Below are 144,179 nucleotides of genomic sequence, written 5' to 3'. Positions count from 1 at the left end.
AGAATCTGACAGTGAGAAACCATAGCACAACACACACATTTAGCAGGCACATCGAATGCACTTTTCCTGTCACCAGTGCATCCTTGGTTCTCCAACTGTGCATCAGCATTGCTTCTTGATGCAGTCTCCTGTGCTTACAAACTACTTAGTTCTTGAACCAATTGGAACGACCCTAATCACCGCAGGTTAGCAACGCTATAACAACCTTGAAGTAAAATGGACTTCTATTCTTTTTCCACTAATTGTGTCCTTTCTTGCCAGGCTAATGTATAATCTATGTTTCTTTCATACTTTTCTTATGAATATGTAGCTTTTCTGAAGCTACAGGCCTACAGGCAAATTTTTTCATTGCCTCTCTACATGCATGTACGTGCATATTTATTATTGTGCATTCACTCCAAGTGAGGTAAGGCCAGGTAAGCTCCTTTAATTACCTTAGGAGTAGGTATTGGAGGCAGCAGTTAGGGCAGTTGAGTGCTCTGTTTGCAGTACGTGGGAAGTCAGGGTGAGCACAGCTGTCCCTGATGACTACACCTGCAAAAGGTGCATCCAGCTGCAGCTCCTGACAAATCGTGTTAGGGAACTGGAACTGGAGCTGGATGAACTTCAGATCATTCGGGAGGCAGAGGGAAAAATAAACAGGAGTTACAGCGAGATAGTCATCCCTGAGAGACAGGAGACAGATAGCTAGGTGACTGTCAGACAGACAGACATACTTTATTGATCCCAAGGGAAATTGGGTTTTGTTACAGTTGCACCAACCAAGAATAGTGTAGAAATATAGCAAAATAAACCAGAAATAATTAAATAATAATAAGTAAATTATGCCAAGTGGAAATAAGTCCAGGACCAGCCTATTGGCTCAGAGTGTCTGACACTCTGAGGGAGGAGTTGTAAAGTTTGTTGGCCACAGACAGGAATGACTTCCTATGATGCTCAGTGTTACATCTCGGTGGAATGAGTCTCTGGCTGAATGTACTCCTGTGCCTAACCAGTACATTATGGAGTGGATGGGAGTCATTGTCCAAGATGGCATGCAACTTGGACAGCATCCTCTTTTCAGACACCATCGTCAGAGAATCCATTTCCACCCCCACAACATCACTGGCCTTATGAATGAGTTTGTTGATTCTGTTGGTGTCTGCTACCCTCAGCCTGCTGCCCCAGAACACAACAGCAAACATGATAGCACTGGCCACCACAGACTCGTAGAACATCCTCAGCATCGTCCGGCAGATGTTAAAGGACCTCAGTCTCCTCAGGAGATAGAGACAGCTCTGACCCTTCTTGTAGACAGCCTCAGTGTTCTTTGACCAGTCCAGTTTATTGACAATTCGTATCCCCAGGTATTTGTAATCCCCCACCATGTCCACACTGAACCCTCGGATGGAAACAGGGGTCACCAGTGCCTTAGCCCTCCTTAGGTCCACCACCAGTTCCTTAGTCTTTTTCACATTAAACTGCAGATGATTCTGCTCACACTATGTAACAAAGTTTTCCATCGTAGCCTTGTATTCAGCCTCATCTCCCTTGCTGATACATTCAATTATGTCAGAGTCATCAGAAAACTTCTGAAGATGGCAAGACTCTGTGCAGTAGTTGAAGTCTGAGGTGTAGATGGTGAAGAGAAATGGAGACAGGACAGTCCCCTGTGGAGCCCCAGAGCTGCTGACCACTCTGCCTGACACACAGTGTTGCAAGCGCATGTACTGTGGTCTGCCAGTCAGGTAATCAATAATCCATGACACCGGTGGAAGCATCCACCTGCATCACTGTCAGCTTCTCACCCAGCAGAGGGAAAGCGATTAGACAGAATGAGCAGAGCACCCCTGTGGCCATTCCCATCAATAATAAGTATATCATTTTGGATACTGTTGGTGGGGAAAACCTACCAGGGACAAGATGCAGTGGTTGTGTCTCTGGCATCGAGACTGGACCCTCAGCTCAGAAGGGAAGGAGGGAAAAGAGAGGAGCAGTAGTGATAGGGGATGTGATAGTTAGACAGATAGGAGGTTTTCTGGAAGAGATTGAGAATCCCGGATGGTCTGTTGCCTCCCAGGTGCCAGGGTCTGCAATATCTCGGATCGAGTACTCAGTATTCTCAAGAGGGAGGGTGAGCAGCCGGATGTCGTGATCCATGTAAGGGACCAATCACATGGGTAGGAAGAGCGAGAAGGTCCTGAAAGGTGAGTTTAGGGAGTTAGGTGCCAAGTTAAAGGACAGGCCCTCCAGGATAGTAATCTCAGGATTGCTACCAATGCCACATGCAGGCGGGTTTAGAAATAGTAAGGTAGCGCAGATCAACATGTGGCTGAAGACATGGTGCAGGAGGGAGGGCTTCAGATTTATAGATAATTGGGCAGTTTTTCAGGGAAGGTGGAACCTGTTCCGGCGGGACCGTTTACATCTGAACTGGAGGAGGACAAATATTCTTGCAGGTAGGTGTGCTAGAGAGGCTCCAGTGGATTTAAACTAGATACAAGGGGGGAGGGGACCAGAGTGTAAGAACAGATGTATGGGAGAAGGAAGAATGCATTTATTTTAATGCTAGGAGCATTGTAGGAAAGGTGGATGAGAGAGTATGGATTGATGGAAATATGATGTTATAGCTATTAGTGAAACATGGTTGCAGGAGGGGTGTGATTGGCAACTAAATATTCCTGGATTTCATTGCTTCAGGTGTGATAGAAGCGGAGGGACAAGAGGGGGAGGTGCTGCATTGCTTGTCAGAGTAAATATTACAGCGGAGCTCTGGCAGGATAGATTAGAGGGCTCATCTAGGGAAGCTGTTTGGGTAGAATTGAGGAATGAGAAAGGTGTAATAACACTTTAGGGATGTATTATAGACCACCTAATGGGGAGCGAGAATTGGAGGAGCAAATTTGTAAGGAGATAGCAGATATTTGTAGTAAGCACAGGGTTGTGATTGTGGAAGATTTTAATTTTCCACACATAGACTGGGAAGCCCATACTGTAAAAGGGCTGGATGATTTGGAGATTGTAAAATGCGAGCAGGATAGTTTTTTGCAGCAATACATAGAGGTACCAACTAGAGAAGGGGCAATGTTGGATCTCCTGTTAGGGAATGAGATAGGTCAGGTAACGGAGGTATGTGTTGGGAAGCACTTCAGGTCCAGTGATCACAATGCCATTAGTTTCAATATAATTATGGAGAAGGATAGGACTGGACCCAGGGTTGAGATTTTTGATTGGCGAAAGGCTAACTTTGAGGAGATACGAAAGGACTTAGAAGGAGTGGATTGGGACAATTTGATTTATGGGAAGGATGTAATAGAGAAACGGAGGTCATTTAGAAGTGAAATTCTGAGGGTACAGAATCTTTATGTTCCTGTTAGGTTGAAAGGAAAGGTTAAAAGTTTGAGACAGCCATGGTTTTCAAGGAATATTGGAAAATTGGTTTGGAAAAAGAGAGCGATCTGCAATAACTAGAGGCAGCATGGAGTAAATGAGGTGCTCAAGAAATATAAAGAATGTAAAAAGAATCTTAAGGAAGAAATTAGAAAAGCTAAAAGAAGATACGAGGTTGCTTTGGCAAGTAAGGTGAAAATAAATCCAAAGGGTTTCTACAGTTATATTAATAGCAAAAGGATAGTGAGGGATAAAATTGGTCCCTTAGAGAATCAGAGTGGACAGCTATGTGTGGGGCCGAAAGAGATGGGGGAGATTTTGAACTATTTCTTTTCTTCGGTATTCACTAAGGAGAAGGATATTGAATTGTGTAAGGTAAGGGAAACAAGTAGGGAAGTTATGGAAACTATGACAATTAAAGAGTAGGAAGTACTGGCGCTTTTAAGGAGTATAAAAGTTGATAAATCTCCAGATCCTGACAGGATGTTCTCTAGGACCTTAAGGGAAGTTAGCGTAGAAATAGCAGGGGCTCTGACAGAAATATTTCAAATGTCATTAGAAACGGGGATGGTGCTGGAAGATTGGTGTATTACTCATGTTGTTCCATTGTTTAAAAAGGGTTCTAAGAGTAAACCTAGCAATCATAGGCTTGTAAGTTTGACGTCAGAGGTGGGTAAATTAATGGAAAGTATTCTTAGAGATGGTATATATAATTATCTGGATAGACAGGGTCTGATTAGGAACAGTCAACATGGATTTGTGCATGGAAGGTCATGTTTGACAAATCTTATTGAATTTTTTGAAGAGGTTACGAGGAAAGTTGACGAGGGTAAAGCAGTGGATGTTGTCTATATGGACTTCAGTAAGGCCTTTGACAAGGTTCCGCATGGAAGGTTAGTTAGGAAGGTTCAATCTTTAGGTATTAATATTAAAGTAGTAAAATAGATTCAACAGTGGCTGGATGGGAGATGCCAGAGAGTAGTGGTGGATAACTGTTTGTCAGGTTGGAGGCTGGTGGCTAATGGTGTGCCTCGGGGATCTGTACTGGGTCCAATGTTGTTTGTCATATACATTATGATCTGGATGATGGGGTGGTAAATTGGATTAGTAGGTATGCAGATGATACTAAGGTGGGTGGCTTTGTGGATAATGAAGTAGGTTTTCAAAGCTTGCAGAGAATTTTAAGCCAGTTAGAAAAGTGAGCTGAACGATGGCAGATGAAGTTTAATTCTGATAAGTTTGAGGTGCTACATTTTGGTAGGAATAATCAAAATAGGACATACATGGTAAATGGTAGGGCATTGAAGAATGCAGTTGAACAGAGTGATCTAGTAATAATGGTGCATAGTTCCCTGAAGGTGGAATCTCATGTGGATAGGGTGTTGAAGAAAGCTTTTGGTATGCTGGCCTTTATAAATCAGAGCATTGAGTATAGGAGTTGGGATGTTGTATTAAAATTGTACAAGGCATTGGTAAGGACAAATTTGGAGTACTGTGTACAGTTCTGGTCACCGAATTATAGGAAAGATGTCAACAAAATAGAGAGAGTACAGAGAAGATTTACTAGAATGTTACCTGGGTTTCAGCACCTTAGTTATAGAGAAAGGTTGAACAAGTTAGGTCTTTATTCTTTGGAGCGTAAAAGGTTGAGGGGGGGGGGACTTGATAAAGGTATTTAAATTTATGAGGGGGATAGATCGAGTTGACGTGGATAGGCTTTTTCCATTTAGAGTAGGGGAGATTCAAACAAGAGGACATGAGTTGAGAGTTAGGGGGCAAAAGTTTAGGGGTAACACGAGGGGGAATTTCTTTAATCAGAGAGTGGTAGCTGTGTGGAACGAGCTTCCAGTAGAAGTGGTAGAGGCAGGTTCGATATTGTCATTTAAAGTAAAATTGGATAGGTATATGGACAGGAAAGGAATGGAGGGTTCTGGGCTGAGTGCAGGTCAGCGGGACTAGGTGAGAGTAAGCATTCGGCACGGACTATAAGGGCCGAGATGGTCTGGTTCCGTGCTGTAATTGTTATATGGTTATATGACAATAAGCTTGACCCTAAATTTGGCTTTGCTGTTGGTCGACTGATAAACTCGCCACAAACCACAATAAGAACAGAGTCCGATATTATTCTGACATTGGCTTCACAGGTACTCAGCCAGCTCCTCGTCTGCTGTTACACCCCAGGCTGACATTTAGAGCCATGAGCACACTACTTGGGATGTGACTGTTTTGGGAATTGTTTCAATGCGTTAAACTGTAAATGACTTGTTGCATTTTCTCAGAATTAATCTTGTTAAATGAATGAGGATGAACCATATCAACTCCTGCATGAGAAGCAACTTGGATCTGCTCCAATTTGCCTACCAGAGCAACAGGAAATGAGCAAATTCCATCTCATTGGCTCTTCATGCAACCTTACAGCTCCGCATTCACTACCATCATCCCCTCAAAACTAATCAACAAGCTTCAAAACCTTGGCCTCAGTACCTCCTACTGCAATTGAATCCTCAATTGCAGACCCCAGTCAGATTGGATTGTCAATAACACTTCCTCCACAATCTCCATCAACACAGGTGCACTACAAGGCTGTGTGCACTACTCTCATTACACTTATGACTGTGTGGCTAATTACAGCTCCAATGCCGGATCTAAGTTTGCCGATGACACCACTGTTGTTGGCTGAATCAAAGGTGGTGATGAATTAGCCTAAAGGAGGGAGATTGAAAATCTGGCTGAGTGTTCCTGCAACAATAACCTCTCACTCAGTGTCAGCAAGACCAAGGAGCTGATTATTGACTTCGGGAGGAGGAAACCAGAGGCTCATGAGCCGGTCCTCATTGGAGGATCAGAGGTAGAAAAGGGAATCAACTTTAAATTCCTCGGTGTTATCATTTCCAATGACCTGTCCTGAGCCCAGCACGTAAGGGCAACTATAAAGAAAGCACGGAAGCACCTCTTCTCCCTTAGGAATTTGTGAAGATTTGTTATTATCTAAAAATTTGAAAAAACTTCTATAGATGCGTAGTGGAGAGAATATTAAGTGGCTGCACCATGGCCTGGTATGGGACCACCAATGCCATTGAATGAAAAATCCTACAAAAAGGAGTGAATGCGACTCAGGTCATCATGGCTAAAGCCCCACTATTGAGCACATCGGCATGAAGTGTCACAGGAGAGCAGCATCCATCATCAGAGAGGCTCACCACTTAGGTCATGCTCCCATCTCGCTGCTGGCATTGGTAAGAAGGTACAAGAGCTTTCAGACCCACAGCACCAGGATCAGTGACAGTGATTACCCTTCAACCACCAGGCTCCTGAACCAAAGTCAACTCCATTTGCCCCATCATTGGAATGTTTCCACAACCTTCGGACTCACTTTCAAGGACTCTCTATCTCATGTTCTTGATACTTATTATTAGATCTTTCTTTTATTTATGTTATTATATCTTTCTTTTTGTATTTGCACAGTTTCTTGTCTTGCATAGTGGTTGAATGCCTGAGTTGGTGTGGTCTTTCACTGATTCTATTATGGATTTATTGAGTATGCAGGCAAAAAAAATGAATCCCAGGTTGTATGTGGTGACATAATGTACTTTGATAATAAATTTACTTTGAATGATGCAAAATGACTGTTTAAAGAATTATTTCTGTTGTATTACCCAACAAAGTCACTCAGTGCACTGCCCTATTGAGATGGCCATTAGGGTTTGTTCCTCTCTCTTTTCCTGAGCCCTAAAATTGCTGTTTCATTTACACAGCAAGAATTGGTTTAAGTATCTGAAAACTGTATAATTAGTAATAGTAGTGCTCTCACCCAAGTCGAGTATGACATTCTCCTAAGGAATTGTCTCTTGTTGGGATTTCAAGTGCCTGTGGAGGCCAATTTGGGATCCACATATTCCGGTGCAGTGTGGGATTCCAAATTGAATTGAATTGACTTCATTTCTTACATCCTTCACATACAAAAGGAGTAAAAATCTTTATGTTACGTTTCCGTCTAAATGTGCAATTTGTAGTCATTGGTAATAAATAGTATGTACAACAGGACAGTCAATATAACAGAAATACAACTGTGTCACTATGAATTAATCAGTCTGAAGGCCTGGACTGATTATTGGTCACGTAGGGAGCAATCCCTGTTGAAAGCAGAAAGTGCGGGGAGAGGGAAAGATGTGCTTGGTGGTGGGACCCTGCTGGAGATACGGAGAATTATGTGCTGGTCACAGAGGCTGGTGGGGTTACAGGTGAGGACAAGAGGAACCCTATCCCTGGTGGGGTGGCAGGAGGATGGGGTGAGGGCAGACGTGCACAAAAAGGAGGAGATGTGGTTGAGGGCAGCGTTGATGTTGGAGGAAGGGAAGCTCCTTTCTCTGAAGAAGCAGGGCATCTCCTTAGTTCTGGATATATCTTGCTTGCCACTGACATAAGACTCATTGGTCTATAATTACTAGAGTTATTCCTATTACCTTTCTTGGACAAAGGAATAGCATTTGTCATCTTCCATTCAGCTAGTGCCACTCCTAAGGCCATTAAGGATGCAAAGATCATCTCTAAGCATGTAGTAATCTCTTCCCTTGCTTCTACTGGGGTATATCCCTCCTGGCCCTTGGCATTTATTAGACCCATAGAAAAGTATTGCACAGAAACAGGCCCTTTGGTCCATCAAGTCCGTGCCAAGACATTTAAGCTGCCTACTCTCATTGACCTGCACCGGGACCTTAGCCCCCTTACCCCTACCATTCGTGTACCTGTCCAAACTTTTTTAAATGTTGAAGTCAAACTCACATGCACGACATGTGCTGGCAGCTCATTCCACCCTCTCACGATCCTCTGAGTGAAGAATTTTTTTTTAATGATTTTTGTTTTTTCTTAATCTTAATGCTTAATCTTAATGATTAATCTTAATCTTTAGAAGTTCTTAATGCCGAAAAGTTCCGACATATCAGTCTTTTCTACGGTGACCTCACTATTGGCAAGGTCCCCCTCACTGCTGAATACCGAAGCAAAGTACACATTAAGGATCTCCACTAGCTCCTCTGACTCCAGGCATGCTTTCTCTTCTATACCTGAGCAGTCCTACCCTCACTTTAGTCATCCTCCTGTTCTTCACGTATGTGTTTGAAAGGTTGTCCCATAGGACACAGTCCTTCAGTGCCCAGTGATGTTAGCACCTTGTGGTACTTCCTTACAGAGCACTCCTATTGACTGCACCAAGCTTCAGAGCATCCTTTAGCTTGTTCTCCCACATCCTGAGATCTGCCAGTCACTGGATACTTAAAAACATCTCCTGTGACCAACAATCTCCACTGATGTCACAGACAGATATCAAGTTCCTCCGAAAAGTTTATGCAAGCCGTTCATCAGAAAATCAGAGTCACCTTTGTGTGGGAAGTAAACCATCTATACTTTTCCTCTCTCCTACTTTCTTTATGCTTATGCAAGAAATTAAATATAAAGAATGTTGTGGGCTTGTTTACACTCCGCAATTTTCCTTGGAAAGCCAGCATGCCCTGATTTGTCTGGTTGTGTTGACAATGGGCCATGTGCTGAATAATGAGCCACTAGCCTTCAGCATTCAGTGAAGGCAGATGGATTTCAGCTTGTGCAATCATCCTGTTTCTGTCATTATTTACAAAGAGTTCACTCAATGCCTCTTTATCCTTCTCTGACTACCTAAAAGCCCTGGAGCAATATCTCTAAAGATCCATATGAAAGATTTTGAGGATCAGATGGAAGGCCACCAGCATACAAGAGAAGGTCAACATGAACAACATTTCCACCATGATGAAGTATCACCAACTCTGACAGATAGGTCATGTCACCTGGACGCCTGACTCTTGTTGCCCCAAACAGATCCTTTACTCCCAGTTGAAGAAAGCTCAGAGCCTCTGATGCACAAAGAAAACACTCCAAGGATAACATCAAAATCAGTCTGAAGAAATTCAACATTCCATTTAAAAACTGGAAAGTTTGCACTCAGTGTCAGGATACATCTGGAGGAAATCTGTTTAAGATGTTGCTGTGCTGCAGGGAACAAGCGGCAGTTGCGAAAACCACTATCCACAACCCAGAATATGTGGATCCTGGACTGGCCTTGGGGACCCTTCAATAGGCAACCACTGTGAGCATCATACTCGACTCGAGGGATCTCCCTTTCACTATCTCTTCTATAGCATGGAATAATGCGTGTAGAAATTTCTTCCAAATTACTGCTGCACTGAAAAGAGAGGTATAGCTGGAGTAGAATATTTGGCCCATTTCCATTATTAGTGTCCAGTGAGAAACTTGTACCTTGATGCCCTGGTGGGATTTCCAATGGTGCTGGAAAACTTTTCCAGACATGAAACTGTCCCCGAGAGACTCCAGAGCCCAGAGGCTGTTCACAGCAAGATGTGCAGTAGTCTGAAGCACAGCTGGAGTCACAGAGTTGTAGAATCATGCAGCAAGAAACAGGTCCTTTGTCCCAACTGTCCCATGTCAGGTGAAATTCTTTGAAGAAGTAACAAGCAGGGTAGACAAAGGAAAATCAGTTGATATTGTGTTCTTGAAACTTCAGAAGGCTTCTGACAAGGTGTCAAACATAAGGTTGCTTAACAAGCTACAAGCCCATGTTAGTACAGGAAAGATTCTAGCAGAGATAAAGCAGTGTAGCAAGGAGAGGGGTATCTTCTCTGCTTCCTCTCCAGTCTGGCAGCAGCGGCCAGGGTGGGAATATATCTCTGCCGGCTGGTCAGGCTTCCCTAAAGCACAGGCAGCCAAAGGGCGGAGACTCGTTGTAGCAGAGAACACTGCGACAACCTCCTGCCGGGCTGATGGTCTTGGGGGCAGGCAGCCTTTGCACAAACAACTGTTGAACCCCACACACCCAACACTTCAGCCAAGATCCTTGCAGAGTCAACACTACCCTCAATGTCTCCATAAATGTTTCAATCTCTTTCCTCTTGGATAAAAAGTCCCAAAGATGCACCATTCCTCTGGGTGAAGAAATGACTGCATGGGAGACGCCATATTCTGAGCTGGTGACTTGTAGTTCTAGACATCCCAGACAGCAGATTTCTTCACCTCACGTCCATCCTGGGTGAATGTTGCATGTTTCAGAAAGAATGTGGAGCATATCAGAATCAGAAACAGGTTTAATATCACCCCATACGTCATGAGGAGAAACTGTTTTTCCCAGAGAGTGATGAATCTGTGGGATTCTCTGCCCAGGGAAGCAGTTCAGGCTTCTTCACTAAATATATTTAAGATACAGTTAGACAGCTTTTTACATGGTAAGGGAATTAAGGGTTATGGGGAAAAGGCAGGTCGATGGAGCTGACTTTACAGACAGATCAGCCATGATCTTATTGAATGGCGGGCCAGGCTCGATGGGCCGGGTGGCCTACTCCTGCTCCTATTTCTAATGTTCGTATGTATGAAACTTGTCAACTTAATGGCAGCATTACAATGCAATACATGATAATATAGAACAAAAAAAATAAGTAAAACAATGACAGATAGTTTATACGTGTATGTATGTTAAATAGTTAAATTAGTGCAAAAACAGAAATAATATTAAAAGGTGAGTTAGTGTTCATGGGTTCAATGGCCATTGAAAAATTGGATGGACGAGGGGAAGAAGCTGTTCCTGAATCGCTGAGTGTGTGTACCTTCAGGCTTCTGTGCCTCCTTTCTGATGGTAACAAGGAGAAAAGGGCACGTCTTAGATGATGGGGGTTCTTAATAATGGATGCCACCTTACTGAGACATCCTTGAAGATGTTTAGGTACTATGGAGGCTAGTACCCAGGATGGAGCAGACTAGTTTTACTTCTTACAATCCTTTGCAGTAGTCCCCCCATAACAGACAGTGATGCAGAATGTTCCCCATGGTACATCTGTACAAGTTTCCTAGGTGACAAACCAAATTTCAAATTCCTAATATGCCAGTCCACTTAAGTACCCTGGTAGAATGGATCCCACCAGCATACCACTGCAAGAATCAGTTGGTGAAACTTCATTATACTCCCCTTAGGACGGTTATATAACATGTGTTAGGGAAGCCAGGCCTGTACATAATGATGCAGGAATGATCTCATCAGAACCATGTATAATTGTAACAGAGCATCTTACAGGGTTGATTGCACTCTGGAAGTTGCAGAAACGTGGGTCTGCAGGTCTCTGCAAGTCCACTGGGGCAGTCGAAGTCCAATGCCTGTGAATCTCTAAGTCTGTTGCAGGCTGATGTTGGCCTACTCTGGCGTTGGAGGACTGTGTATCATAGGTGAATGGAAGAGAGGAACAAGGCTAGTTGTGCTGCTGTTTTAGTCTTTCATGTTCGGTGCTGTTCCACCAAGCATTGTGGGCATGTTATACTGGTGCTGGAATGTGTGGCTGCATCCCATCACATCATTAGGTTGTGTGGCATGTTAATGTGAATGATGCATTTCACCATGTTTCAATACACATGTGATAAATAAATGAATCCGAACCTGATTTTTTGCTACACTCAAATCCCCTTGCAACAGAGATCATACTGCTTGTCTTCCTAATTGCGGAACATTAACCTTGTATGATCTATGTACAAAGGCACCCACATCCCGCTGAATGGCAACATCTCATTATCTAAATAATACTCTGCATGCCAGTGTAGCCCACCAGTGTGAATGACCTCACATTCCTCCATGTGAAACTGATCTCTACCTTTCATGTAGTCTGTCCACGTGTCCATTGCCACCTCTCCATCTTCTCCTCAAACACTGTCACCTAACTGGATCTCGTTAGCAAACTTGGATATACTATACTTGATCTCCTCATTCTGAGTCACGGATTCAACATCACCAGCACTGACCCTCAGAACAGGCCGCTGGTCACCTCCTGTCAACTTGAGAATGGCCCACTTATGTTAGTAGTCTCTTTTCTGTCTGTTAACTAATGTCAATCCACACTTTCTATTCCAGAGCTCATTCGTGTCAACCTCCTTTGGACTCTATCCAGTTACAGCGCGTCCTTCCTCAGTTATGGAGCCCAAAATTGTTCACAATTACAACTTCTCCATCAATCCCCCCCCCCCCCCGGGGGAAACTGCCCTCCACTCTTTCACACGAGAGGCAGAAATACTATGGGGAAAGTCATTCAGGTTGCCCCCATTGTGTAGGCTGCCAGGAGGTCTCAGTGGCAATGTAGGGGATCTGTTCTTCTGTGGCCTAAGGGCAGGTTCATTTGATGAATGAAGGAGGAATTGCCTCTGTGTCACAAGAGAAAGATTAAAGGCCAAATTAAGAAGCTGAGACATTTTTTTCTGAATTGAAGCAACAAGCTGAGGCTGGTGAGCATGCTCCGTAAACATTCCCCAGAGATATGAAAATTCCATTAACACTTCGGAAAATGAACCATGTTATTCAGTGGAACTGGAGGAGATCCAAACCAACTGTTTACCACTAAAGTGTGGGAGATCCGCCAGAACCAAAACATCAGAACATGGGAGAGGATCTCAATGAAGGATGTGACTGTTCAGTGCCACTTATCAGGGCCTGGCTGAAGATTTTGTAAACAGAGCTCTATTGTACTGAGGTCCTGGGAACAAAATCAGATCCTAGCGAAGGTAAAAGGCAAAACTATATTTTCAACACTAAAGGATTAAGGAGGACAAGAGACCTACAGAGTAGACTATATGGCTGTGTTCCCTCAAAGGGAGGGTCATTGGAGGGATCTTGGCCCAAAAATGTCAACAGTTTATTCCCCTCTATAGATACTGCTTCAGCTGCTGTGTGTCATTTCAAGTACACAAGAGTAAAGAAAAATTAAATAATTGTTACTCCGAATTTGATGCAGCACAAATAGAACACAATAAATTAAGAAGCACAATAAACATAAATACATAAGATAGCTTATAAACATCGATTGACTATTTGTCCATAAAGTGACACTAGGCACAGGAGTGTCTGTATAAAAGGAGACCCTGACAGGAAATGATAGAGTAATAGTGGGGTGGGTTAGTAGGTAGAGGTCATTCAACCATGTATACACGTACTGCCAACGAAACAACATTCCTCCAGACCAAGGTGTACAACACAGTACACATACATACACAATACATAAAGTAATATCACTGCAAATAAATTAACAAATAATGAAAAATATTCCCGAAGATTGAGCTTTATCGTAAGGAGTATTTTTGACACGTTAAGATGTGAATAGCATAATGCTACTGGTGATTTCTGCGTGCTGAGACCTGGGTGGTGGTAAGGAGTGCATTAGTTCCATGGCCTAGGGAAAGAAACTGTTTTCTATCAGAAACTTTCTTGTCCTAATGGTATAACCTGATGCTAGGGGGTCAAAGAGATTGTTGGACAGATAAGAGGGGTCCTTGACAATGCTAAAGGCACCGTGTATGCAGTGCTCCTGATATAGCAGACCAGGGAAGATTATCTCAGTGATGGATCGAAAGTTCAGCACTACGTATCAGGGTCTGACTGGAGACTTCAAAAACCTGGGTTCCGCAGAGCTCCCCTGTCCAGAGGTCCTGCAAACAAGATCAAATCCTTGCCCATGAGGGGTAAGTCCATACTTTTAATATTAGAGGGTTAAGGAGGACAGAAGTCACACAGAATAAATCACACAGCTGAGTTCCCTCAGAGGGAGGGTCTTGGCTCAAAACTTTGACTGTTTATTACCCTCCATGGATGCTGTCTGACCTTCTGATTTCCTCCAGCATTTTGAGTGTTGCTCTGGGTTTCCAGCATCTCCAGAATCTCCTGTATTTATGATCTTCTCACAAAGTCCTGACGTGTTTATTGGATGACTAATTGAATCCCGACAATACTCAGTGAGGTGCATGAGTATACAAACCAAGAGCAGTAGAGCACAGGATCACAATCTTGTGCTGAACTAACTTTGCAATGGATTGCCCAACTAAACTAATCCCTTCTGACAATTAGATATCCCCATCATTCCATTTCCAGCACAGCTGTGTGCCGATCTAAGAGTCTCTCGTACCGCACTATAGTATTTGCCTCCAGCACCATCCCTGTCAGTGGATTCCTGGCACGCATCGCTTGGCATGTAAAACACTTGTCCCCACATCTCCTTTGAACTTACCCCCTCTCACCTTAAGTGCATGCCCTCATTTCAGCCCTGAGAAAAAAAGATAATGTCTGTCTACTCTATCTGTGCCTCTCATAATTTTATGAAACTCTTTCAAATCTCCCCTCAGCCTTCGCCACTTCAGAGAAAACGACCCAGTTGTCACCTTCCCTTTATAGCAGGCATTCTGGTATTAAGTTTTCTGTACCCTCTCCAAACGCCTCACATCCTTCAACCAGAAATGAATGCAGTAATCTAGATGTGGCCAAACTGATGAAAGGTGTCAGCTTGAAATGTTGACTGTTCATTTCCCTCCATAAATGCTGCCTGACCTGCTGAGTTTCTTCAGCATTTTGTGTTTGTTGCTGCTTAATTGACGTTGGTTTTGAACAGCCACGGTCAGAAAGAAACTCCAGCAAAGCAATCAGTTTCAGTGACACAGGTCTGGATTCAATTGTAATCAGTCTGAATGTCAAGAAGACAGTATTGGACAGCTTCAAGATAGACAAAAACACACCTCACACTGTCCTGTCATGTACTCCCAGACCAGGCAGCACAGGTTAAGAATAACATTGATGTTCAAATGAATTCAAGACTACCCTGTCAACTTTTCTTCACAAGATAACCAGCACATCCATTCCAGGTACCAGTCCAAATAAACCTTCTCTCAGTTGCCTCCACATAGAATAAAGAACCCCACATGCTGTTAGATTAGGGTCTAAATAGCTATTTAAATTGTTATTGATTGAACTTTCCGTATGCTTGCCTATACTGTATGTTTGAATAAATGAGCTGGGTAGTCAATGCCCCAACTGTGCACTCGATAAGGGGATTGTTGTTTCCAATGAGGAGAAACTTCTCACTTGGTCCATGTGAGATGCACCAAGTCAATTTAAGGGCAGGGTGGAAGTTAGAGGCAAAGTTGATGAAACTGATGAAACCTCCTTTCATTGGGAGGGTGTTGGGTTTGTACCCTCTTTCTCAAAGGGCCATTGCATATCTTAAAACAAGGATAGATCAAACCTTGATAAGTGGGGGGAAGCAGGATGACTGCTGTTATCCTGAGGGTCTCAAATGGGAACATCATCTGTTTATTCCCCTCCACAGATGCTGTATGGCATGCTCAGTTCCTCCAGAGTAATACAAGAGAAACTCAGCGTCGGGCTGGATAAGAATATTGGGGGGAGGGGGGAGGTGATGGGTGAAGCTGGGTGCCGGGTAAGTACAGTAGTTGGATGGAGGGGGATGAAATGAGAAGCTGGGAGGGAGAAGGAAGAATCTGATAGGAGAGTGGACTATTGGAGAAAGGAATGGAGGAGGGGCACCAGGGTGAGGTGAAGGGCAAGTGAGGAGAACAGAAGGGTTAAGAGGGCAGCTGGAATGGGTAATGGAAAAAGAGAGAAGGCGTTTTCTCCAGCATTGTGTGTGTGTGTTGCTCTGGATTTTCAGCATCTGCAGAATCTATTGTGTTTGTGACTGCTGTAATGAGAGGGCAGATGGGACGGAGGCCGAGGGTCCTCTTACTCCCTCCCCCCCCCCCCCCGTACTATGTCGGTTCATGTTCTTTCTAAGCAATGGGACATATCTTTAAAAATTGAAGAACGCAGCTGCGGACTTCGTGTTGGGGCGAAGTTTTGGGACTGATGAGTGCGAGCTGGAAGCGATTCACGCTCGTTTTTTTTCGGTAAGACTGTATCAAAAGTAAGCTGCTTATTGTTAAAACAGTCAGGCTGTAGCTTGCACTGGTTTGCTCTAGGCTCTCCAGAGCTTATTTTACGAAATAAGAAGGGGAAATAAAGTGGTGTGTCAAAGCTGGTGTGACAGGAGGCGGGATCAAGGGCATCCAATCGGTCAGTAGGAGCTGAGAAAGGGGGCGGGGGGGGGACCGGCCGCGCAATTAAATTGCTCCCGCGTCGCTGGAGAACCTCAGAACATAGATGGTTTTAAACCTTTTCATGTTGATATCCAGTTACGCCCTCCTCAGATCCAAGAAGCAATGTGCAAGGGCTGCCACCACCCCCAGCGAGCCTCCATGGTCCCCGGGCTCTCGCTGGAGTACAGGGGCGGCCCATTCCTGAAGAAGCAGAGTGTCGAGCCGGAGATCTTCACCTTCGAGCCATTCACACCGGTCAAGAGCTGTGCGTCGGTCAGTGGCCGGAGCCCGGGAAGGCGCCGAGCTGTTAAAGTCCTCTATCCAGCCCAGGTAAGTGCCCCCATCTCCCCTTTCGCAAGAGGCCATTCAGCCTCATCGTATGAGCTGTTAATTCCACGTTGCAGATAATGAAAGTGAATGGGCAATTTCTTCAGCCGGAGGGTGGTACAGCTGTAGATTTCACTGCCACAGACAAGTCTTTGAGTATACTTAAAGCGTGGATTAATAGACTCTTGATTAGTAAGGGCACCGATTTTAAAAATCAGCCATGATAAAGTGGCGAAGCAGACCTGGGAAAAATGGCCTAATTATGCACCTATGTCTTATGGACCCAATGAAGGCAGATTGGTTTATTATAGCCAGGTACTGGATGCAGTGAACAGCTTTTTGTCTGCTCGCCATCCAAGCAGGTCATACCTAAATGCATCCACGCACTTGGGAATGGCACAATCTGTCTGGATGGTATGCAAAAGAAGAAAAGCGGAGTGTGGAAGACATTAAATAATCTTAAACCCATCTCCGTCGATGACCAATGTGCGCTGCCCTTTTAAATCGGAGCCAGCCGCTAAGTACTTCAAGCATCCTGGCGAGCTCCCAAGCAGATTGTAAGAGCTGCACAGGCGCGCATCTGCATGCCAGGATCAAAACTAAAAGGGGAGCCACTTGCAAGTCAACGTAGATTGATTTGGGCCATTTGTATTGGCTGGGAGTAAGGGGGAGTCTGCAGGAGGGGACTGTCAGCGCCTCTTGTTTCTGTTTGGTCACTTCGCTCCAAAACTCGAGCATATGTGAACGGGAAAGGTTCTTCCGAGTGTCAGTCTCTGGTATTGGACGGGGCAGAGTAGCCTACTTTTGCAGACTTTCCTCAAACACGTTGCTCGAGCGAATGGGGAGAGGGTGGCAGTTTGCAGCTTGGGCCAATTCTCCATGCTACCGCCCCACCTCCCCACCGCAGTTTGGGCCACACTGAATCTGGTTACTTATCCCTGAACCAATGTCCCATTGGGGCGTGGGGATCTGATGATTGCTGTTTGTGAAAATTTTCCGTGCGCAAACTTTGCCAGGTGCAAACGCGATTATGAGCAGAAGTCAGAGCATCCCCCGTTGATTGTAAAGAGTTTTGAATGATTGCTATTGCATTTATCATGGCTCAATGTTGATGGTTTCTGTTGTTCATCTGCAGGTCAGAAAGTATCTCCCGCCGGAAAAGAAGGACTGGGTGAAGAGGATGTTCTTCCTGTTCCTGGCCATTGTCCTGCTCCAGGTGTACGAAGCCACAGAGGGCAACGAGGAGCTCGCTGCTCCGGCGGCACCAGGCGACGTGACTCCGTTGTTGCCCACTAACAGATCCGCCCTGGTACTGCCAAACCTGCCCATATCGGGGGCTGGAGCCAGCCCAGCCGTGGGGATCCCACGGGTCAGAATCGCTGGATCAATCGTCCATGTGTGCAGACGGAACGGGTCGTCGCTCCACCAGGGAATTGCCAGAGATCTTCCCGATCGGCGGTGCGTCGTCTTGGGCCTCCGTGTGGTCAAGAGCGGGGACGGCTTGAAATCCGGTTCCCTTGCACGGTGAAGAGATGCCGCCGCACTCTGGCGCTGGGAAGTTTGACTCGGGCTCTTCTCGCCTAATAAGATGATGCACGGTGTCAGCTCGATCGCTTGCAACTTAGAGGGGATGTGGAGGGGATCTTTTCAGGTCTTGTCAGGACTCGGGGCTTGAATGTGGCGGTCACTCTCTGCAGGAATTTGCAGACAGAGAGAGTAACTGTTAAACTTCGCCACGTTGGCTTCGTCAGCTATTAGGCTACCCCCACAGCATATGCCAACAATCCTCGGACAGTGAATCCCACCTGACCAGTACATTAAATATTATCTATTTATCTAATATTTCCTATTTTTCTAATAATCCTCCCTGCAGGACTTTGCAGGCGGAGGAGGTAACTGTTAAACGTCGACCACGTTTAATTATTCGTCATTTATTAGGCTACCCCATAGCAAAGCTGGGGCAGTAAATGCCACCTAACTGTATATTAAACATTATCTATTTATCTAATATTTTATTTGTGTGCTTGCTGTGCGAGCGACTTTTGTTTGATTGATGGAAATATAATGTATCTTGGAACACAAACTGTTCAGGTCTCGCTCTGAGTACCTGTTTGTAACTTCATTCACAAAAGTTTAAACCATATGAATTGTATGTTCTGAGAACACATGTCAATAAACTATTTTTGGGGAATATCTTAGCTTATGGTTTTACTAATAGGCAATAAGGAACTTTTTTACATAAGCACAATGGTAATTGCAACACAGACAAAATGCTGGGGGAATGCAGTAGGTCAGGTACCATCTATAGGAAGAAGTACAGTCCTGACGAAAGGTCTTGGCTCGAAACGTCGACTCTAGTTCTTCCTATAGATGCTGTGTTTCCCCTAGCATTTTGCGTGTGTTGCTTGGATTTCCAGCATCTGCAGATTTCTTCATATTTACGTTCAATGGTTATTGCAATGTTCTGAAGCCTAATTCTGGACAGACCACCGGCATTTTAATATTCTATCTTTGTGTTCCAATACTACATCAAGCAAGAGCAAGTTCATCATTTCCCACCTTAATTCAACTGTAAATGACCTATAAGCACTGAAAAATGCCCATGTCACTGCTGTGGTTTAGCTGTGAGTTAATGAATAAACATTAGTGAGTTACAATTAGGTAAGCAAGTCTTGTGGTCAGAGTGCATTTTTCCTGTGAGTGTATTTCCTCTGGGTGCTCCAGTTTCTTCCCACAGTACAAAGACCTACCAGTTAGTAGGTTACATCGTTGTAAATTGTCCTGTAAATAGACCAAGGTTAAATTGGTGGGCTGCTGGGCAGCGCGGCTCAGCAGGCTAGAAAGGCCTGTTCTATGTTGTATCGACTAAATGTGTCAGAGAGACACACTGACAGCCTTTCTAAAGCTTCCATGTCATTCCTGTAAATGAGGCAACCAAAAGCGAATACAATACTCCCTGTGTGGTTGTATCCAGAGATACCGGCCATGTGACAGATGCACTGCCACCTGGCTGGTCGGAGGACACACCATATGCCAATCAACATTTGGTCCCTCCCAACTAATCAGTGCACACCTAAATTACTGGTCACTTTAATTTAATTATCTCGCCCAGCCCCATGCTATAAAAGGTGAGACTTGTCCCTGAATCAACCTCTCTTACAGACCACCACATTGGAGGTAAGTGCATTGATTTATGCTTGGGAAGGTCTATCGTTTGTCCTGGTAAGGGAGCCGCAGCTATCCAAGGTCAAGGGGGATAGCTGTCGTAGTGCTTTTCCCTTGTTCTTTGTTTGTGTAACTGTACCCTGTCCCCACACCGCTTCTTGTGTATTGTAGTTGCTTGTGTTGACCTGACTTCCCCTTGTAAATAAATTCCTTATTATTAAAACTGTGTGTGTCCAGGCCTCTACTGTTGAGACTCAAAGAACCAGTTATTTCCATCACAACATTTGGCGCTGCGGAGCAGGGTCTTGTAGGTTTTGGCTGGACACAAGCACAGGGGATAATGTTCTGGAATAAGGGGAAGAAAGCCAATGCAGGCTCCCAGGATATCCCCGGGTGGGCTGATGAAAGGGAGGGATTTGAGAGTCTGGCCAGCATGCCGGCAGACCACGGAAAACCAGTGGACTGGTCTGAGCAGTTAGAGCCCTGTGGAGAGAAGCTGGGCCATCATGTGGTCTCCGTCCTGAAGGAATCAGAGTTCCCCAAAGCCAAGGGGAGTCCAAGGGGTGCCTTCTGGTTGTTTGCGTCCCTGCTGAGACGCCAGGTTAGAATTACTGATCACCTGCAGCACTTGTGTGGTCAGAAGGACAGGGAAATTGAAGACCTCAGTCAGCGTTGTTGCACGCTGAAGAAAGCAGCACAGGCTGCCCAGGCCCGAGCCAATGACCTTGAAGTTAGGGGAACTGAACTTGCCTGTCGCCTCATAAAACTTCAGCCGGCCAGGGCAGCCCGTCAGTCTGGCTGGCAGCCGGACCCATTAAAGATTCGAGCCTTAGTCCAGTGTGGTGACAAGCTGGACGCATGGCTGGGGAATGGGGACATCTGGCTGGATAGTGACGACGAGGGGGTGCCCAAGGAACCAAGGTCCCACAACCACCCTTCCCCCTTCTCACCCGACCTCCAACATGAGCGACCCGTCACCACGCGGTCTCAGGTTCACCGCAGGGAGGAAGGGAACGAGGGGGAGACGGCCAGACCTTCCCCAGTCACTCCGAGACCACGGAGACCCGGGACTTCTCCCCCAAGGAACTGACCCAACTGGCGGATCGCTACCGCCAACGACCAGGCGAGCACCTCACGGCCTGGCTGCTCCGGCTGTGGGACGAGGGGGGGCCCAACCTCAGCCTCTCCCATCAGGAGGCAAGCGCCCTGGGAAGCCTCTCCGACCAGCAGAGCATAAACAATGCGCTGCGGGCGCCACAAGTAGAAATCCGCGACGGCACAACCCTGTGGGATCGGGTAGTGACCGCGGTACGAGCTCACTATCCCACACATCTGGAGCGGGATCTGCACGGGCGCCTGCAATGGGGTACGGTCAGTGAGGGCACCCGGGTTATCAGGGAATGGGCACTGGTCAACGGCATCTATCAAGGTGCCTGTGACCGTAACTTCCTTGAAAACACACGAGAGACCGGTGCCCTAGCGGGATACTTGGTCACTACCGCACGCCCCGATCTGAAGTCGGTAATCCTGCCCCTCATGGCACCAGCCAGCGGTAGGACTGTACGGGACGCCATCACCCTCCTGGAGGGACTAGAATATATGCAGAGGGGGGCACCTGCGCAGGTCCGGAATACCGAGACAAGGGCCCGAGACACTATCCCTCAAGATATACACGCAGGCAGCTGTACACGGACCTGCTGCGTGCAGGGGTGGATCGTAACCAGATAGATGGCATCCCCACCCCCAACCTATATGCCCTGTGGAAGGAGCATTGTAGGGGGAAGACTACTTACAAAAAGACCACCCACACCGAGCCACCCTCCGCGCCTCTCCTGCCCGAAACCGTCTCGAAGCAGAACTCAGACAGCTCGTCAGGCAGGAAATGTCCCACCTCCACCAGCAAAGTGCCTCACCCCCGGCGTGGCAGCCCTCTTCCCCCCTCCCTTAGGATGAAGGCCAGGGCCCCCGGCGCATTTGCTCTCTCGCCCTTTCCCGCCCGGGGGACCTGAGGCCACATGTACCCGTTACAGTACATCGGGGAAAAGGAAACACACAGAGGTGGATGGCGCTTGTCGACACAGGCGCCCAGCACACGATTATCCCAGGCAATCCTGCCTTATGGAGGGGTACGGACATGCAGATAGAGGGATTGGGGGGCTCCCTGTTACCAGCTAGGAAGGTCACCCTTCGCCTAGCCATAGGCAACCATTCCCCCAGACGTGTACAAGTCCTTATTGCCTCCTCCCCAGAATGTATCCTCGGGATCAATGTTTTAAAGGGACAATCACTTGAAACAAACAGGGGCAAGTTCACCTTCGGCATCGCGTGAGCCACTATTGTCGTCGGGGTGGCCAAGTGGGAGTCAATTGTTATTTCCCCCTCCCTCCAAGATCATCTGTAACAGTCAGTACAGAGTGCCGGGGGGGGGGGGCACAAAGAAATCGCAGACTCCATTCAAGCCCTGTTACGGGAGGGAATTATTAGAACCGCTGCCTCGCCTTTCAATAGCCTCATTTTGCCCGTCCATAAGAGGAGCGGCTCCTGGCGGATGACCGTTGATTATAGGCAACTGAACAAGGCTGGCCTGACATTGTCACCCTTATTGAAGACATCGCAGGCCGTCCCCATAAACCCTGGTACGCTGTTGTCGATTAAGCGAATGCATTTTTCTCGATTCCCCTGCACTCAGATAGCCGAGACCAGTTTGCCTTTACTTGGGATAGCAGACAAAACACATTTAATCGCCTGCCCCAAGGCTACATTCACAGCCCCACAATTTGCCATGGGCTTGTCTCCCGCGATTTACACTACATCCAATTCCCACTGGAGATTTCGATTGCACATTATATAGATGATATTCTTCTCCAAGGTCCTTCTGAGACCATTGTGTCAAAGGCCCTTCACATGCTGATTGAATCCCTCAGGGGACGGGGCTGGGCCATTAATATGGAAAAAATACAGGGCCCCAGCCAGGGTGTCATTTTCCTTGGAGTACAATGGAACTCCGGGCATAGAAGCATACCCGATGCCGCCAAAAATAAAATTTAATTTTTGCCGTCCCCTCGAATAAAACTGACACACAGAGATTCGTGGGGCTCCTGGGCTATTGGCGGCAGCATATTCCCCACTTTCCCATGCTTCTCCGGCCGCGCTATAGGATCTCCAGGAAAAAATCCACATTTCTGTGGGGGCCAGCGGAACAGGCTGCCTTTGATACGGCAAAACTAGCGGTGGAACAAGCCATGGCACTGCCACGCGGGTCTGCCTTTTGAGTTACAGGTCTCAGCGAGCGAGACGGTCGCCGAGTGGAGCCTCTGGCAGAAGACCCCAGGGCGCAGAGTCCCCCTCGGCTTCTGGACTATGTCCCTACCTGAAGCGGCAGTGCGCTACAGCCCCTTTGTGCGCCAGCTACTAGCCTGCTACCTGCCGCTCCTCGCCACAGAACACCAAACAGGCACCGACCCTGTCGTCCTTCGCCCCCATCTGCCCATAATGCGATGGGTCAAGTCCCCCGATTCTACCCACAAGGAGGGCCGTGCTCAGAGGTCCTCCATTTGTCAAGTGGAAGTGGTACATTGCAGACCGGGCTGAGCCCGGTCCTGAAGGGGTCAGCCGCCTCCATGAACAAGTCATGGCTTTCCCCCAGTCCCAGGACCCTGCCCCGGACATCCCCGAGGTACAACCCTCTCCAGCATGTTGGGGTCAACCCTTCGATTCCCTCGACCCCGACAGCAAACTGCGCGCCTGGTTCACAGACAGCTCCAGCCGCTGGAAAGAGGGTAAACAATTTTGGAAAGCGGCAGCACTTCATCCCGCCACGGGAAGAATTTTAACCACCGAGGGGGAGGGGGGTTCCAGTCAACTTTCCGAGCTGGCGGCAGTAGCCCTCATCCCTCAAAACACTACCGGACCAGTCCACATCTACACTGACTCCTGGGCAGTAGCTAACGGCATTGCGCTGTGGATGGCCCGGTGGCAAGACATGGGGTGGGAAATACACGGACGTTCCCTCTGGGGACAGCACCACTGGCATTTCATTTGGGACCAGGCTACCCACAGGAAAATTTCTGTCCACCATGTGGATGCCCATACCCGGAAAGATAATGAAGAGGCAACGTTTAACGCTGCTGTGGACCAGGCTGCCCAATTATCATCTGCCACCACTTCCACCCCTGACACAGACCCCAGTGCAATAGCCGCGTGGGCACACCGTAAAGGTGGCCACTTAGGGGCCGATGGCACGCGGCGCTGGGCTGAACGATTCGGAGTCGCCTTGACACTCGATCAATGTAAAACCTCTGCAGGTAACCGCCCCATCTGCCAGCAAGTCCGGCCACGGGACTGGCCGATAGGGCCACCGGGCCACATTCGTCGCGGCACGGGAGCGGGTCAGGTATGGCAAATCGACTGTATCGGACCGCTACGGTGACAGAATAAGAAGCAGTACGTCCTCACGATGGTGGACACATACCCAGGTGTCCTGGTGGTGGTGCCCTGTGACAGGGCCGACTAGAACGGCACCATCAGAGGATTACAACACCTCTCCTCTCTCTATGGGGTCCCATGGGAGGTACAATCCGATCAGGGCTCACACTTTGCTGGGACCAAAGCCCAGACATGGGCGGCTGAGGCGGGGATCTCGTGGCTGTTCCATATACCCCACCACCCCCAGGCATCGGGCTTAATTGAAAGAATGAACGGCCTGCTCAAGGAAAGAATCCGCACTCTGACACCCTCTCGCACGCTGCAGGGGTGGCTAAATGTCCTTCAGCAGGCCGTCGACCAGTTAAACACACGGCCTACTAGCGAAGGGGGATCCCCACTGGCCCGCCACCCGGCTCAGTCCCCATCTCCCGACTGGGAAACCACCGAAGCCCCCCGAGCCGAGGAATCGGGCAGAGTATGGATCCGACAGCCGCAGAGCCTCCCCAGAAAGGGAGAAATTGTCGCGCGCGGTCCAGGGGACACCCGCTGGGTTGCCATTCCGGGCAAATCTGATTTGTCCTGTTTACGTACCCGGCATTTAACCAGACGGGAATGAGTTTCCTCCTGCACCTACCCCCACCCCCGTCTCCCTCTACAGGACAATGGTGCGACTCCAGTCATCCCTCCTGGTCGCTGCGATGCTCGGCTCCGTGACAGTTGCCAACACCTTCCTCAGGGTCGCTTACGAGTTTGCCAGCAACACCAACAGATCGGACTGCTGGATCTGCTTGCGGGCCCCAGCACACGCTGATGATGCGCTGCCACTCACGCCGATCCCGCTGGATGACATTGAGATGAACTGTTTACACAGACTGTTTGCTCCTGCTGGTTTTGGCATATCTGTTTGGGGGGGGCCCTGCTGGCGGTCCCCCATCACTCTCCTCCCCACTCCACAACATCTCTTCCCTTGACCCCCGATGGGGTGGGTGCTTCAGGAACTGGTATTTCGCTGCCTACAATTTGACCTCCACCCGAGTCCCCACCCTCTATTCCATAACTCTATTCCACAGCCACTGAGTATACCTAACAAATGCTGGTGCAGACTCCGCAATGCGCACACTTCTGACTTTTCCGTTGGTCACAGCAACTGTCAGCAAAACTGGTACCCGGGTGCCCCAGTGACCACTGCCGACGATGCCGCTAAACTGGGAGCTCCCTGGACTCTAAACGGGACCCACTGGATCTGCGGCCACCGCGCCAACCTGTGGCTCCCCACGAGCTGGTACGGCTGCTGCTTTCCAGCACATGTAGTGCCCTTCATCCACCCCCTGAATGACCTTGGGGAGCATCCGGCGTACAGCGGCCACCGGGACAAGAGGGCCATTACAGAGGCAGAGAGGTTCTGGATGATGGCCTTTCCCAGTTATGGTACGGCCCGGCTGTCCCGGGAGGTGATCCAGATGACCAGTGTGCTCGAGACTCTGGCCAACGAGACGGCAGTGGCCCTGCAACACACGGAGGATGCCCTCACCCGAACGGCGGCAGAACTAACAGCTGTCAGGATGGTCGCCCTGCAGAACCGAATGGCACTGGATTACCTACTCGCTGCTGATGGTGGAACGCTGTACCTTTATCCCTGATGAGTCCAGCAACATCGCTCACATTCGGGACTCGGTGGCTAAAACTCAAAAATCAAGGGACCAGCTCCTCCAGCACAACACCTCATGGGGCAATTGGTGGCCGTTTGGGTCCCTAGGGGGTGGTAGGCAATTGTCATTCACTGGTCCATCGCACTCATTCTTGTAATCATAGCCATTTCTATACTATGTTGCTCATACCAGCTGATTAAGAGTGTCTCTGCATTTACTTAGCTGCTCAAAATTGGTTATTTCTGGTATATGCGATTTTGTTTCACCCTCTTATGTATGTTGGCTATCTGGTGCGTCTTCCGAGGGGTGGAGTGTATCCAGAGATACCGGCCATGTGACAGATGCACTGCCACCTGGCTGGTCGGAGGACACACCACATGCCAATCAACTTTTGGTCCCTCCCAACTAATCAATGCACACCTAAATTATTGGTCACCTTAATTGGATTATCTCGCCCAGCCCCATGCTATAAAAGGTGAGACTTGTCCCTGAATCGACCTCTCTTACAGACCACCTCATTGGAGGTAAGTGCATTGATTTATGTTTGGGAAGGTCTATCGTTTGTCCTGGTAAGGGAGCTGCAGCTATCCAAGGTCAAAGGGGATAGCTGTCGTAGTGCTTTTCCCTTGTTCTTTGTTTGTGTAACCAAACCCTGTCCCCTACACCACTTCCTGTGTATTGTAGTTGCTTGTGTTGACCTGACTTCCTCTTGTAAATAAATTCCTTATTATTAAAACTGTGTGTGTCCAGGCCTCTACTGTTGAGACTCAAAGAACCAGTTATTTTCCATCACAACAGTGGTCTAACTAGATTTTTTTTAGAGCTGCAATATTACCTTCACCTCTTGAAATCAAACCCTTGACTATTGAAGGCCAATTACCATATCTCTTTTTAACCACTCTGACAACTTTGAGGTGGATGTAGAAACTTTTTCATAGAAACACTAATTCACTATTCCCATTTTCTACTATTCTATTTAGAAACATAGAAAACCTACAGCACAATACAGGCCCTTTGGCCCACAATGCTATGCTGAACATGTACTTTAGAAATTACTGAAGGTTACCCATAGCCCTCTAATATTCTAAGCTCCATGTACCATTTATTGTAACTTACTCATTTTTGTGCTTTGCTCAGCACTTCTGCTGCACAACAACAAAAGTTATGACTTTTTCTCAGTATAATAAACTGATTCTGATTCCTGTGGAAGAATCCAGATGTGCTATGTTTGCAAATAGGGAAAGAGTCACCCATCCTGTTCAGATGTGAAGGGAAATTCATAAATGTGAGAGGCTGCAGATGTTGGAAATCCAAGAACCGCACACGCACATGCATGCATGCACACACGCACAGAGGAATCTAGAATTAATTGCCACAGGCAGCTGTGGAGGCCAATTCATTGGAAGTATTTAAGGCAGAGGTTGCTAGATTCTTGATTAGTCAGGGTGTGAAGTAAAACTGGGAGTAGGCAGGAGAGTGGAGCTGAGAGGGGGAAATGGATCAGCTATGATGAATTGACAGACCAGACTCAATGAGCCAAATGGCCTAATTCTGCTCCAATGTCCTATGGTTTAAAATGCTGGAGGAACACAGCAGGCCAGGCAGTATCTATGAAAATACATAAGTAGTCAACATTTTGGGTTGAGACTATTCGTCAGGATTGAGAAGGAACAGGGAAGCTACCAAAATAGAAAGGCGGGTGGAGCGAAAGGAGGTTAGCTGAAAGGTGATAGGTGTAGCCAGGTGGGTGGGAAAGATCAAGGATTGGAGAAGGGAGAATCTAATATGAGAGGAGATTGGACTACAGAAGAAAGGGAAGGAGGAGAGGACCCAAAGGGAAGTGATAGACAGATGAGAAGAGGTAGTGAGTCAGAGTGCTGAATAGACAAGGGGGGGGGGATTTTTTTTACTGGAAAGAGAAATCAATATTTATACCATCAGGTTGGAGGCTACACACAGAGTATAAGGTGTTGCTCCTTATGGCTTCATCCAGCGGAAGAGGAAGCCATGGACTGACATGTTGGAATGGGAATGTGAATGTGATTTAAAATGTCTGGCCTCTGAGAAATTCCACTTGTGGCAGACAGGGCAGACGTGCTTGATAAACTGGTTCTCCAATTTACGACTGCCCTCACTAATATAGAGGAGGCCACTTTGTGAGCAACAGATACAATAGCTAACCCCAGAACATTTGCAGGTGAAGCACTGCATCACCTGGAAAGACTGCTTGGAACCCTGAATGGAGGTGCGGGAGGAGGTATATGGGCAGGTGTAGAACTTAGTCCACTTGCAGGGATAGGTGCCAGGAGGGCAATTAGTTGGGAGGGACAAATGGACAAGAGAATTGCAGAGGGAGCAATCTCTACAGAAAGCAGAGTTGGGAGGAGGTTACGATGTGTTTAGTGGAGGAATCCCTTTGGAGATGGCAGAAGTTGCAGAGGATGATGTGTTGGATGTGAATGCTGATGGGGTGGTAGGTAAGGACAAAAGGAACTCATTGTTAAGGTGGCAAGAAGATGGAGGTGAGCGTGGATGTTTGGGAAATGCAGGAGATGCAGGTGAGAGCAGCATCAGTAATGGAGGGAGGGAAATACATTAGGGTTCTGTGAAGAGGGAGGTCCTGGAATGGAAAGCCATATCCTGGGAACAGAAACGGCAGAGGTGAAGGAACTGAGAAAAGGGAATAGTATTTTTACAGGAGATAGGATGGGAAGAGATATAGTCAAGATAACCAAATCAGTAGGCTTATAGAAGATGCCTGTTGACAGTTCCTCCCCAGAGCTCGAAACAGAGATTGAGAAAGGGGAGCGAGATGACAGAGATGGACCAAGTGAATTTAAGGGCAGGGTGGAAATTGGAGGCAAAGTTGATGAAACTGAGGCACTTTTCATTGGGAGGATGTTGCGTTTGTACAATAATATTTGTCAAAGGGTTAATGTATATCTTAAGGAGATTCGCTAAAGCTTTGATAAACAGGGGGTGGAAGTTAGATCAGGCGTTTTCTCGGGCATTTTGTGTGTGTTGCTCAGGATTTTCAGCATCTGCAGAATCTATTGTGTTTATGACTGCTGTAATGAGAGGGCAGATGGGGCTGAGGCCGAGTGTCCTGTTACTGCTGTCCCCCCAAAAATGGTTTATGGCCTTTTTAAGCAATGAGCTTCCTCAGGAGAAATACTTGAGAAATGCAGCTGCAGACTTTGCGTTGAGGCTTGTGTTATAATCTGGTCACGGCTTGAGTGCTATCTACAACGACAACCTAAGTAAGCTGCTTATTGCTAAAACCGTCAGGCTGTAACTTGCTCTGACATTTTCGAGGCTTATTTCCAGAGCTTATTCCCCGAAATGAAATAAAAGAAATATGCGGTCTCAAAGCTGGTGTAACAGGAGGCGGGGCAGCGATGGCTCCATCAAAGGCACCCAATCGGACAGCGAGAGCTGGGGAAAGCAGGAAGTGATTGGGCTTTAAATTGCCCCGCGTCCACTGGAAACCTCAGAGCACAGATTTTTCTCCTCCCGTTGTTGTCTAGTTACACCCTCCTCAGATCCACGAAGCAATGTGTAGGGGCTGCCACCACCCCCAGCGAGCCTCCATGGTCCCCGGGCTCTCGCTGGAGTACAGGGACGACCCATTCCTGAAAAAGCAGAGGGGCATCGAGCCGGAGATCTTCTCCTTCCAGCCAGTCGCAGTGGTCAAGCGCCGTGGGTCGATCGGTGGCCGGTCCCCGGGAAGGCGCCGAGCTGTTAAAGTCCTCTATCCGGCGCAGGTAAGTGTCCAATTCCCCAGAATATATTAAATTGATCTTAACCCCATCTCAATCAATGCCCAATGTGCACTGTCCTTTAAAACTGCGCCAATCTCTTAGTACTTCAAGCAACCGGTCATTTAATGTGGAGAGCTCCCAAACCGATTGCAGGTGTTAAACTGGCGCGCATCTGCAGGTCATGATCAAAACTAAAAGAGGACTCACTTGTAAAGTCAGGTTGATTTTGTTATGGATGGATTTGGGCTGTTTGTATTGGCTGGGCGTGAGGGAGAGTGTAGATAAGGGGAATGTCAGCACCCCCTGTTCATGTTTGGATTCCCTGCTTCAATACTCTCAGAAAATACCGAAGTGGGAGGGGGCGGGTGTAGAGCAAAATAAACGGTAAATGTTCTCCCAAGTGTCCGCATCTGGTGCTGAGGGGGACAGTCTTTGTTGCAGACTTTCCTGGTCACTTTACTCAGGCGATAGGAGTTCAGGGGAATAGCAGATTGCAACTTGGAGTTTGGATCAGTTCTCCCTGGCGTTCCACCCCCTTCCACATCGGTTCAGGTTATTTATCCCTGAAACAATGCTCCATGCGGGAGTTGTTTGTGGGAACGGAAACGAGAGATCTGACGGTTGCTGATCGTGTAAATCTTTCTGCGCGCAAATTTTGCCTGGAGCGATCGCGATTATAAGCACAAGACGGAACATACGCGGTAGACTGTAAAGAGCTTTGAGTTGTTAAGCCATGATAAGTGCAATAGCAATGTTGATGGTTTCTGTTGTTCATCTGCAGGTCAGAAAGTATCTCCCGCCGGAAAAGAAGGACTGGGTGAAGAGGATGTTCTTCCTGTTCCTGGCCATTGTCCTGCTCCAGGTGTACGAAGCCACAGAGGGCAACGAGGAGCTCGCTGCTCCGGCGGCACCAGGCGACGTGACTCCGTTGTTGCCCACTAACAGATCCGCCCTGGTACTGCCAAACCTGCCCATATCGGGGGCTGGAGCCAGCTCAGCCGTGGGGATCCCACGGGTCAGAATCGCTGGATCAATCGTCCATGTGTGCAGACGGAACGGGTCGTCGCTCCACCAGGGAATTGCCAGAGATCTTCCCGATCGGCGGTGCGTCGTCTTGGGCCTCCGTGAGGTCAAGAGCGGGGACGGCCTGAAATCCAGTTCCCTTGCACGGTGAAGAGATGCCGCCGGCCTCAGTCGCTTGGTAAATTTGACTCGGGCTTTCCTCGGCTAATAAAATGAGTGTCAGCTCGGTCGCCAGGATGCACCGCTTGCAATTTAGAGGGGAGGTGGAGGTGTCTTTCCAGGTCTTGTCAGGACTCGGGGCTTGCATGTCGGGGGCCCTCCCTGCAGGACTTTGCAGGCGGAAGAGGTAACTGTTGTTAAACGTCGACCACGTTTAATTATTCGTCATTTATTAGGCTACCCCGTAGCAAACCTGGGGCAGTAAATGCCACCTAACTATATTAAACATTATCTATTTATCTAATATTTTATTTGTGTGCTTGCTGTGCGAGCGACTTTGATTGATGAAACTATAATGTATCTTGGAACACAAACTGTTCAGGTCTCGCTCTGAGTACCTGTTTGTAACTTCATTCACAAATGTTGAAACGATATTAACTGTATGTTCTATGAACAAATGGCAATAAACTATTATTGGGGAATATCTTGTCTTGTGGTTTTACTGATGGGCAATGAGCAACTTTTTAAGTAAGTTCAATAGTAATTACAATGTTTGAAACCGTTGGACAGAACTGCAACATTTTAATATTCTGTCTTTGCGTTCCAATACTGTACAAAAGCAGCAGTAAGCTCATTATTTCTCACCTTAATTCTCCTGTAGATGTCCCATAATCACCGGAAACTGCCCGTGTCTCTGCTATGCTTTAGTTGTGATCTAAAAATTACCCATTTGCGAGTTACAAGCTGGAATCCATTCGAGGGATTTGAATAGTTTTATATAGAAGAATGGGTTAGATTTCTTGAGTTGTAGAAGAGTACAGAACAGGCCCTTCAATTCAATGGTCAAAGGTTCCATTTAATATCAGAATGTATACAATAGACAACCTGAACTTCTTACTCTCCACAGACATCCTCAGAACAAATAAAACTAACGTTTTCTCTGTCATTTTCTCTTTTTAAGAACCCCACAGCCCCCTGCCAGCCTCTCAGCCATACCCCTTTCCACCCTTATTCCAAAATAAAGCATCAGCATTCCCACCAATCACTAAGCAACAGCAAAGGTCTACAGTGCAACAAAAACTAACTGCTCACCCCAATGTGTTCAAAATCCCACAGCACTCTCCCTCACTAAACAAAGGACCAACAGATGTCACCTCTTCCACAGTGAGAGTGGAGACATACAGGCATGGTTTCGATGTTAGTCACAGTTAAAAGCATTGCTTTTTATTTTGAGTTCCCTGACCTGAGAATCAGCAGCAAACTCTCCATCACCGCTGAGAGAGAGTGATCACCGAGTGCAGAGTTCTCCAACAGACACTCACACCGTCTTTGATGTTCTACTCCCACTACACTTCAGTTCACGACACTGGCAAGAATTTGCATCCACAGGGCTGCGCAAAGCTGTGAATGTGCCAGACTTCAGGCCAAACCTGGCCATATCAAAACGTGGCCAATCTGCAGGTACTAAGAGTGGCCATGCAGAACTGCTGTTTAAGTACGCTGTAGAGCAAAGATCCCAACAGAATGCCGGAGAGCAAGAGAAAGAAAAATAGTGACATTAGAATATGAAGAATTTAACCACATTGTTGGGCTGTCCAATATAAACAACTTGACATTCAATTTAACCCTTCCCTCTTACACAGCCCACAACTGTTTTTCTTCCATCCCTGTGCCTATTTAAGAGTCTCCTAAATGTCCCTTTTGTACCAATCTCAACCGTTATCTTCAGCAGTGCCTTCTAGTCACTGACCACCCACAACGTAAAAAACTACTGCAGGCATCAAATACCATCAAGGGACGAGTTAAATGTTGTTACTGATCTTGTCACCATCAGGTCCAGCTCATTCCAGGAATGCTCTTTGTGTGAAAGAATTAGACTCTCTTTAACCCTGCACTCTCTCTTAAACATATACCATCTAGTTTTAGTCATCCCCATCATCCAGTTGTAGGCATTCCCATTATCATGGAAAATAGACACCGGCTGTCTACCCTAAAATGTGTTTAAGTCTATCCTGTCATCTTTCAGTCTCCTACAGCCCAGGCCAAACAGACCCCCATCCCATCCAATCTCTCCTCATAACTCAAGCCCTCCAAACTAACATACAGGTGTCTCTGTTCTACACTCTCTCCGTTGTAATTCCACCTCTTCCTGCTGTGCAGTGACAGAACTGCACACAAGGCTCCAAGTGCTGCTTTGTACAACTATTATAAGCAATGCTTCATCTGATGAAGGTCCTCAGTTTAAGAACTGCAGGCTGGTGTCTGGTGGAATAACAGATACATGGAGTGAGCTACAGGCTGGTATATAATTCAGGGGTTTGGGGGTTTATATATGATCTAATTAGTCCCTGGGAATGAGTACAGGCTGGAATACAATCCAAGGATTTATGGCTTTGATATATAGATCAATGAGTATATTTTATATATAGTATAATGCACCTGGTGTTTTTCTCATAAATAGAATAAGAATTTATAGGCATCTGTTAGTCTCATGAGACCATAGATTTGCACCTTGGAAGGTTTCCAGGGCACAGGCCTGGGCAGGGTTGTATGGGAGACCGGCAGTTGCCCAAGCTGAAAGCCTTCCCCTCTCCATGCCACCGATGTTGTCCAAGGGAAGGGCACTAGGACCCAAGCAACTTGGCACTGGTGTCGTCACAGAGTAATGTGTTGTTAAGTGCCTTGCTCAAGGACACAACATGCTGCCTCAGCTGAGGCTCGAACCAGCGACTTTCAGATCACTAGACCAACACCTTATCCACTAGGCCACGAGCCAACATTAGAATAAGAACTACAAGCTGAAATCTAATCCAAGGGTTCAGAGAAAGCAATGCCGTCTGGAGATTAGCCATCTGGTGCTTAGCTCCTGGTAGGATCACCCGTGGCAGTAAGCTCAAAGGGGAGGTTCAGACAGGGAGCGATTCATCAGCGTCACTGATGGAGCTGCCAGAAGATGATGACACATCATAGCAGCAGTGAAGGATTCACAGCTATCTTGCATTCCATGTCACAGGTCCTGACTCCAATCTGTCAAAGACCATAAGGTGGCTGGCCGAGCTCATCCTCTCCATGTTAAGCAAAGTCATGCATGGGTTTTCTTCTTTAATGGAATCCGTCCTAACTGCTGGAACCCCTTAGGAGACCACCATACACAACTCAAGTAATCACATTAGTAATATATGTACAGAATCATGGATCCCCAGGAGTGAATTACAGGCTGGAGTGTAATCCAGGGGTTTGGATCTTTTATATAAAGATATTGGATCCCTCAAGGTGAGATACAGGCTTGAATCTAATTTAAGGTTTTGTGAAGATTAATGAGTAGCTTGGAGTGAGTAACAAGCTGAAACCTTACTGAAAGGTTGGGATGTTTTATAGATGTATTAATGTCAGAGGGCATTGAGAATGGCATGACTGTCAGCGGCCAGCCTGCAATGGAGAAGTGAGTGCCAGGATTTAAAGACAACACCGACATAATTTGCTGTGAGTAGCGAGTGAAATTCAGCCACCGTCAACATGAACAGATGGGATAACATGGGAGAGTCCCATCCCGTCACAGAGTAGTTACAGCACTGATGTCAATGGAGGGAGCTCGTCATCACTGCAAGACAGCGGCATGGGCATAAACCTACTCGGTCCCAGGGAGAGCATGCAAACTCCACACGGGCAGCACTGGATGTTAGGATAGAATCTGGTCCCAGGAGCCATGAAGCAGCGGTCCTACCTGCTATGTGCATGGTGGAGGCCACTGGCCTCAGTACCCCTTGTTGTAACAAACTCTGTATTACCTTACCGACATCTTCCTCTGCTTTTTTGGGAAACCCATATTGCTTCTGTGGTTTGGGGTCTGGACCTTATATGCATTCTCTGCCAGCCATCTTTCCGCAGTCATGCTTATGCCTTGTAAATGCCCATGAGTTCTGTGCAATAATTTGCTGCACCTTCTGATCATTGCTCATCTCTTCTTGTTTTAACCACATTTCACCCATTGTGCATATTCTATTCTGATGTTCTCCAGCTGGGATCTACACATAGTATATGTTATTCATGCCAGTTGGCATCTGCCAAATCATACAATTAACTGGGTCAAAACAAAGCCCCACTTTGGCCATGTAATCACTCCCCAGAATATGTTCCTGCTCCCTGGGTAATTCCCCCAACAGTATTGCTATGTTTCAATGCTATGTTTCCTATTCTAACATCCAATGGTACACTCACTTGTGAATGTCCTGTGAATCCATTTAATTTTACCTTGTGCCTCCAATTCACGTTATTTATATTAATGGGTTGACGGTGGTTCAGGATCCTCCAGTGTCCCATAAAAAGATAACAGGGCAGCCTCCGACCCTCCCACTCACTAGAGGTCTTCCGGTTTCATCCCACCGTGTGTCACACACCCACGTTGGTGAGGCCTGACACTCTCACTGAAGCTCAGGGTACAATTCCCTGGATGGTGGCATCGCCACCATTTTGTGGGCTCCATCTTTCTGGCCCCTCTGAGGGCAAACCACATTGCTCTGCCCTTTCTCGTCTCAGGTTTGGACATTCTCTCTTAATGTGCCTCTCTTGACCACAGTGATAGCATTTGATTACTGCACCTTCAGTCCTCCCTGTTCCTGGCCCTGGTCCATTTCCTCTGCCCTTCCTTGCCCCTTGGTGGTGTGGCAAGGAGGTCCTCAGGGTGCGTCTCCTATCCTCATTTCTCCGGGCAGGTGCCTGACTTTTAACAGGAATCACTTTCCCATTAGACAGTTTAGACGGTCTTTGTATCTCCTTTTTCTGCACTCAACTCATTTTCCTCAGCACCCAGGCCTCAGTGTGTGTGGGTTCAGAATGATCAAAGATTTCCAGTGCCTTTGTAGATTCATCAGTACAGTGAGACACCAGTGTCCTCGACTGTCTATTTGATGCCTCTGGTCCTAAATGGTCCACTCTAATGCTGTCCTGTGAACCCCTTGGAACATAGTCCATAAACGGGATGCAAATACAGTGGGATGTTCTCCTCTCCTCTGGTAACATTTGGCTAGCGCATCTACCGGCTCCCCTCCGTTAACTCCCACAACAGTCATTATTGCGTTTTTCATTTCCTCACTTGTTCCCCCACCGTGTCATTGTATATCAGGCAAAGCTTAGTGCATAGTTTGGTGCAAAAACATTATAATCAGTTTCCTTTCCTCAGAGTCGTCTAGGCTATGTCTCATTCTCTGATGACTAGTTGCTTGGAAAAGCCCTCGAGGATGGTCTCCACGCACACATGTCCCGATACCTTTAGCAATATCTCTAAGCTGCTGTACCCCGAACAATGCGGTGTATGTTATATTCTGACTTTGATTTGCTCCCCTTGCTCCCCCCCTCTGATAGTAACTAAGGGTGCCATTCATGCAGATGGTAGCACCGGATGTCGTTGGTAGGGTGTCAGTGGGAGTTCCTCGGGAAATGGTGCTTCATAATTATCGTAACCGCATCTATTAGCTTCATCTGCTAAATCACGCCAATCAATATCTTCATATTCACTTTCCTCCCCTTTTTCCAATCCAAAAGCACATATCATTCCTAGCTCTGCTGCAAGTTTGGTCCTGCAGCTTTTGAATATGCTTTCAACACATTGCATGATCTCCGATGTTACTCATTCTTTCCTGTGCTGAATTCTAAATCACATTCATAGCTGTCTTTAAATCACTGCACTGTTTCCTTAATCCTTCCACTTCATCCTTTGCTAGTGTGGCTGCTTCCTCCAGTTTACTTTTCTCTTTATGTAATTTCTCACACTTCAACTGAAACTGGTTCATATGTATCAAGTCCGTACCCCTCGACCCTGTAAATCAGTAGCCCTTTCTCTAAAGGTTTCTACCTCCTTTTGGAGCTTTTTGTGTTCTCCTTCAAACTATCTCACTCGGTTTCAGCTTTATGCCGACCTTCATTTTCCTATTCTAATCTGTGCCGTTCTGCTAGAGCATTTTGTCGTAATTCTACCAAATCCTCAATTAAGCAACCAACTGCGAATGGTTTTTGTGAACACAAAGTACACTGCAGGTGCTGTGGTCAAATCAAGATGTACAAAAAGGCTGGATGAACTCAGCAGGTCGGGCAGCATCCGTTGCAAGGAGCAGTCAACGTGAGTGGTTTTTGTAATTGTTTAAACTTCCGGCTCAACAGCTTCCCCTTGGGCTATTTTCCAAAGATCATCACCAGCAGTTTCCCCTTCACAGCCAGAGACCGACAAACTCCTCATATTGTGGCCACTTCCCCAGCACGTATTTCTGGAGGTGTCCCCTCCAGTCAAATCAATCCATGCCCTGTGGATTTGCAGAATTTCCTGAATTCTTCATCCTGGGTCAGTAACTGCTAACTACCCAGTCCCAGATCTCCACATGTCCCTGGGGTCCTCCTTATCCGCGATGGTTGATCTCTGGCTGTGAGAGAGTTATTGCCCCTGTGTGTTTGAGCTCCTGAGTCTCATTCTGTTCCTCATCAATTGAACCATTGGATCTCCAACCCATGGCCTTCATGGGTCACCTTCATACTGGTCATCGTACAGGGCTACAGCCAACATTGCTTCATGGCACTGCCCACCCTAGCCTTCTGTATTTGTGTCTACACTCTGACTGGTGCAAACCATTAAATGAGGCAACCCAGACAGAGTCCAAGGAGATTACCGATTGCAGGTCTGATGTAATTAGCAAGATTGCAAGTAGCTACTCCTCTGTGAATGGTCTCAGGTTTTTTGCTCTGATTGGATTATCCCAGAGCAAGGATCAGTTCTGAGTCCATTCCCTTTACATAACTAACGGCTATTTGTCTGAGAATGGTCTCAGGTTTATTGCTCTGATTAGATTGTCCCAGAGCAAGGATCAGTTCTGAGTCCATTCCCTTTACATAACTAACGGCTATTTGTCTGAGAATGGTCTCAGGTTTTTTTGCTCTGATTGGATTGTCCCAGAGCAAGGATCAGTTCTGAGTCCGTGCCCTTTACATTACAAGTTGCTATTTGTCTGAGAATGGTCTCAGGTTTATTGCTTTGTTGAGATTGACCCAGAGCAAGGAACAGTTCAGAGTCCATTCCCTTTACATAACTAACGGCTACTTGTTTGAGAATGGTCTCAGGTTTAGCAGATCACTACCTGAAGCTTCCCGTGTCCACGTTCAGTTGCTCTGATTAGATGATCCAAGAGCAAGAGTCTGCAAAATGGGGGAAACAACGACAACTGGCTCGTCTGCTTCCCCTGTTTTTGATCAGACTGCAGTTTCTTCTGGTCAACAGGAGGTTAATATGTTAGAGAAATCCGTGTTGATGCTGTCAGGCTGGAGAAAGCCAAGGCAGAATGACCTTCTGTTCCTCTAATCGCTCAACCTGGGAGTGGAGGGGGATGTGGGCAAACATGTCGGTGTGTGAATGGGAAGTGGAATTGAAATGGCTAGCCACTGGGAGATCCTGGGTGATAGGGCGGATGGACCAAAGGTGCCCAACAAGGTGGCCGTCCACCCTGCATTTGATTATTCTGATGTAGAAAGAACATGCCAGGAGCACCATCAGCAATAACTACAAAGTGTTCACATGTGAAGGACTCCCCCACCTGGAGAGACTGCTTAGGGCCCTGAACCTAAAGAATGCTGGGATGTGTACTTGAGTAGTGTCCTCTAAAGTTACAGAACATGTAATCTGTTCAGCCTTCCTAAACCATGATGGTTCCATGGAAACAACTAACATAACTTTTTAAAAACTACAATTAGGTACACTTGATTCTCAGCCCAGTGGATGACACAGGAAACTCCTCCAGTGAGGTTGACTTTCTTGCAATTTTTAACTAAACTATGTTCATCGGGCATTCATGTTGACCTTACAGAGGACACTTACCCAGTACTCCATGAGCCCCAGTACTGTATGTTCCAATGGCCAACCACTTCATCCTTCAGACAGACGGGGACCAATGGTCATGTTTCAGAAAACCTGGAAGGCGTACAGAAGCAGACTTTTCAGCACACCAACCAAAAGAGTGAGGCTTATGACTGGTTAGAAATGCACCATGGGATGGAGAATATGGCAGAAATAGACGTCTGATTACTGTTGAAAACATCCTGACTTGTTGCATCACCATCTGGTATGGCAACTCGAATGTGCAGGAATTTAAGAAGCTGCCGAGAGTAGTGCATTTTGCCCAGTATATCCTACTCCTCCCCACCATCAGTGGAATCTGCATGAGCTGCTCACTCAAGAGAAGGCAACATCCATCATCAAAGATCCCCACCATCCAGGCCATAATACCTGCTCGTACCTACTGTCAGGCAGGGGGTACAGAAGCCTGTAGTCGCACACAACCAGGTTCAAGAACCACAGCCTCGCTTCAACCATTCAGTTCTTGCAGGTTGAAGGACCACGTTCTACCTCTCCATCATCAGATTTCTGAATGGACCTGTAATCAGTACCTCATGTTTTGCTCTCTATTTTTGCATGACTTATTTCTATTTTTCATATTTCTTATTGTAACTTATAGTGATTTTTAAGGTATTGCCTTATACTGCTGCTGTAACGCAACAGATTTCATGACATATATCAGTTGAAATAAATCTCATTCTAATTCTGATTCTTGAACTAATCGCTATCTCAGCATAACAATACTCTCTATAACCGTTCTACACTACAGTGGACCTATATATTGTTTAAATTGAGTCCTTTCTTGCATAAATCAGTTTTGCTTAGGTTTTTATCGTGGTTGTTTTGTCTCCGATACTATGTGCCTGTGGTGCTGCCACAGATAAGCTTTCCATTGCATTTATATGTATGTACTTGTGCAGAGGGCAATGAACAAAACTTTGACCTTGACCAGGGACAGAAGATCAGCTGACAATGAATTCCGGTTGCAAAAATGATGAACTAACTTCCTTTGGATTGCAACAGTACAGTCAGGGTTTGTAAGTTGTATGGATGCATTGATGTCGTTGGCATCGCAGCGACACTTACGGGCTGCCCCCAGCACATCCTTGGACTGTGCTGGTCATTGGGGTGAATGATGTGATTCACTGGGTATTTTGATGTTTGGAGGTACACGAGATAAATGATCTACATCCTTGCATGAAGAAAAAAGAGAAGCAGAGAATGTAGAACACAACAACAGATGCTGGAATTCTGAAAGAAAATGGCTGGAAACATTCAGCAAGTAAGACAGCATCTGCAGAGGGAGAAGCTGGGGTTAGCGATGCAGCTCTGACAGTGGATCTCAGGTGGGGAATATTGGCTCAGTTTCTCTACCCGCCGTGGATTGTGATCAACTGTTTCCATTCTCCTGCCTTCTCCCTGCAACCTTTGTTGCACATATAAATCAAGAATTTAGTACCCTCTGTGAGCTGGAAGGGGGTGGGGTCATTGATGATATTGTGGTGAGGTCCTGTCACGGGGATGATAGGACTGGACGGGTGATGGGAATGATTGGGGTGGGGGGCATGGGAAAATGCAGGATTTCCAAAACCAGCTGTAATCATCAGGACAACTTTACTCTTTTTATGTTTAGGATGCGGACTGGAAGGAGAAAGATAGTGGATCTCAAAACAACAGTTCGGAGTAAATATCTCACTGATCACAGGTATTTTGCATCAATTATGCTACTCGGGCAACACTCCAGCATCAAATACATAAAATAATTTCTAATACCATCAGTCTTGATCCCCTTAAGACAAGGCAGTGGATTGTTACTGAAAGATAAACAAGAACTGAAATAGAACAGAAGAATGTGGTATGTCAGGAAATCAGTGTAGGTACAGATTTCAAGATGTTTGGTGATTTTTCCAAGCAGTAACAGGAATGTAGATGCTCAATTGGCTGTGGGCTATTTACCAAGAATCACAAACATTTCAAAAACACATTTTATTGCGTTAACTCTTTCAGTCAAGGAGTCGAAGAGCAAAACTGCACAGAAATAGATCCTTCCATCCATCTCACCCATGCACCATGCTTTCTGTCTAAACTAGATTGATTTGCTTACAACACACACAAAATGCTGGTGGAATGCAGCAGGGCAGGCAGCATCTATAGGGAGAAGCGCTGTCGACGTCTCGGTACTTCTCCCTGTAGACGCTGCCTGGCCGGCTGCCTTCCACCAGCATTTTGTGAGTGTTGTTTGAATTTCCAGTGTCCGCAGGTTTCCTCGTGTTTGATTTGCTTGTGTTTGATATTGGAATTGTCACATTTATTATTGTCACATGTACTGGGGTACAGTAAAAGCTTGTCTTGTTTCCTGTTGATACAGATCACATGGATTAAGATTAAGCCCCTGGCTAGATTGAAAGGTCAGTGTGTCAGAGCTAGAGGGGAGGGATGGGCTGGTTCAGCTCACAGCTCTGTGAGGTTCACTCATCTCTGTATTGAACTGAGGCTGTGACCTGCAACCAACAGGCTGGACTCACTTTCATGAACACTTCTGAATGCTATTTGCTTACTTCCATTGTTTGCAAGATTTGTTTTTTTTTAAATCTCTGCACAATGGACTTTCAAAGGTCTTTGAATATATTCTATTGGGTTTCCTTGTTTTGTGGCTGCCATTAAGGACACAAATCTCAAGGTTGAATACAGAATACATTCTTCGAATATATATCTACATATATATTGAACTTTGAGGTAGAACAAGGAAAAACAATAACTGAGAGTGTGGCAGCTACAGATAAAGTGCAGTGCAGGTAGACAATAAGGTGCAAAGTCATTATGAGGTTAATTGTGATGCCAAGAGTCCATCTCCTCTTACTGAGGGGCCCTTTAATAGACCCACAGCAACAGACTGTCCTGGAGCCTACTGGAATGCATACTGAGGCTTTTGTAAACTCTGCCCAATGCAAGAGGAGAGAAGGCAGAGTTTCCAGCCTGGGTGGGCTTTCTTATTATGCTGGCTGCTTTACTGGGGCAATGAGTAGTCCATGGAGGGAGGCTGGCTTCCAGGGATGCTTCAAGCTGTGTCTCCAACTGTCCGCAGTTTCTTGCGGTCATGTGCAGTGCATTTATCACATCAAGCTGTCATACAGCCTGACAGGATGCTTCCTGATTCGATCAACCAGATATGTATTAGGAATTTGTCGGCATGAAATGCAATAGGGAAAAACAACAGCATTCAAAATCTCTGAAGTATAAACTATGATATAATAATAAGTTAGATGTTGATGTAATGATATGGAATGAAATGTGGATAAATACATAAATAACTTCCTGTAGAGTATTTGCAATGTAAACAGCATTATCAAAAGTAGTTTAGAACATAGAACACAGAAGAGTACAGCACAGGAACAGGCCCTTCAGCCCAAAATGATGTGCTAGAAAAAATAAATTAGCAATCATATGGCCAACTAAACTAATCCCCTCTGTTTACATCCTTTCCTTTTCCTCACATTTATGTGCCTTTCTGAAGGTCTCTGAAAAGTTTGTGCCTCTGTGTAGTGCCTCGAGTACAGTGCAGTGACTGAGGTAATAGTTGGACGAGGGTGGGGTGGGGAGGGCAGATAACTAGAATGATGCATCTATGGTGCATCGATAATAATTTGTAAGGATTGATGGGGACATGCCAAATTTCTACAGCCTCCTGAGGAAGCAGAGGCATTGATGGGCTTTCTTGACCAAGCGATTGGACCAGGGCAAGCTATTGGAGATATCCGATCCTTGGAACTTGAAGCTCTCAACCTCAACTTCATTGATGTAGCCAGGAATGCGTAGGGCTTCTTTGTGGTAAACCTTCCCTGTGCAGGTACCTGTGAAAATGTCTTTCAAATGCTGTTATTCTACCTATTTTAACCACTTTCTCTGGCACCCATTCCACACCTCACCACCGCCTGTGTCAAAGGTTGCCCCATAGGTCCCTTTTAAATCTTATCCCCCGCCATAAATCTATGCCCTCTGGTTTTATTTTCCCTCCCTGAGAAAAAGATTGTATGCATCGTCCACCTCAGACCCCCCCACCCCATGATCTTACATACCTCTGTACAGTCACTCCTCAGAGTCTACACTCAAACTTCCATCATGTTGTATGTAACTCAGGATCTTGAGCCTTGACAACATCCTTCCTTTGCGCTTTCTCTGGCTTAACCGTGTCTTGCACCGGGTTTACTGTTTTTGCGGGAAATGTGTGATCCATTTTGCCTAGAGGAAGGAATGAGAAGTAAGATGTGCATCTGCCATTTGGGAGAGGGTACAGGAGCCTGAAGACCCACACTTAGTGCTTTAGGAACAATTCTTTGCCTTTACCAACAGATTTCTGGACCCACTAACAAAACCTCATTTTGCATTATTTACTTATTTATTTGAAACATAGAAACATAGAAAACCTGCGGCATAATACAGGCCCTTCAGGCCCCAAAGCTATACCGAACATGTCCTTACTATAGAAATTACCTAGGGTTACCCGTAGCCCTCTATTTTTCTAAGCTCCATGTATCTATCCAGGAGTCTCTTTAAAGACCCCACCGTATCCACCTACACCACCATCGCCAGCAGTCCATTCCACACAGTCACCACTCTCTGCCTAAAGCAACTTTCCCCTGACATCTCCTCTGTACATACATCCAAGCACCTCAAATCTGTGCCTTCTTGTGCTAGCCATCTCAGCCCTGGGAAGAAACTTCTGACTATCCACACGATCAATGCCTCTCATTGTCTTGTACACCTCTATCAGGTCATCTCTCATCCTCTGTCTCACCAAGGAGAAAAGACCGAGGTCACTCAACCTGTTCTCATAAGTCATGCTCCCGAATCCAGGCAACATCCTATACCCCGCACCCTTTCTATAGTTTCCACATCCTTCCTGTAGTGAGATGACCAGAACTGAGCACAGTATTCTAAGTGGGGTGTAGCCAGGGTCCTATATAGCTGCGACATTACCTGTCATCTCTTAAACTCAATCACACGATTAATGAAGGTCAATACACTGTATACCTACTTAACCGCAGAGACAACCTGCGCAGCAGCTATGAGTGTCCTATGGCCTCTGACTCCAAGATTCCTCTGATCCTCCACACTGTCAAGAGTCTTACCATTAATACTGTACTCTGCCATCATATTTGACCTACCAAAATGAATCACCTCACACTCATCTGGGTTGAACTCCATCTGCCACTTCTCAGCCCAGTTTTGCATCCTATCAATGTCCTGCTGTAACCTCTGACAGCCCTCCACACTCTCCACAACACCCCCAACCTTTGTGTCATCAACAGATTTACTAACCCATCCCTCCACTTCCTCATCCAGATCATTTATAAAAATCACTAAGAGTAGGGTCCCAGAACAGATCCCTGAGGCAAACCACTGGTCACCGACCTCCATGCAGAATATGACCCATCTACAACCACTCTTTGCCTTCTGTGGGCAAGCTAGTTCTGGATCCACAAAGCAATGCCCCCTTGGATCACATGCCTCCTTATTTTCTCATGGGGTACCTTGTCAAATGCTTTGCTGAAATCCAAAAAAAACTACATCTATTGTTCAACCTTCATCAATGTGCTTAGTCACATCCTCAAAAAATTCAATCAGGCTTGTAAGGCATGACCTGCCCTTGACAAAGCCATACTGACTATTCCTAATCATATTATACCTCTCTAAATGTTCATAAGTTCTGCCTCTCAGGATCTTCTCCATCAACTTTTTAAGATTCAATGGCCTATAATTCAAAGGGCTATCTCTACTCCCCTTCTTGAATGAAGGAACATCATCCGCAACCCTCCAACCCTCCAGAACTTCTCCCGTCCCCATTGGTGATTCAAAGATCATTGCAATAGGCCCAGCAATCTCCTCCATAGACTCCCACAGTAGCCTGGGATACATTTCATCCAGTCCTGATGATTTGTCCAACTTAATGATTTCCAAAAGCTCTAGCACATCCTCCTCCTTAATATCTACATGCTCAAACTTTTCAGTCCAATGTAAGTCATCCCTACAATCGCCAAGATCCTTTTCAGTAGTGAATACTGAAGCAAAGTATTTATTAAGTAGAATGCCTTGGGATTTTCTTAATCCTGTCCATCAAGGTCTTCTCATGGCTACTTCTGGCTTTCCTAATTTTATTCTTAAGCTCCTTCCTGCGAGCTTGATAATCTTCTAGATATCTACCATTACCTAGTTTTTTTGAAACTTTCGTAAGCTCTTTTTTTCTTCTTGACTAGATTTACAACAGTCTTAGTAAACTACGATTCTTGTACCTTACTGTCTTTTTTCTGTCTCATTGGAACGTACCTATGCAAAACTCCATGCAAATATCTCTTGTACGTTTCCCTGAGAACATCTGTTTCCAATTTATGCTTCCAAGTTCCTACCTGGTAGTTTCATATTTTCCCTTATTCCAGTTAAACGCTTTCCTAACTTGTCTGTTCCTATCCCTTTCCAATGTTATGTTAAAAGAGATAGAATCTTGATCATTATCTCCAAAATGCTCTCCCACTGACAGATCTGACACCTGACCAGGTTCATTTCCAATACCAGATGAAGTACAGCCTCTCCTCTTGTAGGCTTATCCACAAACTGAGTCAAGAGACCTGACTGAACACACCTAACATACTCCACCCCATCTAAACCCCTCGCTCTAGGGAGATGCCAATCAATATTTGGGAAATTAAAATCTCCCACCACAACAACCCTTTTATTATTACACCTTTCCAGAATCTGCCTGCCTATCTGCTCCTTGATGTCCCTGTTACTATTGGGTGGTCTATCAAAAAAAACCCAGTAGAGTTATTCACCCCTTCCTGTTTCTAACTTCCACCCACAGAGACTCCGTAGACAATCCCTCCACGACTTACTCCCTTTTCTGCAGCTGTGATACTATCTCTGATCAACAGTGCCATACTCCCAACTCTTTTGTCTCCCTCCCTGTCCTTTCTGAAACATCTAAAGCCTGACACTCAAAGTAACCATTCCTAAACCAGTCCATTAATTGAAATTTAGAGAAATTCTCATGTTTTATGAAACAGCCAATTACACAACATACAGTATATCACAGCTAATAAATCTGATTCACATTCTGTTCTCTATTCAAAAGAAGCCACATGAAATTTAGTGACATACAAACAGTCGGTTTACAGGGTATTATTGAAAGCACAGATGACTCTTGTGGACCTTTGATTTACTGCTTTCTGCTATCACAAGGAGTGCAGGAACACAGTACGCCAAACTACCTGCAATCCATTCTGCTCAGCCTTTTCGATGCGCCTGCGTTTGCTCGCTAAACACTTTGCAGGAATTCCACACTTCCTCAAATCAAGGGACTACTGCGGTCTGCTCCTTGTGCACCCTCTAGCTACCTACCTCGGGAGGACATGCGAGCACTGCACAGAGAGCGCTGGAGGTTGGGATGGGATCAAGCCCGGTCGCTGGAGAGGAGGGGTAGTGGCTTTACCAAGTATGCCACTGTGGGTAAGTTTGGAGAATATCGGAGTTCAAAGGGCAAATGTTTTTACAAAGTGATGGTTGGCGCCTGGAATGCCCTGCCTGGCTGGTGATGGAGGCTGTTACGTACTGGTTAAAAAGAACCAGCAGAAATGGACACACCTGGAGCCTGAGTCTTCCATTATAAACTCTATTTTATTAGTAACTACGTGAATAAAGTAATATAAAACAAGATAAGGTAAACAGGTTAGCAAAGTATATGCATATATATATAGGTGAGTGAATAAGGTTCCAAGCTTCCCCAGCTCAGGTGATACAGTCTTATGGTGGTATGGTAAGTAATCAGTTCAGTTCTGGAATGAGAGGGGGGGAGGGAGGGAGGGAGGGAGGGAGGGGGAGGGAGGGAGGGAGGGAGGGAGGGAGGGAGGGAGGGAGGGAGGGAGAGAGAGAGAGAGAGAGAGAGAGAGAGAGAGAGAGAGAGAGAGAGAGAGAGAGAGAGAGAGAGAGAGAGAGAGAGAGAGAGAGAGAGAGAGAGAGAGAGAGAGAGAGAGAGAGAGAGAGAGAGAGAGAGAGAGAGAGAGAGAGAGAGAGAGAGAGAGAGAGAGAGAGAGAGAGAGAGAGAGAGAGAGAGAGAGAGAGAGAGAATGAGAATGAGAATGAATGTTGGTTTATCTTCCAGTGCCAATGTTGATGCCGATCCTCCATGTCGTTGTCCTATTCCCAAAACTTACAGTCGCTCACTTGTGACCAGAACAAAGGTTCTTCCATGATGGAATTATCAACCCAGGTGAGGGTTGGACACATGAATAACTCCCCACCAGTCACACCCTTTCACACTGCAAGAGCCACAGATCAATCCGCCTGATCAATCCTTCAAAACCCACCTTTTCTGTGGGCACAGCAAAGCTCATTCAGTGTCCAAAACCACCTGTCTGTAGGTTTATCAGCTGACCTATTTATCTCACCGTGCTGAACACCAGCCATCCATCAAGCAGCTCCTCCCTCTCTCTCTGTAAGAATACAGAAGCTGACAGTGACCTTGCAAGATGTGCTTGCAGAGAAACCATAACACCATTTCCGAGCAGTCTTCGCCTCTCTCTCTCTTAATAACAAGGTGTCTGGTGTTGAACAACAACTCCCTCTCTCTTTTCGAAAGCACTGTTCATAGAGGTAATTCAGGACCCCGTCACAAATACGACAAAGGCATTTAAGATACGTCACAAGAATGTGCAGAGAGTGGAGGGATTTGGATGTACTGTAGACAGAAAGTTTTATTAAGTGCTTGATTACTAATTTAATTAGTTCAGCACAACATTACAGGCTGAACAGCTTGTTCCCATACTGCACTGTTCTGTGTTTTATGTTAACAGCTTCAACCATTCGGTTCTTGAACCAACCTGAACACCTCTAATCACTGCATCTATACAGCAACACTATGACCACTCTGCACTACAAGGAACTGTTTTTTATTGATTCTAATTGTGTCCTTTCTTGTTTAATTTTGCATTAGTCCATCTTGTGAATGTTGCATATGTCTGTGATGCTGCTGCAAGCATGTATTTAGAGGCATTTGAGAGGCTTTTAGGCAGGAATGTGAATGTCCAGGAAATGAAGGGCAGCAGGAATTAGTTTAGTAAGTTTAATTTTAGTTTACTAAAATTACTAGTTAATTTTTTTTGGCACAAGATCAAAGCCCTGTCTCCATGCTGTACTGTTTTACGTTCTATGTTGACAGTGACTTTCCTTCAACAATTCGGTTCTTGAACAAACCTGCACAACCCTCAGTATAGCAAGACCACGACCACTGTGCACGGCAGTGGACTTTGTTCTTACACCGTACTGTTCTACGATCTAGTAGGCTCCAATTCAACTGTGATAATAGAAGTCTAGCCCAAAGAAAACCCATAAGCCCATAAGATACAGGTCATCAAGCCCATTGAATCTGCTCTTCCATTCTATCATAGCTGGTTTATTATCCCCTCAAGCCCATTCTGCAGCTTTCCCCCTATAATGTTTGACACCCTTCCTAATCAAGGACCTATCAACCTCAGTCTTAAGTATACACAATGACTTGGATTTCACAGCTATCTGTAGCAAAAGATTCCACAGATTCACCATCCTCTGGGTAAATAATTCCTCCTTGTCTCTGTTCTAAAGAGATATCCTTGTATTCCGAAGCTACACCCTCTGGTCCAAGACTCCCTCACTACAGGGACCATCTTCTCCAACTCCACCATATCTACAACGTTCAATATTTGATAGGTTTCAATGAGGTTTCTCCCCCGCCCCATTCACTCTTCTACCCTCCAGAGGGAGCAGGCCCAGAGCCAGCAAACACTCCTCATATGTTAACCTTTTTACTCTAGGGATCATTCTAGCTAACCTCCTCTGGATCTTCTCCAATGCTAGCACGTCTTTTCTTTGATAAGGAGTCCAAAACTGCTCACCATATTACAAATATGGTCTGATGAATGTTTTATAAAGCCTTACACTTGAATGTAAAACTCAGTGTAAATGCTCCAAGGATTTCACAAAGAAAGCCTCTCTCGGCTGCTTTCCCACAGACAGCCTGCAAGCCCCCACCCAACAGAACCCACAGAGTCCTGACCTCCCACCATAATAAGCAGCTGTGAAGAGACTCTTGGCTCCTTTAGGACTGGTTTGACGAGAATAACCAGGCATTTCAGAACCTAAGGCGTATCCGGTTTGGAAGTGCCACCACACCTCAAGGGAGAGTAAATTCCCATGCCAGTACCTGAGGGCTGAGGTCCAGTGGAAAATTTGTGAACTTGTGGTGGGTGGGGAAAGCATAGCATATTGCCCTGTCATTGCAATGAGACATCTGGAAGGGAAGGTTGCCAACAGATGCATTCTGGGATGCAGGAGTTCCTGTTGAGGGTTGTTTCAACCTTGGTGCAACCAAAGCAATGACTTTCCCAATGATCTTGATGTCACAGGCAAGAAAGCAAACTAACATCGCTAGTTTCTCAGAAAGCTAAAGAAATTTGGCATGTTTCTGTCAACCCTTATGAATTTTAATTAATGCACCATAGATAGCATTCAGTCTGGCTACATAACAGCTTTGTATAGCAACTGCTTTGCACATGACCACAAGAACCTGCAGAGAGCTGTGGACGCAGCTCAGATCATCATGGAAACCAGCCTCCCATCAGGCAGAAAGCATATACCACCAGGCTCAAGGTCAGCTTCTATCAGACTGTTATCAGACTCCTGAACAGACCTCTTGTATGATAAAGTAGTCTCTTGACCTCACAATCTTCCTCATTATGATCTTGCACTTTGCTATTTACCTGCACTGCATTTGCTCTGTAGCTGTTTATTCTACATTTTTATTGCACTACCCCAACGTATCATGTCATGATTTGATCTATATGTACAGCATGCAAGACAAACTTTTCAGTATGCAAGATGATAGGTCATAACTAGAAAGACCCACTGCAGTTAAAGTTCAGGTTCAAATTCAAGTTTATTGTCATTCAACTGTATACATGTATACAGCTAAGCAAAACAGTGTCCTGCTCCTCTGGGACCAGGGTGCATATATTACATACAGCACATCCAATAATGTTAACACAACAGTATTAACAGATTATAAAAATATTCTCTAGATGTACAAGTTGACATACAATTAAATATACCATAGTATCATTGCTACTGACAGAAAGTCTCACTGTCTGGGGGAAGACACTGTTACCCAGCCTTGTTTTTATACTGCTGTACCTTCTGCCTGATGGTTGGGGGTTAAAGAGATTGTGGGACAGATGGGAGAGGGCCTCAACCACGCTGAGGGCCGTGTGAATGCAGTGGAGTGAAGAAAGACCCTGGCGATTCTCTCAACAGTCCTCACAATCTCCTGCAAGGTCTTGCTGTCAGATGCCTCACAATTCCCACAGGTGATACAGCTGGTCAGGACACTCTCCATGGTGCTCCAGTAGAATGGGGGTGGGATGCCTGTCGCCTGGTCCAGGTGGGCTGTAGGAATGGAGCTGCGGTCAATCTCTTCATAGCCTTCCAGATATATGGTGAATGATAGGGTACTGAGGATAGGAGTGCAGTAGAACAAAGGGATCTGAGAATACAGGGCCATAATTCCTTGAAAGTGGTGCCACTGGTGCAGTAGATGAGCTCTTGGCACTTTGCCATTATAAATCAGATTATTGAGTGCAGGAGTTGGGATGTTATGCTGACGTTGTATAAGACCTTGGTTAATTATAATTTGGAACATTATGTGCAGTTCTGTTCACCTACCTACAGGAAGGATATCATTAAGGTTGAAAGCATATGGGGACAATTTACATGGAGGGACAATTTACATGGATGTTGCCAGGATTTGAGACCCTGAGTTATAATGAAAGTCTGAATAGGTGAGGAATTTACTCCATGGGGCATAGGGGAATGAGTGAAGACTTGATAGAGGTATACAAAATTCTGAGGGGCATAGATAGGGTAAATGCAAGCAGGCTTTTTTCCACAGAGGTCATGTGAGACTGGAACGAGAGTACAGTCCGAAGCATTGACTGTACTCTTTTCCATAGATGCTGCCTGGCCTGCAGAGTTCCTCCAGCATTTTGTGTGTGGAGCTCGAGCTGAACAATCTGCTTCTGTTCTGTAACACTCAACGAGTCTATGACTCAGACATTAAAATTGGTGGGGGGGGGGAAGTTGGGTGGTTGCTGAGGACCAAATGCTGTGCTTTTCATTTACAAAAGACATTGGGATGAAATCAGTAACTACAGGCCAGTCTGTTAAATCTTGATGGTGAGGAATGTTCCTGAAATCATCATCAGAGATAGAATTCACTGCCTCAAGAAGGCAATATTCATCATCAAGGATCCCCACCATTCAGAGCTTTTCCATCTTCTCACAGCTACCATTAGGAAGGAGATACAGAAGTTTGAACTCCCCTACTACCAGGTTCAGGAACAGCTACTTCCCGTCAACCAACCCGGACAACCCTAATCACAATTCAAAGTTCAAAGTAAATCAAACTTTGAACTACCTCGCTACCTCTGTATAGAAACGCGGTGGCCACTTTGATAACTTACACTTTATCTTTTGAATTCTTCGAGTTGTGTTCGCTTCCGTCAGGTTGTCATAGCCGGGCGAGGTAAGTGGGGTGAAGCTCCCACTACCTATTAAATGCCCCCAACGGTGCATGTCTCAAGTAGCCTCTGACAACCAAGTCCAGCTCCTGCCCTTCACATGTGGTTTAGCTACTGAGCCCGGCTGAGCCATTTCTACTGACTGGAGGATGGGCAAATGCGGGTTACTGGCGCCTTAAAAGCAGTCGCTTTGGCCAGATGGGGCTTGTCAGCCTGTCTGGGAGAAGGAAAACTCTTGGTCTCAAATCTGTGCTTCTGTGTAGCTCTAAACGCTCATGGGGAAGGCTTCGGGAGTAAACCCCGAGGAAGGATCCGGAGCTGGAGACTCCTACATTGAGTTCAACGCTGACTGACAACTGCTGCGATGTTGCTGGTGCCCACTTGTTGTTTCTTTGAATTCGTCAGCTGCGTGGAAAGGGGAGCCTGCTGGCATGGGGAACAGCTTGCTCTCTAAGTCGTGCTGCCTTGATTTGCCTCATGGCTTGCATGTCATGTAGACAACTAGGACGCGATATCCATGGTCATCCCTGGCCAATGGAGGGCCTCAACTGAGTTAATTCGTGTAAAAGGTGTGTGTAATTTATGGTTAATTCTTGCTTTAAGAATATAGGACATAGTTTTTTTGTTGTGAACACCGCTTATCTGAGACTATATGGTCGTGCTGCTGCCTTAGTCAGTTTTTCATTGCACCCGTGCGCACGTGTACTTGTACATATGACAATAAACTCCACTTTGAATTGGTACATTTGTTGTACTTATACGTTTGTTGAAGGAAAACTGAATCAAACTAACTCAACAGAGTAAAAAAAAATTCTGGGGGAGCAAATCATAAACACAAGAGAGTCTGCAGATGCCGGAGACCCAGGTAGACCAGCTTGACCTGCGGAGGAACTCCGCAGGTCAAGCAGCATCTGTGGAAAGCAAATGAAGCTCGGTGTTTCTCGCTAAGAACAGAACATGTCCCGATGCACGTACACCACGTCTCCTGCGCATGGTGCTGTGGAGCATAAACTCCAGCCTTTCTGTCCCACAGATCAGGCACGCTGATGTGAAAAAATACAACTACAGATGCTGAGGATCAAAGAATACGTACACAACGCTGGAAGAACTCAGCAGGCCAGGCAGCATCCGTGAGAAAAGAGTCGCCAACGTTTCGGGCCGAGATTCCTGATGAAGCCCATCAGTTAGGGCTACCTAGAATGAACGGCGATAAGTCCCTTTGCAAACTCCACCAACACTGCACATAGCACGTGCAGACTATTGGACGTGAAACTCCAACACGCTTTTAATTCTATTTGTCAGATGTTGCACTGTGCAAAGTGTAATAAACATTCCAGTAAACTGAATGAGAGAGTCTAAAATAGTGTGAGGGAACCAGGTCTCCCTGTGCTAGAGAAGCAGAGAAATCTGTGGTTGAACAGTATGAATATAAAGAATGAAAAGGCATCGCACGGTTTGATGTTATAACTATATAATTTTGAATAAAGTTTATTTTTGTTTAATTTTTTTCAGCTACTCAGGAGCAGGAGAGTAGAACAGCGGGAAAGTTTGATTTTAATCAACACACAAAAAGACGGAGGAATAGCGGGTCAGACAACATCTGTGGATCGAAAAAATGGACGATTTCCAGCATTTGAAGTCTCTTTTGACTACTTTATTTTCTGTTATGATACCCCTCCCGGTCAGCGGGCGATGTCTAACCTGCGCCAGATTGACATAAGGCCCGGGTGTATGTCAGTCTTCCCAGCCAGGGGTAGCGCTGTGCACGGTCGGTACAAAGTCCGGGAGTTTTCCGTTCTCCCGGCTGGGATGGCGCCTGGGATCTCGGTTGTGTGTCAGTCCTCCAGTCCAGAAGCAGCGCTGTAGGGAGCCCAGGCTCCTGTGTACTGTATATCAGCCCTCCCAGCCGGGTTGTCGCTGTGCCCAGACCTGGGTTGTGTTAGCCCTCCCAGCCGGGGGCAGCGCTGTTACTGATTTGTGCCCAGGCCTTGGTGTATGCTCGTCTTCCTGGCCGGGGCGGAGCTGTTTGTATCTGGGCGCGGGTGTGTCAGCCTTGGGCCGAAGGTAAATAAGCTCTCTGACGGTCGCAGGGAGCAACGGCGTGGACGAGGTGAGTGCGGGAGAGTCAGGTCTGGCTTCCCCTCCAGACAACCCGAGACATCTGGTCGGTGTCGGCAGTTTACACCGCGGACAGAGCCGGCAGTTGCCGGAGGAACGTCAGGGTCTGCCAGAGAGGGAGACTCAGGGCCCCGAAGGCAGTTGCTCGATTGAGATGGGATCAATGTTCAATCCCGTTGTGGGGAGGAGTGATCAATGTTTAATCCCCTTGCGGGGAGGGGGAATCCGTCAAGGTGTAGAATCAGTGTTTAAACTGCCTGACGGGGTTGAGATCCGCATTTAAACTTCTTAGAGAGAGTGGGGCCCATGTTCAATGCCCTTTGGGGAGGGGTTAGCAGTGTTTTATCGTTTTGAGAGGGCGTGATCAGCATTTAATCCTTCAGGAGGGTGGAAGCAGCCTGAGGGATGGGTCAGTGTTTAAATTTCTAAAGGGGGTGGGATCAATATTTAAATTTCTTGAGGAGGGATTAGGATCATTATTTAAACTCCTTGTTAGGGTGGGATCAGCATTCAAAATCCTCAAGGAGAGTGGGATCACTGTTAAGTGCCTTTGGGGAGGTTGGGTTCAGAAAAAACACTTGTGTTCACCGTTTGTCACGAAAGGCTCTGGAAGGGAGTGTTGTGCTGTGATTTCCACCTCCTGCAGCCTCCACAATGCAGGTTCTTGGGAGAGGAAGATACATTAAGAGTTGGGGGAGAGTTCGTGTAGTGGTTATTGTTGATGAGAATTTCCTCATTGCCCAGACTGTCATCTTCTGCTTTTGTAATCTAGTTCTAGTTCCCAACGTTCTTCCCCTATTGCCAAGCTCTCAGATCCTGCAGCCCCTATCCACCTTTCTGGATCTCTTCCAGCGGAAATTCACTTTGCACAACGTGTAACCTCATCCAGTTGCATGACACTTTTTAAAATACTAACTTCTGCAATCCCATTAATCTGCCTCTTACCTGCTCCCGAGGCTGCATTGACAGGCTGTCTGTTTTAAAACTTTCATCTTGCTTTTAGAATTAGAATCAGAGAATCAGGTTTAATATCGCCAGTTTCTGTTGTGAAATTTGTTAACTTTACAAAGCAATATCTGATAAATATAAAGAGAAAAGCTGAATTACTGTAAGGATTTCTATTAAGTAAAATAAACAGTGCAAAAACAGAAATAAAAAGCAGTAAGGTAGTGTTGTGGGTTCAATGTCCATTTAGAAATCGGATGGCAGAGGGGAAGAAGCTGTTCCTGAATCGCTGAGTGTGTGCATTCAGGCTTCTGCACCTCCTTCTTGACAGTAACAATGAGAAGAGACCATGTCCTGTATGATAGGGGCCCTTAATGATAGACGCTGCCTTCCTGAGGCATCTTGGATACTACGGAAGCTGGTACCCATGATGGAACTGACTAATTTTACAACTTTCTGCAACCTACTTTGATCTTGTGCAGTTGCCCCACCCCCAAACCAGACAGTGATGCAGAATGCTCTACACAGTACATTTGTAGAAGTTTTTGAGTTCACTGATTTCACCACCATTTCCTGAGCTTTCACCACCCCCTCAACTCTGTAACGTCTTTTGGCCATACAACTATAACATCATGAGGGGGAATAGACAGGGTGAACACATCATCTTATTCCCAAGGAGGGGGGAACAAAAAGCTAGTGGGCATAGGTTTGAAGTGAGAGGGCAAAGGGAGTTGCAGGGAAAACTTCCTCATGCAGAGTGCGTATTGAATGATGTGCCAGAAAAAGGGATTGAGGGATAGTAGCAACATTTAAAAGACATTTAGATAACTACACAGGGAAGAGGGGTATGTCAAACATTGGGAAATGGGAATCATATGATGGACACCATAGATGGCACGGACGAGTTGGGCTGAAGGGCCTGTTTCGCTATATTACTCTATGAACCCCCTTCTCCAGTCCTGACCTCCCTACCTGTGGATCATGGCTGTGGAATTCATTCTGCTTTTACAAGCATAAGAAAGAGCAGAACGTCCAGCTCCTTCAGCCTGCTGCACCATTTATCAAAGTCATGGTTCATCTACGTACCTCAAATATTATTTGCCTGCCTTTCTCTGGATCCTTTTAAAATGCAGCAATCTATCAACATCTCTTTCTGACTAACTCAGTCTCCACAATCCTCCAAGATAACAATTTCCAAAGACGCCCTGCCATTGCATGAAGGACACATTTCCTCATTTCGGCCCTAAGTGGCCAGCCCGTTGTTCTGAGACCATGACTCCACAGCCAGGAGTAACATCCTCCCTGCAAAACCTCATTGAGGTCACCTCTATTCTTGTAAACTCTAGCGAATGCAAGCTCAGCCTACTCGGTTTCCCACATGCGGTGAACAAGAAGGACTCTCTTTCTGCAATGAGCATATCTCGTTCAGGTAAGGAGACCAAAGTGTACCCAGTACGCTAGGTTGTGGCTTTACTAAAGCCCTCAAATTGCATGAAAGCATCTTTACTCTTACATTCAAATTCTCATGCAATAAAATATCATTTGCCCAGTCACTCATTTTACTTTAGATTTCAGAATCAGCAGTCTGTTGTGTGTCTATATCACCTACATACTACAATTTCAGGGACATCTTAGAAAGCCATAGTCATAGAACACTACAGATAGAAACAGGTCCTTTGGCCTATCTAGTCTGTGCCACTCTATTCATCTGCCTAGTTCCATTGCCATGCACCCGGACCATAGCCCTCTGTACACCTCCCATTCATCTTAAATGTTGAAATTGAACCTGCATTCACCACTTTTGCTGGCAGCTCGTTCCACACTCTGACCACCCTCTTGAATGAAGAAGTACCTATTTATGATCCCCTAAACATTTCACTTTTCATCTTAAACCCATAACTTGTAAACTCTTCTTGGGCTTCCAGCCTGGTAAAGGTATTGATTTTAACTGAGGTTTTAATGACAAACTCTGCCATCTTCATCAGGGATGATGACTGGGCATGTCTAGTCTGGTGGTATTTAAACCCCTGCCATCTGTCCCTCCTGATTGGTTCGACCTCATCCAATCAGGTATCCACTATCCCACCTTGTTTACAATCAAATTCCAGTTCATACTTAGAGCCAGACCTTTGTCTTTGTGAAACTTCTTTTCCTCTAGCTTTATTTCAATGGCTTCCTTCAGAAAGCAATGTTCTGCTACTCCCTATTTCTCCGGTTAACCCAGACAGATACACCTCCTGTGCTCCTTGATAGGGGTTTCCATTGTGTGTCCCATCTGGATGATAGACACTGCTCTGCATTCACAGGGAGTCATGTAAACGACAGCTGTCCTGAGTTCCAGGTCATCTTTCCCACATAATCTGTAATTTGAGCTTCCTTACATGTTTGTGGATGGTATTAATGTTGATATTTCTTCAGGATCCTACCGATCCTTCCAGTGAAATATAGGGAAGACAGTTGATAGCAATTGGTTATTCTCTGTTGTTAGGTTTCCTAGTTTTTCTGTCAGCCTTTTTAAGGGACTGGTTGATTTCCTTCAGCCTGTAGCCATTCTGTAGGAAAGTCATGTGTAATTGTCCTATTTCCTTGTGGAGATTCTCTGGGTCGAACATAGTTTTCACACAGTTAATCAAAGTAGAAAGAACCGTTCTTTTTTGGGAGGTGTGATGGTGACTGCTATTGTTGAGGTATAAACCTGTGTGAGTGTGTTTCCGCCATGCCCGAGGCTACTACCTGATTTCTATTGTATTAGAATATCCAGGAATGGGAGGCATCCATTTTCTCCATCTGCATTGTAAGTTGAATGCTTGGATGTATGCTACTCAGATGGTTGTGGAGCAATTGCAGTGCTTGAAGTCCATGAGGCCACACTACGAAGGTGTCATTGATGTATCTGAAGAAGCATTTGAGGCATAAGGGTGATGAACTCAAAGCCCTCCATGTTGAAACTAGCAATAGCTGGCGATGAGGGCGATCCCATGGCCTCTACATCTGTTTTTTAGTCGTAGTTCCCCTTGTAGAGGAAGTACGCTGATGTAAGGGTGTGTTCAAAAAGATCATTGCTACCCTTATCAAATCTTGACTGCAGGATGACCAAACTGTCCACAGTGGGAACTCTTGTGAACAGGGACATAGCAGTATTTCAGTGGAGTAAAGGAAATTACAGTGGTATGAGAGGGGAGTTGGCCACAGTAAATTGAATGGAGCTGGTAGCAGGGATGTCAGCAGAGCAGAAATGGAGTGACTTTCTAGGAGAAATGAGGAAGGTGCAGGATAGATGTATTCCAAAATCAAAGAAATACTCAAATGGCAAAATACTCATTTAGTTCATCTGCCATCTCCTTGACTCCCGTTATTATTATTATTTCTCCAGCTTCATTTTCTAGCAGTCGTATATCCACTCTCATCGCTCTCTTTTTTTTTTACATACTTGAAAAAGCTTTTACTGTCCACTTTGATATTGTTTGCTAACTTGCTTTCATATTTCAATTTTTCCCTCCAAATGATTCTTTTAGTTGCTCTCTGTAGGGTTTTAAAAGCTTCGATGTGTGCCAGATTGAATTGAACTGACTTTATTACTTACATCCTTCATATACCTGAGGAGTAAAAATCTTTATGTCTCCGTCTAAATGTGCAATGTGCAATTTACAGTGAGTTTAACATAGAAATACAGTTTTGTCAGCATGAATTAAGCAGTCTGATGGCCTGTTGGAAGAAGCTGTTCCGGAGCCTATTGGTCCTGGTTTTTATGCTGCGGTACCATTTCCCAGATGGTAGCTGCTGGAACAATTTGTGGTTAGGGTGACTCAGGTCCCCAATGATCCTTCAGGCCTTTTTTACATACCTGTCTTGGTAAATGTCCCAAGTAGTGGGTGTTCGCATCTACTGATGCGCTGGGCTGTCCTCACCACTCTCTGCAGAGTCCTGCGATTGAGGGAGGTACAGTTCCCATACCAGGCAGTGATACAGCCAGTCAGGAGGCTCTCAATTGTGCCCCTATGGAAAGTTCTTAGGATTTTGGGGCCCATACCAAACTTCTTCAGCCATCTGAGGTGAAAGAGGCGCTGTTGTGCCTTTTTCACCACACAGTTGGTATGTACAGACCATGTGAGATTTTCAGTGATGTTTATGCCGAGGAACTTAAAATTGTTCACCTTCTTAACCCCAGATCTATTGATGTTAATAGGGGTTTGCCTGTCTCCATTCCTCCTGTAACCCACAATGAGCTCCTTTGTTTTTACGACATTGAGGGAGAGGTTATTTTCTTGACACCACTGTGTCAGTGTGATGAATTCTTCTCTGTAGACTGCCTCGTTATTATTTGAGATCAGGCCAATCCATATAGTGTCATCAGAAAGTTCAACTAGCAGATTGGAGCTGTGGGTGGAGACAGTGTCATGCATATAAGGAGAGTAAAAGAGGTGGCTTAGTATACAGCGCTGAGGGGCACCCGTGTTAAGAGTCAGAGGGGCAGAGATGAGGGAGCCCACTCTTACCACCTGCCAGCGATCTGACAGGAAGTCCAATATCCAGCTACTCAAGGAAGGGTGATGGCCAAGATCTCTAAGCTGATTGTCGAGCCTGGAGAGAATTATGGTTTTGAATGCTGAACTGTAGTCCAAGAACAGCATTCTCACATAAGCATGTGTTGAATTAGATGATGGAATAGATTGCTTCGTTGCCAAGTTGGCAGATGATATGGAGATTGGTGGAGGAGCAAGTAGCGTTGAGGAAATGGGTAGGGTGCAGAAGTACTTAGATTAGGAGAATGGGCAAGAGAGTGGCAAATGAAATACAGTGTTGGGAAATGCATGGTCATACACTTTGCTGGTAGAAATAGATGTGCGGACTATTTTCTAAACGGGGAGGAAATCCAAAAATCTGAGATTCAAAGGGACTTGGGAATCATTGTGCAGAACATCGTGAAGGTTAACTTGCAAGTAGAGTCGGCAGTGAAGAAGGCATCTGCATGTTAGCATTCATTTTAAGAGGTCTAGAATACAAGAACAAGGATGTGACACTGAGGCTTTATAAGGCTTCACTGTGAGTATTGTCAACAGTTTTGGGCTCATCTGAGAAAAGGTGTGCTGGCATTGGAGAGGGTTCAGAGGAGATTCCAGAAAGCAAGGGTTCCAGGAACAAGGAAAGTTAGATGACTCGGGGTCTACTCAATGGAATTTAGAAAGATGAGGGGGATCTCATTGTAACCTTTTGAATGTTGAAAGACCTAGACAGAATTGATGTGGAAAGGATGTTTCCCATGGTGGGGGAGTCTGAGACAAGGGGGCACTGCCTCAGGATAGAGGGGCATCCATTTAAAATTGAGTTGGTGAGAAATTTCTTTAGCCAAAGGGTGGTAAATCTGTGGAAGTTATTACCACCAGCAGCTGTGAAGGCCAGGTCGTTGGGTGTATTTAAGATAGAACTTGATATGTTTTTCATTGGACACAGCATTGAAGTTTATGGGGAATGGGGCTGAGGAGGGGAAAAAAGGATCAGTCAAATTGGAGTTTACTGCATATGTCCGTGTGTGCACAGGTGCAATGAAAATCTTACTTGCAGCAGCATCCGAGCACACAGCGTCAAATAAGCAGCATTCATAAGCAAAACACAGACATAAATTAAACATAGTTTTACAACAAATAGAATTTCACATACTCTAACTTCGTTCATCAACTTGTCAGGGACAATTTCAAAAGCCTTTTAATAAGCTATGTACACCACGTCCTGACGAAGGGTCTCGGCCCGAAACGTCGACAGTGCTTCTCCCTATAGATGCTGCCTGGCCTGCTGTCTTCCACCAGCATTTTGTGTGTGTTGTTTTACTGCCACATTCTCTGGTTTCCTCCTTTTCTCTACTAGATGCATCGTCAAAGAACGCCAACAAACAAACATGATTCCTTTTCACAAATTGAGGTTGACTGCTGAATCATAATCCTTTCCAAATGTCTTGATAATTCCTTAATAGGTGAATCCATCTTTTTCTGACGCCGGCTGTTTTCTCTCTGTATCTCCATCCTTTCTTACCCACTGGGCCTGCATCTGCCGCTCTCCAGTGTGCAGGAATTGTTCCAGGATCCACAAAGGTTGGGGAGGTGATAAGCAGAGCACCCACTAAATCCACAGCCAGCTCCTGAAAAGTTTGGGACATGGATCATTGGGAGTTACCTGATTTCCAGCTCATTAACTTCTCTAGCGATAATTCTCTGATAATATTTTTTTACTGCCTTACTTGCCCTGCACCTTTAGTTTCCCAATATTCTAGGAGTCGTTTTTGTGTCCCTTGTTTTTGTTTTCAGAATCAGAATGAAGTTTATTATCACTGGCATGTGACGTAAAACTTATTAATTTAGCAGCAGCAGTTCAATGCAGTACATAATCTAGCAGAGAGAGAAAAATAATAATGAATAAACAAGTAAATCACCTGGATATATTGAATAGATTTTAAAAAAATGTGCAAAAGCAGAAAAACTACTGTATATTAAAAAAGTGAGTTAGTGTCCAAAGCTTCAATGTCCATTTAGGAATAGGATGGCGGGGGAAGAAGCTGTTCCTGAATCACTGAGTGTGTACCTTCAGGCTTCTGTATCTCCTATCTGATGGTAATAGTGAGAAAAGGGCATGCCCTGGGTGCTGGAGGTCCTTAATAATGGACGCTGCCTTTCTGAGACACTGCTCCCAAAAGACGTCCTGGGTACTTTGTAGGCTCGTACCCAAGATGGACCTGACTAGATTTACAACCTTCTGCAGCTTCTTTTGGTCTTTCGGCCCCTCTGTACCAGACAGTGATGCAGCCTGTCAGAATGCTCTCCACGGTACAACTAGAGAAGTTTTTGAGTGTATTTGTTGACATGCCAAATCTCTTCAAACTCCTAATAAAGTATAGCCACTGTCTTGCCTTCTTTATGACTACATCGATATGTTGGGACCAGGTTAGATCCTCAGAGATCTTGACACCCAGGAACTTGAAGCTGCTCACTCTCTCCACTTCTGATCCCTCTATGAGGATTGGTATGTGTTCCTTCATCTTATCCTCCCTGTAGTCCACAAACAGCTCTTTTGTCTTACTGTCGTTGAGTGCCAGGTTGTTGCTGCGACACCACCCCACTAGTTGGCATATCTCACTCCTGTACACCCTCTCATCTCCATCTGAGATTCTGCCAACAATGACAGACAGACAGACATACTTTATTGATCCCGAGGGAAATTGGGTTTCGTTACAGCTGTACCAACCAAGAATAGTGTAGAAATATAGCAATATAAAACCACAAATAATTAATAATAATGAGTAAATAAAGCCAAGTGGAAATAAGTCCAGGACCAGCCTATTGGCTCAGGGTGTCTGACACTCCGAGAGAGGAGTTGTAAAGTTTGATGGCCATAGGCAGGAATGTCTTCCTATGCTGCTCAGTGTTGCATCTCGGTGGAATGAGTCTCTGGCTGAATGTACTCCTTTGCCTGACCAGTACATTATGGAGTGGATAGGACATATTGTCCAAGATGGCATGCAACTTGGACAGCATCCTCTTTTCAAACAATGGTATAACATCAGCAAATTTATAGATGGTATTTAAGCTATGCCTCGTCACACAGTTATGTGAATATAGAGAGTAGAGCAGTGGGCTAAGCACACATCCCTGAAGTGTTATCACCAATCCGGACAGTCTGTGGTCTTCTGGTTAGGAAGTCGAGGATCCAGTGGCGGAGGGACAGAGGCCCAGGTTCTGCAACTTCTCAGTCAGGATTGTGGGAATGATGGTATTAAATGCTGAACTATAGTCAATGAAAAACATCCTGACATATGTTGTCCAGGTGGTCTAAAGCCGTGTGGAGAGCCATTGAGATTGTGTCTGCCATTGTCCTATTGTGGCAATAGGTAAATTGTAATGGGTCCAGGTCCTTGCTGAGGCAGGAGTTCAGTCCAGTCATAACGAACCTCTCAAAGCATTTCATCACTGTCGATGTGAATGCTACTGGGTGATAGTCATTAAGGCAGCCCACATTGTTCTTCTTTGGCACTGGTATAATTGTTGCCTTTTTGAAGCAAGTGGGAGCCTCTGTCCATAGCAGTGAGAGGTTGAAAATGTCCTTGAATACTCCCGCTACTTGGCTGACATAGGTTTTCAGATCCTTACCAGGTACTCCATCGGGACCTTCTGCTTTATGAGGATTCACTCTCTTTAAAGACAGTCCAACATCGGCCTCTGAGACAGAGATCACAGAGTCATCAAGTGCAGCAGGGATCTTCACAGCCGTAGTTGTGTTCTCCCTTTCAAAATGCACATAGAAGATGCTGAGTTCATCTGGTAGTGAAGCATTGCTGTCATTCTTGTTATTGGGTTTCACTTTGTAGGAAATAATGTCTTGCAGTCACTGCTAGAGGTGCCGTGCATCTGATATCGCCTCCAACCTCATTCGAAATTGTCTCTTCGCCCTTGAAATAGTCCTCCACAAATCATACCTGGTTTTCTGGTACTGACCTGAGTTGCCAGACTCGAATGCCACAGATCTAGCCTTCAGCAGACGATATACCTCCTGGGTCATTCATGATTTTTGGTTTGTAAATGTACAGTAAGTCTTTGTAGGCACACATTCACCCACACAGGTTTTAATGAATTCCTGAATACATTCTGGTCTACCAATTCAAAGCAGTCCTGTAGGCTTCCCTTGACTATACCTTCTTGATCCTCACTATTGGTGCTGTAGTCTTCAGTCTCTGCCTATACTCTGGGAGTAGAAGTACTGCTCGGTGATCAGACTTCCCGAAGTGAGGGCGTGGAATAGCATGGTAGGCATTCTTGCTGGTGGTGCAGCAATGGTCCAGTGTAGTTTCCTTTGATATTGCAAGAGATCTGTTAATGGTAATTGCTTAGTGATCTTTTTCAGACTGGCCTGGTTAAAATCTCCCAAAATGATAGTGAAGGCTTTAGGGTGCGCTGTATAGACTGTATAGATCTATCCTGATGGTGTATAGTCAACCCATCAATCTGAATCGCTGCATCTGGTGTGGAAGGGGTTGACCAGGATTCTGTACAACAAAGGAGACACATGGTCCAGTGTTCCTCTGATTTTGCACCTTGGCTCTGAGATTGTTAATTTTATTCACCAGAGATTGTATGTTTGCCAGTAAGATCTTCAGTATTGGGAGTTTAAAACCCCGTTTCCTTAAATGCACTTGTAATCCTGATCCTGATCTTAAATCTCCTACTCCTTACCTTTAGCCTTTGTCCTCTGGCTTTAGACAGTCTTGTTAAACCTCTTACCATCTCTGCCCCTCATGTATACCTTGATCAGGTCTCAGTCCTCTCCTGATGACTCTCCTCTGCATCTTCTAGAGTGTAATCACGTACTTCCTGTCGTGGAGTAACGGAACTGTGTGCTTTCATTGCGGTCTAACTGATATTTTATAGAGTTGTACCATAACTTCCTAGTCTTGCATTCTATGCACCAGTTAATAATGGGAAATAGTTGCTGCAAAGTGCCTATTGGGAGTGTTGTGGAGCCTGGACAAATGCCAAGCTGTGACTCTGTTGAAATAGCATTCTGTTTCTCTGAGTCGTTACTGTATTGAAATGTTGTGTGGCTGTTGAGCAACTTTCCGTTAGGAATGCAGGCAACAATGCATGGTTTTGTGTGGTCAGTTCATCAAGGAAGCGGAAAAGTGTTGTGAAAGCAACGCCTGACTGATTTGGAAAATCCAACTGTTTAATATCCCCAACGTTAAAGCCCATCTGTTACGTGATCAAGCTGCTGACTTGGCTGATGCTGTGGCAGAGGTCCCCTGATTCAGCTCAGTGTTGCACTGACCCAGAAAATACCACATGTCATTTGATTCAGGCATCTGGGCTGTTCATACCATGTCGCGTGGTATGATCACCACATCATCGGAATCTCCAAACTCTCCAGTGTGACAATGACTCAAGTGGAGTCATTGTGAGAAAGGATTGTGAAAGAAGTGTAAATTGCCCTTTTCAGAAGTAATTGACTCCTGTTGGATGGTGAGATGGATCTACCTCTCAATCTACCCCGTTAACATCCTGTACGTTACTACCTACCTGCATAGTGCTTCCTCTGTAACTAACACTTTAAGGGTATTAGATCGAGTGGACGGTCAGAAACTTTATTCCTAGGGTGAAAATGACTAATTCAAAGAGACATAACTTAAGGTGTTTGGAGGGAAGTTCAGGCAGGATATCTGTGGTAAGTTTTTTACACACACAAAGGTGGGTGTGTGCAATCACCCTGCCAGGAGTGGTGGTAGAGGCAGGTAGATTAGGAGCATTTAAGAAGCTTTTCGATAGGTGCATGGATGATGGAAAGATGGAGGACCATGTAGGAGAAAAGGATTGGATTGATTTTAGAGTAGGTTAAAAGGTTGACACAAAATCATGGGCTGAATGGCCAGTATTGTGATATAATCTTCTATACTGCATCCTGTTACTGTTTTGCCTTGTATTACCTCAGTGTAATTCAATGTATTAGCAGTATGCATAACAATTTTTTTTAATGACACCTCAATACACATGACGATAATAAAATAATTTACCAATTTTGCCATCTACATCTCTGCACTCTTGCACCCCATCCCCTGTTTGTCAGTCAGGGCACTGGGTATACAAGTTGGGATGCTATATTGCAATTGTGCAAGATGTTGATGGGGTCACACCTGGGGTATTGCGTGCACTTTTGTTTACCTTGTTTTTGGAAAAATGTCACTAAGCTGGAAAGAGTGCTAAGAAGATCTATGAGAATGTTTCCAGGACTCAAGGGCCTGAGTACTGCTCCACTTAAATGTGGACATGCATTTCCTGCAGCAGTTTAGAGTGGATCCGGTCTGTTCTCCAGAGAGAGCAAATATGCCGATGCCTATCGTTGAAGTGGTCGTTCTCCAGCCTGTGCTGGCTAGGTCATAGACATTAGAGCATAGGAGACTGAGGGGTGAAGTTATAGAGGTGTATAAGGGCACAGACAGGATAAATACACTGTCTATAAAGATCAGTGAATTACAACAGTGTTGAGGTTATACAATAGAACACCAGAGCATAGTGCAGCCCCTTCAGCCCAGGGAAAGGAAATCACAAATAGAGGGTGTAGGTTTAAGGTGAGAGGGGAAAGGGTTCAAAAGGACTTGAGGGGCAACTTCCTCACACAAAGAATGGTGTCAGAGGAAGTAGTTGAGACAGGTGTAATATATTTAAGATACGTGAACAGGTACGTGAATAGGAAATATTTAGAGGGATGTAGGCCAGGCACAGGCAGATAGGATTAGTTTAGGGCACTGTGGTCGGTATGGACAAGTTGGGCTGAAGGGTCTGTGTCCGCGGTGTATCACTCTTGTGCGTGGTGGAGTGGAGATACATCTCTACCAAAGGAGGTGTAAGGTGCTGCTTCCCTTCCCTCCATTAGCCTCCAGGTCAACCTTGGGCAAGATGTAGTACCTGCTTAGCAACCCCCCACCTCCCCACCAGTCATGTGAAGCCATGGGAGCAGATGGTTATAAGAACATTTGGTGCATATCCCAAGTCCTAATTATGTGACCACTTATGCAATGCAACTTCTGAAGAGTATTGATAATGGGTGTGGTCACGCATCCTGTAAAGACACTGCCCAGAAGAAGGCAACAGCAAACTACTCCTGTATAAAACTTTGCGAAGAACAGTCATGGTTATGGAAAGACTGTGATCATATAACATGGCACACAATGATAATGAGCACTCTTGTTTTTCTAGTGTTCTGACTATTACGTAGCATCCTCCAGTGTCACGAATTCTGCTAATTTGAATCTTTACCATGGTTTCCCCTGAGTTGGTGTCTGAACTTAATCAAGTCCCATGGCATTTGAAATGCAGACAGCTGACACCTCAGTTCATCTCCCTCACCTTCTGCTTCGATGGAGCAGAATTTTCTGGCTCTGTAGAAATTTTTCAGCTTCCTGGACTTTGACTGGCTTTCCCCTCAAGCCTGCCATTCTTTTCCTACCTGTGCCTTTCGGTTCTGCGATTCAGTTTCTCAGAACTGAATATTCTCAGCTCTTTGTGAGTCAGAATTCCAAATGTTCACCGTCCTCAGAATAAGAAATTTCTCTTCAAACAGCTCACTGCTTATTGTATGATATCACACCCTGGTTCTTGACTTTGTATCACAAGGGATCCGTCCCTTAGCAAATCCCCTTCTGATCTCTCTCTCTGAATCTTGTCCTAGCATCGTCTCTGAGGTAAAGATAACCTTCATCAGGGATGAGATAAAAGCTGCACCGGTATACTGTCACAACCTGGTACACCTGTGGCCTGCTCTGATTAACTGAGAGCAATAGACTCATGAAATCACAACACTAGAACAGGCCCTTCAACCCACCTCAAATGCCCATTTACACTAATTCTACATTAATCCCATTTTATTTTCCTCACTTTCTCATTAACACCCACCTTCCCCCCCAGAATTTCCCATTCACCTCTGCATCTGATAGAGATTGTGGTTATTTGGTCATGTACATCAAAACATACAGTGAAATGTGTCGTTTGCGTCAGTCCAGCACAGTCCACAAATATCACCAGGTTTCTGGCGGCAGCATAGCAGGGCCACAATTTATTAACCCTTCCTAATCATGCATCTTTGGAATGTGCAGCAAGAACACCTGGAGGAAACCCATGTGATCACAGGGAGAAGAGACAAACTACTTACACACAGCAGTAGGAATTGAACCCTGATCATGGCGCTGTAAAGCATTATGTAGCCGCGATGGTGCCAAGTTGCCTCATGAACAAAGTCGCTAGAGAGAAGTACGAGCAGATGTGAAGCAGTCTCTCAATTTGACAAAATGAGACAGGTAGGCATTGTATTGAGACCCCTTCAGGAGGAAAAATGCCTGCTTGACCCAAAGCTACACACCATTTCATACACTAAATATTAAAGGACAATTCAGGACAATTCCATATTTACAATCACAAACAAGAAAATCTGCAGATACTGAAAATCAGAGCAACACACACACAAAATGCTGGAGGAACTCTGCAGGCCAGACAGAATCTAGGAAAACAGTACAGTTGACATTTCGGGCTGAAACCCTTCAGCAGGACTGGAGAATAAAGTTGAGGAGTAGATTTAAAAGGTGAAAGGGCAGAGAAACAAGGTGATGGGTGAAACATGGATGGGAAGAGATGAAGTAATGAGCTGGGAAGTTCATTGGTAAAAGAGAGAGAAGGCCATAGAAGAAAGAAAAAGGGGAAGGAGCACCAGACGGAGGCAATGGCCGGGCGAGGAGATAAGGTGAGAGAGGGAAAAGGGATGGGAAATAGTGAAGGGGGGGGGGCATTACTGGAAGTTTGAGTATCAATGTTCATGCCATCAGGTTGGAGGCTTACCAAATGGAATATAACGTGCTGAAGTGTTCCACCAACCTAAGTGTGGCCTCATCTCAACAGAGGAGGAGGTCATGGATGGACATATGGGAATGGGAAGTGGAATTAAAATGAGTGGCCACTGGGAGATCCTGCTTTTTCTGGCGGACGGAACATAGGTGCTTGATAAAGCGGTCTCCCAATCTACGTTGGGTCTCACTGATATACAGGAGGCCACACTGGGAGCACCAAACACAGTAAATGACACCAGCAGACTCACAGGTGAAGTGTTGCCTCACCTGGAAGGACTGTTCAGGGCCCTGAATGGTAGTGAGGGAGGAGGTGTAGCATTAATTCCAGTTGCAAGGGTAAGCGCCACGAGGGAGATCAGAGGGAAGAGGTGAATGGACAGGGGAGTCACATAGGGAGTGATCCCTGCTGAAAGCAGAAAGTGGGGAGGGAAGAGGGAAAGATGTGCTGGTGGTAGGATCCTGTTGGAGTGGGCGGAAGTTTTGGAGAATTATGTGCCGGATGTGGAGGCTGGTGGAGTGGTAGGTGAGGACAAGGGGAACCCTATCCCTGGTAGAGTGGTGGGAGGATGGGATAAGAGCAGACATGCATGAAATGGAAGAAATGCAGCTGACGGCAGCATTGATAGTGGAAGAAGGAAGCCTCTTTCTTTGAAAAAGGAAGACATCTCCTTTGTTCTAGAATGAAAAGCCTCATCCTAAGAGCAGATGCAACAGAGATGGAGGAATTAAAAGAAGGAAGTGGCATTTTAACAAGTAACAGAGTGGGACTAGGTATAGTCCAGGTATCTGTGAGAGTCCATAGATTTATAATAGACATTGGTGGATAAACTGTCTCTGGAGATAGAGACAGTAAGATCAAGAAAGGGGAGGGAGGTGTCGGAAATGGGCCAGATAAATTCGAGGGCAGGGTGAAAGTTGGAGGCAAAGTGGATAAAGCCAATGAGTTCAGGAAGCAGCGCCAATGTAGTTGTCGAAAAGTGCGGGGCAGTCACCAGAGTAGTCTTGGAATGTAGACTGTTCCACGTAGGTGACAAAAAGGCAGGCATAGCTGGGACCAGTGCAAGTGCTCATAGCTACACCTTTTGCTTGAAGGAAGTGGGAGCAGACAAAGGACAAATTATTAAGAGAGAGGACAAGTTCCACTAGATGGAGGAGAGTGGTGGTAGAGGGGAACTGGTTGGGTTTGGTGCCCAGAAAAAAAATGGAGAGCTTTGAGGTCTTCCTGGTAGGGAATGGAAGTGTATAGGGACTGGACATCCAAAATACTATTATGGGGACCAGAGAACAAAATCATTGAAAAGATCCAGAACGTGAGAAGTGTCATGATGTAGGTAGGAAGGGACTGAATTGGGGAGATATAACAGTCGAAGTATGCCGATATGAGTTCAGTGGGGCAGGAACAAGCTGAAACAATGCGTCTACCTGGACAAGCAGGTTTGTGAACAAGCTGAAACAATGCTTCCTTTGAACTATACGCAATCTTCACACCTCCCTCTTCGCCCCCACACTACCAACACCCAAATACACAGAACATTCACACCTCCCTCTTCGCACTCAAATGATACACAAATAGTTAATTTAAATCAGTATTAAAATCATTTAATCCAATTAACTGTGGTTCATGGTTCTTAGGAACCCATTGTTCAGAGCTGCATTTTAGATTCAACCCACATGTAATAATCCATCCTGAAGATCTGTAGCTGAAGTCAGTTGCTGGAGTTGTTTTTGTGAATGTGCTAACCCCAAAAAGTACTTTAACATTGCCTCATTAGGAGCATTTCATAAGGTCCAATTAACCTACCAACTTGCACATCTTTGAGGTGTGGGAGGAAACCCATGAAATCACAGGGAGTGCGTACTAACTCAACACAGACAGAGGTTAGGATTTAACCTGGGTCTGTGACACTGCGAGACAGCGGCATTGCTAGCTGCACCATTGTCCTGCCCAGGTTACCAGTTTAATGATGAACATCTGAGTTTGATGGTTATATTTTAATGACCTGATTCATTGCCCAGCATGGGAATTGGCCCAGAGTCTCACCCTAATGCTCTTAGGTGCCACACCATAATGTTCAGGAGCAGTAATCAGAATCAGGTTTATTATCACTGGCTCTTGCCCTACAACGATCAGGCTCGTGAACTGGTGTGGATAACTTCACTCACCACTATTCTAAACTGATTCCAAACCTATAGCCTCACTTTCAGGGATGGTACTGCTTATGTTCTTGTTATTATGTGTTTAAAGAAGGATGTAGGCAAACGATGGGCAACTATAGGCCAGTTAGCTTAGCATCTGTAGTCGGGGAAAATGCTTGAAACTGTCATTAAGGAAAATAGTGAAACATGTAGAAAGGAGTGGTTCCATTAGACAGACGCAGCATGGGTTCAGAAAAGGCAGGCCCTGTTTGACAAACTTACTGGAGTTCTTTGAAGACATAATGAGTGCAGTGGATAGAGGGGAACAGGTGGATGTTGTATACTTGGATTTCCAGAAGGCTTTTGATCAGGTGCTGCACAAGAGACTAATAGATAAGATATGGATGCATGGAGTCGGAGGAAGTGTATTGGCATTGATAGTGGATTGGTTAACCGATAGAAGGCAAAGAGTTGGTATAAATGGGTATTTCTCTGTGGTTTGCGGTCAGTGGTGAGTGGGGTGCCGCAGGAGTCGGTGCTGGGCCCGCAGCTGTTTACCATTTACATCGATGAGTTGGAAGAGGGGACTGAGTGTAGTGTAGCAAAATTTGCTGATGACACTAAACTGAGTGGAAAATTGTACAGAGGATGTGGAGAGTCTGCAGAGGGATATAGATAAGTTAAGTGAGTGTGCCAAGGTCTGGCAGATGGAATACAATATTGGTAAATGCGAGATCATCCACTTTGGAAGGAATAATAGAAGAGCAGATTATTATTTAAATGGTGAAAGATGGGAGCATGCTGTTGTGCAGAGGGACTTGGGAGTACTTGTTCATGAATGGCAATAAATTGGCTTGTAGGTACAACAGGTAGGCTGTTAGAACATTAAGAAGGCTAGAGGGATTGAATTCAAGAGCGGGGAGGTCATGCTGCAACTGTACAGAGTACTGGTGAAGCTGCACCTGGAGTACTGTGTGCAGTTCTGGTCTCCATACTTGAGGAAGAATATACTGGCTTTGGAGGCAATGCAGAGGAGGTTCACCAGGTTGATTCCAGGGATGAAGGGGGTTAACCTATGAGGATTGAGTCGCCTGGGACTTAATCTCTGGAATTCAGAAGAATGAGAGGGAATTTTGTAGAAACATACAGAATTTTGAAAAGGGTAGATAAGATAGAAGTAGAAAAGTTGTTTCCATTGGTAGGTAAGACTCGAACTAGGGGACATTGCCCCAAGATTTAGGGGAGAAGATTTAGGGTGGAGATGAGGAGAAACTTTTTTCCAAAGAGTGGTGAATCTGTGGAATTTTCTGCCTAGGGAAGCAGTTGAGGCTTTTTCACTAAATATACTTAAGATACAGTTAGATAGATTTAGTAGGGGAATTAAGGGATATGGGGAAAAGGCAGGTAGATGGAGCTGAGTTTACAGACAGATCAGGCGTGATCTTATTGAATGGCGGGGCAGGCTGGTTGGGCCAGATGGCATACTCCTGCTCCTATTTCTTATGTTCTTATGTTTACTTTTCTATTATTTGCATGATTTGCCAGTTTTAGGTTATCCATAGTTTTTCATAAGTTCCATTGCAGATCTTTATCGTTGTTCCTCTAACTGCCTTTTGGTGCAGTGGGTGGCACCCTTGCCATTTTTTTTTCGTTTGTTTTTTAATGAGGCTAAGTTGCTAGGTTGCTAGCTAAGATGCTCAACCCAGCACGGTTGGAGATTGTGCAAGGAGCCGGCCAAATTCGAACCTGCGACCACTGGCCTTGAAGTCTGGTGTGGGTGCCACTACCCCACTAGCTGGCAGATCACACTTCTTTATTTTCATGTAAATGTCTGCAAGAAAGTGAATCCCGAGGTAGTATATCGTGACATATACATACTTTGACAATAAATTTAGTTTGACTTTGAGACATTGACTGTTGTGATGGCACTGACAACACCTGGCACAGTACTGGCTCAGCTCAATACATCAGGGGACATCCCTAGCCAGCATTAGAATTAGCTACACAAGGCACTGCCTTCTGAAATCAAATGTCTATCATCAAAGAAGTCCACCATCGTGCCATGCCATCTTCTCACAGATAGGAGATATAAAAACCTGAAGTCCCACACCACCAGATTCAAGAACAGTTTTATAAGACTCTGAGGGACACAGTAGACAGCCAGTTTCTTTTCCTGGGGTTGAAACGTCTAATACTGGAGGGCATTCATTTAAAGTAAGAAGGGGATAAGTACATGGAGATGTGTAGGCAAGCTTTTAACACACAGTGGATGCCTGCAGTGTGCTGCCAGGAGTGGTAGTGAAGGCAAGTACTTTAGAGGCATTTAAGGGACTTTTAGATGGGAACATGGATATACAAAGAGTGGAGGCATATGGACATTGTGTAGGCAGAAGGTTTAGTTAGGTGTTTAATTACTAATTTAATTTGTTTGCCACAACATTATAGGCTGGAAAGCGGTACAGTATTATTTATTTATTTAGAGATACAGTACAGAATAGGCTGTTTGAGCCATGATGCCCAGCAAACCCTGACAACCCAGGTTAACCCGAACCCATTCATGAGACAATTAGCCTACCCGGTACATCTTTAGACTGTGTGAAGGAACCGGAGCTCCGAAAGAAACCCATGTGATCACGGGGAGAATCTACAAACTCCTTACGGAGGATACTAGGAACTTCAATGCCCTGAGCTGGAACAGCATGGCTTTCGGCTTTGGCTGGTGGGACCAGGTTGTGGTAGATCTACGGAGCCTGACCACTTCAGTCTGCCTGCGATTCCAATCGGGTACAGCTCTAGGCTGACTGGCCAGTACAATGCAGAGGAAGCACAGGACCTTGATTCCAGTACACGACATGGAGTTATTCCAGTGATCCATAGCCAGCTTATCACTAACCCCCCCCACCCCAAGCTGCTAAAAACAAAGAAGGCAAAGCAATGCCTAACTGCATGTGCCATTCTAGTATGCCTCAAGTTCAGTGGCGTGGTGCCAACATTGAATTAAATTAGTGACTGTACTTCAGAAAGCACTTAAGTGGATGAAGTCACATTTTCTTTTTCAAGCATATACATTACTCATAAAAATGTGTACAAGAAATATAATTTGTCCATGTTTTCCTTGCCATTCAATTCAATGCATTCTCTTACAATACATCTGAGCCACTCCTGTTTCATACCCAAACAATGCATCAATGCCACAGGACCCAACCTCTCACTGTCCAGCAGCAGCAGGACCCTCATCTGTGGTCCTACCCCACAAAGCCTCAGCTGCGCTGAGCGTTAGTGCATCCCTCAATATTGCTACACCTCATGTTCCATCTGGGTTAGCCTCCGTCCTGATTTCTCTAATTTTTGGTAATTTCTCCCCATTGTCACTGTCTCTTCTCTATCTTCCCATTTCCCATCCTGGTTCTCCTGTTGCCCCTTCTGAACGGCTCATCCTTCTTCCTGTTCTCCCAAGGTCCCTTCTCTCTCTGATCACATTCCTTCTGCAGCCTTTTGCCTCTTTTCCAGATATCACTTCACAGCTTTGCACTTCATCTCCCCCTCCACTCCCCCACAAAGCTACCTTTCTCCTCACCTGTTCTCACCGTACTCCTTCCCCTCTCCCCATCTTCTTACTCCGGCTTCTTTTGCCTTACCTTCCAGTCCCGTTGAAGGGTCTTGGGCTGAAATGTCACTTGTTTATTCATCTGCAAAGATGCTGCCTGACCTGCTGAGTTCCTCCAGCATTTTGTGTGTGGTGCTCTGGAAGTTGCCAGTCAGCAGCATTGCCTTATGGACATATCTCATTAGATTAGAGAGCTAGCATGGTTTGATCTGACCAAAGTGTGTCTGTGATTGGCTTTGTGATTGGCATCCCATTTGCAGGATGTTCCTTCAGAGTCCTACCCTAGGCGGGCAGCTTTGGGTATGGGGTTCATCAAGGACACAATTTTAAGCAAAAATCTATTTAATCAGGAGCTTCACATGAGCAGTTTTAAAACGGGTATTACCTGTTTGTATTGCTTGATAAACGTTGTAATTTTGTTATTCAATTTCTGGGAACCCCTTAAAAACCCAAGACACCAAGGGGAACTCGAGCTAAGTGATGCGACAAAGGTATGCTGGCTGGGAAAGGGGAGCAAAGCCAAGGTTGTGATGATTGGATAATTAAAAGCTGCATCTAAAAACTTGCCGATTATGTGGATATGGGCACGAAGAGGAGGGGAGTGGGGATAAAAGGTACAAAGAAGGTATACAGGGTCAGAGGGTGCATCCCCAAACAGGAGCAGCAGGTGGAGAGAGGGCACAGATAGGACGGGCAAGGGAAGAGAGGGTGGAGGGAAGAGGGACACGATGGAGAGAGGGGAGAGTGCAAATAGGGCACGAAAAGAGGTAGGACGTAGGCAAGTGGGGCATCGGGAGAGAGGGCACAGATTGGAGGTGCACAATGGCGAGGGAGGGTGCAGGGAGGGGGAATAGGGAGGATGGACAGGGAGGGATGAGTGGAGCGAGGAGGGAGGGTGCAGAGAGGAGGGGGGTAGGTGAGGGTGCAGGCAGGAATGGAACGTGTGAGGGTGCAGTGAGGAGTGGGACGGGGAGGGAAGGCAGGGGAGGAGGGGGACCAGGACGGAGTATTTGGGATGAGGGGGATGGGGAGGAAGGGTGCAGGGAGAGAGGTTGCAGGGAGGAGGGCAGTGGGCAGAAGGTGTAAGGAGGAGCTGGTCGGGGCGGGAGGATGTAGGATAAGTGAAACATGGCAGGAGGTTGGAGAAAGGAGGGGGGACAGGGAAGTGGGGTGTAAGAGGTGAGGGACAGTGAGGCAGAGTGGGGGAAGGGGAGGGAGGGTGCAGGGAAGGGGATAGAGAGAAGGGGGACAGGGAGGGAGAGTAGAGAGGAAGGAGATTGCTAGGATGTACAAAAAAGTATTAAGGAAGAGAGGGTGTAAGAGGGCGGGGAGGGAGGATGCAGATAGGAGTGCCTTGGGGAGTGTGTGTGGAGAGGGGCTGGCGGGAAGTGAAGGTTGGATTTATGTTGTAATTAAAATCTTACCCCAGGGCATAGACATGTAAAATTATCAGCAAATCATTGGTGTGGACTTCAGGGATGTAACTGATAGCTAAAGTCTCAATTCTCTCTTCCTCCCGTTCTTCCCTTTAAAATTTACTTTTCAAAGGTGGCTGGGATGTTGACATTTCAGAGATTCAGTGCTTTCTTCCCCTTTCCAGAAACATCGAATACTATGCAGGCTCCACTGTCCCTCCCTTGGGGACCAGGGGATGTGTGTGGATCTTGCAACACTGAGAGAGAGGTGCCTCAATGGAGTTTAAGGTGAATGCACAAACAATAGGCCGGTTTAAAGACCCATTTATAGAACCTGGAGCATTTCCACTGTTCTCTCTCAGTGGGCACCACACAGCTCCTTAGTGACTTTGGACACGGTCACTGAATACTAACAAGAAAGATTAAAATTAATTTTATTTGTCACATGTACATAGGAATGTACTGTGAAAGGCATTGCTGGCATCGGACTTGCGCTGGGGGCAGCCCCAGGTGTCGCAATGCTTCCGGCACCGTGTTATTAACCCTAACCGTTTGTCTTTGGAATGTGGTAGGAAAGCACTAGACTCAGAGGAAACCATGTAGTCATGGACAGACAGCAGTGAGAATTGAACCTCAGCCTTACAGCTGGTACGCTGAATAGTGTGCTAACCACAGCGTTACCATGCAGAAATGTGCAGCAAGCATCTAGGATGGTAAGAGATACATAATGATTTGTTTTATAACAAAAAAATCTTACTGCAATTATATGGGGACAATACCTGGTGTGTCTGGTACAGATTTAGTTTCCTTGCACTTGTCAACAGAGAGTGCAGTCCAAATTCTTCAGTCTGACTCCTATGTGGCGGGTGTGCTACATGAGGGGAAGTTGAATGGACTAGGTTTGTACTCTCTGTTTAGTGGAATAAGAGAAGATCTTATTGAAACATAGATGCAGGGAGGGTGTTTCACTGTTGAAGAAATCCAGAGGTAGGAATCACAGTCTTGGAATAAGTCTGTTGAGGACTAAGATGAGAAGACAGTTTCTTACTGAGGGTGGTGAGTTTTTCTAGTTAACGATAGATAGTATGGGAAAATTACACTCGGGCTGCAGGGGGTGGATTTGGTGGAAGGGCAAGTAAACAGAGAGCCTGGATTGACGGCCACAGACCAACAGCTCCACGGGAACAGTGTTAAACACCACTCTTATTTCTCAAAGGAACGAGGGAAAGGGAAAGGGCAATTTAAGATTGCTGTCAAACAGCTTTCGCTGGCTGGTGGAGGCAACACTGGGTGGGTAGGATCACAGCATGAGGCCAATTGGCCTTTCAAGCCCATGCAGGCTTATGGAGCAACTTTTGCCCCACCCCTGAAAGCCCAGTTACCTTTAATTAGGACCTACAGTACTGACTAGCAGGCGTACAGTGCTGCAGGAATTAAGTGCTGCTGTGAAGCAGAACTGGCGCCAGTCCTAGATTCAGTTCCTTGTTTCTCTGATTGAGTTGTATTGTGATGTGATTAAAGTGGTCAATTTTTAAATTGGATTTTTGTGAAGTAAGGGTTTCTAAGTGGCATATAGCAGAGGCAAGTCAGAAATCCAATCTGTTCTTATCGAATGGTGACATAGACTGTATCATCTCCCTGGTTTCTGCCATTAACTGTGTCTAGTAGAGCTGCCCCCTCATAGCTCCAGCGATCTAGGTCCAATTCTGACCTCTACTGCCCACACCAGAGGAGAGGAGTCTGCATCCTTTCCCTGTGAACATTTGGATTTTCCAACCACCTTCCAAAGAAGTATAGGTTGGCAGGTTAATGGGCTTCTGTCAGTAGCCCCCAGCATGGTGGCGAGTGGTAGAATATGGGGTGGGGGTGGTGGAATTGATGGGAATTTAGGGAAAATCAAATTGGATAGAGCAGGAATCAGTTTGAACTGGGTAGCTAGTGTTTGGTACAGACTTGGTGGGCTGAAGGGCCTCTTTCCCAGTGTATCTCTCTCTGACTCTAAGAGTTCAATGATTTCTCCTTCTCCGATTCTAATACCATTTGGGTGAGACCCTCCATCCTTTCCTGTCTCCCTTCTTGCCCATTGTACGATCCATCCACACAACATATGTCATGCACAGCATAAAACAAAATATACTATAAATAAGTTAATAAAATATATTTCAAATGTATGCAGTAAAGCACAGCACTGGTAAACCGCACAGTAAACAGCTCGCTGTCCTAGTGATGAGATCTCAGTGATGGCAGGGTATTCAGTAGTCTTACAGCCTGAGGGAAGAAGCTGTTACCCAGTCTGGTAGTCCTAGTCCTGATGCTTCTGTACTTCGTTACTGATGGTCATGGGCCAGAGATTGTAGGGTGGGTGGTAGGGATCCTCAGCAATGCTTTGGGTCCTTCATCTTCAACACTGCTGGTATATGTCATACATAGAGGAGAGGGAAACTCTTGGCAGTTTTTACTGTCCTCTGTAGGGTTTTGCAGTCTGATCGCTTGTTGCTTCCATACCACACAATGATGCAGCCAGACTTGACACTCAATGGTTCTCCTGCAGGATGTTCTTAGAATGGGGGCAGGAAGCCTTGCATGCCTCAGTCTCCTCAGAAAATGTAGATGCTCCTGGGCCTTCTTGATTAGTGAGGAGGTGTTGGTCCAGGTTAGATCATCCGTATGTGTATACCACAGAGCTTTATGTTCCTCACTCTCTCCTCGGCAGTCATTGATGTACAATAGAGAGGGGTCTACCTGTGTCTTCCTGAAGTCCGCAGTCATCTCTTTTGTCATGTCCGCGTTGAGACTCAGGTTGTTATTCTCGCACCATTTGATAAACCTCTCTACCTCCTCTCTATGTGCCACCTCATTGTTTTATGTGATCTGTTACCAGCCACTCAAAGGATTTCATGATTGTTGAAGTCAGTGTCACTGGGCCGGTAATCATTTTGGGCCAGTTATCATTTGTCTCTTTGGCACCGAATAATGGTGCCTGCAGGGACAGTGGACTGTTTCAGAGAGATATTAAAGATGTCCATTATGACCTGTTAGCTGGGCCACACTGTCCCTCAGCACCTGCTCAGGTATGTGGTCCGGTCTTCCAGCTTTGCATGGGTTTACCCTGGCTGGGGTCCTCCCCACCTTGGCTGTGGCCAGAGGTGGTGCCTGTTCCTCAGGAAGAGAGTGGGCTTTCCTCAATGTCACATCACACTAATCCCCTCCTACCCTTCAGCCCAAAGTCCAAAGAGAATTTATCAAAGTCACAGAATACTACTCTGAGATACGTTTTCTTGTGGGCATTCACAGTAAATACAAAGAAACAGAATCGAATCAATGAGGAACTACACACAAGCAATGATGGACAAACAACTAATATGCAAGGCATCAAGTTGTACAAATGAAACACAAAATGATAATAGATAAATAAGTAATAAATAATGTGAGTTGTAGAGTCGTTGAAAGCAAATTTATAGGTTGTGGAATCAGTTCAGTGTTGGGGTGAGTGAAGTTACCCTTCAGTTTCTGTCTGTTCCCTCTGAGCTTACTTGTGCCGTGAACCTACTCACTATTCCACTCAACATACCCTCCTTTGCAAAGGTAGAACTTCTGAGGTTCTGTTTCATCAGAAGTGGAACATCTAACACTGTACAGCTCGAGCTATCCAGGTTCAATTTCCACCTTTGACTGTAAGGAGATTGTACTTTCTCCCTGTGACACCACGGATTTTCTCCGGCTGCTGTAATTTTCTCCTACATTCCAAAGGCATATAGGTTAGCAAGTTATTTGGTTATGTGGGTAAATAGGGTGGCATGTGCTCGTTGGGCCTAAAGGGCTTGTTGCTGTGTAGTTTCTCTAAATAATTGAATACATCTTTCTCCATTCCCCATTCTGCCTTCTCTCTACCCCTTATCTTCTCCTTACCTCCCCTGATGCTTCTTTTCCTTCCCTTTCTTTAATGGTCCACTGGCCTGTCCTAGCAGATTCCTTCTTCTTCAGCTCATTGCCTTTCCTGCCTGTCACCTCCCAGCTTCTTACTTCAACCCTCTTCTTCCACCCACCCATCTTTCTCCTTAGCTGGTCTCATCTGTGACCTGCTAGCTTCCCTTCCCTCACCCCCCACCCCCACAACAACCCCCTTCCTTTCCAGCCCTGGTGAAGGGTCTCCACCTAAAATGTCAACTCTGCTTAGAAGCTGCCTGACCTGCTGAATTGCTCCAGCATTCTAGCAATTCGAGCAATCTATGTGTGTTACTCTGGATTTCCAGCAAGCATCTGCAAAATCTCTCTTATTATTAATATGAAATTATTCTTGTTTTCAGATCCTTTCATGATATTTCTTTCTTCTTGTCTCTGTTTACTGCTTTTCATTAGCTGTGCTTCTCTCATTGTGGCCTCTAGCACATTCCCATATTCCATTGCTGCACCATTGCAAGCTGTACCCTCAGCTGTAGAGAGCTTAACAGATTGCATTTGCATTCCCCTGCCACCAATACCCTATAGCTCTCTCAGACGCTTCTGATAAACTTCCTCTGCAATGCTGTTTTTTTCCTGTCTTGCTGTGACTATACTGTAATTTTAAGATGTTCCTGTTAAAGTGCCATGGGACATTTTGCAGCACGGGTGGTGCTATATAAATGTAGGTTGTTGTTATTCAACTGTAGCTCTAACTTGTGTGTTTCCTCTTTTTCTTCAGGATTTCTTCCCTGACAGTTTGCCATGTCATTCCATACATGTGGTCCCAACGAGGCCATGGTGGTCTCAGGTATGATATTTTTACTTCTTTTCCCTGTATTTGCTTGAACTGTTTGAACATATAGGGCATCACAAATGAGCATAGTCTATTTGTCAAATCACAAACAACAGAAAATCTGCAGGTGCTGTAAATCCAAGCAACAGGACCGGAAAGGGCTCGGCCTGAAACATCAGCTCTACTTTTTTCCATAGATGCTGCCTGGCCTACTGAGTTCTTCCAGCATTTTGTGTGTGTTGCTAGTCTATTTGTGCCCAGCTAGTCTATTTGTGCCCAAGAAAGATGCCATTACACTGGAGAAAATGCAGAAAAGGTGTTGCCTGGACTCATTAATGTAATGAAGCAAGTTTGAGCAGCCTGGGATTTTCTTCATCGGCTGAAACAATAGAAAAGTTTTGTTTAAGTCCTTGCATCAGAGGCAGGAGAAGGGAAAATGGGTGTTGGTGAGGATAGGGACATTTGGAACAGTCAGTCTGGCTAGAGTCACTAACTGCAGTGCTTTTTTCCTCAATGAGGGCCTTGAGGCCAACCAGATCAGAGCGGTTGATCGTATAAATGAATAATGAGGGTTGATCTTATAGAAGCATATAAAATCATAATGGGCATAGTTATGGTGAATGACTGCAATGTCTCAGGGTTGGGGACTCAAGAACTAGAGGGCATAGGCTTAAGGTGAGAGTGGGAAGATGTAATAAGAGCCTCTAGGGCAAGTCTTTTACCCAGAGAATAGCCACTATGTAGAATGAGATGTCAGAGGAAGTGGTTGAGACAGGTACAATAACCGTATTTTAAAGGCACTTGGACAGGTGCATGGATAGGAAAGGTTTAGAGGGATATGGACCAAATGAGGACAAATAGGGCTTAGATGGATCAGGCAGGCTGTTCCGATGCTGAATGACTCTATGACAAGTACAGCTCTCACTAGTCAGTGTTCACAAACACTTGCTCTCTTTATTTATCCCCTGTCTGCTCCCTGCCTCTTATCCTGGTTCAGAATCGAGTCTTTCATCACTAATATGTGTCTTGGAATTTATTGCTTCACAGCAGCAACACATACAAAAACTAAGTTACAATAATAAATATAAGAAATATGATTAAGTAGTGCAGGATAGTGATGTTTCCATGGATCATTCAGAAATCTGATGGTGGAGGGGTAAAACCTGTTCCTAAAACATTAAGTATGTGCCTTCAGGCTCCTGTACCTCCTCCCAGATGGTAGCAATGAAAAGTGTGTATGCCCTAGATGGTGATGAATGCTACCTTCTTGAGGCATTACATATTGAGGGTATCCTCAGTGGTGGGAGGCTAGTACATATGATGGGGCTAGCTGAGGTTACAACCCTCTGCAGCTTTTACTAATCCCATGCATTGGATCTGCCATACCTGGCGGAGCTACAACCAGTCAGCATGCTCTCCATGGTACATTTGTAGAAATTTATTAGATTTTGGAATCTCTAGTGATAGAGCTGGGGAATGTGAACGCTGGATTTTAGAGTCTGAAGCACCTTCCAGCTGGTGAAGAAATCTTTAAAACGTAGTCATTGTAAAGTCCCACAGAAAGTGTCAGATGTGAGCAGGAGAACCTTGTAGTGAATTTGATGATGGATCAATATTGACCAAGGCACCACTTGACCACCTGCTCATCTGCAAAAATAGTGCCATGAAATTGTTTACGTCCCCTTGAGGGAACAGCCGGGCAGTGCCTGTAACAGTGCAGCTCTTCCTCAGAGCTCTGTGTGGAGTTTATGCTGAAGGCTCTGGTGTGGGACTGGAACCCTTCAGGATTCCTGTTAAGGGAGCTGGTGCAGAGGCAGACCAGACAGATTGAGGGAGCAGGCATTCTGATTGATTTATGAAAGGAAAGTTCCTTAAATTATCGCAGGTTTGAGAAACAATGGAACGTGGCACACAGACGTATACACAGGCGATTTTGCAGATGTTGGAAATATGGAATAACATGCAAAATGGTGGAGGAACTCAGCAAGTCAGGTAGCATCCATGGAAATGAATGACCAGTCAATGTTTCAAGCTGAACTGGGTCTGATGAAGGGTGTCAGCCTGAAACATTGACTGTTTATTCCTCTCCAAAGATGCTGCCTGACCTGTTGAGTTCCTCCATCATTTCATGTATATCTTACATAGGACATACAACACAGTACAAGCTTTTCGGCATACAATGTTGAGCTGATCTTTTACCTACTCCAAGATCAGTCTAGCCCTTCCCTCCTATATAGCCCTCCATTTCTATTTCATCTATGTGCCTACTTAAGAATCTCTTAATGTTCTCCATGCATCCACTCCTGACAGAGCTTTCCACGCACCCGCCACTCTCTGTGTGAAAGCTTACCTTTGACATCCCCCCCATAATTTCCTCCAATCACTCCAAAGTTAATAGCAGACTCAGTTGTGTTACGACTCTCCTGCATTTCAACCAACAAACAAGCTGCGTCCTGATACACCACCAATTCCATTCCCACCCCACGCAGGTTCAAGGTTCAAGATGTTTATTGTCATTCTTCAGTATAAGTGTCAAGGAGAACAAAATGATGGTTACCTCACATCCGATGCAGCATAAAATAAAATACAATAAGCATAAAGCACAATAAATATAAAGTTAAAAGCAATCCTATAAAACATAACCTACAAGTAACTGTTTGAATGTGACCATTTATACATATGATCGACTTAATTACATAGACTGACTATGTCCATAAAGTGACACTAGGTGTAGGGGTATCTGTATGTTAGGTGACTCTGATAAGAAATGATGAATTGATTAAGTGACTCGTGGGAACTCTTCTAGATGCTGCTCGAGTTCCTCCAGCAGATTGTTTGTTGCTCCAGATCTGCAGTCACTGCACATCATTGAAAGGGAAGAGATTACTGCATGAGCAACTGCCCTGCTTTTCTTCTACCAGAATTGTGGTGGCATTGTTCTTCTGTGCACCCAAGTTTCCTGCCCACTCTCCCCTCCTCTCCGTGCTCTAATTCTCGTCAAGCATTACCCATTACTTCCATGCCTGCTGAATCTCCTTGGCTCTTAGTGCAGATAGTGAAATGATTTCTTAATTCTCGTTCTGGTTCCCATGGGTGCCCTGTAAAGTACTCAGATTCAGATTTATTTATCACATATACATCAAAACATACAGGGAAATGTGTCATTTGCATTATCGGCCAGCGCAGTCTGAGTATGTGCTGGTGGCAGGCCACAAGTGTTGCAGTGCATTCTGGCACTAACACAATATGCCCACAACACAAAAGAGAAACAATACAACAACAGCAAAGTAAACCTCTTTCCACTCACTCTCACAGACAGGCCTCCATCCCCAGGACAAGCCAACTCTTGGTTCTGATGTCCAGTCCGTGGTCCGAGACTCTCAGACTCGTAGACACTGGCCCCCGACCTCCAGTTCCAGGCCCAGTCTCGTAGACCTCTGACCTCCAGACACACCAACCGAGGGGCTTTGACCTTCAGGCCTCGACCTCTGGACTTCCCAAACCCTAGTCTTCAACCTTCTGATTTCACTGACCTTAAGTGTCAACCCAGGACTAGCCTATCTCAGAATTTTGATTTCTGGGCTTTGACCTCCCTACTCATGTAGTTTTCCATCCGCAGGGCTTGCTGACCTGATGAGTCACCTGCCCTCGTCCTCAGGGCCCGGAAGACATCAGTCATTGATCACAGGCATTGCTGGTATTCATTCTCAACACTTTCTGACCAACTTCCGTCCCTGGCCTTCAACTGCAGAGCACTCTGATCTGGACTCCAACCAATGCCTCCTGCCCCAACACTTCATTGTCTGCCTCTGGCATCTAACTCCCCCTCATCCCTGTCCCTAAGTACGTGCCTGACTTGTAACCCCATGCTCTGTTCCCAAACGATCCCTGCGTGTCTTAAAATAAAACTATGTCTGAGCCATGACATTAATGGGCATTGCAGTTTGGTGCCGTCTTGACCGGAGTCATCCCTTTGTTTTAAACTCCCATGGGATGCTTGCGTGGTTGGCAAGCACGGCATTACACCCAGTGGCCACTTTATTAGGTATACCTGTACACCTGCTTGTTAATGCAGTATATTTGCAAAATTCCCCATGTTCCCTGGCAGGATAAGCAATCCAGCAATCCTTGTGTAGAGTCAAAGTCAAGTTTATCATCATATATACATATATATGTATGAACAGGTGCATTGAAAAACTTACAGCAGCATCATTGAAATGTTCCCACAACCTATGAACTCACTTTCAAGAGCTCTTCATCTCATGTTCTCATGTTATTATTTCCTCCTTTTTGTATTTGCACTGTTTGGTCTTTTGCACACTGTTTGAACACCTAGATTAGCGCAGTCTTTCATTGGTTCTATTATGGTTATTATTCTATTTTATGTTTATTGTGTATGCCCACAAGAAAATGATCTGGTGACTTTGATAATAACTTTACTTTGAACTTTGATCAAATAAGCATCATTCTCAGGAAAAATTTAAGCATGAATTGTATGCAGTTTTTTTTACAAGAAAACAATTAGAACCAGAAAAGCCAGTTTCAGTGCAAAGTGGTCATAGTGCTGCTGTACTGAGGTAGTGATTAGGGTTGTGCTGATTAGATAAAGAACCAGTTAAAGAGAAGTAGCTACTCTAGAACCTGGTGGTGTGGTATCTGTGAGATGATGGCTTGGCTCAGATGGTGGGATCTTTGATGTTAGATGCTGCCATCTTGAGGCATCTCTTTCTGTAGAGACTATCACTGATGGGAGGGGTTTGGGCAAAGAGCCCATGATATATTAAGCAGTCTCTACTACTCTCTGCAGCGTCTTATGACCCTCCGCAATTGAATTGTGATGCAACTGGTCAGGATACTTTCAGCAGTACATTAGTAGCATTCAGTGAAAAGGTGAACTGCCTTACCTTACTGGGATCATAATTAATCCTTATCATTGAGTCTCTGTTGTGGACCCAGGGCAGGTCATGCAGCAGTACGTTAATACCCATTTATACCGTGTTAGTACCATTTGGGTAGAAACTGCAGGTTGGAGACAAACCGTAAGACATAGGAGCAGAGTTAGGCCATTCAGCGAATTGAGCCTGCTCCACCATTCCATCATGGCTGATCCCGGATCCCACTCAACCCCATACACATGTCTTCTCGCCATATCCTTTGATGCCCTGACCGTTCAGTAAATAATCAGTTTCTGCCTTCAGTATACCCAGGGACTTAACTCCACCACAGTTTGTGGCAGAGCATTCCACCGATTCACTGCTCTCTGGCTTAAAAAAAATTCCTCCTTACTCTGTTCTAAAAGGTCGTCCCTCAATTCTGGATAGTCTAAACATAGGAGACATCCTCTCCACATCCACCCTATCTAGTCCTTTCAATATTCGGTAGGTTTCAATGAGATTCCCCCCTGTATTCTTCTAAATTCCAGTGAGTGTAGGCCCAAAGCTACCAAACGCTCGTCATATGTTAACTCCGTCAGTTATGAACCATCTTCATGAACCTCCTCTGGACTCAATACATCCTTTCTGAGATATGGGGTCCAAAATTTGACAATATTACAAGTTCAGCCTGACTAGCTTCTTATAAAGTCTCAGCATTATTTCCTTGTTTTTATGATTTATTTCTCTTGAAATAAATGGGAACATTGCATTTGCCTTCTTTACCACAACTCAACTTGTAAATTAACCTTCTGGGAGTCTTGCACGATGGCTCCTAAGTCCCTCTGCACCTCTGATGTTTGAACCTTCTCCCTATTTACATAATAGACTGCACTATTGTTCCTTTTACCAAAATGCATTATTGTACATTTCCCAACATTGTATTCCATCTGCCACTTTTTGCCCATTCGTCCAATTTGTCTCTAAGTCCTGCTGCAATTGTGTTGCTTCCTCGGCACTACCCATCCCTCCAACTATTTTCATATCATCCACAAACCTTGTCACAAAGCCATCAATTCCATTATCTAAATAATGGGAGTGTCTAAGGGATGTATTTTTGGAACAGCTTGTGCTTGAGCCAACCAGGAATGAGGCTATTTTGGACTTGGTGATGTGTAATGGACAGGAATTGATAAGTGATCTTGAAGTAAAGGAGCCATTAGGAAGTAGTGATCATAACATGATAAGTTTTTATCTACAATTTGAGAGGGATAAGGGCAGATCAGAGGTGTCAGTGTTGCAATTAAATAAAGGAGACTACAGAGCCATGAGGGAAGAGCTGGCCAAAATTAAATGGGCGGATGCCCTGGCAGGAAAGACAGTGGATCAGCAGTGGCAGATATTCTTGGGCATAATACAAAAGATGCAAAAGCAGTTCATTCCAATGAGAAGGAAGGATTCAAAGAGGGGGATGGGGCCACAGTGGTTGACAAAGGAAGTCAGTGATTGTATAGCATTAAAGAAAAAGAAGTATGACAGGGCTAAGATGAGTGGGAATACAGATGATTGGGAAAGTTTTAAGGAGCAGCAGATCTTAACTAAAAAAGCAATACGGAGAGAAAAAAAATCAGGTATGAGCTCAGTCTAGCCAGGAATATAAAAGGGGATAGCAAAAGCTTTTTTAGATATGTGAAGAGAAAGAAGATAGTTAAGAACAATGTTGGCCCCTTGAAGAATGAATTGGGAGAAATTGTTATGGGAAACAGGGAAATGGCAACAGAATTTAATGCGTACTTTAGATCTGTCTTCACCAGGGAGGACACAAGCAATCTCCCAGATGTATGGATGGGCCAGGGTCATAAGATATCAGAGGAATTGAAACAGATTGACATTAGGAAAGAAACTGTGATGAGTAGACTGGTAGGACTGAAGGCTAATAAATCCCCGGGTCCAGATGGTCTGCATCCGAGGGTTCTAAAAGAGGTGGCTCAGGAAATTACGGATGCATTGGTAATCATTTTCCAATGTTCCTTAGATTCAAGATCAGTTCCTGAAGGTTGGAGAGTGGCTAATGTTATCCCACTTTTCAAGAAGGGAGGGAAGGAGAAAACAGAGAACTATCGCCCTGTTAGCCTAACGTCAGTCATGGGGAAGATGCTTGAGTCCATTATTAAGGACGAAATAGTGGCATATCTTGATGGCAGTAATAGGATTAGGCCGAGCCAGCATGGATTTACCAAGGGCAAATCATGCTTGTCTAATCTGTTGGAGTTTTTTGAGGGTGTAACAAGGATGTTAGACGAGGGTAAGCCAGTGGATGTTGTGTACCTAGATTTTCAGAAGGCATTCGATAAGGTGCCACATAGGAGATTGGTGAGTAAAATCAGAGCTCATGGCATTGGGGGCAGGGTTTCAACATGGATAGAAAACTGGTTGGCAGATAGAAAGCAAAGGGTAGCAGTGAATGGGTGTTTCTCTCGGACTGGCTGGAGGTGACTAGTGGGGTACCACAGGGCTCTGTATTGGGACCACAGCTCTTTACGATTTATGTCAATGATTTAGATGAGGGCATTGAAAACTATATCAGCAAGTTTGCTGACGATACTAAACTGGGTGGCAGTGTGACATGCGAAGAGGACGTTAGGAGAATACAGGGAGACTTGGATAGGCTGGGTGTGTGGGCAGATACTTGGCAGATGTCATTCAATGTGAATAAATGTGAAGTTATCCACTTTGGAAGCAGGAACAAGAGGGCAGTATTGTCTGAACGGTGTAGAGTAAGGTAAGGGAGAAATGCAAAGAGTCCTAGTTCACCAGTCTATGAAGGTGAATGAGCAAGTGCAACAGGCAGTGAAGAGGGCAAATGGAATGTTGGCCTTTGTTACAAGGGGAATTGAATACAAGAGCAAGGATGTCCTTTTGCATTTGTACAGGGCCCTGGTGAGACCACACCTGGAATATTGTGTACAGTTTTGGTCTCCGGGTTTAAGGAAGGACATTCTGGCAATTGAGGAAGTGCAGCGTAGATTCACTAGGTTGATTCCTGGGATGGCAGGGCTGTCTTACGCAGAGAGATTGGAGAGATTGGGCTTGTACACGCTGGAATTGAGGAGATTGAGAGGGGATCTGATTGAAACGTTTAAGATAATTAAAGGATTTGATAGGATTGAGGCAGGAAATATGTTCCAGATGTTGGGAGAGTCCAGTACCAGAGGGCATGGATTGAGAATAAGAGGTCAGTTATTTAAAACAGAGTTGAGGAAGAGCTTCTTCTCCCAGAGAGTTGTGCAGGTGTGGAATGTACTACCTCGGAAGACGGCGGAGGCCAATTCTCTGGATGCTTTCAAGAAGGAGCTAGATAGATATCTGATGGATCGGGGAATCAAGGGATATGGGGACAAGGCAGGGACTGGGTATTGATAGTGAATGATCAGCCATGATCTCAGAATGGCGGTGCAGAGTCGAGGGGCCGAATGGTCTACTTCTGCACCTATTGTCTATTGTGTATTGTCTAAATCATTGACAAACAATGTGACAATTAGTAGTCCCAATACTGACCTCTGAGGAACACCACCGGTCACTGGCAGCCAATCAGAAATGGCCGCTTTTATTTCTACTCGCTGCTTCCTGCCTGTCAGTCATTCCACTATCTATGCCAGTATCTTTCCTGTAACACATTAGGATTTTATTTCGTTAAGCAGCCTCACATGTAGCACCTTCTGAAAATCAAAGTAAATGTCATCCACTGCCTCTCCTTTGTCCATTCTGCTTATTACTTCCTTGAAGAACTCGTAACAGATTTATGATTAACTTGTAATGATAGTGGAGATTATCGTTAGTCTCCAAGTACCCCAAAACCACATCCTTAATAATAGACTCCAACACTTGCTCAACCACTGAGGTTAGGCTAACTACCTATTATTTCCTTTCTTTTGCCTTCTGCCCTTTTTAAAGTGTGGGGTAACATTTGCAGTCTTCCAGTCCTCTGGGACAATGCAAGAATCAAGTGATTCTTGAAAGATAATGACCAATGCATTCATTATCTCTTTGGCAACTACTCTCAGGACTCTGGGATGTAGTCCATCTGATACAGATGACTTATCCATCTTAAGACCTTTGAGTTTCCCTGGGACGATTTCCTTTGTAATAGCAATGGCACTCACTCCTGCTCCCTGACACTCATGGACCTCTGGCACACTGCTAGTGTCTTCCACAGTGAAGACAGTTGCAAAGTACTCATAAAGTCCATCTGCCATTTCTTTGTCCCTCCCATTACTACCTCACCAGCATTCCATGTCAACCCTCACCTCCCTTTTACTTTTTATATAACTGAAAAAAGTACTTTTGGTATCCCACTTTTATATTATTGGCTAGTCTGCCCTCGTATTCCATCTTTTTTTAGTTGCCTTTTGCTAAATTTTAAAAAAGCTTCCCACTCACTTTTGCTTCCTTATATGCCCTTCCCTTGGCTTTAATGCAGTCTTTAACTTCCCTTGTCATCTGTGGTTGCCTACCCCTTCCATCTGAGAGCTTCTTCCTGTATGGGACACACCTATTGTGAGCCTTGTGAACTATTACCAGAAACTTTAGCCATCTCTGCTCTGCCCCGCCAGTATCCTTCTCCAATCCACTTGGGCAAGCTCCTCTCTCATACATCTGTAATTCCCTTTATTCCATTGTGATACTGATACATGTGAGTTTTGCTTCTCCCTCTCAAGTTGCAGAATTAATTCAGTCATATTAAGATCACAGTCTCCTAAGGTTTCCTTTATATTAAGCTCCTTAATAAGATCTGGGTTAATACACAGCACTGAATCTAAGATGGCCTTTTCCCGAGTAGGGTCAAGTACAAGCTGCTCTAAAAAGCCATCTTGAAGGCGTTCAACAAATTCCGTCTCTTGTGATCCGACACCAATCCTGATTTTCCCAATCACTTTGCATATTGAAGTCACCCATTACAATTGTGATATTATCCTTTTTACATCTGATTTCAGCTCCCTTTACAATCTTAATCCCACATCTTAACTATTATTTGGAGGCCACATATGATTCCCATAAAGGTTTCTTTACACTTGCAGTTTCTTAACTCCACCCACAAAGATTCAACATTCTCTGACTGTGTGTCACCTCTTTCTAAAGATGTAATTCTATCTCCTACCAACAGAGCCACACCACCACCTATGTCTTACTGCCTGTCCATTCGATACAAAGTATATCCTTGTCTGTTAAGCTCCCAATTATGGCCTTCTTTCAGCCGTGACTCAATGATGCCCACATGACATGAACACACACCATTTGATATCTATTTCAGGCTTCTGCCGGTCGCCACCAGTGATGATCGCGGGAGGGCGTGTATTCGTTCTGCCATGCGTCCAACAGATTGAGAGGTAAGTGTGCATGGCTGGGATATGGGAGGGAGAGGGGAAGAGGAACAGGGAATTGGTATCTCTGTGATATGTAAGTACATGAATGGATTATTTATATGTTGTAGTACTGCAAATTCAGGGGTAAAAGCATTATTATAGCCATACAAAGCCCTAAACAGTCAGAGCAGTTTTGGGCTCTGGACCACATTGAGGAGATGGTGGAGGAGATTCAATGTACGTTTAGCAGAATTGGGAAGGGGTTGACTAGATTTGCTTCACACCATCAAAATAATCCCACATTGGCGATGTCTTTGTTACTACCAACGCGAGGTACTGTTCCATTGGGAATAAGGTGAGAAGGCAGCTGGAACGTCTCCACCCAAGCAAGGCTGCAGGCCCGGATGGTGTCAGCCCCAGGTGCTCAAAGCCTGTGCCCCCCAGCTATGTGGAGTACTTCACCATGTCTTCAACCCGAGCCTGAGTCTCCAGAGGGTTCCTGTGCTGTGGAAGACTTCCTGCCTCGTTCCTGTACCGAATACGCCGCACCCCAGTGGCTCCAATGACTATAGACCGATGGCATTGACCTCCCACATCGTGAAGACCCTGGAGCGACTTGTCCTAGAGCAGCTCCGGCCTATGGTTAGGCCACACTTAGACCCTCTTCAGTTCGCCTATCAGCCCCGACTAGGAGTTGAGGATGCCATCATCTACCTGCTGAACCATGTCTACGCCCACCTGGACAAGCCCGCAGGCACTGTGGGGGTCATGATTTTTGACTTCTCCAGTACGTTCAACAGCATCTGCCCTGCTCTGCTGGGTGAGAAGCTGACTGTGATGCAGGTGGATGCTTCCCTGGTGTCATGGATTATTGATTACCTGACTGGCAGACCACAGTATGTGTATTTACAACACTGTGTGTCAGACAGAGTGGTCAGCAGTACTGGGGCTCCACAGGGGACTGTCCTGTCTCCCTTTCTCTTCACCATCTACACCTCGGTCTTCAACTACTGCACAGAGTCTTGCCATCTTCAGAAGTTTTCTGATGACTCTGACATAATTGAATGTATCAGCAAGGGAGATGAGGCTGAATACAAGGCTACGATGGAAAACTTTGTTACATGGTGTGAGCAGAATCATCTGCAGCTTAATGTGAAAAAGACTAAGGAACTGGTGGTGGACCTGAGGAGGGCTAGGGCACCGGTGACCCCTGTTTCTATCCAAGGGGTCAGTGTGGAAATGGTGGAGGATTACAAATACCTGGGGATAAAAATGGACAATAAACTGGACTGGTCAAAGAACACTGTAGGCTGTCTACAAGGAGGGTCGGAGCCGTCTCTATTTCCTGAGGAGACTGAAGTCCTTTAACATCTGCCGGACGATGCTGAGGATGTTCTACGAGGCTGTGGTGGCCAGTGCTATCATGTTTTCTGAAGTGTGTTGGGGCAAAAGGCTGAGGGTAGCAGACACCAACAGAATCAACAAACTCATTCGTAAGGCTAGTGATGTTGTGGGGGTGGAACTGGACCCTCTTACGGTGGTGTCTGAAAAGAGGATGCTGTCCAAGTTGCATGCCATCTTGGACAATGACTCCCATCCACTCCATAATGTACTGGTTAGGCACAGGAGTACATTCAGCCAGAGACTCATTCCATCGAGATGTAACACTGAGCATCATAGGAAGTCATTCCTACCTGTGGCCATCAAATTTTACAACTCCTCCCTCGGAGTGTCAGACACCCTGAGCCAATAGGCTGGTCCTGGACTGATTTCCACTTGGCATGATTAACTTATTATTTAATTATTTATGGTTTTATATATATTGTTCATCTCTTAGAGTATGAGAGGTCTAATAATATGGATTGTGAAATCTACATATATTGGTCGCTCAAAGCTGCTGCACAAGTTGATAGGGTGACTTGATAGAACTGTATAAGATGATGAGACATTGATAGAGTGGATAGCCAGAGACTTTTTCCCAGGGTTGAAATAGCTAATGTGAGAGGGCAGAATTTAAGGTGATTGGTGGAAAATATAGTGGGGGGATGCCAGAGCTCTATTTTTACACGGGGAGTGATGGGTGCTTGGAGCAGTGGTAGAGGTAGATACATTAGAGACATTTAAGGATGCTTAGATAGGCAAGCAATGAAAGAAAAATGCAGGGCAATGCGGGTGGAAAACTTTAAATTAATTTTGCAGTATGTTAAAAAGTTGACACTTTTTAAGGGCCAGTACTGTGCTGTACTGTTTTTGTTCCATGGTAACAGCAGGATAGAAGTTGTCCTTGAGCCTGGTGTTTCGTGCTCTCAGGTTTTTGTATTTTTTGCCCTGAAGGAGAGGGGAGAAGAGGGAAGGATTGGGTGGGAAGGGTCCACTAGTCTGTTGGCTGCATTCCCATTGACAGTGGGAAGTGTAGATGGAGTTGATGAAGAACTGGCATTCTCCACTCAAAAGTACCTCATGTTTGGTGGGATAGAGGCATGCCACAGTGAAGTGTATGGGATTTTAAACTTCAGGCTTAACCCATGTGTACCTGTACTTGAAAGAGTCCCATCTGCTAACAGAATCCCCCCAACACAGCAAACAAAAAATTTGGCATTGTTTATTTAAGGTGGCAGGGTCTAGGTAGCACAGTAATTATCAGTGATATCAGTATGACCTCAGGAGCAAGCTGGGGATTCTGACGAATATTCCTCTATCTGTAGGATTTCGCTGAGCACTCTGACACTGAACGTGAAAAGCGAGAAGGTGTACACCCGTCATGGCGTCCCAATTTCCGTCACAGGAATCGCACAGGTACATTTACGGGCAACCCTCCTTTCAAGTAAGCATCTTCCACCTATCACATCCCAGCTTCTCTGCCCCATTTCCACTCTCACAGACCCCCTTCTACACCTACCTACCATCCCCTTCTCACCTGGCTCCATGCCGTGCCCTCCACCACCATCAGCATTTTATATTGGCCATTGTCCCTCTGTCTTTCCAGTCCAGTTGAAGGGTCTCAACATGAAACATCAGCTGTCCACTTCCCTTCATAAATGCCGTCTGACCCGTTGAACTCCTCCTGCATTTGGTGCGTTGCTGCAGATTTTCAGTATCTGCAGTCTCTCCAGCCCTCCTTTCAAGCCAGGATCAGCAGAAATTGTGTCCTTGTGTTGTTCCTTCTCCAGTCTGACCCCAATCTGACCCTCAAAACTAAGCTCGTTTATTTATGCACATGAGTACATCCTTTTTGACCACTTTTGATGTTGGTTCCTCACTGGTAGATGTCGTTGCCTCTTGAGTATTTCTTTGCTTTAATGGCTGCTTCTGGCAACATCAGCAATTGAATTAAGGCTCTTGCAGGGACCGTTGCCAGTGCATCCATCAGTCCGGCTCCAGTTAAGAGAGAGATCAGCCCTCCCTCGTTACTATATGTCCATTAAACGTTTCCTGTTCTAATTGTACCTGCGTGAGTCAGCATTGGATCAATTGGCACATCCAGCTTCATATTGGGATTAACACAGGAGTACATCACCACGCATTGGTACATTGTTATTGGGTATATTATTATTAGTTAAGTCTGCCCAGCAAAAACAAGCCCAGCCTTACCAACTTCTGCCCAAACTAAGGTCCTCCAATGCAGGCAACATTCTGGTGAGAGCAACCTAATTTTGACTAAAACAGGAAGGCCAAAGAAATGATGTGGACTTCAAGAAGGGTAAGATGAGAGAACACACACAAGACCTCACTGAGTTATCAGAAGAAAGGGTGAGCAGTTTCAAGTCAACATGTCAACTGCTCTGAGGGTCTGTCCTGGGACCAACAATTTGATGCAACTACAAAGAGGATACATCAGTGGCTATATTTCATTAGGAGTTTGTGGAGATTTGGTATGTCACCAAAGACACTTGCAAATTTGTACAGATGTACTGTGGAGAGCATTCTATCTGCACCACCATCTGGTATGGAGGGGCCACTGTACAAACTGCAAGAAGTCCATCACCCAGGTCATGCCTTCTCGTCATTACTACCTTCAAGGAGGAGGTGCAGGAGCTTGAAGATACGCACTCAAGTGTTTTAGGAGTACTTTTTTTTCCCTCTGTCATCAGGTTTCTGAATGGACAATGAACCCATAAACACTTGCTCAGTATTTTTCTCTCATTTTTTTGCACTACTTATTTGATTTTTTTAAATATATACTCCTTATTGTAACTTACGATTTTTATTAAAATATATTGCAATGTACTGCTGCCGCAAAACAACAAATTTCACGATATATGCCAGTAATATTAAACCTGATTCTGGTTCTGCTGGAAACACTCAGCAGGTCGTGCAGAATTTAAGGAGAGAGAGAGAAAAAACAGAGTTAACATTACAAGTCTGGTGGTCAGAATAGAATTTTAATGTAAGCACTTGCATCAGTAGACAATCATGCAAGCAAGCCCAGGCACTTCAATATGTTGCTAAATTATGGTACAAGACCACTCTGTTTAAACAGTTAACTTAATATATTGTTCATCTTTCAGGGCAAGCATTTGCAGAAGAGGTTTGATCATTGGGTTTTGGTGCAGTGAGAGTAATTGGGAGTTGCTACAGTCTGTTACCTTCTGCACTGGGTTTGGAAAGGCAGGAATTTGTTTCACTGCGTTCTGTCCTCTGTATTGAATGGGGAAGAGTTGTGTTCAGTGAATTTTTTGATCAGGAGAAGCACCCAGAATAATGGGAGTGAAAGTGAGGAGGTTTAATGCCCTGGGATTTGTAGATAAATGTTGTTCCCTTTCCTGCCTCCCCCACTTCCATTGATTTTCCTTTATGCTTGGAATCTGTGTGGTGCAATATTTCTTGTGTTTTTCTTTCCTGGTGGAATGTGCCCCTGCTGGACCACTTGTCTGTAGGTGAAGATTCAGGGGCAAAATAAGGAGATGCTTGCCGCTGCCTGCCAGATGTTCCTGGGAAAGTCAGAGACTGAGATCGGGCAGATTGCTTTGGAAACACTGGAGGGTCACCAGAGGGCCATCATGGCTCACATGACTGTGGAGGTAGGTTCAACTCCCACACACATCCTCACCCCCGCCTCCCCTGCCCCCCACATCACCTCACTCTATCCAGTACCAACTGTTCAGTCTTTCAACTGGCACTCAAGCTAATTATTTTTGTTGGTTAGAGCAAAGATAAATGTGGCAAAGTGGATAACCTAAACTTGCTTGGAAGAATTAGTGGGAGACAGCAGGATCTGCTGACAGTGGTCCAGAGGCTCTTCGGATGTTACAAATGAGGCATAAAACATGTTGTGTATGGCTGTTATTTGGGCGTTATAGAAGTAAAATCAAAGAAGTAGTCATCTTATACAAAGCTAGTTCAGACTAAGAAGATATCAAGATGTTTCATGATAACAAATAACCTGTAAAGTTGCCCGATTCAAGATGTTTGGCCCGGTTACAGAAAAACTAAGACACTTCCAGAAAAACGCAGAAACATTAATACTACAATTCCCAGAAAATTAACTGTACACTTATGTATATGTAGTTCATGTGAGAATACAAGCAATCAGAATTAGGCCATTCAGCCCATTGAGTCTGCTCTGCCATTCCATCATGGCTGATCCTGGATCCCACTCAACCCCATTCACCTGCCTTCTCGCCATATCCTTTGATGCCCTGACTGATCAGGAAGTGATCAACTGCCGCCTTAAATATGCTCATGGATTTAGCCTCTACTACAGTCTGTGGCAGAGCATTCCGCAGATTTACTACACTCTTGCTAAAATTATTCCTCCTTACCTCTGTTCTAAAGGGTCACCATTCAATTTTGAGGTTGTGCCCTCTAGTTCTGGATAGCCCCACCACAGGAAATATCCTCTCCACATCCACCTTATCTAGTCCTTTCAACATCAGTAGGTTTCAATGAGATTCCCCCCATATCTTCTAAATTCTAGTGAATACAGGCCCAAGGCATCCAAATGCTCCTCATATGTTAATCTCTTCATTCCCAGAATCATCCTTGTCAACCTCCTCTGGACCCTCTCCAATGACAATACATCCTTTCTGAGATATGTGGCCTAAAACCGTTAGTAATACTCTTTAGTGCAGCCTGACTAGTGTCTTATAAAGGCTCAGCATTCTCTCCTTGCTTTTATATTCTATTCCCCTTGAAATAAATGCCAACATTGCATTTGTTTTCTTTACCACAGACTCAACCTGTAAATTAACCTAAGTCCCTCTGCACCTCTGATATTTGGACATTCTCCCCATTTAGATAGTAGTCCAGATAATTCTTCCTTTTACCATAATACATCATCATAGATTTCCCAACACTTTATTCTATCTGCCAATTTTTTGCCCATTCTTCCAATTTGTCTAAGACCTGCTGCAATTGCATTGCTTTCTTAGGACTACCTCTCCCATCTTCATATTATCTGCAAATTTTGTCACAAAGCTATCAATTCCATTATCTACATCATTGACTAACAATGTGAAAATCAGCAGTCCCAATACTGACCCTTTGAGGAACACCCCTAGCCACTCACCATCGGAAAGATTAAGCTATGAGAAAAGCAACAATTTTACACTCTAATGCACCATCACTTGGAAAAGGAGTGCATTCCAATAATTGATGTGTTGAGAAGGGAGGATGTTCAGTTGGGTAGCTGCTTATGTTTGTTCTCATTACTGGTCTTCTTTCTCCTCCCCACCTTGTCAGGAGATCTACAAAGACCGGAAGAAGTTCTCAGAACAGGTCTTCAAAGTGGCTTCCTCTGACCTAGTCAACATGGGCATTGGGGTGGTCAGCTACACCCTGAAGGACATTCATGATGACCAGGTAGGCTGGAGCAAGAGGGTCCTGCCGAGGGACTCGTCCACCATTAACGTACACAACCCTTTCGACCTTACATTCTCTCCAAGGGCAGAAAGTTGTATGATACCAGTTAGAAAATTGGTGGCAGATAATTCCATGACATCATCTTCAGGAATATTTCCAGGCAAAAGTTGGCAGAGGTCATGGTGCCTGGGCAGAAGGGGTAGTTGATGATGGTTTAAGGCAACATATTGGAGGATTGCTTCGAGGGGTACCTTGGGGAAGTATTGAATCTATTGGGATGCCAAGCCACACCAGGGCTGTTAACCCAGCTAACCTTACTCCAATGACCAGTTTGAGGAAAATGGGACAGCACAGTGGTGCAGATGGTCGACCCGCTGCCTCACATCGCCAACAATCCAGATTTGGTTCTGACCTCTGGTGCTGGCTGTGCTGCTGTAAGCGCTTCCTATGAGTGCATGGGTTTCCACCCAGTGCCCCAGTTTAGAACATAGAACAGGACCACACAGTACAGCCTAAGATGTTGTACCGACATTTTACCCTACTCCAAGATCAACCCAACCCTTCCCTCTTACATAGCCACCTATGTGCCTGTCTAAGAGTCTCCATTTGGGATCAGTGTAAACGACTGTGGTGATGGTCAGCATGACCTGAAGGGCTCAGTCACCTGTGTATAACTGAGATCATATTATGACACCACTGCCACCTTAGCCATGCCCTCTTGTCACTACTACCATCAGGCAAGAGGTCTAGAAGCCTTAGACCCACACAACCAAGTTCAGGAGCAATTATTACCCTACATCCATCAGGCTCCTGAACTGGTGTGGATAACTTCAATCACTACCACTCTGAATGTATTCTATGATCCACAGACTCTCTATCAAGGATTCGTTACAACTCATGTTTCAGTTTTCCTGTAATACCTGCAAAAAAATAAATCTTAAGGTAATATATGGTGACATATTCACACTTTGCTTCTAAATTTACTTTGAAAGTTGCTCTCTGGCAATGACCTGTTGTTGGATATAACATCCTTGCTCCCACAGTGATACAACCACAGTGTACTGATGTTCCGTGTTTCCACAGGGTTATCTACACTCACTGGGGAAGTCTCGCACAGCCCAGGTGCAGCGAGATGCTCGGATCGGAGAAGCTGAGGCCAAACGGGACTCGGGTATCAAGGTAATGGGTCTTACAATTTTTAGGGCTGAGGAGAGTCCTGCTGACCACTGAGGTGGCAGTGAAATATTGGAGGGGTGCGGAGGAGGAGGGTGGGGCACTGGGACAGGGAGGAGAGAAATGGGGGGGGGGGGGTTTGGGGGAGAGGCACTGCAAGAGTTGGATGGGCCTGGAACAGGGCTGAGGTAGGGCTGGGGGTCAGGAGGGAAAAGGCAGTAGTTAGATAGTGTTGGAGGATTGGGGCCAGCAGAGGGGGAGGTGGTTATTTGGAGGCACTGGGAAGGAGGAGAGGTTAGAATGAGGGCTGAGGAGAGAGGTTAGAATGAGGGCTGAGGAGAGAGGTTAGAATGAGGGCTGAGGAGAGAGGTTAGAATGAGGCCTGAGGAGAGAGGTTAGAATGGGGGCTGAGAAGAGAGGTTAGAATAGGGGCTGAGAGGAAAGGAAAGGAATGGGGGCCAGGCAAAGAGAAAGGTGAGGAGAACTGTGGTGAGGGCTGAGGTGTGGCAGGAAGAAGAGTTGAGGGCGTGATGCTATAATGGCTTGGCAGTAGTCCTGAAGGGACTGTGAGAGGAAAGAGAAGAGGATAGGCTTGTGAAAGAGATAGGGGGCAGGGGTATTAAAGAAGTAGGAGATGAAGGGGAAGTTAGGAGCTGGAAAAGGAAATATGGAAGGATTGTAAGGAGGGTTAGAGTATGGGATCTGGAGGGGCTTCAGAGGATAAAGTGTTTAGGAATATAATTTGCTGCATATTTACACGGAGTCACACCACCTAAGGTCAGAGAAATATAGAATATCACTCTGGATTTTGACCCAAAATGTTCGCCGTACATTTCCCTCCACAGATACTGCCTGATCAGCTAAGTTGCCAGAGCATCTTGTCCTGTTGATCCAGATTCCGGCATTTACAGGCTCACATGTCCCTGGTCATAAAATGCTGCCTTGCAGTGCAGGTCTGCACCAAACTTTACCCAGACAGGAAAGAATACAGGATAATGAATGATAATACTCTCAGGACACATGCAAAGTGAACTCCATCTGTACTATCCCATGTCCCCAGAGCAGGGTCTGCGCAAGTTAGATATGGAGTAAAGCTCACTCTATATTGTCCCATCTAACACTCCCAGAGCAGGGACAGCATGAGTTAGAGTAAAGCTTTTTATTTATCTCCAAAATTAACTGTACACAAGACTACATTAAAAAGTCTGTAACGTTCTTTATATACATAGTATCATTTTGAGTGTTATCAGTTCTATACATTCATAGTTTTACACATAGAATGTTTTTATCATCAACTTGCACCCTCGGTATCTTGAGGCAGAAGGTACTCCTGCAGTTGGAGTGATAAGGAGCTGAAATCCTTTTTCATTGCCCCAACAAACTGTTGCTGGGAATAGGTGAACTATAGTACTGATCTCAGACTGACCTCCACCTCTACCCTCCAACAGGAAGCCAGAGCCCAGCAGCAGAAGGTCTCGGCGCAGTACGTGAACGAGATTGAGGTGGCCAAAGCCCAGCGTGACTTCGAGCTGAAGAAAGCCACCTATGACACGGAGGTGAACACAAGGAAGGCGCAGTCAGACTTGGCCTATCAGCTGCAGGTATGCGAGGGTGGCCTCTGTGTTCAGCTCGGACCTAGCCAGTAAAGGTCAGAGGTTGAAAGTCCAGGCCCAGGTGAACTGGACCTCCCATCCGTAGGTCAGTGTGGACAAAGGAAAGCTCTCATCATCCAGTTCTGTCTGAAGATTAAGGGTTTGGAGGTGGTTTGGTTGTTATAATTGGTCCTCGATTATCAGGTTACAGACAAGAGGCAATGCAGTCAGCAATTTCCATTGGGAAATTCAGAAGAACTTCCTTTATCCCAAGAGCAGTGGCAACGTGGAACTGGAGCACAATGATAGGTACGGAGTGGTTGGGCGAAGCGGACTGATACAGAAGTCAGTGCATGTCCTCTGTTTAACCAGTGAGCCAAGAAACAATGAGGTGGTGGGTGAATGGAAAGGTGCTGGGAAAAAGGTGGGGCTCTGGTAGGGAGAGTGTTGGACTGGTACCAGTGTCATCGCTGATTAACTGGATTCTGAAAACTCACACTGGTTGCTCAGTAGCACTTTATTTGTGTATAAGGGGAACAGTATAACCCCAGTTACCACACTATTTTGGTCTACGTTTTTATGCAGAAATTAACAAACTGGATAGAGATATTCACCAACTGGAAATATTGTGTATGTTCAAATTCCTTAATATAATCACAGTACAGGTGTTCAAAGTCAATGGAAGCTACATGTTGACACTTTGAAGTTTGTAAAGTAATTGTCTCCTAGTTGGTGTGTGCCTTACATTCTTTTATTACAGCCTTGTCTTGGGTGTGCCAAATAGCTCTAGTCTCTACTGTGCAAAGAAAAACTATACTTCCTTGCCTGGGCTTGACTGCACACTATCTAGAAACTATCAGTAAACAAAAAGTACACTGCAGATGCTGTGGTCAAGTCAACATGTACAAACAAGCTGAATGAACTCAGCACATCGGGCAGCATAAGTTGAAATGAGCAGTCAGTGTTTCGGGCCGAGACCCTTTGTCAGGACTGAAGAAGGAGGGGGCAGGTGCCCCATAAAGAAGGTGGGGGGAGGGTGGAAAACCAATCAGAGGAAAGATCAAGCAGTGGGGGAGAGGAAGCAGGGAGGGGATAGGCAGGAGAGGTGAAGAAGGAATGTAAGGGGAAAGCACTATAGGTAGTAGAAGAAGGCAGAGTCATGAGAGGTGATAGGCAGCTAGAAGAGGAGACAGAGTGAAAGTGAGATGGGGGAAGGAATTACTGGAAGTTGGAGAATTCGATGTTCATACCACAGGGCTGGAGATTACCCAGACGGTATGTGAGGTGTTGCTCCTCCAACTTGAGTTTGGCAAATCACATCTCCTCCATTTCCCGCACTTCGGCCCTCACCCCATCCTCCCGTCACCACAACAGGGACCGTGTTCCCCTTGTCCTCTCCTACCAGCCTTCGGATCCAGCATATTATCCTCCACAACTTCTGCCACATTCAACAGAACCCCACCACTAAGGACATCTTTCTCTCTCTACCCCTCTCTGCCTTTCACAGGAATTGTTCCCTCCATGACTTCCTGGTCCACACGTCCCTCCCCACAGATCTTCCACCTGGTACTTATGCCTGCAAGCGCAAGTGCTACACCTGTCTCTCCTCCTCCTCTCTTGCCACCATTCAGGGCCCCAAACAGTCCTTCCAGGTGAGGGAACACTTCACTTGTGAGTCTGTTGGTAATCTGTTGCATCCGGTGCTCCCCGGTGCAGCCTCCTCTACATCGGCGAGACCCAACACAGATTGGGGGACCGCTTTGTTGAGCACCTACGTTCCATCCACCACAACAGACAGGATCTCCCGGTTGCCACCCACTTCAACTCTGCTTCACATTCCCATATGTCCATATGTGGCCTCCTCTACTGCCATGATGCGGCCAAACTCAAGTTGGAGGAGCAACACCTCTGGGTATACCATCTGGGTAGTCTCCAGCCCCTTGGTATGAACATCGAATTCTCCAACTTCCGGTAATTCCATCCCTCTCCCTTCCCCCATCCCACTTTCACTCTGTCTCCTCTTCTAGCTGCCTATCACCTCTCTCATGATTCTGTTTTCTATTACCCATAGTGCTTTCCCCTTACATTCCTTCTTCACCTCTCCTGCCTATCCCCTCTCTGCTTCCCCTCCCCCACCCCTTGATCTTTTCTGATTGTTTTTCCTCCCTCCCCCCACCTTCTTTATGGGGCCCCTGCCCCCTCCTTCTTCAGTCCTGACGAAGGGTCTCGGCCCAAAAGCGTTGACTGCTCATTTCAACGGATGCTGAGTTCATCCAGCTTATTTGTACGTGTTGATCTAAAAACTATCCTTGCCTGGACATTATCTTAACCTTTACTTGCTGCAACTTCCACAGCAGGAGCAGCAGGTAAGTCTGTAGGGGTGGGCGAAGCTGGTAGAAGGTGGTGCCCACTAATTTTGTCTTTCCCACTACTCACACTGAACACCCCGCCCCGCCGTTCATCAGGTGGCCAAGACCAAGCAGCAGATTGAGGAGGAGAAGATGCAGGTGCAGGTGGTGGAGCGTGCCCAGCAGATCCAGCTGCAGGAGCAGGAGATCCTTCGACGCGAGAAGGAGCTCGAGGCCAAGGTGAAGAAGCCCGCAGAGGCTGAGCGCTACAAACTGGAGAAGCTGGCTGAGGCTGAGAGGTAACCTCCCCGTGCTGGGGTCAGAGAGCTTGGTCTAGATCCCCAAGGCTGGTTCATGGGTCTGGGCCACTGAGATCCTAATGGCATATGGACATGGCAGATCATTCCCCACCAAGAAAGTTGGGGTGTGCATGGTGACACAGAGAGGCTGGGGGTCCAGATCTGTTGGTAAATGGGAGGGAAGGAATTGCCACTTAATATTCAAGGAGCAAGAAAGATCTTTTGCTCAACTGTCCCAACACCCAGGACCCTTTGCCTGTAGAGGAGGCACCTACCTTTAGAAAGCCATTTATCTTGGTAATGACAGGACTGGCACAGTAAACACTAGGGCTCTGGAAAGTGTGGAGGAACGGAGAGACCTGTGGTTAGTTCTACACTGAAAGTGACATGGGTAGACAGTAGATGGTGAAAATGACAGTCGGTTGTTGCTTTCATGGGTCAGTCTCTGTGTACAGGGCTTGGGACTTCATGTTGCAATTATACAAAATATTGTTTAGGCCACACTTGCACAATTCTGGTCATCCAGCTATAGGAAGGATGTCATTACTCTGGAGAGTATGCAGGAAAGATTTGCGAGGAAGTTACTGGGACTGGAGTGTCTTGTGTTAGAAGTAAGTTTGAGATTTTTCTCCCTTAAGTGTAGGAGACTGAAGGGGGCATAGATAAGGTGAAAGGTCAGTCTTTTTCCCAAGGGTGTGGGAGCCTAAAACTAGAGGGTTTGATTGAAATTGATACAGGAAAGGTGTGAAAGAGACCAGAGGCAGCACACAAATTTGCTGGAGTAACTCAGCAGGCCAGGCTATTTTTCTAAGCTCCAGGTACATTAAAAGACCCTATTATATCCACCTCCACCACTGTCGCCGGCAGCCCATTCCACACCCCTGACATCTCCTCTGTACCTAATCCCAGGCACTTTAAAACTGTACCCTCTCGTGCCCTTTCTGACTACCCACACGATCAGTGCTCCTCATCATCTTATACACCTCTATCAGGTCACCTCTCATCCTCCATCACTCCAAAGAGAAAAGGCCGACTTCACTCAACCTATCCTCATAAGGCATGCTCTCCAATCCAGGCAACATCCTTGTAGATCTCCTCTGCACCCTTTCTATAGTTTCCACATTCTTCCTGGATTGAGGTGACCAGAACTGAGCACAGTACTCCAAGTGGGGCCTGAGCATGGTCCTGTATAGCTGCAACATTACCTCTTGGCTCAAGCTCAATCCCACAGTTGAAAGCCAGTCAACCTGCGCAGTAGCCTTAAGTGTCCTATAGACTTGGACCCCAAGATCCCTCTGATCCTACACACTGCCAAGAGTCTTGCCATTAATACTATATTCTGCCTTCATATTTGACCTACCAAAATGAACCACTTCATAGTAGCAAAAAGAAAAACACAATAAATATAAAAACAATCTTGTAATACAAAACATACAAGCAAATGAGTGTGGCCACATATACATTAGATTAGCTATGTACATAGATTGATTGTACATTCATTATGTGTCATGTCGAATGATGTGGGTGATCATGGTCTTTCTGTAACCATGACTGTTCTTGGCAAATTTTTCTACAGAAGTGATTTCTCCAGTGCCTTCTGCGCAGTGTCTTTACAAGACTTGTGAACCCAGCCATTATCAATACACTTCAGAGGTTATTGGTCCGTTCAGATGTGGCCCAAGGGCAGAGAGAGAGACATTGAAGTGCATTGATAGTTCACAGAATTTAATGTGAACAGGGTTTTAAGGAAACAGAACACAATAAAAACTAGGCCAAACAGTGCCATTAACTAAAACTCCCAAATGGAAAACTAGATGCCAACACTGCGGCTGAAAGGAATAACTGAATATTAAATGAATACTGCTAGTCTTCAGCATCAGTCGACTCAACAGTCCACTTTCTCAGGCAAGACTGAAAGCAAGCTGGCACCATATCGTGGCTTTGCTTTGCTCGTCTTGACAAGTGCTACAACGAAAAGAATGGAGTTAAATACCACCATAATGAAATAATAATTAACTAACACATGCACATTCACAAGTACAATTGCTGAATCTGCTGCGCTGTCAAGTCCGTGGTTGTGAAATTATCTGCCTGATGTCAGTGGTCACATAACTGACCATCTGCCATATGTTCCCATGGCTTTCCGTGAACATGATTCGGGGTCTAAGCAGGGTCCAAACCTTCCCCCAAGGGTGACCTGCAGTCCAGCTGAGGGAAGGAGCACATTACACCTCCTTAGAGATGTATCTCCACCCTGCGACCTTATTGACTGTATGTACATAAAGTGACGCTGGGTGCGGGAGTATCTGTACATAAGGTGACAGAAAATGACAAAGTGACTCTTGTCAAGAGGAACTGTTCTAGCTAGCAGCATGTAAGCACTGTTATGTAAACACAGGAAGAGTGACTGTCAGTGTAGTTATGAGGAGTAGAGAGTAGGTGCATGGGGCATGAAGGGTGCTGAGGGGCTGTGGAACGGAATGGCTAATGCATGTGTAGTGGTGGTGAAGTGGGTAAGTGGTGGAGCTGTTGGTCAGCCTGACGGCTTGGGGGAAGTAACTATTTTAGAGTCTGTGTTTCTGGTGTGGATATTGCATAGCCTCCTCCCTGATAGGAGTGGAACAGACAGTCAGTAAGCAGGATGGGTGGGATTCTCCATGATGTTGCTGGCCTTATTCTGGTTCCTTTCTGTATATATGTCCTTGATGGTGCTCAGGCTGCTATTGGTGATGGGCTAGACAATTAGGAAAGGCTTAGAGTTGTATCGGCCAAATGGAAGAAAATGGGACGAGCTGAAACAGACGTCATCAATGTGGATGAGTTGGGCCGAGGATCCTATGATTCTGAGTTAAAATGGAGCTTGCTCTTCCCTGCCTCTCCTCCCCGATCTCTACAAAACGCAATGAGGTCAGACATTGAAGCCCAGCTCTTGGGGAGGGAAGAGGCTCGGGTTTGAAAGGCCCCTCTCACTCTCCTAGTCTGTGCATTTACTGACAGCTGTTACAGATATCTGGAACTATTGCAACACATTCACTGTGGTCATGAGGCAGACAACACGCAACTTGCAAACGGCAGGGGTCCCAAGTTGGGTTGTCACGGAGTCATACAGTATGAAAAAGGCCCTTCGGCCCACCATGCTGACGATCACAATCCCGATCCTACACTTAATCCCTGCATCTTCTCATCAACTTCCCCACTTCCCCCAGCCACAATTCTACCACTCACCCACACGCCAAATGTAATAAATTACTGGGGCCAGTCAGCAGCTCCCCTGATCCCTGTGTTTGTGGGATGTTGAGTCACAGGGAGAACATGAAGACATTTTGGTTCAAGGGGATGTTGAGTCACAGGCAGAACATGAGGACATTTTGGGTAAAGCAGAAATGAGTGTGGCAAAGCGTTTGACCTAAACTTGTTTGGAAGAAGAGGGAGAGGGGAAGCAACAAACTCCAGCAGCTGATGGAAGTCCAGAGTCACCTTCCAGTGGTTGCCAGGTTCAGGGGCAGGAGCAGTTGGGGAACTGCCCACATTTGTTCTAAATACAGGGATCAGGATCGAATGCAGATCAACGGCGCTGTAGGGCAGCAGCTGTACCCGCTGAGCCACTTTGCTGCCCCGCAGTCAAGCAGAATCAGCTTGGGTGACACTGTGTTTGGGGTGTGTGGTGATGGACCCTGACCCCTTCCTACTGTTTTCTCTCCTTTCCCAGGATGAAACTCATCATGGAGGCAGAGGCGGAGGCAGAGTCCATACGGGTAAGCCACGTGTTGGAAACAGCACACACCTCCCCACCCCACCCTGCTGCAGATACTGGTAAATAGAACACCACATTACAGGCACTTCGACCCACAACATTGTGCTGACCATGTAACCTACTCTAGAACTGCCTAGAATTTCCCTACTGCATAACCATCTATTTTGCTAAACTTAAAAGACCCAATTGTATCCACTTCCACCATCGCTGCTGGCGATGTATTCCAGGCCACTCTCTGTGTATAAAAAAAACTTGCCCCTCTCGATATCTATTTCCAAGCACCTTAAAACTATGCCCCTCCCCGGTGTTAGTCTGTTAGTCATTTCAGCTCTGCGGAAAAGCCTCTGGCTATCCACACAATCAATGCCCCTCATCATACACCGCTATCAGGTCAGCTCTCATCCTCCATCAATTCAAGGAGAAAAGGCCAAGTACACTCAACCTATTCTCATAAGGTATGCTCTCCAAACCAGGCAACTTTCTTGTAAATCTCCTCTGCACTCTTTCTCTAGTGTCCACATCCTTCCTGTAATGAGGTGACCAGAACTGAACACAGTACTCCAAATGGGGTCTGATCAGGGTCCTATCTAGCTGTAACATTACCTTACAGCTCTTAAATTCACTCCCACGATTGATGAATGCCAACACACCATATGCCTTTGTAACAACACTGTCAACCACTGGTAACTTGGAAGAGAACCGGGGGAAACTTGGAGAACAATTCCAACCTGGAGTGGTTAATAATGAGGCAGCAGGAGGCAGGAATTGGAGGTGATAGAGGATTGTAGGGTTGGAGGAGGTGGAGTGGGTAATTGAAATGGGCCCTTTGCCTATTGTGTCCATGCTGACCCTTTTTACCTGTCTGAATTTTTGTTCACATTAGAACCACATTCTTGCATGCCTTTCCTATTTATGCCTATCGAAGACTTCACAACCTCCTCTGGGTGCGTTACTGCCCTCTGTAAATGATAACTTAGCCCTCTCCCCCTTAAATCTCCTTCCTTTCACCTTAAACTGATGCCTTTCCTGCATAGCAGGGAATTTTGTACACTGCACTTTCATGTGCTTTGGGGAGCGACTCAGCCCATGTAGTAGGAGCTTTGGGTCTGAAGTCAGAGAGCCTGGGTGGTAGGTGGTTGACAGAAGTGTGGGAGTCCGAGTGGTGGGTGGTTAGTAAAAGTGTAATAGAGAGTCCGGGTGGTCAACAGAAGGGTTGCAGGAGGTACGACTGCAGTGGGAGCTTCTGTCAGACCTGTCACTGACTCTGTGACCCACCTCTTCCATCTCCCTCCCAGGTGAAGGGAGAAGCAGAAGCCTTTGCGATTCATGCCAAGGCCAAAGCTGAGGCCGAGCAGATGATCAAGAAAGCAGAGGCTTTCAATGAGTACAAGGATGCTGCCATGGTTGACATGATGCTGGAAAAGCTGCCCCAGGTAAGAGACGACTCTGAAACCGGTCCTGATCTGTGCGCTGGGCAGATGTAAAGCCACAACCAGGGAGTCTGTCCATTGACACCTGCCACTGCCCTGACGACTCATTTGTAATAGGAGCAAAACACACACACAGTGCTGGAGGTATTCAGCGGGTCAAGCAGCATCTACAGAGGGGGAATGCAAAGTTCACCTTTTGTACTGAAACCCTCCATCAGGACTGGAGAGAAAGGGGGACAGAAGCCAAGATTAAAGATTCATGTTTGTCATGTGTACATCGAAATAAATAGTCGATGTTTCGGGCTGAGACCTTTCGTCAGGTTCTTACTACATTTCCCTACCCCCATTCCAACTACCTACCTTCCCCCTCACCTGCCTTCACCTTTCACCTGCCAGCTTGAACTCCTTTTCCATCCCCATCTTCTTATTCTGGCTTCTTCCGCCTTCCCTTCCTGATGAAGAATCTCAGCCTGAAACTGTTTATACCTCTTCATAGATGCTGAGTGCCCTGCTGAGTTGTGTTACTCTAAACTTTCCTCCGTCACCTTAACTGAGTTGAAGTGGCAGCATATCTGCACAGATCCAACATGGAGTAAAGTGACCTTAACGAGGTAATCTCCTCCGACTGATGGTCAAGGGTCAGTGTTGTTCAGGGCACTACTGGCATTGTGCCCAACAACCACTGAGGTGGCAGTTCAGCCCATAATTTGCCATCTGATCCGAAAGATGGTGTCTCTACCAGTGCAGCCCATCATCATTGCTGCCTTCCAGGAACACCATCTCACTTGTGGAGGTGCCACCTGGATTTGAGTGTTCTGGGTTAAAGCGTCTTCAGGTGAGAGCGTTTCCCAGTGAGCTTGATTGCCTCAGGTGCTGGTAGGCATGAACAGCTCACTTTACCCACTGTTGCTTTTCCAGGTGGCAGCAGAGATCAGCCAGCCCTTCTCAAAGGTCAAGAAGATCACCATGGTGAGCAGTGGCAGCGGAGAAGTGGGTGCCTCCAAGATGAGCGGAGAGGTTCTTGATATCATGACCAGGCTTCCCGAGACCATCGAGAAACTCACTGGAGTCAACATCTCCCAGGTAAGAAGTTTTGGAGGGCTAGGAGCATGAGAGGTGATGGTGAGGTTTACACACTGTTCTCCAGCGCTCTGGGACTTAGTGGGGCAGTGGATCACACACTGTCCTTCACCCTCACCCCCACCCCTCAATGAAGTTGTCGTGCATGTGTATGAGGAGCTAGTTTAAATTATGTATTTTAAAGACAAGCCATTGTTATTATCCAGTTCAATACTTCATTCATTCTTTCCTCCGCTAATTCCCACTGAAACACTGAACAGGGCAAAGGAAAGATATAGCAGGGCAATATTTCTTGGGATAGTACAGCCAGGTAACCTGTAACTGTCCCATATAAAAGTGAAGAGTTGAACGACCTTTATTTAAAAATGATTAAGCAGATCGGAAGAAGAGTGTTTAGGATTATCAGCGAAGTGAGGGACCTTGCAGAAGTTTCTTGACCCAGGGTAGTGGAAGCGTGGACCATGATACCATAAGGTGTAAATAGAACGATTTCTGAAGGTACTCATTTAGCGCAGGAAAGCAAGAGAAAGTCAAAGTCAGTTTCTTATCGAAGTATGTATATGTCATCATATAACACTGACGTTTTCCTGCAGGCATTTACTGAGAAATAAGGAATGCAGTAGGATTAATACAAGAACTATACATTAATCCTAGCAGACAGCCAATGTGCAAAAGTAGACAAACTGTGAAATTGAAAGTGTCTGTAGACTGTATAGTTTCTTATGAACCAGTATTAATAGATATAGTACTCTTAAGTAACTGATTGTCCAAAATTTCACGTTATATCGGAGGGATAGGAAGGTCGGCAGAGGGGGTGGCGTGCTCTGCTGGTTAAGAATGGCATCAAATTAGTAGAAAGATGTGACATAGGATTGGAAGATGTTGAATACTTGTGGGTTGAGTTAAGAAACTGCAAGTGTAAAAGGACCCTGATGGGAGTCAGATACAGGCGTCCCAACAGTAGCTGGCATGTGGACCACAGATTACGACAGGAAATAGAAAAGCGTGTCAAAAGAGTAATGTTATGATAGTCATGGCAGATTTTAACATGCAGGTCGATTGGGAAAATCAGGTTGGTAATGGATCTCAAGAGAGTGAGTTTGTTGAATGAATGCAAGATGGCTTTTTAGAGCAGTTTGTCGTTGAGCCTACTAGGGCATCAGGGACTACTAGGGATTAGGTGTTATGTAATAACCGGAGGCGGTTAGGGAGTTTAAGGTAAAAGAACCCTTAGGAGACAGTGATCACAATATGATTGAGTTCGACTTGAAATTTGATAGGGAGAAAGTAAAGGAAATTACAGTGGTATGGGAGAGCAGTTGGCCAAAGTAAATTGGAAGGAGATGCTGGCAGGGGTGACAGCAGAGCAATACTGGTGTGAGTTTCTGGGCGAATGAGGAAGGTGCAGGACAGATGTATTCCAAAAACAAAGAGATACTCAATTGGGAAAATAGTGCAACCATAGCTGACAAGGGAAGTCAAAGCTGTTGTAAAAGCAAAAGAGAGGGTATACAACAAAGCAAAAATTAGTGGGAGGACAGAGTATTGGGAGGCTTTAAAAACTCTACAAAAAGCAATTAAAAGAATCATTCAGAGGAAAAAGATGAAATATGAAAGCAAGCTAGCAAACAATATCAAAGTGGATAGTAAAAGCATAAGAAAATGAAGCTGGAGAAATAATAACGGGGGACCAAGGAAATGGCAGATGAACTAAATTAGTATTCTGCATCAGTCTTCACTGTGGAAGACACTTGCACTGTGCCAGATGTTGTAGTGTGTGAAGGAAGAGAAGTGAGTGCAGTTACTGTTACAAGAGAGAAGATGCTCAAAGAGCTGCAAGACCTAAAGGTACGTTAGTCACCCGGACCAGATGAACTGCACCCTAGTGTTCTGAAAGAGGTAGAGTTAGAGATTGTAGAGGCATTAGCAATGATCTTTCAAATATAATTGGACTCTGGCATGGTGCCAGAGGACTGGAAAATTGTAAGTGTCACTCTTTAAGAAAGGAGGAAGGCATCAGAAAGGAAATTGTAGACCAGTTAGCCTGACTTCAGTGGTTGGGAAGATGTTGGAGTCATTTGTTAAGGATAAGGTGATGGAGTACTTGGTGACACAGGACAAGATAGTACAAAGTCAGCATGGTTTCCTTAAGAGAAAATCTTGCCCGATAAACCTGTTGGAATTCTTTGAGAGATTACAAGTAGGATAGGTAAAGGAGATGTAGTAGATGTTGTATATTTGGACTTTCAGAAGCCTTTGACAAGGTTTCACACGTGAGGCTGCATACCAAGTTAGGAGCCCATGATATTACAGGAAAGTTACTAGCATAATTAGACCATTGGCTGATTGGTAGGAGACAGTGAGTGGAAGTAAACAGATCGTTGTCTGGTTGACTACCAATGACTAGTGGTGTTCCGCAGGGGTCGGTGTTGGGACCGCTTCTCTTTACACTGTAAGTCAGTGATGTAGAGGATGAAATTTGTTGCCATGTTTGCAGATGATACAAAGATTGATGAAGGGGCAGGTAGTGTTGAGGAAACAGGTGGATAGCAGAAGAACTTAGACAGTTTAGGAGAATGGGCAAGAAAGTGGCGAATGAAATATAATGTTGGAAAATGCATGGTCATGCACTTTGATAGCAGAAATAAATGTGCAGACTATTTTCTAAACCGGCAGAAATTCCAAACATCTGAGATGCAAAGGGACTTTGGAGTCCTTGTACAGAACACCCTAAAGGTTAACTTGCAAGTAGAGTCGGTGGTGAGGAAGGCAAATACAATGTTAGCATTCAGTTCAAAAGGACTTGAATACAAGAGCAGGGATGTGATGCTGAGACTTTATACGGCAGTAGTGAGGCCTCATCTTGAGTATCGTGAACATTTTTGGGCTCCTCATCTGAGAAAAGCTGTGTTGGCATTGGAGAGGATCCAGAGGCTGTTCACAAGGATGATTCTGGGGATAAAAGGGTTATCATACGAGGAACGTTTGATAGCTCTGGGTCTGTACTCACTGGAATTTAGAAGAATGAGGGAGGATCTCATTGAAATCTTTCAATGTTGAAAGGCCTGGACAGAGTAGATGTGGAAAGTTTGTTTCCCATGGTGGGGGAGTCTAGGACAAGAGGGCATAGTCTCGGGATGGAGGGGTTTTCATTTAAAACAGAGCTGTGGAGAAACTTTTTCAGCAAGAGGGTGGTGAATTTGTGGAATTTGTGTCTGCTCTTTCTAAAACCATTCTCGTTATCCCTGCTCTTTTCCCATGCACAGGGAGCCATGAGACCTGTCCGGATGTCGTAACCATAAGATGAGCCAAGGAGGATGTTGTGAACGAATAGGTGTTGGACCTATTCTCCACGTCTATTAACCCCCATGCCGTTGTCTAGTCTGCATGTCCTCTTCATGTCGCCTTGTACCACTGGTTACAGTTGTCACGATAGTGAACTGTCAAAGAGTAGAGACACACCTGTATCATATTCCCACTGAAGAAGTAGGAGCACGAGTCTGCCATTCTTTTTCTCCATCCAGTTGGATCACAGCTGGTCTGAGCTTGCCGCAACTAAACTTTGAAATCCAGTCCCCAGTGGCCCTTCCCTCCAAGGAGTTATCTCAGCTCTGGACATATTTTAATAATTCAGCCCAACGTCTCACTGTGCAGAGAGTTGCAATGAAAAATATAAATAAAAGACCTGCAGTTGCAGCAAGTATGAAATAAATCAGAAAATGTTGGAAACACTCAATAGGTTCGGCAGCAAATAGGGAGAAGCAGCACTAACGTTTCGGGTCGAGCAGACTTTGTCAGAACTTGGAAAGAGAGGTTGCTATGGAAAGAGGTGAGTTTTACCTCGCTATAATTGCAGGGATAGTGTGGGAGGAATGGATAGGACAAAAGAAATAACTCCAAAAGGGTGAGGCCAGAGTTGTCAGAAGGATAAGTAATGAATGCCATCAGGTTAGTGGGTTGTTGGAGGACAGTTGATGAGGGCAAATGTTACCCTTTATTCATCAGGATAACATTTGCCCTCAACAAGGGCAGTCAATCTGAATGATCTCATTTACAACTTATCTCCATGGCAACGCTGGCCTCTCTCAATCTCAATCCTCCCATTGTCCCTGCTATTCCTCCCACTCTCTCCCTATAGCTTGACGCTAACCTAGTTTTATCTCCTCTTTTCCATTTCCAACATGACCTGAAACATTAACTCTGTTTCTCTTTGCATAGCTGCTGCCTGACCCATCCTGTGTTTCTCACATTTTCGGTTTTATTAGGAAAATTCAAGATTCCTATCTCTGAGAGAAGAAGTTCCTTCTTACCTGTGCCTTAATTCATCTCTGTGAAATATTGCCCTGGTTCTAGATTCTCTCGATATCTTGCCCTTCTAAACCTTTGTTAGGGTGTAAATGATTCACTAAGATCACCTCATTTTTTTTCTGGACTTCTATGTGTTCAGGCCCTACCTGCTGAATGAAAACCACCTCTTCATCCCAGGAATCAGCCTGGGACAACCTTCTCCCAAGTGCCTCCAGTGTAGACTTTTCCACGCTAACTGACCAGATGAAAGTTGCACACGAGTGTAGCCTCTCCCATAGTTGCAACTCAGTTTTTCTCTCCTTTTAAGCTCCATCCCTGGTCCAGTTCTGTAGGTCAATGTAATCCGGTCGTAGATGGTGAGCCTAATGTGGAAGTTCACATTTGTTTATGCTGTTCCATTCTGCCCCGGGAACGTAACTGGAATCACAGTGTAGAAATCTGCGCCAGGTCTGGACAGACCCGTGTCCCTGTCTTCTGTCACCACCACTTGCTAAGCACGTTTCAATGAAAGTTGGGTGCAGGCAAAATACTGTTTTAGCTTGTTAGACCAGAGTGGTTTGAATCAAGTGCTGGTTTAACTGTAAATTCTCTGTTTTGGAAAGAATATGAGCACCATTCGATATCTTGTGGCCTGGCTCCTCTCTTAAAGTTGGTGGTGGGAGAATGGCTGTGGGAGAGGTGAGACAGTTTCCTCCACCACCGTCAGCTTAGTTTTCCATCAACACTGCCCTCTATTGGCAGGTCAGTGTCACGCCTCCTTTCTGAAGGAGCAGCCTTTAAATCTGGGCCCAAATTGTCATCCTCTTTACCACATCGTTCTTTTTCAAACCTGCAGCCCTGTGTGTGGAGACATCCGGAACTTACTGAATATATCCTTTCTAAGTGCCTCGTTTCTGACAGATTCTAGGTAGAACTGTTGAGCTCTCCGTCTAAGCTCTCCCGACTTGAAACGACCTCGCTACTCCTCTCATCTTATTCCGTGTGGGCTTCAGATTCCTTTGTTGCCTGATCCTTCCTCATGGAATGCCTGAAGGAGTTTTATAATGAAATCTAACTTATCTAGCTTCTCTCCCAAGTGCTCTCAGAGTTCAGTGATGTGGTTACCCAGAAGTAAACTTTATTCATTATATATATATATATACAGTAAATATAATCAATCAGGGTGTCATTCTGTATCATTCTGCTATACCGAGCATATTGTACATTTTGTTTACAAATATACGTATTTTATCCATCATTATATACACTGGAAATGCAATTGGTGCATCAAATCAATACAATCTCTTAGAACATTACAACTCAGAACAGGCCATTTGGCCCACTATTTTGAGCTGATCTTTTAATCTACTCCAAGATTAATCGATCCCTTCCCATCCATGTAGTCCTCCATTTTCCTATCTCAGTGATTCTTAAATACATCTGGGTCTACCACCTGGCAGGGCAGGGTATTCTACCCACCCACCACTCTCATTGTAATGAATGTACCCCCTATCAATGTTCCCTGTAATTTGTAATGAGCACTGTGCAAAAATACTTTGCTGTGCAATTTTTTGCCCAATGACAACAGCAGGTGCGCAGTGAGTAATTTGTTAAAAATCTGCAAAAAAGTCACCACAAATTCCGCCTTGTCAGAACCGCCAGCATCTGAAACCGGAAAAGGAAATGTGATTGTGTACGATCATGAAAAATACTTAGCATGCCAACGAGGCAGAGAGTGACAAAGTTTTGTGCGCAGTTGAAATTCCTTTGTGCGCTAATAGCAAAAGATGTGTACACGTGCACACCTCAGAGGGAACATTGCCCCTTATACTTTCCACCAATCACCTGAAAATTGTCCTCCTCTCGTCTTCGCCATTTCTGCCCTAAGAACGCTGCCACTCCAGTTTCCTCCTCAACTCCCTATACCCAGGAAGCATTAGAGGGTCTGTTACACAGGACCCAGCCCAGTGGTACAGGACCATAGACTCTGCTCTTCCCCGCAGAGCATCAGTGTGTTTTGTAACACATTCTTGCCCCTCAGGACATGCTAGTGAGCTGCATTCCCCTACGGACATCTCCACACACTGGTAAACAAAGTGTGACTTCACCAAGTTGGATGACTTTCCAGTAGAAGCTGACATTTATCACAATATGCATCTTGATTTTCACATTGTAGTGCAAAAATTAAACTTTATTTGTGAAAATATGATCAGGAAATAAGGTACAGCCATTACATCACAAACAGAGGTTTTACAGATGTCAGAAATCCAGAGTAACACTTATAAAATGCTTGAAGAAGTCAGCCTCAGGGGAGGGGAACAAATGATTGACACTTCATTAGGACAGTAAAGGGAGGGGGAAGAAGCTGGAATAAGAAGGTGGGTGAGAGGAAGGAGTACACACTGGAAGATGATAAGTGAAGCCAGGTGAGGGGGAAGGAAGGTGAGAGGGGGGCAGGTGATGATTGAGAAGCTGGGTGCAGACAGTACATAGCTGAAGTACATACAGTGAGGCGATAGACAGACGAAGAGGTAAGAGGGAAGTCATTATGAATAGAAGAAGAGAAAGGGGAAGTGGAAAACACCAGAAATAAGAGAAATTCATGTTTATCCTATCAGGTTGGAGGCCACCTAGATGGGATTTGAGGTGTTGCTCTTCCACCTGAGGGTTGCCTCATTGTGGCAGTAGAGGAGGCCATGGTCAAAATGAGGATTGGAAACTAAATGGTTGGCCACTCGGAAATCCTTCCCTGTTGTGGCGGATGGAGCACAAGTACCCAATGAAGCGATCCCCCAATGTACATCGGGTGCCACCGATGTAGAGGAGGTTGCTCTGGATAGATTCGGTACACTCGTGTAATCAAATGAATACATTCCTCTGAACGGCACACCAGGGCCACTCCTGCGGCCTCTTTTGACGGTACACAGGGTGAGTGTTTAAGAAGCACGGGACCGCACCCCGCAGTGTCCAATGGCAGCAGGACCCTGGACTGTGCTCCCACCCCACAAGGACTTAAGTGTTGACTGCATCAAGCCCCAGTGTGTCTCCAAGCAAGGATTCCTACAATTAGATATCCCGGACATCTTGTTGCAGTTTGAGGGGTGGTATTTGTATCAGGGAAGGGGTTAACTCCACCAATTAATACGCCAATCCGTGTGGCTCCGGAAGGTGGGAGGAAACGAACACCCAGGGGAACAGCCACACAGTTAGAGGAACAACCTATAAACTCCAAACTCAGCGCCAGAGGTCGGGATCGAACCCGTATTACTGGACCAGTGAGGGAACAGCTGTGTCAATGTACTACCCACATCCCTGGGATCCAAGGTGTGGAAAATTTCTTCTTCTCCAGCCCTTTACCCTTCCCACACACATGACTGTGTCTATCATCTTCTACCTAGTCCTGCTTTCCCTCTCAACCCACCACCTTTCTATTCTGGTATCTTCCCCCTTTCCAGTCCTGAAGAAAGGTCTTGGTCCTAAGCATCACCTGTTTATTAAATTTCCAAATATGCTGCCTGACCTGCCGATTTCCTCCAGCATTTTATGTCTGTTGCACCTCTCCGTTTTCTGATCCCCTTACAGTAAAACCCTTTGACTAATTGGCATTTCTAATTGTTCGTGCTCCTCTGGCGTCTGGCTATGGGGAGGCATGTTTGGTGCAGGTATTAAACCTGTTTCCTCACAGGGATCAATCCTGACCCCGGCCTGTATGGAGTTGGAACGTGCACCATGTCACCATGTGATTCGGGCTCCCCCTGGGTCCTCTGGTTTCCTGCCACATCCCAACAACGTGCGGGCTGGCAAGTTAATCAGGCACTGTAAGTTTGTTCCTCGTGTGAGCAAGTGGAATCTCTAAGGAATTGATGGTAATGCAGGAAGATTTAAAAAAAAAATTAAATGTTTAAACAGGCAGATGATGGGATGTATTACTTGAACCAAAACATTTGTTTATTCAGCAGACATCAGAGGTGTCTTCCTTCTTCAAAGAACCGGGTTTCTCTTCTTCCACTGTTGATGCTGCCCTTGTCCAGATCTCCTCCATTCCCCAGATATCTGCACTCACCCCTTCTTCCTGCTGCGTTAACAGTGATAGAGATCCTCTTGTTATTACCTACCCCATATGCCCCCACATCCAGCACATAATTCACTTCAAATTCCACCATGTTCTAAGGGATTCTACCACCAGACACAACCTTCCCTCCCCCTACCCAGCTCTCTGCTTTTCACAGGGGTCGCTGCCCTCCATGAATCCCTTGTCTGTTTGTCCTTCCCCACTAATCTCCCTCCTAGCATTTATTCCTGCAAGTGGCCAAAGTGTTCCACCAGCACGTTCACCTCCTTTCAGGGCCCCAAATGAGGCAACAGGTGAGGCAACACTTCGCCTGCGAATCTGCAAAATTTGATGCACGAACATCAATTTCTCCTTCCACATATCCACCCCCTTCTCTCTTTTTCTATCCCCAATTCTGGCCCCTTACATCTTCTCACCTGCCTATCACGCCCCCATGGTGCCCTCCTTCTTCTCTTCTCCTGTCCTATCAGATTCCTTCTTCTCCAGCCCTTTACCTTTCCCACTTAGCCGTTACCTATCACCTTCCAGCCAGGCTACCTTCCCCCACCCCGCACCTTTTAATTCTGGCGTTTGGTCCTTTCCTTTCCACTCCTGATGAAGGGTCTCGACCAGAAACATCGACCGTTTGTTCATTTCCTTATATTTCATTTTATTATTTTCACATGTATCGAAGTACAGTGAAAAGCCATCATACCGTTAATACAAAGCAATTCCTTACAACAGTACATTGAGGTGATAAATTGATTCGTGTGAGATTTGTGAAGATCTTAAATGATATGAACTGCACTAAGAAACCTGTGCGGGAGAGTTTGTAAACGGGAAAGTCTGATCCCCTCTCTCGACCTCAGAACTCCAGGTCCGGCGGTAATATTAGTCATTACAACTGAAGCCCATGACTACTTCCGTGCCTTATCGCGCACTTCACTCTCCTCGAAGCATTGCAGAGCCGCCTTCCCGGCTGTTGAATGTCACTGTTGATCTCATCCGCTCAGTCCGCCCGAGCTGCCTTCTCACGCTAGGACAGGCATGTCATTTCTCACCTGGGTATGAGGTGTGCTGGGTACCCTGGCTTAGCCCGCCTGTCAAAGCGGCGTAACCACGGCATGGCCGCCATCGCATGCAAACACCTACTTGGAGTCACGGGTGAGAGTTGTGATTCTGTTGGGTCCAGAGGTAAGTGAACGATTGCAGAATACTCAAACCTTTTTACCCCCCCCCCCCCCCACTGACACCTCATACATTGGGGTAGTACAAGGTAAAACAATAACAGAATGCAGAATGAAGTGTAACAGCTACAGAGATAGTGCAAAGCAGGTAGACAGGAAGGTGTGAGGACATTACGAGGTAAATTGTGATGTGAACAGTGAATCTGATCAGACTAGGGGACTGATCAACAGCGGCATAGAATCTCTCCTTCAGCCTGGTGGTACGTGCTTTCAGGTGTTTGTATCCTCTGTCCAATGGGAGGGGGGGATGAAAGAACGTCCAGAGAGCGTGGAAGTTGTTACACAAATATGTTTTAGTCTGGCATCTTAATGTATTTGTGGATGGTAGATTGTTCTAACATTGTAGATATTAAACAGACAACTGATGGAAAATTGCATTACTGAGAGTTTCCCTCCAGGGAAAAACGTGGGTAGAGGAAGGAAGAGTTGTATCAACAACCCAAGAGATTCTTCAGATGCTGGAAATCTCTGATCCTGAACACAGGTGCCCCCAGGGTTGTGTTCTGTGTCCCCTTCTCTGCTCCCTTTACACCCATGACTGTACTGACCCAAACAGCTCCAATCTGCTGATGACATGACTTTGACCCGCCTTATTTCTAACGGCAATGAGACAGTTTATAGAGGAGATGTTGACACCCTGACACAGTGGTGCCAAGATAACAATCTCTCCCTGAATGGCCGAAAAACAAAAGAGCTGATTGTGAATTACATGAGGAACAGAGACAGGTTTGGACAATCAACATCAATAGGACTGCAGCTGACAGGGTGAGTGGTTTCGAGTTCCTCAGTACATCTGATGATCTCACATGGACTGTACACGCTGGCAGTGTGGCAAAAAGGAAGCACAACAACGTCTCTGCCACCTCAGGCCACTGAAGAAGTTCAGCACGGGCCCCCAAATCCTCATGACCCTCTACATAGGCTCCATTGAAAATATCCTGACTGGCTGCATCACCGCCTGGTATGGGAATTGCACCAACCTTGATCTCTAGTCCTAACCTATTCAATCTTTCCTTATAATTCAGGTTCTCCAGACCCAGCAACAACATTGTAAATTTTCTCTATACTCTTTCAACCTTGTTTCTATCTTCCCTATAGGTAGGTAACCAAAATGCACACAGTACTCCAAATTAGGCCTCACCAATGTCTTATACAACTTCAACATAACAACCCATTTTCTGTACTCAATACATTTATCTATGAAGGTCAATATGCCAAAAGCTTTCTGTACATCCTTTACATTTAAAGATCCTTCGGCCTGAAATGTTGACTGTTTGCTTCCACGGATGTTGCCTGACCTGCTGAGTTCCTCCAGTGTGTTGTACGTGTTGCTTTGTCCCCAGAATCTGCACTGTATATGTACTTTGTGTATAAACTCCGCAGCACCCCGCTGCACCTTCGCACTTACTACGGGTAGTACCGACACCCACCAGCAGATGGGGGTATCGAACCACGCAACAGTACAAACATTTGCAGGGCTCGCCATCGCCATCGTGTGGTTGAAAGCGTCACTGCAATAAACTGCAATGGCAAGTTCAGACCATGGACCAGACCCCTTTGATCAGCATGTTGTGCCGAACTAATTAATCACGCAATTAAACGTCGCATTAAAGTAATCCCTCCTACCCGTACAATGTCCATATCGGGACACCAAGCCACGAGTGTCAGTTGACAGAAAGCTGGGATTGATGGGTAGGTCATAGAGTGAAAAGAGAGGGAGGGCTGAGGGAGAGGACTCTGGAGGGAATTTCAAAGACGACAACCGCAGGCACGAGCTTTCTTCCCCGGAACGCTGCTGGTCACAATCCAGAGGTTGATAGTAACTTCATGACAGGGCTTGGTTATAGTCAATGGTCGCATTCTTTTTCCCCAAGATACGGGGGTCTGCAACTTTTAGGGCACAGGTTTAAGGAGAGAGGGGAAAAGTTTTAGACACATAGAAAACCTACAGCGCAATACAGGCCCTTCGGCCCACAAAGTTGTGCCGAACTTGTCTCTACCTTAGAAATTACAAGGTTTACCCATAGCCCTCTATTTTTCTAACTTGTATGTACCTATGCAAAACTCTCTTAAAAGACCCTATCGTAAAAGACCCTGCCACCATTGCTGGCAGCCTATTTCATGCACTCACCACTCTCTGCATAAACTAATACCCCTGACATCCCTCCCCCACCTAATTCCAAGCACCTTAAAACTGTGCCTTGCCATGTTAGCCATTTCAGCCCTGGAAAAAAGCCTCTCATCATCTTATACACCTCTTATCAGGTCACCTCTCATGGAATAAGAGGGAAGGGGGAGGAAAATGTGGAAGGTGAAATCGATGTTCATGCATCAAGTTTGAAGCTACCCAAACGGAATATCAGATGTTCCTCTTCCACTTTGGCAGTGGCCTCATTGTGGAACAAGAGGAACCATGGACAGAAATGTTGGAATGGGAACGAGAATTGGAAATAAAATGGTTAGGTACTGGGAAATTCCACTTTTGGCGAATAGAGCAGAGGTCCTCGACAAAGAGCGCCCCCAATTTACAACCTATCTCACCAGTGTATATCAGCACTGGATACAATAGACCACCCCAGCAGATTCACAGGTGAAGTGTTGCCTCACCTGGAAGGATTATTTGGGGCCCTGAAAGGAGGTGAAGGGGCAGGTGGAACACTTTGAGCAGTTGCAGGAATAAATGCTAGGAGGGGAATTAGTGGGGAAGGACAAACGGACAAGGGATTCATGGAGGGGAGCAAGCCCTGTGAAAAGCAGAGAGCTGGGTAGGGGGAGGGAAAATTGTGTTTGCTGGTAGGATCCCTTAGAAGATGGTGCAATTGGTGGTGAATTATGTGCTGGATGTGGGGGCATATGGGGTAGGTAATAACAAGAGGATCTCTATCACTGTTAACGCAGCAGGAAGAAGGGGTGAGTGCAGATATCTGGGAAATGGAGGAGATCCGGACAAGGGCATCATCAACAGTGGAAGAAGAGAAACCCGGTTCTTTGAAGAAGGAAGACACCTCTGATGTCTGCTGAATAAACAAATGTTTTGTTCAAGTAATACATCCCATCATCTGCCTGTTTAAACATTTAATTTTTAAAAAAAATCTTCCTGCATTACCATCAATTCCTTAGAGATTCCACTTGCTCACACGAGGAACAAACTTACAGTGCCTGATTAACTTGCCAGGCCACACATTGTTGGGATGTGGCAGGAAACCAGAGGACCCAGGGGGAGCCCGAATCACATGGTGACATGGTGCACGTTCCAACTCCATACAGGCCGGGGTCAGGATTGATCCCTGTGAGGAAACAGGTTTAATACCTGCACCAAACATACCTCCCCATAGCCAGAAGCCAGAGGAGCACGAACAATTAGAAATGCCAATTAGTCAAAGGGTTTTACTGTAAGGGGATCAGAAAACGGAGAGGTGCATCATGCATGGAAATGAATAAACAGTTGATGTTTAGGGCCGAGACCTTTCTTCAGGACTGGAAAGGGGGAAGATACCAGAATAGAAAGGTGGTGGGTTGAGAGGGAAAGGAGGACTAAGTCGAAGATGATATACGCAGTCATGTGTTTGGGAGGGGTAAAGGGCTGGAGAAGAAGAAATTTTACACACCTTCGATTCCGGGGATGTGGGTAATACATTGACACGGCCGTTGCCTCGCAGGTCCAGCGACACAGGTTCGATCCCGACCTCTGATGCTGAGTTTGGAGTTTATAGGTTGTTCCTGTAACTGTGTGGCTGTTCCCCCGGGTGTTCCAGTTTCCTCCCACCTTCCGGAGCCGCACGGATTGGTGTATTAATTGGTGGAGTTAACCCCTTCCCTGATACAAACTCCACCCCTCAAACTGCAACGAGATTTCCGGGATGCCTAAGCTGTAGGAATCCTTGCCTGGAGACACACTGGGGCTTGGATCAGTCTACACTTAAGTCCCTGTGGGGTGGGAGCACAGTCCAGGGTCCAGCTGCCATTGGACATTGCGGGGTGCGGTCCCGTGCTTCTTAAACACTCACCCTGTGTACCGTCTAAAGAGGACGCAGTAGTGGCACTGGTATTGCCGTTCAGAGAAATGTATTCATTTGATGACACGAGTGTACCGACTCTATCCGGATTAACCTCCTCTACATCGGTGACATCCGACGTGGATTGGGAAATCGCTTCATTGGGTACTTGTGCTCCATCCTCCACAACAGGGAAGATTTCCGAGTGGCCAACCATTTTGTTTCCAATCCTCATTTTGACCATGGCCTCCTCTACTGTCACAGTGAGGCAACCCTCAGGTGGAGGAGCAACACCTCAAATCCCATCTAGGTGGCCTCCAACCTGATGGGATGAACATGAATTTCACTTACTTCTGGTATTTTCCACCTCCCCTTTCTCTTCTTCCATTCATCATGACTCCCCTCTTATCTCTTCATCTGTGTATCGCCTCACTCTGGTGCACCCCCTCCTCCTTCATTTGCTCCCAAGGTCCACTCTCCTCTCCTGCTAGTTTCCTCCTTCTTCAGCTATGTACTGTTTGCACCCAGCTTCTCATTCATTACCTGCCCCCCTCTCACCTTCCTTCCCCCTCACCCGGCTTCACTTATCACCTTCCAGCGTGTACTCCTTCCTCTCCCCCACCTTATTATTCCAGCTTCTTCCCCCTCCCTTTACTGTCCTGATGAAGTGTCAATCATTTGTTCCCCTCCCCTGAGGCTGACTTCTTCAAGCATTTTACAAGTGTTACTCTGGATTTCTGACATCTGTAAAACCTCTGTTTGTGATGTAATGGCTGTATCTTATTTCCTGATCACATTTTCACAAATAAAGTTTAATTTTTGCACTAAAATGAGAAAATCAAGATGCATATTGTGATAAATGTCAGCTTCTACTGGAAAGTCATCCAACTTGGTGAAGACACACTTTGTTTAGTCTGTATCATGCTCATCCTCCAGTGTGTGGAGATGTCCGTAGGGGAATGTTGCTCATTGGCACATCCTGAGGGGCAAGAATGTGTTACAAAACACACCAATGCTCTGGGGGAAGAGCAGAGTCTCTGGTCCTGTACCACTGGGCTGGGAACTGTGTAACAGCCCCTCTAATACTTCACGGTGTACTGAGTTGAGGAGGAAACTGGAGTGGTGTTCATAGGGCAGAAAAAGCAAAGACGAGAGGGGGAGGACAATTTTAAGGTGATTGGTGGAAAGTATAGGGGGTAATGTTCCCTCTGAGGTGTGCACGTGTACACATCTTTTGCTATTAGCGCACAAAGGAATTTAAACCGCGCACAAAACTTTGTCACTCTCTGCCTCGTTGGCATGTTAAGTATTTCTCATGTTCGTACGCAATCACATTTCCTTCTCCGGTTTATGATGCGGGCGGTTCTGTCGCCATGGAATTTGTGACGATTTTTTTCCAGATTTTAGAACCGGCTTATTTATATTGTTTTTATTGAAGAAATTATTAAGTGCGCATGTGCTGTTGTCATTGGGCAAAAAATTGCACAGCACGGGATTCTTGCACAGTGCTCATTACAAATTAGAGGGAACATTGATAGGGGGTACATTCATTACAATGAGAGTGGTGGGTGGGTAGAATGCCCTGCCCTGCCAGGTGGTAGACCCAGATGCATTTAAGAATCACTCAGACAGGTACATAGATGACAGAAGAATGGAGGACTACATGGGTGGGAAGGGATCAATTGAACTTGGGGTTGATTAAAAGATCAGCACAACATCGTGGGCAGAAGGGACAGTACTGTGTTATAATGTTCTAAGAGGTTGTATTGATTTGATGCGCCAATTGCATTTCCAGTGTATATAATGATGGATAAAATACGTATATTTGCAAACAAAATGTACAATATGCTCGATGTATAGCAGAATGACACCCTGATTGATTATATTTACTGTATATATACATATATAATCAATAAAATTTATTTCTCGGAAAAAAAGAGTGCAGGGTAATCACATCACTGAACTCTGAGAGCACTTGGGAGAGAAGCTAGATACGTTAGATTTCATTATAAAACTCCTTCAGGCATTCCATGAGGAAGGATCAGGCAACAAAGGAACCTGAAGCCCACACGGAATAAGATGAGAGGAGTAGCGAGGTCGTTTCATGTCAGGAGAACTAGACGGGGAGCTCAACAGTTCTACCTAGAATCTGTCAGAAACGAGGCACTTAGAAGGAATATATTCAGTAAGTTCCGGATTTCTCCACACACAGGGCTGCAGGTTTGAAAATGAATAATTTGGCAAAGTGGATGACAATTTGGGCCCAGATTTACCGGCGGCTCCTTCAGAAAGGAGGCGTGACACTGACCTGCCAATAGAGGGCAGTGTTGATGGAAAACTAAGCTGACGGTGGTGGAGGAAACTATCTCACCTCCCCCACGGCCATTCTCCCACCATCAACTTTAAGAGAGGAGCCAGGCCACAAGATATCGAATGGTGCTCATACTCTTTCCAAAACAGAGAATTGACAGCTAAACCAGCACTTGATTCAAATCATTCCCGTCTAACAAGCTAAAACAGTATTTTGCCTGCACCCAACTTTCATTGAAACGTGCTTAGCAAGTGGTGGTGACAGAAGCCCGGGTCACGGGTCTTTCCAGACCTGGTGCAGATTTCTACACTGTGATTCTAGTTACGATCCCGGGCAGAATGGAACAGCATGAACAGATCTGAACTTCCATATTAGGCTCAAGATCTACGACCGGATTACATTGACTTACGGAACTGGACCGGGGATGGAGCTTAAAAGGAGGGAAAAGCTGAGTTGCAACTATGGGAGAGGCTACACTCGTGTGCAACTTTCATCTGGTCAGTTAGCGTGGAAAAGTCTACACTGGAGGCACTTGGGAGAAGGTTGTCCCAGGCTGATTCCTGGGATGAAGAGGTGGTTTTCATTCAGCAGGTAGGACCTGAACACATAGAAGTCCAGAAAAAAAATGAGGTGATCTTAGTGAATCATTTACACCCTAACAAAGGTTTAGAAGGGCAAGATATCGAGAGAATCTAGAACCAGGGCAATATTTCACAGAGATGAATTAAGGCACAGGCAAGAAGGAATTTCTTATCTCAGAGATAGGAATCTTGAATTTTCCTAAAAAAACAGAAAATGCAAGAAACACAGGATGGGTCAGGCAGCAGCTACGCAAAGAGAAACAGAGTTAATGTTTCAGGTCATGTTGGAAATGGAAAAGAGGTGATAAAACTAAGTTAGCGTCAAGCTATAGGGAGAGAGTGGGAGGAATGGCAGGGTCAAAGGGAGGATTGAGATTGAGAGAGGCCAGGTTTTCCACAGAGATAAGTTGTAAATGAGATCATCCTGACCGACTGCCCTCAGTGAGGGCAAATGTTATCCTGATGAATAAAGGATAACATTTGCCCTCAACAACTGTCCTCCAACAACCCACTAACCTGATGGCCTTATTCATTGCTGAACCATCTGACAACTCTGGCCTCACCTTTCAGAGTTATTTCTTTTGTCCTGTCCATTCCTCCCCCACTATCCCTGCAATTATAGCAAGGCAAAACACACCTCTTTCCATAGCAACCTCTCTTTCCAAGTTCTGACAAAGTCTGCTTGACCTGAAACGTTAGTGCTGCTTCTCCCTATTTGCTGCACGACCTGTTGAGTGTTTCCAACATTTTCTGATTTAATTTCGTACTTGCTGCATCTGCAGGTTGTTTATTTAGCTTTTTCATTGCAACTCACTGCACAGTGAGACGTTGAGCTGAATTACTAAAATATATCCAGAGTTGAGATAACTCCTTGGAGGGAAGGGCTACTGGGGACTGGGATTCAAAGTTTAGTTGCAGTGAGCTCAGACCAGCTGTGATCCAACTGGATGGAGGGAAAGGATGGAGGGGCCAAATGGCAGACTCGTGCCCCTACTTCTCCAGTGGGGATATAATACAAGTGTGTCTCTACTCTTTGACTGTTCGCTATCATGACAACTGCAACCAGTGGTACAAGGAGACAAGAAGAGGACATGAAGACTAGACAATGGCATGGGGGTTAATAGGCGTGGAGAGGAGGTTCCAACACCTATTCGTTCACAATATCCTCCTTGTTTCATCTTATGGATACGACATCTGGACAGGTCTCATGGCTCCCTGTGGATGGGAAAAGAGCACGGATAACGAGAATGGTTTTACAAAGAGCAGAGACAAGCCCCATACACCTCTTCTCACATTTGTTCAAAGCCTCCCTTCTCTAAGCTGTCTGCAAAAGATTGCCACATATCACAAGCACCATCCTGAAAGATTGTGTCTGTATGTATATACATATAAGACCAAAAGACATAGGAGCAGTATTAGACCATTTGCTCCATCGACTCTGTTTCTCATCAGTTCTTTGCAGTTAAGGGACGTTCTTCCACCCTTTCTTCATCACGTTCACTGATCATCAATAGGGTTTCCCATTTTGGTTGCCAATGTTGGAAAATCCACCCGCAAACCACATTACGTCAAGTCTCATCAACTCAAGTTGCTTTAATTGTCATTTTGACCATAACTGCTGGTTCCGTACACAGTAAAAATGAGACAACGTTTTTCAGGACCATGGTGCTACATAAACAATACAAAACCTACACTGAACTATATAAACCAACACAAAAACTGCACTAGACTACAGAGCTACCCAGGACTGCATGAAGTACACAGAACAGTGCAGGAATTACAATAAATACTAAACAAGACAATAGGCACAATAGGCTGGTAGTCTAAAGTTACATAACTAATCAGCTGAATGATGGCGTCTGGGATTCTGTCCTTTTCTGTACTCCCGCTGAGTATTTCATTGCCACAGATGTAGTCCAATTTAATGTCCATTGGAGAGCAGAATGGATGGAACCAGCTGGCTAAGACTTGCTTTTTTCCTGGCACGGACTCCTGCCCGCTCGCCTCGCTTCCATTCCTCACACACCGTTTACGCCGTACCCCCCTCCGGCCACCGGCATCAGGCGACTCCGAGGACTGATTCCCTCAGCAAGCCGAGTTCGCGCAATCCAACCAGCAGACTTTCATGGAGGTTCATTTTTGGGCAATCTCTGTATTGTAGCAGTAACTGGCAATGGTAGATCTGTTATCCATTGCCCTAAACCCTAATTGTGTCTTAAAATTAAATTAAATTTAAAAACTAAATTAAAGTAGCACCAGATCTGAAAGGCCGCTTTCAAAAATAGGTTTAATTTACATTATTATGTTTACAGCAGAAATACAAAAATGCATGGGCTCTACTATGTTCATAGTTTCGCCGAGCCTATACATGCATAACATGTACTGTGCTCATTTCTGGTCGTCTCTCTATAAGAAGGACATGGAAACCATAGAAAGGGTGCAGAGGAGATTTACAAGGATGTTGACTGGATTGGGAGCATCCCTTATGAGAATAGGTTGAGTGAACTCAGCTTTTTCTCCTTGGAGTGATGATGAGAGGTGACTTGTAGAGGTGCACAAGATAATGAGAGGCATTGATCGTGTGGATAGTCTGAGGCTTTTCCCCAGGGCTGAAATGGCTAGCTCGAGAGGGCATGGTTTTAAGGTGCTTGGAAGTAGGTACAGAGGCGATGTCAGGGGTAAGTTTTTATCTCAGAGTGGTGAGTGCATAGAATGGGCTGCCAGTGGTGGTGGTGGGGGCGGATACAAAGTCTCTTTTAAGAGACTCCTGGATGGCTACATGGAGCTGAGGAAAATGGAGGGCTTTGGGTAAATCCGAGGTAGTACTAAGGTAGGATCATGTTCGGCACAGCATTGTGGGCCAAAGGGCCTGTATTGTGCTGTATGTTTTTCTATGTTTCTTTGCTTTTTCTATAGAATTATATTCATAGCAGAAATACAAACTGTGCATCAGCTCCACTATGTTCATAGTTTTGCCCAGACTATACGTTCATAATGTTGTCAAGACTATACAACAGTACAGTCATCAAATTCAGGCATTCTTTGCACCTCACACTCAGTGGGCACTTTATTAGGTACACCCGTGCACTTGCTCATTAATGCAGCTCTGTAATCAGACAATCATATGGGAGCAGCTCAATACAGAAAACATCCATATATGGTCAAGAGGTTCTCTCGTTGCCCAGACCGATCATCACAGTTGGGAATAAATGTGACTTTGACCCTGGAAGGGTTGTTGAATCCAATCGGGGTGGTTGGAGTATCTCAGAAACTGTTGATCTTCCGGGATTTTCACGCACAACGATCTCGACAGTTTACAGAGAAAGGTACGAAAACCAAAACAAAGCAGAACAATTAAAAGATTGAGTAAACTGTGTTTCTGTGTGCCTTGTTATGGAGAAGTCAGAGGAGAATGGCCTGACTGGTTCAAGCTGACATGAAGGTGGTAGGAGGGCATCTCTGCTCGCACAATACGTCGAACCATGACGTGGATGGGCTGCAGCGGCAAACGAACACGAGCATATACTCAATGGCCACTGTGTTAGCTACTCGAAGTACCTAACAAAGCGGCCAAAGTATGTATGTAGTCTCTTTGAACAGCAGACCATCACGTGTTCAGGTGTTTGCCTGGTTGTTACACAGGACCCCATCCCTCAGTATCCAGTGTCCACAGGACTCTCGCCGGTAGCAATTCCCACAATTCACTTGCGGTAGCTGTGCTTGTGCGCAGGACCACCGGGCTTCAGGGCGTCCCTCGATAAATATTCCAGCCGGCAGTATTTACTTAAAGACACCTCATTGCACCAGAAGTCGAAAATTTTCTGGATAGACTGAATTATTTCTTTCACCAAGTTGAAGATCTTCTAGCAGATCTTGATGTCTGATTCGGTGTGTGTCCATGGAACCAGTCAGCACGTGAATTCAGTTGCACAGCTCCTCAAAATGAAAAGAGATGGGATTGGCGTCTCATCTTCATCACAGCCGGTTGAAGGGCAGTGTGTGCTTGCAGTGAGACTCAGACCATGCAGGAAGAATCGGGGGGAGAGGAGTACTCTCACTGCCAGCGGGTGACGTCTTGCTGCTTATTGATGAGTTTTGGTGAAGAGACATTCTGCCACAGGGTTATGACAGCCCGCTCGAAGAACCTCGGTACAGGATCCCGTGTGTTTTTCTCCTGCAGTATCTGCAGGGATCTCTGTGCTGACCATGCCTGATAGGCTGTGGTCACAATAACATGGTCAATCGACTTTAATGCTGGGGCTGAACCCACCAGTAAAATGCAAGACTCCAACTTAAATCCTCCTTTACATCTGAATTATCACCAGCGTACGCCCGGTTCTCAGGCCACTCTGCTAACACCTCACCAGAGCAGAAAATAAAATTTAACGGGTCCAAATGGAGCTGTGGAATGTCTGTGATTGTGTATGGTAAGGACTTGTATATATATGGTCCTCAGTTAGATTTTCATGTAAAAGGTTTCACCGATACCTGCATCCTCTTGCCTGCAGCGTCTGTTGGTCTCCGGTGATGTGTTTCCTATGTAGACCGCAAGAGCGCTGAACACAATGACTCCAGCCGCTTATCATATGACTCCGATAGCACAGTGTGGATGGCACGGTCCGAGTAGTTAATCACCCGATCCACCGGAAGTCTCATTGCAGTTCCCTTAAGGGGTACCTTTGCTCCGACAAGGACAGCGGAGTGATCAATAAGGAGCTGTAAGGTGCCCTTGAGTGACAAAGTCTGGAAAGCAAGTTTTGCTGCTCCAAGTTTCCCCTGAGCTGACCACAAGCTGGCGTGCTTAATTAAAAGTAATTTTAAAACTACAGATGCAAGAATTATTCAAAAATATAAACAAGAGTGTTGGAAACACTGAAGCTTTTAGACAGCAACTGTGGAAGAGAAATAGAGCTAAATTTCACCCTTCGTGCACGCTGCTCTGAATTCATTTCTGTGGCTGCAGATTCTATTCAGAAATTCTGGAAAGGTGTTTTCACTTGTGGAAATACTGGTTTTCTCGCATTCGCATGTCCACTCCCACTTTACTGGCATCTGTGCTAATTCATTCCAAATTCATGTCAAACCTGTATTATCCACTGCAACGTGAAAATATCCAAACAAAAAAGAAGATGAATCTCAGGGTTGTGTACCGTATGCATATTTTGATAACAAATGTACTTTGAGTTGAAGTGTTAAATATTATTTTGGAACTGAAACATCTCCAGTATTGGTAATACCAACAGAGAATGCAGAAAACCGGTCAGGCAGCAACCGTGGTTAGAGAAACTTTACTAAGTTCGGGAAATTTCAGTTGTTTTGTGCAGTGTTCATTGCCACCCTATCTCCTGGTCTCTTTGTGCAATGTGATCTTTATCCTAGCTGAACATTTATTGAGTTTATGTGTAATGTGCTTTGCTCCAACAGATATATCAACTCTGGTAAAAGCATATGACTTGGCCGGAGTTATCCCAGGTGGGAGAAAACCCAACCTGTCACCCCAACCCCATCACACACACCCCTAACCCCTGCTGAGGAGCCATTCTAAACTTCGGAGAACTTTCATGGCAGGTAGCTCATTACACTGTATGTCTGTGTGAATTGTAGCCTCAGTGAATCTCAGTTCTATGGCCGAGACTCAACTTTTCCGGACTCAAGATCAAATCAAAATGGGAGCAAGAGTAGCCACCAGGCCCCTCGAGTCTGTCGGGCCTTTCCATATGGTCTGGTCTGACAGATCTCAGCCTTGATCACATCTGTTCCAGTTCCCCATAAGTTTTAAACTGCTGATGCTTCAATGTTTGATATTTTAGTTTTCCCAGGTTTTTGTGCGGTGGGGCGGGAGTTCAGAATCCATGGTTGCTGCACTCATTCGTGTGAACAAAGGGTTGGGGCTGAATATTTTTGCAGGGCGCTGCAGCTGGAGTTCAGGAGGTATACCCTGCCTTGTTGAGTTGTGGTCGATCATTGAATTCTCCGAAATGGTGATTAAGATGACGCCTCCTTGTAATATTGTCAACAGTTGGTGTAACGGCAAAACAAAAATCCAAAATCAAACCAACTAATTGCCAGCAGCTTGCGACCCCAGACAGAGTTGTTCTACCTGCTTGACTCACCCTCGACTCCAATTAAATGTGTGTTCCAAAGAGTCTAATCCTTTATTCGATTCTTTATTTGCAATTAAAAACATACAATATTCAAGCAATACAGGCCTCCAAACAGCAGTCTGGATGTAGGGTGTAAGTTGAATGAAGAGTTAAAATTGGCATGTTGCAAAGGTAACGATACAGTAGTCATGGGGGATTTCAACATGCAGTAGACTAGGAGAATCAGGATGGTACTGGACCCCAAGACAGGGAGTTTGTGGAGTGCCTCCGAGATGGATTCTTAGAACAGCTTGTACTGGAGCCTACCAGGGAAAAGGCAATTCTAGATTTAGTTTTGTGCAATGAACCAGAGTTGATCAGGGACCTCAAGGTAAAGGAACCATTAGGAGGTAGTGACCATAATATGATATGTTTTAACCTACAATTTGAGAAGGAGAAGGGAAAATCGGATGTGTCAGTATTACAGTTGAACAAAGGGAACTATGGAGTTATGAAGGAGGAGCTGGCCAAAGTTCAATGGAACAATACCCTAGCAGGGAAGACCATGGAACAACAATGGCAGGTATTTCTGGGAATAATGCTGAAGGTGCAGGATTGGTTCATTCCAAAGAGGAAGAAAGATCTTAAGGGGAGTAAGGGGCGGCCGTGGCTGACAAGGGAAGTAAAGGGCAGTATAAAAATAAAAGAGAAGAAGTATAACATAGCAAAGATGAGCGGGAAAACGGAGGACTGGAAAGCTTTTAAAGAGCAACAGAAGATAACAAAAAAGGCAATACGCCAAGAAAAAATGAGGTACGAAGGTAATCTAGCCAAGAATATAAAGGAGGATAGTAAAAGCTTCTTTAGGTATGTGAATAGCAAAAAAAAAGTTAAGACCGAAATCGGGCCATTGAAGACAGAAACGGGTCAATTTATTATAGGGAACAAGGAAATGGCAGATGAGTTGAACAGGTACATTGGATCTGTCTTCACTAGGGAAGACACAAACAATCTCCCAGATGTAATAGTGGCCAAAGGAACTAGGGTAAAGGATGAACTGAAGGAAATTTATGGCAAGAAATGGTGTTGGATAGACTTTTGAGACTGAAGGCTGATAAGTCCCCGGGACCTGATGGTCTGCATCCCAGGGTACTTAAAGAGGAAATCGTGGACGCATTGGTAATAATTTTCCAATGTTCTACAGATTCAGGAACAGTTCCTGCTGATTGGAGGATGGCTACTGTTGTCCCACTTTTCAAGAAAGGAGGGAGAGAGAAAACAGGGAATTGTAGACTGGTTAGCCTGATGTCAGTGGTGGGATAGATGCTGGAGTCTATTATAAAAAAGGAAATTACAATGCATTTGGATAGTAGTAGAAGGATTAGTCTGAGTCAGCATGGATTTATGAAGGGAAAATCATGCTTGACTAATCTTCTGAGTTTTTTGAGGATGTAACTATGAAAATGGACAAGGGAGAGCCAGTGGATGTAGTGTACCTGGACTTCCTGAAAGCTTTTGATAAAGACCCACATAGGAGATTAGTGGGCAAAATTAGGGCACATGGCATTGGGGGCAGAGTACTGACATGGGTTGAAGATTGGCTGGCTGACTGGAAACAAAGCGTAGCGAATAATGTGTCCCTTTTGGAATGGCAGGCTGTGAACAGTGGGGTACCGCAAGGTTCGGTGATGGGACTGCAGCTGTTTACAATATACATTAATGATTTAGATGAAGGGATTAAAAGTAACATTAGCAAATTTGCCGATGACACAAAGCTGGGTGGCAGTGTGAAATGTCAGGAGGATGTTATGAGAATGCAGGGTGAATTGAACAGGTTGGGTGAGTGGGCAAATGTATGGCAGATGCAGTTTAATGTGGATAAATGTGAGGTTATCCACTTTGGTGGCAAGAACAGGAAGGTAGATTACTATCTAAATGGAGTCAAGTTAGGAAAAGGGGAAGTACAACGAGATCTAGGTGTTCTTGTACATCAGTCAATGAAAGCAAGTATGCAGGTACAGCAGGTAGTGAAGAAAGTAAATGGCATGCTGGCCTTTATAACAAAAGGAATTGAGTAAAGGAGTAAAGAGGTCGTTCTGCAGCTGTGCAGGGCCCTGGTGAGACTCCACCTGGAGTATTGTGTGCAGTTTTAGTCTCCAAATTTGAAGAAGGACATTCTTGCTATTGAGGGAGCGCAGCATAGGTTCACAAGGTTAATTCCCGGAATGGCGGAACTGTCATATGTTGAAAGATTGGAGGAACTGGGCTAGTATACACTGGAATTCAGAAGGATGAGAGAGGATCTGATTGAATCATATAAGATTATTAAGGGATTGGACATGCTGGAGGCAGGAAGCATGTTCCCGCTGATGGGTGAGTCCAGAACTAGAGGCCACAGTTTAAGAATAAGGGGTACACCATTTAGAACAGCGATGCAGAAAAACTTTTTCACCCAGAGAGTGGTGGATATGTGGAATGCTCTGCCCCAGAAGGCAGTGGAGGCCAAGTCTCTGGATGCATTCAAGAGAGAGTTAGATAAAGCTCTTATAGATAGCGGGGTCAAGGGATATGGGGAGAGGGCAGGAACGGGGTACTGATTGTGTATGATCAGCCATGATCACAGTGAATGATGGTGCAGGCTAGAAGGGCCGAATGGCCTACTCCTGCACCTACTATATATTGTCTATTGTCTATAATATTAAGTGATATTAAGCAGTCAGCAAAAACATGAACTCTGTATTTCCAAGCTACAACATACAAAGAAATAAGCAACAGTATGATACTTACTCCATTTGCTTTTACCACCACCTCACGAATGTGACTATTTTTTATAATAAAGATAATTAATGTGCAGCACAGAAAACATGGCTCCTACAGTTGGTTATGCTGAACTTTCACTGGGACTAGCTTCATCAATGTTTCTATCTCTTGTTTGGTTAGAGCTTTGTTCACCCTGTTTAGAGTTTGGATCACCCTGGTTAGAGTACGGTTCACTCTGGTTAGAGTTTGGTTCACCTTGGTTAGAGTTCTGTTCACCCTGTTTAGAGTTTGGATCACCCTGGTTATTCTGTTTACCCTGATCAGATCTCCAGTGTCTCAGATTTGAAATTAGCATTTTGGTATCCTCATCTGCCGCCTCTGCCACCATATCCCCCAACTCTTCCTTTATCTTGTTCCATTTCTTCTTTTCCAATGCTCGTTTATACTTGAACTTGTAATAACCCTCCTCAGTATAGTCACAGTAAGTCCACCTTGGAAAGAATTTTAGTAATACCAGTAAGCTTATAGATACTATCAGCATAATGCTGCCAATTATCTGTCAGGATATATAAAAAAAACAAGAAGCTTATAAACAGATATTGAGCTTGCCCAGCTGTTGTAATTGATCAGGTATTTTCTCAACGAGGCCATCCATTGCTCCAATACTCATTCCTTGTACTAAATCCATATCATATTATTCCGTTCTAATCTAAAGAAAGCCATCAATCACTGCTTTGTATACACTTCAGAGTGAGCCAGGTACCAACTGTTGCAGAACTACAAAGGGTCACTACCCTCAAAATAAAGAGCATCTCCCTTTGTATTTACTTTGAATGCCCACAAGAAAATGAACGTCAGGGTATGAGAGGTTGGAGGTGTTGTAGATAGTGTGGAGGGGTATCAGAGGTTACAGCGGGACATCGATAGGATGCAAAACTGGGCTGACAAGTGGCAGATGGAGTTCAACCCAGATATGTGTGAGGTGGTTCATTTTGGTGGGTCAAATATGATGACAGAATATAATGGCAAGACTCTTGGCAGTGTTGAGGATCAGAGGGATCTTGGGGTCCGAATCTATAGGACACTCAAAGCTGCTGTGCAAATTGACTCTGTGGTTAAGAAGGCATTGGCTTTCTCAACCATGGGATTGAGTTTAGGAGCCGAGAGGTAATGTTGCAGTTATATAGGACCCTGGACAGACCCCACTTGGAGTACTGTGCTCAGTTCTAATTGCCTCACTACAAGAAGGATGCGGAAACCGTAGGAAAGTGCAGAGGAGATTTACAAGGACGTTGCCCGGATTGGGGAGTGTGACTTATGAGAATAGGTTCAGTGAACTCGGCCTTTTCTCCTTGGAGTGATGGAGGATGAGAGGTGACCTGATAAGGTGTATAAGATGAGAGGCATTGATTGTGTGGATAGTCAGAGGCTTTTTCCTCAGGGCTGAAATGGCTAACACGAGGGGGCATAGTTTAAAGGTGCTTGGAAGTAGGTACAGAGGAGATGTCGGGGTAAGTTTTTTACGCAGAGAGTAGTGAGTGCGTGGAATGGGCTGCCGGCGATGGTGGTGGAGGCGGATACGATAGGGTCTTTTAAGAGACTCCTGGATAGATGTCTGGAGCTTAGAGAAATAGTGGGCATGAGTAACCCTAGGTAATATCTAAAATAAGTACATATTCGGCACATTTTTGTGGGCCGAATGGCATGTAGTGTGCTAGGTTTTCTATGTTCTGTGTTTCTATAGAAATTGTGACTTATCTATCCTTGCATAATAAATTTATTTCGAACTTTTGAACTTTGCCGACTGCGATGCCCATAGACGCTAACCCCATTTCCCTACATTTATTCCGTATCTCTTACTCTTTTCGTCCGTAAGTCCCTATATTTAACTATTTCCGTCTCCAACGCCTCATCTAGCACCTCTTTCCAGATATTCACACCATTTTGTTGAAAGCCTATCGTTCAAATCACCCTGTAAATTTCTCCTTCTCACTTTAAACCTGTGCCGTCATTTCTATGTCAGTTCTGGGCGCTTTCTCGCATCGGAATTATGATGTGCCGGGGCGGTAACGGCGCGGATAGATCCACTGGCCAGAGACCTGCACTGTTATAATCGCACTCTTTAAGCAATATCTGACGATACTCACCCGGGACCTGAAGCAATAGTAGCGTAGAGAAGACGAAGTTTCGAGATTGCAAAACTCTTTGCTTTTCCGATGGCCGTGTGTCCGGTTGACTGAAGGGGCGAAATAACAGGCGAAATAATCCCCATCCAGCAGTAAAATAACAAGCCATATGAGGGATGGGATCGATATTTGCATCAGTGTGTTCAATACAAAACAAATTTGACTGTAGGTGTTCCAGCAACCACAGCTTGAATTGTTACTTTGCAACAGTTGATAACTCTCCGGACGTCGACAGCACCTTCCACACTGGGACATTGACTGCTCCTTCCACACTCAAACATTCGCCGTGGACCGGGTACCACCATCATACTGATGAGAAGGAGGACGACTGTGGGTACAATACAAGCAAGATTCGAATGGATAGCATTCCATTCCGGATCACAGGGACATGGGCTGTTTTTCTCCACCAGATATTCGAGCCCATACAGAACTGCTGTTAATGCTGTATTGCCGATGACGCTCGAAACGGTGCGAACGAATTTCGAGGAGAGTTCTTTTAGGTCTGACGTCTGTGACATCGCAGTCGCACAATTCGCCGGCCCTAACACTCTTAATTAAGCAACCGTCACAGCAATGGGCGGAGATGAGCAGGAGTTCGTATTTAATCCGCAGAAGGGGAGGTTACGGAAGGGTTGTTGAAAACTCCTCAGTAAGTTTTGGAACACGTCTTCCTTAATGCAGATTCCTGCCCTTGATAAAATATACATTATGCATTGTGCATAACTTTACTTACATTCAGTATGTCGTTCGGCCTAAATATTGAAGGTGTAATTGGTTATGTACATTTGTAGTGTCAGCGCCTCTGCCTTCGCGTCACTGTTACCACTCACGCTGTTGCTTCTGGCCAAGGAAGAAATCTCCAGTGTTTAGTCCCTCAAAATCTAATGCGGGAGGGGGTTCAACGGTAGACCGATATGTGTCCCCAGGAACAGCCCGTAGATCAGTTTACTCGATTGAACTCCTTGCATTCTCCTGCAGACCTTCCTTGCAAATCGACTCTCCATACGAAAATTGGACATTGATCCACTCATATCGCAGTCGTCCCGAGGTCCATACTGTGTTGGTAGTGTGACTGTCAGCGGGATTCTTGTTGCTAAACATTCTTGCCTTGCTCTGTTACCTGCATGGTTACTGCCTTCACCTGTGCCTGGTTATTCTGAATATTTAAGCTGTGAATTGTGCTTTTCCTTACGCAGTCTATTAGCCAATTGATCGTGTGTCTGTCTTGTAATCCAGTGCGCTTTCCTTTTGAATGTGTTTTTTTTTTTGCCTTGCCTTGCAATTTTTATATTGTGGACCGGTTTGATTTTAGAACTTTTGATTCAGTCTGTTGTGTTTTTTTGTAATTGCTTGCCAGCTACTCTTTCACTCCTGTTTTACTTATGTCCGGCTTTCTGATTTAGATTATTGCCTGTGTTTTGGAACTGTGCTGGAAAGGCAAAATGTCCCTGTAGTACTTGCCTGGGTATTCATTCCGGCCTCCCGTGTGATCTCTACACCTCTGTTCATTTCTCATTCATCCTCTTGGGGACAGTGGTAGAGTTCCGGACTGTCACGCCGGAGACCGTTGTCAAGCGCATCAGGCCAGTCAGTGACTCTGACTTTCAGAAAGGATTCTGGAGGGAAAGCCCCCTCCTATTGCCATCCAAGTGAGGTACTTGTGCTTATTGGTGATTACTATCAATGAGCCAATCTGCCACATGCCTTTGACCATCCCACATGCGCCATTCCCCTGCAGGGACTGCCGGGCATTCCGTGTTAAAACCCTAAGGCATAGGAGCAGAATTAGACCATTCAGCCTATCGAGTCTGCTCCGCCATTCCATCATGGCGAATCCCGGATCCCATTCATTCCCATAACCGTTGATGCCCCGAGCAATCAGGAAACTATCAATTTTCGCCTTAAGTATACCCACGGTCTTGGCCTCCACAGCTGTCTGTGGCAGAACATTCCTCTCTCTGGCTTCACTGCTCTCTGGCTAAAAAAAAATCGCCCTTACCTCTGTTCTAAAGGGTCGCCCCTCAATTACGAGGCTGTGTCCTATCGTTCTGGACACCCCCACCATCGGAAACATCCTTTCAACATTCTCCTTTCAACAGTCGGTGGGTTTCAATGACATCCCCTGCATACTTCTAAATTCCAGGCCCAAAGTCTTCAAACGTTCCTCATATGTTAACCCCTTCATTCCCAGAATCAGCCTCCTGAAGAATCAACCTCAGAGGCCAGAGATTGACTGGCCGCTGAAAATGTATAGATCAGGAGTGAAATCTAAGAGGATCCGGTTCACGGGATAGCGGAGAGAAAATATGGGATTAATGTGGGGAAAGAAATACATTAGAGAAAATATTGACTTCATTCGCCAAATGCACTGTACATCGAAACGTTCAGTGAAATCCATCACCTGAGTCAATGACCAACACAGTCCCAGGATGTCCCGGGACATCCCGCAAGTGTCGCCAGGCTTTCAACACTGACATAGCATGCCCGCAACGTACTAACCCTAACCCGTACAGAGGTTAAGGAGCAGATATATAGCTAAGGTGCCTAAGATTTTTGCACAGTACGATGCTGATTGTATGTGTTGTACTGTACTGCTGCCGCTAAACAAACACACAAACAAATTTCTTGAAATTCTGTGCCTTTTTCAGCCTGGCTGTATGGTCAGCATATGTCTCATTTCTGTTTTATACTTTCTGTCAATTATTACACTCCTGAAAGAGCCGTTTATGTACGATCTTCCCTCTTCCAGGAATTTACGATTCTGGCGCTGCTCTTCTTTCTTCTGTCTGCCGTCTAATCTCTGACAATCTTTTATTAGACTTAAAGTTTTCTCGCCTTAAAATGAAGTAATGTGCTTTCTGGAGAGTTGTAGTGATTGATTTGACATATGAGGAGAGATTTGGATGAATAATGGGCTTCTAATTGATTCATTGAACATAGAAATCTACAGCATATTCCAGGCGAATGTTGTGAGAAGGTAATTATGTCGATATTCCACAGTTTCCATGACAGCAATACAAAATAACAATAGCGGTAGATTTTATCTCTGAAGCTGTTCCACTCCACACACAAAGTATCACCGACCGTGATCTTCAACGAATACCCTTTCAACACAAGTGGCACCACACCCGAATTCAGCTACAGGACATCTCAACGTGGTGGTCGCAGGATACTCAAACAGAATCCACGTATGGATTATCACCAACAGTAGCTTATCACAAAGGGGACCATCTTCAAGGGAAGTACCACCCAGGCAAGGGTCGACCCACCAATAGATTCCACGAGGTTACCCCAAACACACAATGTGATAGCCACTTATCCAGTTCCACGACATACAAAATAACTCCAACAGTGATTTGCCACAGGGGTGCCTTTCTTCAGTGAATTACCACACCCAGACAAAAGGGTAAACACAAACGTGGCATTGACAAAGGTTTTCCTCTCACCAGAGAACCCACTGCTGTCGATTAACTGTGTGACAATCACACTGTTGTATTTGAATGGAAACAAACTCCCCCTATGGGCTACTTAGAGAGAGAGTCCAAATAGTGATCTCATTGTCACTAGGTTTCTTCTGTTTCAAACCTACCTCTCCTCTCCTCTCCTCTCCTCTCCTCTCTCTTCTTGCAAACTTGTTCTAGTTGCAGAAAACTATGAGAGTAATTTATCAATATTCTGAATCACTCTCAACTCACCCCTTTTGGGCTACTGAAAGTTTAAACCAGCGACGGACTCATTGGTGTCTTCCATTGACTGAATCCATCTTGACTCTGAGCTGTGTGTCTGTGACTGCCCTTGTAAAAAGTAAACGTTCTGCAGAGAAACCATAACATTGATTGTCCATCAAATAATTCCACCTCTCTCACCGTAGTAACCAAGCAACTTTGTAATCAGTAGAAATCCAAGTGTCCAAAAGTCAGTCTCATTCTCCTGAAGTTTTAAAGTGACAGTCCACAGAAAATATGAACGCTAGGGGTACATAACAGGATTCAGAACTGGCTTGCACACAGAAGACAGAGTGTCCTGTCTGAAGGGACCTATTCAAGCTGAAGGGCTGTAATTAGTTCTGTTCCACAGGGATCTGTGCTGGAGCCTCCACAGAGAAATGGCAGATGTAGTTTAACCCAGATAAATGTGAGCTGCTGCACCTTGGTAGGGCAAATTCAAGGAGACCGGACACTATTGAGGCAAGATCCCTAAAAGTGTTGCTGAGCAGAGAGACCTTGGGATCCAAGTTCATAGCTCCTTGAAAGTGACTACGCAGGTCCACAGGTGGATAAGAAGGCTGATGGAATGCTTGTTTTATTAGGCAAAACTTTGAGTTAAAAAGTTGAGGTTATGCTGCAACTTTATAAAGCTCTATCTAGGCCACATCTGGACTCCTGCAAACAGTTCTGGTTGTCTCCCTACAGGAAAGATGTAGAGGCTTCGGACAGGGTACAGAAGAGGTTTAGCGGGATTCTGCCTAGTTTAGAGGGCATGTACTACTATGAGAGGCTGAACAAGCTTGGGTTGTTTTCTCTGGGTTGGCAGAGGCTGAGGGGAGTTCTGAAAAAGGCTTGATTGATCAGGGCATGAAGGGATGTGGGGAGAAGGCAGGGGATGGGGGCTGAGAGGAAAATTGGATCAGCCATAATGAAATGGCAGAGCAGTCACAATTGACCAAATGGTCTAATTCTGCTCCTATGTCTTATGGTCTTATAAAATTATGAGAGGCTTAGATAGATTGGAAAGAGAATATCTGTTTCCCAGGGTAGAAAGATCTAATACCAGAGGGCATGCACTGAAAGTGAGAAGGGTAGGTTCAAAGGGAATATGAGGGGTAAATTTTTGCTCAGACAGTTGTGGGTGTCTGTAATGTGCTGCCTGGTACAGTGGTTGAAACAAATACTGTAGAGGCTTTTAAGGGATGCTTAGACAGGCAATGAATGTGAGGAAGATGGAGGGATATGGACATTGTGTAGGTAGGAGGGGTTCATCTTTGGGTGTTTTTGATTTACTTTTTAGGCACAACGTGGTGATCTATGTTCTTGTTCCACCTCCTTTGCTACAAATCTAACAGATACCCTGTAAAAGTCCTCTGTCTCACTGACTAAGCCTACCTTATCTATGCCTCTCATAATCATTAATACATATATTATGTCTCCACTGTGTTCTCTTTATATGATTCAAAATGATAATTCTGATGCATATTTCTCTCTGTTCTATGACTTGATCTTGGATCTTTTCCTTTCCCTTCAACACAGAGCTGATTTTCTGGTTAAACAGATGTGTGAAATGCAGCTCACCTTTATGTTCCAACCTGAGCCACTCTTCCCATGAGGGGACAATCGATGAGCCTCAGCAGAGATCAGGGCAAGTGCAACACCTCCCAATTCAAGCTATTGCCCACTCAATTGATTTAATAACTTATACCTTCTACCCCACTATTGTAAGCTGATGAAGTGTGTGAGAGAGTCTACGTTGATATTTATTTATTTGTTTGTTTATTATCACACATTTATGGACTTGCTTGATTAATTATTTATTATAATAGCTTTGCATTTGGCTTCTTCTGCACATTAGTTCTTTATCTGTCTTGGTGTGTAGTTTTTCTTTGATTCGATTGTATTTCTTTGTTCTACTGTGACTACCAGCTAGAAATTGAATTTCAAACTGGTATATGGTGACCTACTGTATAAATTTGCTTTGAACTTTGAACATCAAAACATTGAATTAACCCTCAGATGGGTTCTGTCGTTGGTAGTCTATGAATAGGAGAACAGTTGCTCTGTACAGCAGAACAGTATTGATCACAGCCATGATCAAACAACACAGCTACTTTCAGCAGATCGCAGTGGATTGTGCAGTCAGATTCAGAACTAATGCATTCGTGATATAAGTTCAAATATATTTATCAAAATTTAACAAAGCAACTGATGCATGCAATGATAACCAAGCATACTTTATTTGGTCAGGATTCTATTATATCCAACAATCTTTTCTCACTAGCTTTAGGAATGAGCTTGATGTTCAGTTTATTAACAGGTAACGATCTTGAGCAGCAGAAAAACAATTCCTGTAAATCCCATGTATCCGTGCGTGTGAGAGAAAGAGAGAGGGAGAGAAAGGGAAGGAAAGAGAGAGAGAGAGAGAGGGCAAGAGACAAGGAGGGACAGAAGGGAAGTAGAGAAAGATGTAGAGAGAGAAGTAGAGAAGGAGAAGGAAAGGAGAGAGAGAAAAGAGAGAAAGGAGAGAGAGTAGAAGAGAGGGAACGAGAGAGGAGAAGGTGGGAGGAGAAGAAGGAGAAGAGAGAAAAGAGAGAGAAAGAGAGGTAGGAGGAGAGAGGGAGAGAAGTAGCAAGAGAGAGAGGGTGAGAGGGAGAGGGAGAGGAGGAGGGAGAGAAGGAGGGAGAGGAGAAAGATGAAGAGAGAGAAAAGTCAGAGAGGAGAGAAAAGAGAGAGGAGGAGAGATAAGAAGGAGACAGAAGGAAAAGAGAGACAGGAGGGGAGGGTGTGATCGAGAAGTGAGGGAAGGGTGGGAGGGGAGGTGAAGAGAGGGGAGAAAAGAGAAAGAAGAGATAGGGAGAAGGAAGAGTGGGAGAGGAAGGGGAAAATAATAAATAAATAAATAAACAAACAAGCAAATAAACAAAAGAATAAATAAATACATACATAAATAGATAGTTAGATAGATAGATTTCAATGATCTCTTCTGCCCTGTGTATAAATGGGAGCAACAAATACAAAACGCATTGGCAGTGAGGAGGAGTGGAGAATTGGTCCATTGAAGATCAACATGGCTGTCCATCTGTGGAGACACAACGGAATGGGTGAGAATTTTAATAAATATTTCCCTGCAGATTTTATTGTGGAAAAGATCGTGGAAGCTAATAAAATGAGGCAAAGTAAGTTGTGATACCTCGGACAATGTATGGATATGCAAAATATGATCAAATGAATCCTTGAACTTTTCTGGGAATCCAGAGAAGAAATTGCAGAGGCAGAGAAATTACAGAGAAATTGTAGAAGTAATTGTGTTATCTTCAGCCGCAGGTGAACCTCCGGAGATCGGAGGATTGCAAGTGTTGCACTGTTATTAAAGAACAGTAAGAAGTAGAAGCCATAAACTAGAGGCCGGCAACCATTATCAGTTGTGGAGAGGATTCTAATTGACAGATTATTTCAGCAGTTGGATAGACAAGGACTGTTCTGGCTCTATGCAAGGGAAGTCATACCTCACACATCCATTAAGAATTCTTCGAAGAGATAAGCACAAGATTTGTGAGGACAGGGTAGTGGAAGTTGTCTATACAGACTTAGTTACGTACTCGTGACACATGACAGTGGTACCCTTGTCACGTGTCTGGGGTTGAAGCTATACTGGACTTGAGGTAATGGTCTTGTGATGGTGGAGTGATGACATTTTCCTGCCAGTAGAGATCATGTGACAGGTTTTTTTTACAAGTTATAAAAGGAAGACCCCACCCTGTGAGGAGGGGCAGTTCGTGGCTGGATTTGCCATGTTGACTTCATGCCACTGTGTGATTTAATGTGATGACGCAGCTTAGTTGAAAGATGAAGTTTTATCTAATGCCTAAAGTTTAAAAGGTCATTGCCAGCAGTTTCTTTACAATACTGTTAGTTCAGAAATCAGTGGAGAGTGAAGATCGGAGTTCGGGAGTTAAAGGTCGAGGAGAATCTATTTTCGACAGTGAAACGGGTTCGACCTCATTCAATCCTTATTTGGAAAGGAATTCGTTGACTGTTCTCATGTTAATCTCTGTGGGTTAGCAGAAGATTGAGGACAGTGTGATAAAGGAAAGGTCAGTGCCTTTAAGCCATTTCGTTTCATAAAATCTTAGTGGGAAAAGTTCAACGGCGGGGATCAAAGCAAAATGACGTGAGAGAGAATTTAAATCGTCTTATAAAGTCTCTCCTTTTAAATGGACTGTGAGCATTTTTGAACTTTTGGCAATATTACTTTAAAGAATTGTCCTTGCAACATCGCTTTAAGAGCTGTTTGAGCTACATCACTTTAAGAACTGTTCAAGGTGCCGCGCAGCAGCTGTTTCCGGTTACGTTGGTGTTTGTTTACTTTTGGGGGGTTTGTTTTCAGTGTTTAATAAAAGTGTTATTTGTTATAAAATCCCTTGCGAACTCATATATTTATTGTTGCCTGAATACGTAACAACTTAAGCATGGCTTTCAAAAAGATCCTGAGAGAAAGACTGTCTGGAAGGTCCAATTGCATGTGATTTAGTGAGAGCTAGCTCTGTGCATACAGAATTGGCTTGAGGGTAGCTAGCAAAGTGTTACAGTGGAAGGTTGTTTATCAAACTTCAAGCCTGTGGTGTGCCACAAGGATGGCGCTGGGCCACAAA

The 144,179-nt window shown here is 45.3% G+C and overlaps 3 protein-coding genes and 1 pseudogene across 3 annotated transcripts; all 4 read left to right on the top strand.

Annotated features, from left to right (window-relative positions):
- Nucleotides 1-16,373: 16,373 nt before the first annotated feature.
- On the top strand, nucleotides 16,374-20,022 carry LOC132393819 (radiation-inducible immediate-early gene IEX-1-like). The gene is made up of 2 exons (XM_059969210.1): nucleotides 16,374-16,632; nucleotides 17,765-20,022. Exons 1-2 carry the CDS (start codon nucleotides 16,426-16,428, stop codon nucleotides 18,155-18,157), a joined length of 600 nt encoding a protein of 199 aa, XP_059825193.1. The 5' UTR covers nucleotides 16,374-16,425; the 3' UTR covers nucleotides 18,158-20,022.
- A 112-nt stretch (nucleotides 20,023-20,134) lies between these two features.
- LOC132394817 (uncharacterized) lies at nucleotides 20,135-24,835 on the top strand (annotated as a pseudogene).
- A 4,520-nt stretch (nucleotides 24,836-29,355) lies between these two features.
- LOC132393818 (radiation-inducible immediate-early gene IEX-1-like) lies at nucleotides 29,356-31,286 on the top strand. The gene is made up of 2 exons (XM_059969209.1): nucleotides 29,356-29,632; nucleotides 30,411-31,286. The coding sequence occupies exons 1-2, from the start codon at nucleotides 29,423-29,425 to the stop codon at nucleotides 30,801-30,803; spliced, it is 603 nt and encodes a 200-aa protein (XP_059825192.1). The 5' UTR covers nucleotides 29,356-29,422; the 3' UTR covers nucleotides 30,804-31,286.
- A 21,949-nt stretch (nucleotides 31,287-53,235) lies between these two features.
- Nucleotides 53,236-113,864, top strand: LOC132394568 (flotillin-1-like). Its single transcript, XM_059970866.1, has 13 exons — nucleotides 53,236-53,390; nucleotides 79,552-79,620; nucleotides 89,788-89,863; nucleotides 92,545-92,635; nucleotides 94,717-94,860; nucleotides 96,521-96,640; nucleotides 97,724-97,819; nucleotides 99,262-99,414; nucleotides 101,871-102,052; nucleotides 105,762-105,807; nucleotides 107,102-107,239; nucleotides 108,155-108,319; nucleotides 111,583-113,864. The coding sequence occupies exons 2-13, from the start codon at nucleotides 79,575-79,577 to the stop codon at nucleotides 111,610-111,612; spliced, it is 1,287 nt and encodes a 428-aa protein (XP_059826849.1). The 5' UTR covers nucleotides 53,236-53,390; nucleotides 79,552-79,574; the 3' UTR covers nucleotides 111,613-113,864.
- Nucleotides 113,865-144,179: the final 30,315 nt, after the last annotated feature.

This window comes from Hypanus sabinus, chromosome 5 (assembly GCF_030144855.1).
Source record: "Hypanus sabinus isolate sHypSab1 chromosome 5, sHypSab1.hap1, whole genome shotgun sequence".
NCBI classification, from domain to species: Eukaryota; Metazoa; Chordata; class Chondrichthyes; order Myliobatiformes; family Dasyatidae; genus Hypanus; species Hypanus sabinus.
The sequence above is the reverse complement of the archived record's forward strand: the minus strand, read 5'-3'. Positions and strand labels throughout refer to the sequence as shown.

Coding starts and splice junctions, on each gene's coding strand:
- LOC132393819 (XM_059969210.1), top strand. CDS start 16,426: ATGTGCAAGGGCTGCCACCACCCCCAGCGAGCCTCCATGGTCCCCGGG. Junction 16,633..17,764: donor AAGTCCTCTATCCAGCCCAG/GTAAGTGCCCCC, acceptor GTTCATCTGCAG/GTCAGAAAGTATCTCCCGCC.
- LOC132393818 (XM_059969209.1), top strand. CDS start 29,423: ATGTGTAGGGGCTGCCACCACCCCCAGCGAGCCTCCATGGTCCCCGGG. Junction 29,633..30,410: donor AAGTCCTCTATCCGGCGCAG/GTAAGTGTCCAA, acceptor GTTCATCTGCAG/GTCAGAAAGTATCTCCCGCC.
- LOC132394568 (XM_059970866.1), top strand. CDS start 79,575: ATGTCATTCCATACATGTGGTCCCAACGAGGCCATGGTGGTCTCAG. Junction 89,864..92,544: donor TGCGTCCAACAGATTGAGAG/GTAAGTGTGCAT, acceptor CTCTATCTGTAG/GATTTCGCTGAGCACTCTGA. Junction 99,415..101,870: donor ACTTGGCCTATCAGCTGCAG/GTATGCGAGGGT, acceptor GCCGTTCATCAG/GTGGCCAAGACCAAGCAGCA.